At 42.0% G+C, this 144,179-nt stretch overlaps 2 protein-coding genes and 1 non-coding gene across 8 annotated transcripts; 1 reads left to right on the top strand and 2 right to left on the bottom strand.

The window, feature by feature from the left end:
* Positions 1-12,841: 12,841 nt before the first annotated feature.
* On the bottom strand, positions 12,842-26,739 carry LOC126213327 (uncharacterized). The gene is made up of 5 exons (XM_049941017.1): positions 26,496-26,739; positions 26,247-26,398; positions 20,351-20,487; positions 19,944-20,219; positions 12,842-16,910 (listed from the first exon to the last, which is right to left on the bottom strand). The coding sequence occupies exons 3-5, from the start codon at positions 20,456-20,458 to the stop codon at positions 16,197-16,199; spliced, it is 1,098 nt and encodes a 365-aa protein (XP_049796974.1). The 5' UTR covers positions 20,459-20,487; positions 26,247-26,398; positions 26,496-26,739; the 3' UTR covers positions 12,842-16,196.
* A 29,353-nt stretch (positions 26,740-56,092) lies between these two features.
* LOC126213302 (zinc finger protein 664-like) lies at positions 56,093-122,276 on the top strand. Of its 6 annotated transcripts, none has more exons than XM_049940979.1 (7): positions 56,093-56,332; positions 56,520-56,622; positions 67,778-67,858; positions 77,103-77,177; positions 77,259-77,333; positions 99,109-99,146; positions 120,265-122,276. In XM_049940979.1, exons 2-7 carry the CDS (start codon positions 56,554-56,556, stop codon positions 121,280-121,282), a joined length of 1,356 nt encoding a protein of 451 aa, XP_049796936.1. In that variant the 5' UTR covers positions 56,093-56,332; positions 56,520-56,553; the 3' UTR covers positions 121,283-122,276. The 6 variants fall into 6 exon arrangements, with proteins under 6 accessions (XP_049796936.1, XP_049796935.1, XP_049796937.1 ...); XM_049940978.1 differs by having other exon boundaries at positions 56,093-56,347; XM_049940980.1 differs by lacking the exon at positions 56,520-56,622 and having other exon boundaries at positions 56,093-56,347.
* Positions 121,443-121,517, bottom strand: Trnal-caa (transfer RNA leucine (anticodon CAA)). The gene has a single exon. It is a non-coding gene; the product is annotated as a tRNA-Leu (tRNA).
* Positions 122,277-144,179: the final 21,903 nt, after the last annotated feature.

The following is a 144,179-nucleotide window of genomic DNA, read 5'->3' as shown; positions in this document are numbered from 1 at the left end:
CGTTCGTATATGAAACTCTGTCACTGCTGATGTATTTTCTTTTTAGAGCATGGTAATTTTACCAGATTTTGTTGCTGAGGTAAGTAACGACCCCTCTTTTATGTTACCCATTAGTAAATATTACAGTTCCAGATGGGCAGAGGTATTTACACGTTCCCTTTTCTGTGGTTTGTGCTAATGTATTATTCTTTCATATCACTTTTTTTTTCTTTCGAATAACCCATTTGGAGGGTACGATGAATCAACTTTGGCTACTCTTCATTGTATTAGATTTCTTCAGTTTCCAAATTTCCTTCATCTTTTTAGAGTGTTGTTCCCTTTCTTCTTGAGTCCACTTTCGTCTAGTTATTTTCTTTCTCTCCTGAAATTCTGCCTTTTGAACTGCCTTTCTGAAATGTGTTCTGTTTTCTATTGTGTCTATTGTAACTCCAGCATTTTCAATGTCCTTTTCAGTCTCTATGAACCATGCTGGCTTGGATTTGTAGCTATTGAGTAATGTGAATATCCGCTTGGTTAGTCTGTTGTTATCCATTCTGAATATATGTCCAAAAAACTGTAGTCTCCTCTTCCTCATTACATTAATTAGTTTCTACGTTTTCAGATATAGCTCTCTGTATTCGGCATTATAGTTTCTTTTAGCTCCCAGTATTTTCCTTAAAATTCTTCTTTCGACCTTCTCTAGTTTCTCAAGATCTCCATTTCTTGTTAGTTTAAGTGTTTCTGACACATAAAGAGCTTCAGGTCTGGCCACTGTTTGGTAGTGTCTTAATTTCGTGTTCCAGGACAAGGATTTTTTATTATAAACGTTTTTGGTCATATGAAACACTCTTTCCATTTTGTGCACTCTAGTTTCTATAGCTATCTTTTCTTTGGCATTGTATGTAATCCACTCTCCTAGGTATTTAAATGAATCTGTTTTGTCTATTGTGTCGTTGTCAACTGCAATATTTTGAGGAGCATCACAGATGTTTGTCATAAACTTTGTTTTTTCATAGGATATTTGTAGTCCTACTTTGGATGCTTGTTTTTGTAGTTCTCTTATTTGTTCTTGGGCATTGTCTAGTGAATCTGTAATCAATGCCATGTCATCTGCGAAGGCTAAACAGTCGACAGTGATCTTGTTTGGATTTCTCCCTACTTGAATCCCTTTAGTATTGATGGCCTTCCTCCATTCTCGAACTACCTTCTCCAAGACACAATTGAAAAGCAGAGGTGACAGACCATCTCCCTGTCGAACACCTGACTTTATTTCAAACGATTTTGAGAGCTCTCCCCTGAATTTTACTTTCGATTTTGTATTTGTCAAAGTACCTTTAATTATTGCAGTTGTTTTAGTATCGAGTCCCAATTCTTTTAAGATATCAAGCAGTGTATTTCTGTCAATTGAATCATAGGCTTTTTTAAAATCCACAAAAGTAATTACATATTTTAAGTTCCTGATTTTCCTCATTTCTATTATGTTCTTTAAATTTAGTATTTGTTCTGCACATGCCGGCCACGGTGGTCTCGCGGTTCTAGGCGCACAGTCCGGAACCGTGCGACTGCTACGGTCGCAGGTTCGAATCCTGCCTCGGGCATGGATGTGTGTGATGTCCTTAGGTTAGTTAGGTTTAAGTAGTTCTAAGTTCTAGGGGACTGATAACCACAGCAGTTGAGTCCCATAGTGCTCAGAACCATTTGAACCATTTTGTTCTGCACATGACCTTCCCTTCCTAAACCCAGCCTGATACTCTCCTAGCTGTTTGTCAAGTATCTCTTCTGCTCTTTTTAAAAGCGCCTTAGACAAGATCTTATAGGTCACTGGTAAGAGGGAGATTCCCCTATAATTGCTAGGATCTGTTTTCTTCCCTTTTTTATGTAGTGGATGTATTAATGCAGATGTCCAGTCTGGTGGTAATCTGTGTGTTGTCCAGATTTCTTATATCATATCACTTTATTTTATTTCATTTCATTTTATATAGATTATAATGGCCTTCAGACGAGATAGATACCTCACTAACGAAGAAATAGAAGAAATAATAAACAGTGACGCATTCTATAATGCGGTGTCAGATGATCAGGACCATATTGATATCACCGTATGTCCTGCTGAAATAGACTGTATGACCAACGAAGAAGAAGGTCCAGACGATGTTACTGGAACCGTGGATGTCTCAGATGTGCCAGGGGCTACTGAATTACATTAGGTTGCATCAGAGAATAATGAATAAACTGTATGTAAAACTTCACTGCCAAGTACATCCCAAGTTTCCAGAAGTAAATCGAAGAAGAGACGTCTTACTGATGAGAAAAGCAATTGGGAAAAGACCCCTCCAGTTTATACAAAGCTACCTCAAACTAGTGAGCATGATAGCACAAAAAGAGAGGAATTGAAGGAACAACTTTCTTCCTTGACTCTGAAGGAGATGTTTGAAGAACTGATGAACGAAAACCTAGGTCTTTGTCAGATTTTTTCTTTTTGCTGGCTACCATAAGCTCCCTGATGAATAGCTATACTGGTCTTAAGATAAAGATGTTGGAATACCAATTATAAAGACAGCTGTGTCAAGGAATTATATCAGAAGTTGAAAACATTGCTTCATTTTCAATATAATGACTTAGCCAATGAAAACAAACATGATCGCGGATTAAAAATTAGACCTCTCTTGAAAATGATAAATGAATCTTTTCAAAAATTTGAAATATTTGAGGAAAATTTGTCAATTGACGAAACGATAATCAAATACTATGGACGAAGTGGGCTGAAACAGTTTATCCGAGGCAAGCCTATTAGACTTGGCTATAAGTTGTGGTCTCTTTGCGCTACTATTTCAAATTTGATTTATACTGTGGAAAGGATCCAGAAGATATTGCAAGGGATGACCTACTATTGAGATCAAGAGTAGTCCTAAACATGCTGGACTGCATTGAAAAACCCGAGAATCATTGTGTGTACTTTGACAATTTCTTCACTAGTAGAGAGCTTCTGATTCATCTGATAAATATGGGTTTTCGAGAGCAACTGGGACTGTCAGAGAGAATCGAGTTGTTGACTGTCCACTACTGAGCAGCAATAAACTGAAAAAGACAGTTCGAGGAAACTATGACTACCAGTTCGACAGGAATGGTGAAGTCTTATTTGTTAGATGGCACGGCAATAGATGCGTTACAATTGGTACAAATTTTGACAAAGTTGAAACTTGGGGGGCAGCTACGTGGTACAGTAGACAAGCAAGTAAGAAGACACAAGTGCAACAACCTGCCATTTTGAAGTCGTTTAACGCGTACATGGGAGGTGTTGACCACCATGACTGGTTAGTTGGAAAATATGCGACGGTAATTAGAGGGAGAAAATGGTACTGGGTATGCTGGAAATTGCCCTCGTAATTGCCTGGCTCTTCTACAGACTATTGCATCGGAAAAATGCACTGGATTTACTGGATTTCAGACGTGCTGTTACAGTTACATACCTGAAATTGGACACTGGAAAACCGAACATTGGACGTTCAATGGAATACCCATCAAGCCAGTTGAGAGTGATACCAGACATCAGGTTTGATGGAATTGGTCGTATGATTGACAAAAGAAGCACGCAAAGAAGATGTGTAAGAGCTAAATGTAATGGTAAACCAAAAACATATTGTGTTAAATGCCATGTAACACTGTGTGTGAAGTGTTCTATACCATTTCACAAGAAATAAATAGTTAAGACTTGAATACAGTTTGGTATGCTATACGATACTGTTAGATCCCAGCGTCCTATTTTGAGGACGGCCATTATATCAGCATGTATAAATATTCTTTGGCTATTTTTGTACCTATTGTGGTTTATACAGTATGTATATTATAATTAAGGAATAAAATAAACCTACCCCCATAGAAAATCTTTACAGGGCCGCAGGTTTCACAAACCCTGACTCACGTAGGAAAGCCCATGAACATACCGAGAAGCTAAAACAAACCTTTGATGCTCGTCACTCAATATTTGGCCTAGAGTGTGGCCCCAGCAGACTCAGATCCAGACGCCGTTTCCTAAGTTGCGCCTTAGATGAGCCCCCCCATCTACTATCCACTAAGAGAGGACCCACCAAGCGGCGTTTCTGGTGATTGGAAAACCTGGAGAATGCTTAACCGCATCAGAACTGGGGTGGCTCCTGTGAAATCTAATCTGATCAAATGGGGTTTGTTGGACGAAAATGACGACAAATGCGACTGCGGCACTCGACAGGACATGGAGCATCTCCTACAATGCCCAGCCTGCCCGCACAGATGCACCCTCCACGACCTATGGCTGGCTAAAGAACATTGGACATTGGACATTGAACATTGGACATTGGCCAATACTGGGCAGACAAATTGTAGTTTCCGGACACGAAAAAGTAAACTAAGTAAGGAATAAAAAATTCAATTTAAAAAAAAATTAATTTGGGACGAAATGGGTTAAAGTGGGATATACAATGGAGGCATGATATAAACAAAGGCGGATTGAAAACAAACAAGTACGACACAACATGTGGTTCATGCACGATGGAGCTCCTGCACATTTCAGTCTAAGTGTTCGTACACTTCTCAACAACAGATTTGGTGACCGATGGATTGGTAGAGGCAGACCAATTCCGTGGCCTCCACGCTCTCCTGACCTCAACCCTCTTGACTTTCATTTATGGGGGCATTTGAAAGCTCTTGTCTACACAAGCCCGGTACCAAATGTAGAGACTCTTTGTGCTCGTATTGTGGACGGCTGTCATACAATACGCCATTCTCCAGGGGTCCATCAGCGCATCGGGGATTCCGTGCGACGGAGGGTGGATGCACGTATCCTCGCTAACAGAGAACATTTTGAACATTTCCTGTAACAAAGTGTTTGAAGTCACGCTGGTACGTTCTGTTGCTGTGTGTTTCCATTCCATGATTAATGTGATTTGAAGAGAAGTAATAAAATGAGCTCTAACATGGGAAGTAAGCGTTTCCGGACACATGTCCACATAACATATTTTCTTTCTTTGTGTGTGAGGAATGTTTCCTGAAAGTTTGGCCGTACCTTTTTGTAACACCCTGTATATTTGCCGACCGAAATTACCTTGCGAGTTTCTCAGTAACGCTTGAGAAGTACGCGCTACTGCTTACACATTTTGTTGTCCTCGTGGAGTACTACGAGTGTACGAAGTTTGCAGTAAATCCGCGTTTTGAACGTCGTGGCTCCCCCCTTGTGAGACACGGAGAGCACTGAGGATAGTGCGACTGCAGGGACTATCCCGTGCACGCCCCCCACGAGACCCACATTCTCACCTTATGTGTCCACACACTACATTCTTAGTGTCCCTACCCAACACACTCATTGCTTGTAGAAGACATTCTTACCAAGTCCCATAAGAGTTCGGGTAGTATGTGTGCATCTGCACAAAAGAAGAAGGTCATGGCCGGTATTGTCACAACTACATACTTATATGGATATGGTGGCTGTTCTTTCGGACGTGTCCAAAAGAACAGACACCACATCCATATAAGTATAACGCCGTATGACGTGGAGCTATGTCAACATCTGAATGGAGAATATTGTCAAACCGTCAATACTTGACCTCACACGTTCACTATGTACTGACAATACTGAGAATATTTTGAAGACCACCAATACTGCTCGTAATTATTTCCAGTATTAACGATGCATCAATGCGCGGCTTGCGCGCCGTCAGACAGTGTATTGATCGTTTGACAATATTACCGAACGTATGAGGACCCGTGTAGGGAGCTGCTTCAGATAAAATTATATCAGATGTTTTTTCGCCTCGCCCAAAGAAACTCGCAATGGCAAGGCTCCAGTATTATTGAAATGATAAAGGGGAAAAAAAGAAAATAAATTTTCTTTTAGTTTATGTCGGCAGTCCGGCAGTCGCTCAGCTGTGGAGTAACAGGTGCACAGAAGAGGGAAGCCTAAAGCCCAGTCCACACGAAACGATCTGTCTGCGCAGACATCGGCGCAGATGTCTGTACATGCAAAAGATCGCTGCAAATGTGGTGTGTTCACACGGCACAAACCCCAATCTACTACTCGCCCGCCATCTGTCGGTGTAGAAAAGAAATATCAGTGGCAAGCGACTACGCTCCCCGTAAACGTCAAAAATTTAATTCAGTTATTTTGAAATACAGAAATGGAGGAAGTTCTGTTGTGGTCTGTGTTCGCAACTTGTGTTGCAAAAAACTTTCAGACCAACCGCAGCAAACAGAGAAAGCGGTCAAAATGGTGTAGACAGTGGTTGCTAAAGCGAAATCAGTTTTCTCACGTAAATTTACTGCGAGAGTTGCAGGGCGAACCGGTTTTGTTTCACATTACCTCGTGTTCCATTTCCTCGCACATTGACACTCCAATTTCATCTTCAATTGTACTCCTGCTTGGTCTTGGCGGTTCTTGATCACTAAGAAAGACAAGCAGATCAAAATACCATAACTTTGGCTGGTATACTTGATCTACTCCTACATCAGATCTTCTAGATTTCTGAACTTTGGATAACTCTTTTCGGTAAACAATTCGCTGACAGACTTAATTTACTTGACTTGCCTTCATGAACTCATCCTTCAAGAAAGCGTAAATAGCTTCACATCTGTTGGGTATTATTTCACTCAATGCTATTTTCGATATTGCAGTTGAAAATTCCAAATCCTTGTTGCTCCTTCCTGTTCTTAGGAGTCTTCGTGTTACCGCCAGCCGTTAATGAGGAGAAATTGCCCTTCTCATACAAGTATTTTTTTCTCATAATATGAGGGGTTACAAGCTTTAAGAGATAATTATAAGTTTCGACATCCGTCCGCGAATAATTTCGCCAGTTCGCAACGAAAATATTTTTTTATTACCGTTTCTCTGCTTGCTGAGGCGTCAACTGCCCGCAATTTTTCAATTAGAGCATTGTATGCTGGTGTCTTTTTGTCTCGGTCACTATATTCTTTACTTTAAATCTTCCACAAACATGGGTGGTTTCTGTACATTTCAATGAATTCACTTACAAGCTCTCGAGAACACTGACGAATATCAGCCATTTTAACGCCCTGTGCGCACAAATACAAACACTAGACTGAGCAAACAGCTGTTTCGCGCCAGATTTGCGGCGATATCCTGTCCACACGCTCCAACTTGTCTGCGCAGATGTGGTTTGAACCCACAGATTTGAGAGGTTTCGCTCAAACCTCCAACTCCAACTTCCAGGTTTGCACACACCCCAGGTTGGTGCAAATCTTCTGTCCACACGCAACGATCTGAGTGCGCACATGTGATGTGCGCAGACATCTGCGCAGACAGATCAATGCGTGTGGACGGGCCTTAACAGACACATTATTGTGGTCCAAAACCACTCGGAAGTGACGTCAAAATGACGTATACGCAAGCGCGCTGCACAGTTGTCGAGTATCGAGATCCGTGGTCGAGTCGAGTTAGGTGAAAGTTTTCGGACCACACTATTATCGAAGTGACAGGAGTTGTGTGATATGCTTGTCCTAGTGGACCGATAGTCTGAACTCTGAACCATAACGAAAGTATAAAAATCATGTGTACAGAACATAACGAATGTCGGAAGGAAGGAATCATAACCACAACGAAAGTTAAGAAAGTGTCTAGTCATTTTTTTTAAATCCGATTAATCGTGCGTAAATAATGTGGGAAATACGGAAGCGTCCGATCCCCCCCGGCTGCTTTGACCCATGACGTCACAAATATGGCGGAAACAAAAACAAAGAAACACACTTTCCACAAGAAGCCTAATGACACTAACGGGACAAGCGCGGGAAATGGGGCGTTTTGGGTGGGGGGCAAACTAAATATAAACAAATTTAGACGCCTTGCGTAGCTACAACGTGTAAGTGAAGACAGCCATGCATGAATACCCACCCACCTCTCCAGGGGTCGTAACCCCTGCAACCCATAGAAGATAAAGATGCTTCAGTAGCTGATTAGTGTTTTTTGTCTTAAAAAAAAAAAAAATCTCACGGGATAGAACGAACAGATCAGAAAGATAAATATAATAAACTAAAACAGAAATTGGAGGAAACAGATAACTAAAATAAGTAATAAGTGTTTTTAAACTAAAAAAAAACCTCACGAGATAGAACGAACAGATCAGAAAAGTAAATAAAATAAGATAAAACAGAACTGGAGACAGCCACTCTCAAACCAAACTCCGCGCCGTCATGACGTCACACACAACACCCTTACGTCACGTGTCAAAGCCGACGCGTGGGATCGGACGCTTCTGTCGACCCATAATGTGGATAAAAACGTGAAATAGGGAGAAATTAAAGTGTTTCGTATTTTTATAAAAGCCGATGAATTGTACACAATTCATGTGGGCAGACACGTTAAACTGAAAAATTGTGGTGGTTCCGATGTTGGTGGAAATATTATACCATCTAGTTCCATTTAATTTTGCCTTCATGTTGTAAATTAACTAAGAAAATTTTGCTCTCCAGAAATAAATGTTTGCTGCTGATCATAATGTACTGACCTTTTACAACATGTGTCATTATTTCTTTATAAGCTGTATATCGTGAAAAAAACAACGAGAAATAAGTCACATTTACCAGCATTTTAAGCATCTGAAAGCAGTGAGTACTGTGCCATTTTAGCTACTTTGTGTATGACTTTCACTCAGTATGGAAATAGCTACAGTAATCATGCCATACACCCACAAAATGTATGCCATGTCTATTGAGAGAATAAGCACAGTAAGCCACCATCACATATGAAACATCACATAGTTCAAGAATCTTTCACGAGTACTCTTTAGTCACAAACTTTCTTTAAAAGGAACTTCAGCCTTTGTGTATTGATAAACAAAATGTGCAGTTACTCATAAATTTTCCTATTAATTGTATGGCTGACATTCATATGCTTCTAATAAAATTCTTAATGCCTCGGAACACTTATCACATTCGTTCATATTACAAACAATCGTAAGTTTTTTAATGGGAAAAGTGTGACTGAAGCTGAGAAGGTTCAAGGAAACTTTTGGCGTTATGCCAGTTATTTGGTTAAAAATACAGTGGGTACCTGGTGCTTAAAGGTGACAGACATCTCGGTATTTGGATCTAGCAAGTGGATCTATACTCTAGGTGATCAGTTAATGTACTAGTAATTTGAAATGTAAAGCGCAAAACAGTTTGACGTTTTCCCTTAGATGCTGCCACCAAATGAGGTAATAGTTACTAGCATTTAGCTCTCTGTACAAGATTCAAAGAAGTAAGGAACCCCCCTCCCCCCTCCCTCTCTCAAACTGTACTGATTCAGATATTGCACTTCTATACAGCTGCAAATATGCCTACTAGAGCTTTAACTGGTTGGATAAAAATACTAAATCCCAAGGTAACAACTTATAGAGAAGTATTTCTCTCCAACTGATATAGTACAGTATATGCAAGAGAAACAGAAGAAATATATTTTCTGTCTTATATGAGATGAAAATTTCATTTGACTGGTTCCTACTGAAAGGACAATTGGTGTTTTATATCTTTTCTGCTGGTGCACTCATTAGAGACAGAGCTTCCACTTGTTTTCTGCTCTTGGTCATGAAAAAAATGGACTTCCTGATTTGCCTGGGGAAACTATGGCAAACCTAAATCTGCACGGCCAACCTGGAGTTTGAAGCTGGGTCTCCTGAATCTGAAGCTAGCACAATAGCTACTGCACTAACCATGCTCAGTGGTTCCTAACTGGATACAATGAAATGAAAGCTAAATTATAATGCTATCTGTTTGTGCGTGCTTCCAATGACTTAACTTTTCGTCACAAACAAGCAGTTACTATCTATCATCTTTTATCAAAATTGTAGGCTTGTATCGGTTGAATTGTTGACTACCAAGCATTCTTATACAGTAGCTCAGTCAGACAAAGGCACTTGATGTCACCAGATTACAAGAGCTGCAGTTAATCACAAACTTATAAAAGGTTTAGGTGCCAGCTGATCATTAGATTTGTAGTTTGTTACAGTGGTGAAAAGACATCACCTCTCATTCTAACAGCATGTTCTGAGTGAGTGTGTGTGTGAGAGAGAGTGCTTTTCTGAAACACTTCTCGAAGGATCGTCATTTCTCTCATGTTACAATTTTAAATTTTTTACTGCTTACCTCACCTATAGAAGTCCATTCTAAAGAAAAATATTTGAAATTGACTAGTGACCTCACTGGAGTACAATCCCCTAGATAGTAAGCTTTCTGATAAAGTAAAAATTTTAATGGGTCTTCTGCTAATTGACACACACATGGAAATCAAAATACTTTCTGCTGCGTTGGAAAAGGGAAGAACATCCACTCATTGTCCCACTGCCCGAGACGAAAGGGTATCAAATTAGCATACTTAAGTATAACTCATTCAAGGCAGGCAAGTTAACTTTCAGTGTAAAAATTTATTTCCTTTCATTTGACTAATTCAGTAATTATTTAAAGACTATAATATATATGATTTGTGTGTTCAGCCAATCACCTCCTCACAGTGATAAAGTGTTCTTAGACAGCAGCAGCTTGTTTGAAACCTTTATAGGCATGAAATCAATGGAGCAATCACTGAAATTCATTACTCTATTTGGCCTTGGCTGGTCTTTGTCTTTCTGCGAGACACGTTATTCTGTTACCGGAGTGGCCCTATCATCCTATTTTTATACAGTATGTTTTAAGTGAATTAGTGCTCAGTCAGTTGTGATAGAAAAAAGGCGAATTCTCACTGTTGGAAAATTAATAAAAACACCATGTCATTTGACCACCTATACCTTAGGTAAAACTCTACAAAAAAACAGAAGAGCTGAGTGAAGAATGAGATTTGATATTTCTGCGATCCAATATAAGCTTTCCACAAGATCAAGAAAGTCCTACTATATGTGGTCATCACAGATACTATTACTTAAAAGTTTCTGAAAGTCATCAAAAAACTTGTGATCCTTTCAAAAAACACGAACAGTTAAATATTTGAGGTCAGTTTGCTTGTCTAAAACATTAAGTGCTAAATTAATCTATATGAATCCAAACCAAAAATTGTGCATAACATGCTGTAAGATTTGTGAACAGAAAACTGACATCAGTAATAGAAATTAAAGTGATGCAGATGGCCCAGAGGTGACATTTCATGAATCAGTACTAAAAAGTCTTCTAATCTAAAACATTAGAAGAGTAACTTATTCTGAAAAGCCTTCATTCAATGAAAATGCCTCACAATTAACATGCACTCATCCTCAACAAAATTCTTTTGTAGAAGCAGTGTATGACAGGTGGTACTTTGCCTTTGTCAGAAATGTATGTGATGAAGAAGGAAATGTTGAACTACTTTTTCTCCATCTACCTGGTCCAGCAGTGTCATTTTTTTGGCCTGTGAAGGAAGACTTGTTTTGTTCCTTTGAAAAACATTTTATGTGCTGTTGGTGTACCTAAATCAACATTATGCAAAAACGTGTTACTTTCATGAAAAGATATGAAGTTAACAGAATATAATTTGTCACAGTGGAAAAAAATCAGAGATGCTATTAAGAAGTTTCATAGTTTCAGGGATCTCCACTGCTGAACATTTACATTTTAAATTAACATTAGTGTGGCTAGAATAATTGTTGTTTAAATATGCTAATTTGACACCCTAAATAAAGTTTACCTGTGTAATGAAAATGTTTCAGTTAAATTTATAACTTTTGGCTCTATCTTCATGAGCCACCCTTGCTATAGGTTGTCATTTTACACAATCTGATTTGAATGATCTTCTGAACAATGATGTGACATGTGTTTAATGGACTTCCAATATCTATCAAAACTCAGGGTGCCACTGCTTTTTTTCTTTAAAAAAAAAAAAGTTTCAACAAAAATAAATCTTGTATCAACTGTCAGAAAGTGTTTTACATATTTAAAATTTATTGTCTCGAGAACAGCTTAAGTTGATTTTCTATATTCCCATTAGTCAAAAATAGGTATTAATTTTTTCCCAATGAAGATACATCCCTTCTGTCACATCTCGGAAAATATGGCAGTGTGTGATGAAAATAAGATGTTATTTTTGTATGAAGTAATGCAACCCAAATGACTAACTTTAGTTGCAGCATTTAAATTTGTAAAAAAATTCCAGTTTTTCCCCTCAAATTCATGACGTGGAGAAATTTTGCACTATTGCCATGCAGAGTAACACGTAGAAAAAGTGCATGTCATCTTATATAGAATTTTTTTTTCCTACGCAATACAAAGTATTGTGATTTTGCGTTTGTGTGTCCATTTGAAAAACCCAGTAATAATTTTATTTTATTACAACGTTTACTGTCATGGGAATTATTTAAGATCAATTTTAATTTCCCACCAGGGTGGAGAAATGTGACATAAGCATTTTTCAAGGTGTCTGTAGTTTTTCCAGAACTTGGAAAGTGACATTAAAACTTTCTGTATTTTTTTTTAACTTTAGTGCTTAAATAATTACATGCCAGTTAAGTATGTGCATCTCTTAACTTATGGAAAAGAATCCAAATTGAAAGCTTCATAAACACCTGAGTTTTGGGCATTTATTTAGATATGTACTACATTTAAAATCCAATATAAAGAAATTTTTAGTCCGAGGACAAAAAGATTTTGCAGAAGGTGTTATAAATACGACCGAACATGCAAAGTGTCATGAAAATCTGAGATGAGACATGACCTGCATGATTTGACATTTAATGGCCCTGAATTTGTATTTTGTACACAGCTTTAGGCTCAGAATGTTGGTTTTCAACAAAATAACACTTTTCCTAATTCATCTCATCCTTCACATTTTTCCACAATTTGCACATCTGCAAAATATTACCTTATACAAGAATGTAATAATTTATGCCATTAATATCGCAAAGTATTTAGAAATGAAACAGAAAAAAAGAATCAAAATTTGGTTTTATTGGACAAACAATATGATTACAGTTTTCATTAAAAACATGGTATACATCCATAACATATATACTGATATTTCAGATGTTACACTGCTCATCTGGACAATTTATTATGGTGTGAGACATGCCACTTTATTTACAAAAACAAATACATTTGTAGTTTTTTAAGAGTTCATTTACACAAAAATCCTATGTCTATAGTAGTAAGTACAAAAAAATTCTTATGTATTTAACAGTGACAAGATTATCAAATTTTAAATATTAAGTACCACTTAGCTACATAAACCAAATCCACATAAGCTTACAGAATCTACTTATTCCCGTTGACTTCACTAGAGAAATCAAGTGACACCACGACCACACGAAGTTTTACTTCACAGACAATTTGCAATGTGAAGAAAATTTAATACAGATTGAGATTAATGAGCACAAACAGAACCTATGGATGTGAACCTTTTCCCTGCTGAGTCTGAATCCCAATACCAATGCAGTGCAGAACAGTGACACAAAGCAATGCAAGTTAATTTGCTAGATGATATATACAAAATATGACTTTCCTATGTTTTGCCTGACACTCAATGCAAAGATGTGGTGTTTAGTGGTTGGATTTTTCTTTTCCTCGACCCTCCTTTTAAGTTGATTGTACGAGTGCCAATTTATGAAGTTCTACAAATTTCCAGGAGATGGAACAATCATCATCCACAGTTAATGGGTTGGGTGCCAGTTTCTTAGAGTTCAAGGTAAAAACTATTAAGGATGCATTTCCCTTTTGGAAAAAGCTATTTACATTATTTCACGAGGACGCACTTGACACTTCTGTCTTAGGAACCAGGTTATCTAACTGTAGAAAATGGGAGTGCATTACTTCTTGTGGTGACATGTTACATCATCTGTTGTTATGGAATCATTAAAACTTAACGGGGCACAAATTTTGGCAATATCCTTGCATGAAATTTTGTTGGTTCATATCTAATTCTTGTCTGTGGGGAATATATTAATTTTTATGTTGCGATGCGTACTACTAGCCAGCTGCATCTTGAAGGATAATTAAAGAATATCAATTTGTGTGTGTGTGTGTGTGTGTGTGTGTGTGTGTGTGTGTGTGTGTGTGTGTGTGTGTGTGATCCACGAGACTAAATGGTTGAGCAACTGCTTTTGGAAGTAGTCTCTCTCTCTCTCTCTCTCTCTCTCTCTCTCTCACACACACACACCCACACCCACACACACACACACACACACACACACACACACACACACACACACACACACACACACACACAAATGGTGTTGAAACATTACTGGATTTATGGTCTTAGCAATAGTTTTCTCTCTAACCTCATTCCAGACTGCCAGAAAAATCCTACCATTGAAACATATATCCCTGAGCCTGCACAGAAAGATGCAACAATGCGATGGTGTCATATGCTTTAGAAATTGACTTTTGTACTGAATCAGTGCAAGTAGTAAGTTTGAATATTTTGTGCGGAAACTGTAGTGGAACATAAATGAGTGCCAAACCCTCACTTGTTGCAAAAGAGACAAGAAAGCCCTGTAAACATTACTAATTTTTACATAAACCCTAAATAAAATGTAGTTAGAATGGTCAGTCATTTTTCAGTAATGGGAAATGAACATGGTACATGTGCATATGCATCTGTTTCCTGTTACAATTACATACACACGTGTGCATCTGTTTTACACGAAAAGTGTTGTTGTTTAACTTCTGATCGAACATATATAAAAACAACACTTTTTAACATTAAACAGGTGCACACATGTGTCGCTAACTCTAATATGAAATAGGCACTTCTGCACAGGCGCCATGACATTTTCATTACCCATTACTGGAAAAGTACCATACTGAATTGTCAAACACTACATACAAAGTCTTAGCTATAGTATTATGGAAACTCTCATGCCAACAGTGGTGACAGTTTTTACTCCTGTATATTTACATGTAGCTTTCTGTAAAATTTGATCAGATCTGCTTTTTAGGAACCATTCAGAGTTTTACTTCTCTTGTATCAACCTTCAGTAATGACCATTGGTACCACCTATTATGTATTTCTCCAATAACTATGACAATGTTTGTAATAAAGTGTAATAATAATTATTATTATTGTTATAAGAAATAAAGAAGAGCTTTTTGGTACTTCCAGTCTTGCTTCATGATACCAATACCATTTAACAAAAAAGTATCAGTAGCAGCACAATCAGCACACAGTTGGGTATATACTTTAACTATTGATGGTAAAATGTATTTATGAGGGTGTGGCAAGTTGTGTAACCATGACTTTCATTTTGGTTGGGAAGTTCTTCCAGTTTTAAATTTGCTGTACTACCACATATTTTAATGTAAAACTGAAAAATCTCCCAATGTAAGTGATTGCTGTAGACACTTAACTCACCATACTCTGATCAATCCATTTCATTTTTAAATCTATATGAACATCCAGAAAAGCAAAAGGGCAAATATGTGTTTCACAAATTCTGCCTCCATTTAAATGAGTGTTCCTACATTTTTGAAGATGATGTCGCTGATAAAGGAAGGCCATTTTCTGTAGGGTTCGACAACCTTCCAATATGTTCCACATTTTTAAGTGCCTCTAACACTTTTTTATCGTGTCATTGTCACAACTGTATGTGAGACTTATAATATTCCGACATCTCTCTCTTGCCTCTCGAAACAGAGATGGAGAAGAAGCTGATGGTTCAGGAATGTTATGCTCTTCATTCATAGCATCATCACCGCTGGACTCCTCTAATTCACACAGTGCGGAATCAGTCTGTGAAAGACAGCTGCCACTTGCACCATACCCATATGTCCTATCCAAACAAATTAACGGGCTATTTCTGTACTTTTCATTTACTTTGTCAAAACCCCACTGGGGATAGAAAATAAAGAAAAAATGTTTACACATATATTTGTGCTTTTGGTAATCTTCACATGTACAACTGGGTTCCGCAAAGTTTACAGTATACCTAAGATCTTTTGAAGTGTCGCTTTTCACAGAAAAAACACCCTCACTTACTACTGACACTGACTCTTTACTGAAGCTTTCTTCTGCAGAAGAATATCGTTTCCACACGTGTGTTATAAATTCCTGCGTCTTTCCATGCAAAAATGCAGGTACAACTTCATTGTTCTTTCTAATAACACAATTAATTTGGCAATACTTTTTCATGAGGCCAGGAATGAAACTATTTACTAATACCTTAACAACTCCTGTTAATGTTTTGTCTGTGTCATAGTTCAGAAAAGACTTTATGACCTTCTTGTTCATTGTTTCAGCACCGTTTGTGGTTCTAATATTGGCAAATATGCCAATATTCTCGAAAGCTCTCACCCACTTTTCAGCAACTGAGAGCCATTGATTTTTTAAAATAAATAAGTGCCTTGGGGTTCCTACGAAAAACCTCATGAGTCTCTAACATTTCAACATGGAGTTTGAACTGTTCCTCAGATGGAGACGCTGCAACATAGTGCCGCAGCTCCAGAACAGACTCCTTATCAGTTCCTACAGTTAGATTCCCTCCCTTTTTAACCCATCGCCCCCAAGCCTGTTCCCTGTGAAGTGAACACAAGTACACTTTTGAAAATGGAAATATTTCTTTCATTGCCGCTATCTCGGACTCTGAGAAATCAGTAACCCAGTAGGTTGCGTTGAAGTCTGTATTCCACCTCTTGAAAACAAGTAGCGCTTCAGCAATTGACCTTGTATCTTCTACCTGAATAAAGAAGAAACCTACCACTAAACAGCATCTGTTTGCATTTAATGTAACAAAAAATAAAGGAATGTCATATTTTGTTGTTTTGTAGGTGGCATCAAGCAAACATACATCTCCATATTTTTTTAACATATCCTTCTGCCATGCACTCTCGTAACAAAACAGCAATGGCTGTATTTCTCCATCGACATCTGAAAAAGGCCTGAAAAAAATATTGTCACCTCTATATTCTTTCTGCCACTCATTAATCTGCATTTGCAAAGCCTCTTGGTCAAACACACTTTTCTTCAATTTCTTAAGGGCCCTGTACACATGACTATATATTGTGAGATGTGTGGGGTAAAATGTAGTGTTCATATTATCTGGCTTATGTCGTCCAGTGAAGGTTATGTTCACAAATCTTTCAAGGTGCAACTTTATTATTCTCACAGATGTAGTTCCATCTTCGGAAATACGGAAGCGTCCGATCCCACCCATCCGCTTTGACCCATGACGTCACAAATATGGCGGAAACGACCATAAACGACAATTCCAATATGGTGGATATAAAATCATTGCATACGTATCATAAAGACGAAAATACATCGAAAAACACACACACGCACGTTTCACAAAAAGCCTAATGACTAACGGGACAAGTGTGGGAAATTGGGGGTTTTTGGGTGGGGAGAAACTAAATATAAACAAATTTAGCCACCCACCCCCATACAAAACGACGAAAAAAATCGACATCACAAAACTCACCAAATACCACAAAACACAATATTATCTTGAATCGGACACTTCCCTTGACCTATATAGCTCAACAGCAACTCCCGATCCCATCTCCCAATACAAAAATCAAAATACACCGCCAAACATTACGAACAAACACTTCCCTTGACCTACACAGATCTACAGCAGCTCCCGATCCCATAAATTGGGATCGAACACTTCCCTTGATCTATATAGCTCAACAGCAACTCCCGATCCTATCTCCCAATACAAAAATCAAAATGCACTCCAAACATTACGAACAAACACTTCCCTTGACCTACACAGATCTACAGCAGCTCCCGATCCCATAAATTAGAATCGACCACTACCCTTGACCTATGTAACTCAAAAACATTTCCCAATAACAATAGCAACCTTCACAGCCACAAATTTCAATGAAACACTTCCCTATACCCCAATACACAACACGTACGCCAAAAACAAAAAAATGAGAACTTACCACAAGAAAGTTCCAGCCCCACAAACTAGATTGGCCACCACACACACACACACACACACACACACACACACACACATATATATATATATATATATATATATATATATATATATATATATATATATATACAAACCAACGAAAAAATACTAAACCAAAAGAAAAACCCAATCCACCCACACTTCAACCCCCCCCCCCCCGACCCCAAAATAAAAAACACCCAAACAAAAACCAAATGCAACATAAAAAAATCTCAATCACACACTACAACTCAACAAAAATTTCAACAAAATAGATCCTCCACAACTAAAACAAAAAACAAACTCACTCCCCCTCTCCCCCCCTTAACAAATACTATACAACAAAATAAACCACCCACCCCACCCTGAGCCACAGCCATCCACCCACCTACCTACCCAGACCACCCTAACTAACAACTTTCAGCCTATACATTTTACCCACAGCCCTTAAGAAAACCCGAACAATACAGTAGCCCTCTGGGACACTCTTCCGCCAACAGTACTCATCTAAATGAGACTGAAGGTTGGAAGAGCGCCTCTTCCCCCTCCCAAGAACTGACTTAACCAACCCCCACATCCCCTCTATTGTATTAGTACAAGCCCCGGTCTCATAATTCTTAAACTCCAAACTATGGTTCACTACTAAATGATTAAATCCCCTCTCACCCAACCCCCTATAAGAAGAAAAAGCATCAGAAACTATGGTGGACCCCAGCTCTATATATTCTTCAATTAACCCCACTAATTCAGCCTTGGACCTCCCTTCCACAACCCCAAAAACACATTCCGAATCCCCCCCCCGGGACAACAGCCCCCCACACCCAAAGACCAGCCACAGACTTGCCCCTCCCATACTTCCTTTTCCCAAACTGTGACTCGTCCACCTCCACAACAACCCTATGCCCCCCCAACTTACGCCTGTACTTAATAAATTCCGAACACACTTCACGACAAAAGGAATACCAATCTAAAACGCTCCTCTCACTCACACCAGTCTCATGCGCGCAAAAAGTCTGTGGGCATCAACAACAAAAGTAACATGTAACAAGCACAATCTCGCGCATGCCCAACCTAGACTTCTCGAACCAGGTACCGCGGCGTATGGAACGCCATATATCGTCTTTGCGACAGCGCCACATATAACCGTCCCTGGTCCGAGAGGCCGGAACTTTAACCAATTTCATTGGTTCACGGCACACACCGCACTTCACCACCTCGGCAATTAAGCCGAAAAGCTGTAGGAACTTAATCAGCTCTAAAGCTGTGTCCCCCATCATGAAACTATTTACTAATACCTTAACAACTCCTGTTAATGTTTTGTCTGTGTCGTAGTTCAGAAAAGACTTTTTGACCTTCTTGTTCATTGTTTCAGCACCGTTTGTGGTTCTAATATTGGCAAATATGCCAATATTCTCGAAAGCTCTCACCCACTTTTCAGCAACTGAGAGCCATTGATTTTTTAAAATAAATAAGTGCCTTGGGGTTCCTACGAAAAACCTCATGAGTCTCTAACATTTCAACATGGAGTTTGAACTGTTCCTCAGATGGAGACGCTGCAACATAGTGCCGCAGCTCCAGAACAGACTCCCTATCAGTTCCTACAGTTAGATTCCCTCCCTTTTTAACCCATCGCCCGCAAGCCTGTTCCCTGTGAAATGAACACAAGTACACTTTTGAAAATGGAAATATTTCTTTAATTGCCGCTATCTCGGACTCTGAGAAATCAGTAACCCAGTAGGTTGGGTTGAAGTCTGTATTCCACCTCTTGAAAACAAGTAGCGCTTCAGCAATTGACCTTGTATCTTCTACCTGAATAAAGAAAAAACCTACCACTAAACAGCATCTGTTTGCCTTTACTGTAACAAAAAATAAAGGAATGTCATATTTTGTTGTTTTGTAGGTGGCATCAAGCAAACATACATCTCCATATTTTTTTAACATATCCTTCTGCCATGCACTCTCGTAACAAAACAGCAATGGCTGTATTTCTCCATCGACATCTGAAAAAGGCCTGAAAAAAATATTGTCACCTCTATATTCTTTCTGCCACTCATTAATCTGCATTTGCAAAGCATCTTGGTCAAACACACTTTTCTTCAATTTCTTAAGGGCCCTGTACACATGACTATATATTGTGAGGTAAAATGTAGTGTTCATATTATCTGGCTTGTGTGGTCCAGTGAAGGTTATGTTCACAAATCTTTCAAGGTGTAACTTTATTATTCTCACAGATGTAGTTCCATCTTCAACAACTTTTGCTATTTCCGCAGCTAGCAAGGGACGTATGTCTCCACTTGCTTTTATGCTTTCTGTGCTGTGGGTATGGTGGTCTGGTGGTGACGCCCTCACATAAAAGCGAAGAACACTTTCAGGTTTATTGGCTGCCTCCAAAGCCTGTTTTAAACTACGGACAACCTTTAACACAAAAATTATTATAATTAACAAGAGACAAAGCATTAAGTACAAATAGTTTGTGGAGCAATAGACTATTTCTAGAACAAATTACATAAAAACATCAAATTACAGAATAGAAACCACATACTTACTTTCTTTTTAATTTCACGATCATCTACTGATTGAACACAATAGCCTGGATACACTTTAACACATTTAATTGAAAAAGTGGCAGGGCAATCGCTCTTTTTCGTATCCATAATCAACAATCTCTTTTTTGCTGGTCAGCCTGAAAGTATAAAGAATATTAATTATAACTTCAAATGCTACATCCAGAAGAGTCACATACAAGGTTTTCTGTAGGCCAAAATAATTTGAATTTTACAAGAAACCTAACAGTGAACCCTGGATTAAAAGGTACATAAAACTATATGAAGAAAGTACTCTAAATCACAATCAATATTTAAATCTCAGACTTAAGTATTGTTGCCTAACACTTTTAAACTCACTGTACCAATGTACACACCAAATCCCCCCCCCCCCCCCAAATGCAGTAAAGTGCTAATATTAAAATTACAAAATTGTAGAAAACATGAAACACATAAACTGTAACAAGAAAAGAACACCGAAATATTCAAACAGTGACATCACACCCAATAGTACTACAGGATGGCAGATAAAAATAGTAACATGACAAGACAGGAATATGAATCATTAGTGTAGAGTCTATGCTTTAAATGTTATGGCATGTACATAACCACTTCATAATTACTCATGGCATCGTTTTCTGGAGCACTGTACAGATGGTACAACCAATATTTAAGTTATGAAGTAGGGATACAAAAAAGAGTAGTGCTCTGTTCAAAACTGCTGAGAGTTCCATGCAAGGATATCTTTCGTACAGTGATCAAGGTTTAAAATGACAGTACACCAATCAGTCAAAATCTGCAGTTTACTTTCAAAGTGCAATAACCTGTAAGCCTTAAGGGGTCACTTTCACGATCTATGCTTCATAACACTTCATTTCATATTATCACCGTCATAATCACTATATCACGTGTTTTGCATTGTACTTTACAAAACTTTTCGACAATTTAAGCAAAAAAATTAGTAGGGTTTTTGCTACACCTATCAAGTTTTGGGAAGTGCAGTGCCTTTTGCTTAAAAGTTAGTGAAAATTTACCATAAAAACATTTGGCACCTCATATGGACTACACTGATGAAGGTATAACATGACTTATTAAGATGTGTAATGCCTATGATCCACTGTAGTTTCAAAATGTAATGTGAAATCTTTGTAATTACTGCAGAATCAAATAATCCCTACAGAACATCTTTCATACACAAAGATGAAATTAAATCCGACCAACACCAAAATCTTAAAAAAATCTAAGGTAAATGCCAAATTTGTGTCCTGCACACAGGAAAAGGTTGTAATAAGCTTCCACAAGTAGACCAAAAATATTATTGTCATCAGGAGAGTTCTAAATGTTAAAGAGCTACTAAATATTATTGATCTAACTTGTGGTTAAGGATAACATTTAGTTCTGTTCAATAGAACAGTGTCAAACTATCCTAACAAACAACTGTTTTAAGCCAACATATGCTGAAAATATTTTCTGTAAGTGACTGTGCTTTTCATGTACCAGAAAGTACACATTGGAGGAATCTTTTATTGAAAACCCAGTAAAGAAATAAGTTACAGCCTATTATCGGCGGCATGAGCAACATATGTGTAGTTGTGCTGTAGCCATATATATTTATGCAACCATAAGCATCATATTTGTTTTAGTGACTCTCTCTCTCTCTCTCTGTCTCTCTCTCTCTCTCTCTCACACACACACACACACACACACACACACACACACACCCACACACACCCACACACACACACACACACACACACACACGATTGCAAGAGTTCCATCCTACATGAATGGCCAACAAAATGAATTAGTATGGTGTAATGTAACAAAAAATCAAAGTTTGCATTATACAGAGATGTGGAATAGGAACTGGGATATTTCAGCCAGTTTCTGCCTGCACAATGAGGGTGAAGTGAAAGGAGTCTGAACTGAAGAAGTAAATGAGACAGAATCGAAAGTACAAGAACCCCTTCCCACTCATCACCCAGGTAGGACCCTATTTACAGAAGGAACTGATAAGCTCTCTGGTGGCTGAATGGCCAGACTGCAGAGAACAGACACTTTAGGCTGCTTCTTTCACCCCCTGAAAAATAATATCCATATTTTAAAAGATGGGACCTGATAAAACTTCTGACATCACTCTCTCTGCACACTACCACTGTCTACTACTAAGCAAGTTAGTATGACACCTCTCAACACCAATAGTCTTGATGATATAAGACACTGCCTCTGTTCATTATGGGCTTCCTTCTTAAATGCCAACAAAGATAATCGCATGTAATTATTATGAATCAACCCAGTTCACTAAGAGCAACTTTAAGTACATCAGAAATTGAAGCCTTCCACTAATACTCTGCAAGGAACTTTAGTACAATTGTGAATTTTGAAGAAGCATTTATCATAAACTATTGGAATTTTGAGTTCTTTTCCTGTGCTTGCAGAAAAATAATTATGAATTAAACATGGGCCCACCTTTTAGCATACACAATTATTGTTTTAATATCCAAACATTTATCACAACAGTTGTGGCACCTTCAATGGTTTATTTCTTTTTATCTACTTTCTGTGTGTCCTGCATCCCCCAACCAAAATGCTGGTGGTGGTGGTGATTGGTTTGTGGGGCACTCAAATGCATGGTTATCAGTGCCCACACAAATTCCGAACCTTTGCTCAGCCCAATCACACCACTTTCAAGATGAAATTATGAGGACAACACAAACACCCAGTCTTCTCGAGGCAGGTGAACCAAAATGATACACATGTCTAAATTAATACACTTGTCTTTAGACCCATGGCTGATTTTGGTTTGTCAGTCACAGGAGATACATCGTCGTCATCTTGGACAGTTTCCAGCCACTGGCTGGGTCTGTCGGGAACACAAGCCTCTCCATCGTGTTCTGTCTTTCCACCATTCCCCCTCTTCCACCTTCGTCCAGTTCTCTCCTCTTCTCGTCACACATTCCTTCACTCCCTTCACCCATCTATCTCTTGGTCTTCCTCTGGGCCTCTTCCCCTCCAGTTGCAGATCAAACATCCTCTTTGGAATTCTTCCCTCATACATTCTCTTCATGTGTCCATACCACTGTAGTCTTGATTTTTCTATCCTGTCCTGTACTGGTTCCTCCTTTAGTCTTTCCCTCACATACACATTTCGCAATATGTCTCGTCTTGTTACACTCAACCTGCTCCTCTGGAACTTCATTTCACTAGCCTGTATTCTACTTTTGTCGCTTTTGTGCATTACCCATGTCTCACTTCCGTATGTCAATATGGGGACAAAGTATGTACGGTATATAATTCCCTTGGATTTCTGTGGCACCTCCTTGCTCCAAATAAGCCCCCTAATGCATTTGTAGAACTGCCCTGCTTTTCTGCACCTTTCATTTATTTCCATTGCGTTTCCTCCCTTACTTTCAATCATGCTTCCCAGGTACTTGAAGTTCTCTACCACTTGTAATTTTTCCCCTCCACAAGTTATATCCACATTTGGCCTATTCTTCTTCCTTGTTGTGACAATTATTTCACTTTTCTTTGCAGAGAAATGCATTCCATATTGTGCTGCCGTTGCCTCCCATACATCTAACTGCTCTTGCACCTCCTTCTCGCAATTTCCCCATAACATCAGGTCATCGGCAAAAAGCACTGCTTTCATTTTATGATCTCCAATTGCATCTGATACTTGCTGTAGGATTTCATCCATAACAATAATAAACAATAAAGGCGAAAGTGCACTTCCCTGTCGCAGCCCATTTTCCAGCTTGAACCATGCAGTACGTTCCCTCCCCACTTTCACACAACTCTCACTTCCCTCATACATTTTTCTGACTTTTCGTGTTATCTCTTCATCTATCCCTTTTGCGTTCAGCACATCCCAGAGCTTGTCCCTACAGATACTGTCATACGCCTTCTCAATATCTAAAAAGGCCATGATTAAGTCCTTCCCGTACTCATAGTGCCTTTCCTGCAGTTGCCTTACCGCAAATATGAGGTCCGTTGTTGATCTTCCCGGTCTGAAACCATACTGCTCCTCTTGCAGTCTACTTTCAATACTGCTTCTTATTCTCTTCTCCAGGATCTTTTCATAGATTTTTCCACAGTGGCATAGCAGGGTGATTCCTCTGTAGTTCTCACATCTCCTTTTATCCCCTTTCTTGAAGATCCACAGCAATAACTCTGCCAAAAAGGAAACAGGAGATACACACAAAATAAATAAAAGAAACTGCTGAGGACACCACAACTATGGTGATACATATTTGGGTATTAAAGCAATACAATAATCGTACACGTTCAAAAAAGATGGACCTATATTATGTGTAGTACCTCATCTTTTTCGTGTTCAAATGCCTTTCTAATCCAGAAGCTGTTTGTATTAGATCAGTTGCTAGAGAAGATGTGCAATACACTCACTACCTTTGTGATGGTGACTCTGAAGGTTTTAAGTGTTGAGGTTGCTAAACCATATGGTGAAACCAAAAAACTTGAATTTATAGGACATATGCAGAAGAGAATGGGAGCAAGACTTCAGGAACTCTGCAAGGACTTGACAGGAAAAGAACACTCTGATAGTGGAGGGATTGTAGACAAGGCAGACTCATGAAATCAGAAATACGGAATGAGGATGTTCATGAGAAACAGCAAAAATGTCAGTGAGGTGAGGTGAGAAAAGAAATTTGAGCAACTCTTTTTCACTGAAGATCCACAGCAATAACTCTGCCAAAAAGGAAACACTTCATGGTGTTAGTATACTAACTGTGAAGCACATGGACAAAAACTTACACATGCACATCATGCCAGAAACTGCTATGGCAGAACTAAAGGCAACATATGGAGATCTTTCAAATTCTAAACTCCTGGAAAAATATTGACATGGCAAAACACAGAATGCAAATGAAAGCTTCAATTGTTTCATTTGGGAATGCTTGCTAAAGACTATTTTTGTTGGGATATCAGCTCTTCACATAGCTCTGAAGGACACTGAAATATGTTGGAACGATTTAGTAATGAGCAGATTAACAACGAGCAGACCAGGCATCAGAAATAGGGACATGAAAAGTGGGCTGCAACGAGTAGACAGGCAATGTGTTGCTGAAGCAGAAAAAGCTGCTGAAAGCCTGATAAAGGAGTCCACAACAAAAAAGAAAATTAAGAATGCTATATGAGATGAAAAAGAACTCAGAATCAACAAAATTATGGAGCTGGAATGTTTTGACGTGTTATCATAAAGAAGAAAATGATAAATCTTCAGTTTCAATTTCACACAAACAATGTTTCTGCTTAATTAAGCATCTATCATCTCATCCACTATTACAATTATAAAAGCTAAATTTTGCATGAACAATAATATAGTACTTGGGTACAGAGTGAGTCATATTAATCAACAGTGTATTAAATATTTTATCTTGGAAAATCATTTTTTTAAAGAGGGGGGAAAACTGACTTCTAAAAATACTTTTTAAAGTTAAACAAAACAAAATATTGCAAGAAGTTAATAATTAAAAGAATACATGTATTTTAACCTTTATTTTGGATACTATGGAAGTACAGTGTGCCTAAAACAAAAATTGCATGTAATTAGGTACATAAGATGAAAATCATTTTCTAAATTTAGTCACATAGGGGTCACATTAAACTAATTAGTTGATTAAATTCTGGTTTCAATATCAATTTTTGGGATTGTCATATTTCAAAATAATAGCAAAAAATACCAACCATGATGTCCCTAATTCATTAGTATTTATAGTAAATGAATATAGCGGAATTGTAGCCAAGTAATGTAGCTTAAGAGCATTAGCCCAGATGTACACGTGTGTGTGTGTGTGTGTGTGTGTAATTCAAAGGATCCCTACATTGGATAAACACGTATACAAATAAAAATAAGTGAAGACAATTTCGTATAACTTACCAGGTGACTTGGAACAACAGTCTCCTTTTTACTGTAATATTAGGGGCCCAGGGTGCATTGTTGGTAGCTGGAATATTCCACCGAAAACGGATATCCCATAAATGGGATTTCGACGTTACCCTGAAATTGCTGGAAGAAGATTCGTGGGTTACCTGGAATAGAAACAAAAGTTTTCTAAGAAAGTTAGCAGAAAATGCGACACCACTTATTTCAGTTACATGAAATACGTTGAGACACTAATTTACTTACTGGTGGCGGCTTCATGCAATTTTTGGCGATGGTGGCTGCTCCTTACCGAGTATGAATACCCTATGCACTTAAGACTATTCAATAGTCTTTTGATCTCTTCCCCCGAATCACAGTAGCCACAGTATTTGCCGTCGTTACCGAAAGCGAAATCTTTCAGATTATCTTGAAGGATCTGTTCGAAAGCTTTCTCATCTCCGTTAGAGACCATGTTCAGAACGCCGTTCACGCGAGCAACACCGGACAATGAAACCACACAAACAAATAGGAAATAGCAATGCAGATCGAAGATGCACACAACAGTCGATGTATACAGCATTCACACAACAGTCGATCGGACAACTCGTGGCACACGCGATGACGCGGGCCTACGTCACGATGACGGCGACACGAGACAGGGATAAAACGATCGCCATGTTTTCCGGACAGCGTTTCGAGCTGACATCTGCCGGCGACGTCGAGCAACACTGCAGGACGTAACGGCTGTGTACTGGATCTCGCAATAAGCTGTTCAGCAGGAAAATGCTGAAAATAAGAAAGATGTCCTTACTGATATCAATTACTTGTTTCTAGTTGCTTCAGGAAATTGGAATAAATGTTCATATCTATGGTCAACTTGTAAGGAATGTACTTCACACCCAGCAACGTTCTTGCTAATGTGTTTATTATATATGGCAAATTGTAACGTTGCATGCAGCAGCAGCACACTAAATGTAAATTGGCAAAGCAAACAAGAGAAATAAATCAGAATTTTTGGAAGGTTCAGACTATTTGTTTCTGAACCTGTCCATGCAAAGTAATAAGTTCGTCGTAAATTCTAATAGAAGTATTACAATACTGTTAGGAAAGTCCGATGTGCGGTACGTTTATGTAATCCATCTTTCTAGTTTCCACGCCTCATAACGTCCACCACCCCAGCCTGGTCCCTGACCCAATGGTGTGCTGTCTTGTTCCCCCATTTAACGAGCACCGCGATACCTCGTTGCTAACCCATTAACTACGTTCGTCTGATCGGTTCCTTTCTCTCCCGCCGTCCTTCCCATGTCACCATCCATAACACCGATTCCTACACCTTTTTCCCCTCCGCCGGTGTGCCCCAAGGCTCCGTCCTCTCCCCCCTTCTGTACTTGTTGTACACGGCGGACATGCCGCCGCCGCCACCCCCCGTCCACCTTCTCCAGTTTGCCGATGACACCGCCTTCCTTGCCCTTGCCCCCACCCTGCAACGCTCCCAACACCTTCTCCAATCCCATCTTGACCGGTTCACCGCTTGGTGCAACCAGTGGTTACTCAAGGTCAATCCTTCCAAAACCCAGGCGATCATTGTAGGCAAAACCACCCCTTCCTTCCGCCTCCTTGATTTCTATCTCACCGTTTATGGCCGTCCCATCGCTCTCACCCCCACCCTTAAGTACCTTGGCGTCACCCTCGACCGTCGTCTCTCCTGGACTCCCCATCTCCGGACAATCCAAGCCAAGGCACGTTCCCGACTCCGTCTCCTTAAGCTCCTTTCTGGCCGTACGTGGGGTCTGGACCCCTCCACCATCCTCCACACCTATAAGTCCCTCATCCGCCCTATCCTCTGTTACGCCCATCCAGCCTGGATCTCCGCCCCCCCTTCCTTTTATAAATCCCTCCAAATCCTTGAACGCCATGCTCTCCGCCTTGCCTATCGCATCCGTCTCCCCTCCCCCACGCGGATCCTGTATGACCTTATCCCCTTCCCCCACCTCCTCCTCTTCCTCGAAAGGATACGAATCCTCTACACCTCCCGTAAACTCGATCCTCCTCACCCGCTCGTCTCCCCGATCCTCTCCCACCCCCGCCCGCTGCCGCGCCTGTACTCCCATGTCCCACCCGGTCTCCATCTCTCCACCCTCCTTACCCTCTCCCGAGGTGGCTTCCGCCAGCTCCCTCTCCCTGATGATGTCCTCCTCCCCTCCATCTACCCCTCCTATCAACTTTGATCCCCCCCCCTCCTCCTGTGTCCTATCCTTTAGGCACCCTCCCTCCCTCCTATCCCCTCCCTTCTCTTTCCTTTCCCCCCTCCCTCCTCCCCTCTCCCCCGGGCTTCCCCACCCCCTTCCTCCCTCCCCCTCTCTCCTTTGCCCATGGCATCCCTGCCCTCCCCTCTCGCTCTCCCTCTCCACTTCCTCCTCCTCCTCTCTTGGCAGGTCCCCGGACTCGCACACGCTTAGTGAACATTCGCGCGCCGGAGATCATCGCCTTCTGTGTCTCGTGTGTGTGCCGCCGTTTAGTGTTTTTGGTGTCCGCCGTCCCACTACTACGTTCACTTGTGCCGTCGGATTCGTCAGTGTTGTGTGCGCCGTGCCAATGTGTTATCAGTGTTGTTATCGTCACGTGTGAACGACTCCGTGTTTTTTGTGTCTATGTGACATCTTTCTTTTGCCCGTCACTTTGTTTCATTGCCTTTCTCCGTTTTTCTACTTTTGTAAACCGCTGTGGCTGAAGAGCGGCGTAGTGTGCCGCTGCCAGCCTACTTGCTTTGTACAAGTATTAAAATAACAATAAAGTAAAAAAAAAAAAAAAAAACCTCGTTGCTAAAAGTCAACCTCGTAGTTGCACTGTTCACATACCCTCTATTTCGGACAGGTCGGAAGTTTAGTTTTGGAAGCCCCCTGACTTTACAGGTCAGCAGCCCCAAATCATTTTCAATCTCTTGTTTATTTTCTTTTGCAACTCATCATCTTCAGTTATTATAAATAAGACACATTCGTAGCTAGTTATGAGCTTCATCAATTCGTTGTTGTACGTTACTTTAGTCATGTTCTAACTGAATTTCGGGTACACTCTTAGTGTACTCCAGTTTTTTTTTTTTTAAACTAGATGCCGACAGCATAGTGTAGCCAACTGTTAGGGGCCTGCGCGTGCTCAATATTTATTGATAATAATAGTTTGTCAAACCTGCAATATACTGAAGTGACCTCATAATCAATAATACTGAAAAAAATCCTCAGTTGACAGCCTAGTTTTACAAGCTAAGATGTCGAACACGGGAAAGGAAGAGTGTGTGTTGCAGTTATATTACCTACAGCTTCCAAGCAATGGATGACAGATTAAAAAGACGAAATGGGTGTGAGAATGGTTGAAAAAAGGACCGGCTGTCCCCGTGTTAACTTACGGATAACCAGAACCATGGACCCAGAAGTTTTGTCTCTGGTGAGTCCTGCACCATACAGATACAACAAGTTACTAATGTTGAGACGAGATAAATCAGAGAAGCAACCTACGTTAACGAGAGAGTCAGTCTCAGGTGACGAGAAATTACGAGTAACAAAGAGATTTCTGGCGATATGTAGGTCATTAGAATGCTCAGAGTCTAGTTCTGTAGTAGTAGCAAACATAATTACTAAAATTTTAGGGGAACTTGTGAAGCAATTATATCTGCCCAGCAGGGATACGTCCAGGCAACCGACGAAAAACTTTTTTTTTCGTTTTTTAATAATTTCGAGAAACTGATACGCATTTCGCAGATTTCTTACTAGTCATTTCAGATATATGACGTATTTTTGTAAGAGAAAGGGCTTTTTCGAACTGTTATGTAATTCATCAACCGATACTATACTAAGGTAAGAAGTGACATAAGAGAATCAATCATCCGTTGACCATCCTAAAGTGGTGTATACAGTGATTATATTCACATCGGTCTATTAAAATTGTTCTATGTTAAAAGATCACTTCAAAAATTGAATTTTAGGTGTGATACGAACAAAGGCGAATTGAAAGCAACCAAAGAAAACTAATGCTGAGTGGCCAATACGTGAAGCTCTGTCAACATCTGAATATAGAATATTGTCAAAACCGTCAATACTTAACCTCACAGTTTCAGTATGTATTAACAATACCGAGAATATTTTGAAGGCCATCAATACAGCTCATCAGTGTACGGGCTTTCAGACGGTCAGTATAGTGACGGTTTGACAGTATAACTGGACGTGTGAGGGCCCCTGAAGGGGCCTGCTTCACATAAAATTATGTCCGGTTTTCCTTCGTTTCACTCAATGAAATTCGCTGCACCAATTACTACTTTACATCATAAAGTGGTAGATAAATTACTGTTTTCGGATCAGCTGGTTCAGCGTCAGCCATCTCCCGCTAAAGTATTGTTACGATGATATAACGACGTAGAACAAAATAAATCTTTTACTTAATAGCGTCAGTCCGGTCGCCGCATTTAGCTGTGGCGTGTCAGGCTCGCAGACAACAGAGGCAGGAATTCTACACCTGGCTGGCTCCACGTAGTGTCGAGCAGCGTCGCCAGAGAGCAGCAGCTGGTGGTGGTGGTGGTGGTGGTGGCGAGCCGCAGCGGCCGAGTAGTACGGACTGACGTCGACAGATAGCAGGCAGGAACTACAGAGCGGACTCATTGCGTTCACACACGACAGAGGTGGGCCAAACGGTTATTCTGGAGTAACCGTTATCACAGTTCCAGTTATTCTTTTATAACCGTTATCGTTAACGGTTATTAATAACTGCCAAGTTATTTTTCGCTAGCGAATACCGAATAGGCCGGTATTACACTATCAATTTTCTTTGTCCAATATCTTGGTCTAAGATATTTGATAGTGTAATAGGGACTTTGTCAAATGTCGTCCAATATTTGATCAAATCTAGGGCCTCGCTGTATATTTGATCAAAGAAACCGCTTGTCTTCTGTTCACTGCAATGTGACTTGTTACCACATGGAGCGCTAGCATCGCTGCAGCGTACTGTCGTCTGTAGTGTTATTATAACCATTGCCGGTAAATACAATTGGTGTGTGCCGACAACTACAAAATTAATAGAGATGTCTGAAGCTGATGAGGCGCTTTACAACGTGAGGCACCCTGAATACAAAAATAGATCATGAAGATTGGAGACCTGACCTGACCTGATCTAACCTAACCCTCTCCTGTAGCAAGGAATGGGAGTGTTATAGTGAGCCTGTCTTCAGAAGATGTAGCAGTTCTTAAGTGAATATTGTGCTTTGTGATATGAGGATACCCTTCATTGAGCACATACAGAAATGTATGCTCATACATTCTTAAGTAACTGATGTACGACTTGACGTCTTCCACTGTAAGCTCACGTAACAAGTTTTGTTGAATGCTTTTATCGTGTCGTCGTAAAACCCACGGCTTCACCCAGATTAGATAAGTTTTTCGTTCCATAGATCCGTGCTGAGGAGAGCCTCGTGGATGTGGAACATGTCGATTTTTTTAAGCTGAAATAACAATACTAATAGTATGAATAAATACAATACATCATTTGTTTCTATTAAAAATTTCGCCAATGGAGTAGAATGAGTTGGCCACTAGTAAGTCTTTCAGGCTCCTTTTAAACTGATCTTTATTTCTAACTAAATTTTTTATGTTTCCTGGCAAATTATTGAAGATGAGTGTTCCTGAGTAGTGGACCCCTCTTTGAACTAAAGTAAGTTGGTTGGTTTGTGGGATTAAAGGGACCAGACTGCGATGGTCATCAGCCCCTTCTTCCAAATACTAAAAACACCCACAGAGAATAAAAACGAGTAACAGAATAGATCACAGACGCTTTTAAGTCCTTGTGCAGATCATTTTTGTTCCTGGTATTGTATATATGAACTGAGTTGTTTGTTGGAAAAAGAGATATATTATTTACGACAAATTTCATTAAGAAGTAAATATACAGAGAGGCAGTAGTTAGTATACCCAGTTCTTTGAAGAGGTTTCTGCAGGAGGTCCGTGAATTTACTCCACAAATAATACGTATTACACGCTTTTGGACCTTGAAAACTTGTTTGACTTCAAGATTTACCCCAAAATATTATCCCATATGACATTATGGAATGAAAGTATGCAAGCTTTTTCATTTTTATGTTTCCTATGTCTGCTAACACACGAATTGTAAATACAGATTTGTTAAGGCCTTTCTGCAGTTCTGTGGTGTGCTCCTCCCAACTGAATTTATTATCAAGTTGTAATCCCAGGACTTTTAAGACTGTCAACCTCGTATGTATGGTTCCATTTTTCCCCCCACTTCTTTTCCGCATGTGCACACAATGCAATTTTTGTACGTAGAACTGCTGCGGTTAGTAACAAGTTGTTGTCAGCCATCTTGAACTTTGACGAAAAATTTGATGACAGTGTAATACCCCCTCTAGCGCTACGTCAAAGATCTTTGTCAAATATATTGGACGGAATATTGGATCACATCTTTGATCAAATTTTTGACAAAGATATTTGATAGTGTAATATCGGCCATACTCCGAGGGGCTACAGTTAAATAACGACATAGTTCGAATCCATCAGTTTAGTTATCAGTATAACGGCTAGTAGTGTGAAATGGCAGGAATGTCGTATGAATCGTGTCATAACCTTAGCTTATTGACTCTGGGTACATTTTAGTTGATGTTAGAAGGATTATTAGTGTTTCATATTATATGTTTGTGGGTTATCGGTCGCTGTTAGAAATATTATCTTCGCAGCTGCGACAGAAAGTACGCGGAACTTCGCCAAAGCACTGTTTAAGTAAAATGTTAACAACGTGCGTTTTTAAGTATGAAGTAATATGTAAACTGAGTACTGTAGGTTAAATTCGAAGCTTAATTTCTTGTGCTGCTCACATAATTGAATAATGTGTACAGCCTTGTAATACAACAAAAAATATATGTAATGTGACAGATTCGTTTACTCCTGTGCTGTAAAAGCTAGTCCTATTGGGGAAAGTGTGAGTTTATTTTTTACTTTATTGTTATTTTAAAACCTGTAGAACAGTGAGGCTGTCAGCAGCATTCTACGCTGCTCTTCAGCCATAGAATACACAATGAGAAAAAAACAGTAAGAATACACATAAGTTACAGAACGATGGGCAATAAAACAGTAGACACATAAAGACAAACACACTCGACGATAATCCACACGGCAAATTGTTGAAACGACGCACAAGCACTGAAGATGGCGATGGCACAGGTGAATGATGGAGTGCGATGGTGAACACTGAACACGACGGCACACACGAGACACTGATGGCGATGATCTCCGGCGCGCAAAAGTCCACGTAGCGTGTGCGAGTCCGGGGACCTGCCAAGAAAGGAGGAGGGGGGTGGGAGAGGGAGAGGGGAGAGCAGAGATGCCATGGGCTGAGGAGATACGAGGAAACGAGAAAGGGGGAGGGGAAGTCCGGGGGAAGAGGGATGGGGGGAAAAGGAGAGAGAAGGGAGGGCCTAAAGGAAAGGACACCGGAAGTGGGGGGGGCAGGATCAAAGATGGTAGGAGGGTTAGATGGAGGGGACGAGGACATCATCAGGGAGGGGGAGCTGGCGGAAGCCACCTTGGGAGAGGGTAAGGAGGGTGGAGAGATGGAGGCCGGGTGGGACTTGGGAATACAGGAGCGGCAGTGGGTGGGTGTGGGACAGGATGGGTGAGACAAGTGGATGAGGAGGATCGAGTTTGCGGGAGGTGTACAGGATCCGTATCCTTTCAAGGAAGAGGAGGAGGTGGGGGAAGGGGAAGAGATCATACGGGATCCACGTGGGGGAGGGGAGACGGATGCGAAAGGCGAGGCGGAGAGCATGGTGTTCAAGGATTTGTAAGGATTTATAAAAGGTAGGGGGGGCGGAGATCCAGGCCGGATGGGCACCGAGCGAGGTGGCGCAGTGGTTAAACACTGGACTCGCATTCGGGAGGACGATGGTTCAATCCCGCGTCCGGCCATCCTGATTTAGGTTTTCCGTGATTTCCCTAAATCGCTTCAGGCAAATGCCGGGATGGTTCCTTTCAAAGGGCACGGCCGACTTCCTTCTCCGTCCTTCCCTAATCCGATGAGACCGATGACCTCGCTGTCTGGTCTCCTTCCCAAAAACAACCCAACCCCGGATGGGCGTAACAAAGGATAGGGCGGATGAGGGATGAGGTGTGGATGGTGGAGGGATCCAGACCCCTACGTACAGCTGGAAAGGAGCTTGAGGAGACGGAGTCGGGAGCGTGCCTTGGCTCAGATTGTCTGGAAGTGGGGAGTCCAGGAGAGGCGACGGTCGAGGGTGACGCCAAGGTACTTAAGGGTGGGAGTGAGGGCGATAGGACGGCCATAGATGGTGAGATAGAAATCAAGGAGGCGGAAGGAAGGGGTGGTTTTGCCTACAATGATTGCCTGGGTTTTGGAGGGATTGACCTTGAGCAACCACTGGTTGCACCAAGCGGTGAACCGGTCAAGATGGGATTCGAGAAGGTTTTGGGAATGCTGCAGGGTGGGGGCAATGGCAAGGAAGGCGGTGTCATCGGCAAACTGGAGAAGGTGGATGGGGGGTGACGGTGGCGACATGTCCGCCGTATAGAAAAGGTACAGAAGAGGGGAGAGGACGGTGCCATGGGGCACACCGGCGGAGGGGAAAAAGGTGTAGGAATCTGTGTTATGGATGGTGACGTAGGAAGGACGGTGGGAGAGAAAGGAGCCGATCAGACGAACGTAGGGCGAAGGTTTGGAGCTTGAAGAGGAGACCGCAATGCCATACACGGTCATAAGCACGTTCGAGGTCCAGGGAGAGGAAGATTGCGGAGCGACGGGAATTAAGCTGGTCAGAAAGGAGATGAGTGAGGTGAAGGAGAAGGTCGTCGGAAGAGAAGGACGGCCGAAAGCCACACTGGGTAACGGGAAGGAGGCCGTGCTGGCGGATATGCTGGTGGATGTGTCGGGTGAGGATAGACTCCAGGACCTTGCTGAAGACCGAGGTAAGGCTGATGGGACGGTAGGAGGAGACCGGTGACGGCGGTTTGCCAGGTTTAAGAAACATGAGGATATGGGAGGTTTTCCACAGGTCGGGGTAGTAACCGGTGGACAGGACTACATTGTAGAGCCTAGCCAGAGTGGAGAGGAAAGCGACAGGAGCTTTACAAAAGTGACGGTAGGTGACACGATCGTGACCAGGAGCGGTGTTGCGTTTTGTGCGGAGTGTAGCAATGAGATCCTGTGTAGTGATAGGGGCATTGAGTTCTGTGTGTGCAATGTTGTCCAAGTACTGGAAACCAGGAGCGAGGGGAGGGACAGAGGTGTCAGTTCGATCGCAGACATCCGGGAAGAGGGAGTAATCGAACTGGGGATCATCGGGGATGGATAATACATCGGAGAGGTAGGAGGCAAAGTGATTGGCTTTACTAAGGGTGTCAGGGAAAGGGTGATCATCATGGAGAAGAGGATAGTAGGGGGAGGGTTTAGTTCCGGTAAGGCGACAGAAGGCCGACCAGAACTTGGACGAGTTGATTGGTAGGGTAGCATTTAAACGAGTGCAGGTCTGTCACCAGTCCCGGCGTTTCTTAGCCGCGAGCAAATTACGAATGTGTCACTGGAGTTGCCAGTGGCGTCGTAGTGTGTCTGGGTCACGCGTGCGGAGGAAGGCACGGTAGAGACGTCGGGATTCACGGAGGAGGAGGACGGCCTGTGGAGGTAAGGTAGGACGTTGGGGTGGATGGCGACAGTAGGGACGTGGGCCTCCACGGCCTCAGACAAGGTCTGCTGGAGAAAGGAGGCGGCATGGGTGACATCATCGGGATGGTGGTAGGTGAAAGGGTGGCTATCGACCTGGGTGGAGAGGGTATCCCGGTAGGCATTCCAGTTGGCACGGGAATAATCATGGACGTACTTAGGGGGAGGGTCATTACGAGGGTCGGGGCGTGGGTGACGACCGTCTGCAACGATGAGGAGGACAGGGTGATGGTCGCTACCAATAGGCTCCAGGACATCCACCGTTATGCGGCCAAGGAGGTTGGGGGAGGAGAGGATAACATCAGGAGTGGATTTGGATTCGGGACGGGTGTGCTGGGGGATGGGGATGAGGTCGCCTTGAAGGGAGGAGAGGAACCGATGCCACCGCCATAACTGGGCAGCGGAACGACTATGGATATTGAGGTCGGCGGCGATCATGTAGGAGGAGAAGGTATGATCGATGTGGGAGAGGAAGTCGAAAGGAATAAGGGCGTTGGGATGGACATAGATGGTGGCGCAGGTAACGGTAAGGCCAGGGAAGAAGAGACTAAGGATCAGGTGTTCGGTGGGGTCGGGAAGGAGAGGTTGGAGCCGAACGGGGATCTGGCGGTGGTGACCAATGGCAACTCCGCCACGCGCAATCAGGAGGGGATTATCGGAGCGGTGGAGGAGGTAGGGTGAAGTGATGTCAGGTGTTCCCCAGGGAAGCGTCCTGGGACCTCTGCTGTTCCTGATCTATATAAATGACCTGGGTGACAATCTGAGCTGTTCTCTTAGGTTGTTCGCAGATGATGCTGTAATTTACCGTCTAGTAAGGTCATCCGAAGACCAGTATCAGTTGCAAAGCGATTTAGAAAAGATTGCTGTATGGTGTGGCAGGTGGCAGTTGACGCTAAATAACGAAAAGTGTGAGGTGATCCACATGAGTTCCAAAAGAAATCCGTTGGAATTCGATTATTCGATAAATAGTACAATTCTCAAGGCTGTCAATTCAACTAAGTAGGGAAGAGCGGGGAAATACCGTGAACATAAGCCATTATTCAAATATTTCGTATTTTTCGAACTCAAATAAAATGCTGAACACTTTTTTTTGGGCAAGAAATCAATGCCCTACACGTTTATGGCTTCATAATTGCTATATTAAATCGATTTACGTTCCTACATCCGTTTTACAAAAGTGTTATGTTGCACGGTATTATCCCGAGGGGTGAGGTAATACCGCGCAATATATCTTATGATACAGCATAGCACATAAAATGACAAAAACTCTGTAAAAATAAATCAAAATAAGAAATTTGAAATTCAGAATTTATTTAGAGTTGAAAAACATAAATTTTACAACTTATTAAAGTTTCTAAAGACAGAAAATCCTTTTACTGGTAAAACAAAATTATTGGATTATGATGTCAACTTGTCTCTGAACACATTTATCCCCTGTTTTAATGGCAGTATTTGCAAATATAGTTTTCAGGTGTGTCACATGCACTAACTACACTCTGAATGAACCCATCCACTGCAAATCACACATCGAAACCACAGCTCCCTGTTTTTCCCAAACTCTCCGCAAAGCATGCAAACAGAGTCGTCGTCCCTAAAAGTTCCATTCTTGCTTGTAAGCTTAAACTAGTTTTTCCGAAAGGGTCAACGTCATCCATCTCATCATCGCTACAAAGTTTGTGCAATGGTAGGTCCAAATCATCATCCGATGAAGCATCAAAAGAAAAATTCCGTCGACATTTCTTTGTTTCAAATTTTTGAGGTCTTATCTTTGAAGCAAACTTTCTGAACTTGCTTTTTCCCTTAGGCTTTAGCACTGATTTTCTTTCTCCATTTATTAATTTTGCTTTTTTGCTCTCTACTGCTTTTTGTAAACTAGCTTTGTTAGGAGTCAAAGTAAAAATTGAGGAATGATGTTGTGTGGCAGTTTTCTTCAGGGTAAGAGGTCCTGGTAAGGGAGAAATATCTTTGAATTGTAGCCGAACTTCAGGCTGAACGTGTAGGCCTAAGGCTTTGTCTCTATCATCGGGGACACCAGTCGCTGTCTCCGAAGAACAGAGCTCAACTGTGTCACTACTTTCATCCTTATTAGCGCTGCAATCCCCAATAACTGGTAAAGCTAGGCCTATTTCTTCGTCTGACTGCACACACATGAAATCCTCGTCATTAAATGTGGTGGAAGGAAAATTCCTGTTTTGCTAAAGCCAGAGATACCCTTCTCAATATTAGCAATCCTCATGAAGGCTTTGCTAAAGATAGGACAAACGTCATAAGGAGATATTTTCTGGTGGGGATTAGACCTCATAAAACTGTCACATTCTTGATTAAATGCAGCCTTCAGGCTACTGAAAAAGGTCGCATCTAAAGGTTGTAGTCTGTGTGAGCACTGAGGCAGCAGTGTTAACACTACTATTCCATTGTCTTTACAAAAGTTGTAGGCTTCTAGACAGACATGGCTAGTGTGATTGTCTAAAATCAAGAGAATGGTGTGGTCCTTAGAGGCTTTGGTAAAGTTGGCAAAATATTTCAGCCACTGTGGGAAGAGCTCCTCAGTCATCCAACCATTCTTGCTACATTCATATATTGAATGGTGTCCTCTCTGTAGGGCTGGCGTCATCCTCAGCCTCGGAAAAATAAACACTGGTGGCACATATACCCCACTGGCACTCACTGCACAACACACTGTAATATTTTTCCCACGCTCCCAGCTTGTTGCTGAGCCAACTTGTTTAGCTCCTTTGGGTGCTAAAATTTTTCCTGGCTTCTGAACCGTTGATATTCCTGTCTCATCAAAATTGTAAATCCTGGAGGCATCGAACTTATGGACGTCCATCACAGTAGTGAGATTTGAGAAAAAAGGGTTAACTTCCCTTGAATTAAAAGCTGAGACCCGATTGAGACCGGTAGACTCAGGTTTGCGAATGCTGACTGATGGATTTCTTCTAAGAAACCCAGAGAGCCAATCCTGTCCACCTCTTTTTGATATTTTATTAAAATTATGCTGAATATTATTTTCCACAGCATTTTCATAAACTAATCTCAACTCCACCGATGATATTCCATAAAATGTCTTTGCTATCAAAAGAACATGCTTAGCTATGTCATTTCCTGTTCTTTTGAAAATATAGGCTTTCTTCCCAAATTTAGAGCAACCTCCTGTTTTTAGCCTATCTCTTCAAGTAGAAAGAGGTATTCCGTATATTCACAATTAGGGTATACAAGTGGGCCGTGCAGGATTAGCCGAGCGGTCTAAGCGCTGCAGTCATGGACAATACGGCTGGTCCCGGCGGAGGTTCGAGTCCTCCCTCGGGCATGGGTGTGTGTGTTTGCCCTTAGCATAATTTATGTTAAGTAGTGTGTAAGCTTAAGGACTGATGACCTTAGCAGTTAAGTCCCATAAGGTTTCACACACATTTGAACACATATACAAGAGGGGCCCCAATACTGAGCCCTGTGGGACTCCGGCGGCTATCTCCCGTGCTGTTGAGGTCCTGTCTTCCATCTTCACATGGAATGTACGTCCCGCCAGGTAGGAGTGGCTCGGGCGGGCGTGTCACACTGGAACTCCCTGCACTAATAACTTGTAGACTAGTCCATTGTGCCACAAGTTATCGAAGGCGCGGGGGACGTGTAGAAGTACTCCCTCTTCTCCAGCGTCCCCATCGACTGCTCCACTAGTCGCAGCAGTCGGTGTGCTGTCCCGTGCCACCTCCTGAAGCCGAACTGCTCGTCGGGAAGTGGGCCTCCTTCTACGACGTGACGGTGGAGTCTCCTGACATAGATTCGTTCAAATACCTTTGAGACTGTAGCTAGTAGGCTGATGGGCTGGTAATTCTGCGTCAGCCTGTTGTCTTTTCCTGCCTTAGGGTTCGCCACCACCTTTCCAGGCGAAGGGGTAGTGACCGGTCCTAAGGTTCAAATGGCTCTGAGCACTATGGGACAACTTCTGAGATCATGAGTCCCCTAGAACCTATAGTTAAACCTAACTAACCTAAGGACATCACACACATCCATGCCTGAGGCAGGATTCGAACCTGCGACCATAGCGGTCGCGCGTTTCCGGACTGTAGCGCCTAGAACCGCTCGGCCACCCCGGCCGGCACCGGTCCTAAGGATGGCGTTGAACATCTTTGTGAGTAGTTTCACAGCCTCTGGTGGGACCTCCTTCAGGATTGCGCCCCTGCAGTTATCCCACCCACCCACTTTGCGCGGGTCGACCTCGCTGCTCACCGCGCAGACGGCCTAAGGAGCGCCTTACTGCGACGGCTGTTGGGCGGCCACTGACATGGCAGAGGGCAGTTACTGTTGGCGTGGGCAGCTGCGCACGTCACGCAGGAGCAGTGGCGAGGAACATGGCTCGTCCCCTGGCAGCGGAAGCACTGCACAGTACCCCTCATATGTTTGAGGCTGTCCACGGTGACCGTGATGTTGTCACCCATTTCAGCTGGTAGAGCCGCCTATTCTCTGAGGTATCGGTGGCGACAACCAGCAGAGTGAGTGACGCGCGACTTGACGCTCGTTACGTTGCGCACACCAAAGTCAAGATGCGGCATCTCATCTTGTAGAAATTGTGGATCCACTGCCTTGGGCAAGCCATTAATGACGATGTCGAGTAGCCTCTCAGGGGCAGTTGCGTCCGTCCACCAATGCATTCTCTGGTTTGACACCTCTCTCATCACCTTCATACACACATCAAAAAAAGTTTTGCATCACCCCATTTCTGAGAGTTTAGGAACCTATACAGAAAATTGGAATAGAGATCGCCGGCCGAAGTGGCCGTGCGGTTCTAGGCGCTGCAGTCTGGAACCACGAGACCGCTACGGTCGCAGGTTAGAATCCTGCCTTGGGCATGGATGTGTGTGATGTCCTTAGGTTAGTTAGGTTTAACTAGTTCTAAGTTCTAGAAGTTGAGTCCCATAGTGAACAGAGCCATTTGAACCATTTTTGGAATAGAGATCTACACAAACATCATTTCTGCCCCTTTTATTGCTCATGAAAACTACACATTGCAACGCCATATAGGGAGGCCTTCAGAGGTGGTGGTCCAGACTGCTGTACACACCGCTACCTCTAATACCCAGCAGCACGTCCTCCTGCATTGATGCATGCCTATAGTCATTGTGGCATACCATCCACATGTTCATCGAGGCACTGTTGGTCCAGATTGTCCCAATCCTCAACGACGATTCGGCGTAGATCCCTCAGAGAGGTTGGTGGGTCACGTCGTCTATAAACGGCCGTTTTCAATGTGTCCCAGGTGGTGTGGCGGTTGCACACGCTAATCTTGTATACCAGGAACACAACCAGATTGTAGTTGCAACACTTCTTTATTGATTACACGTACACATGAATTCATCAGCAGTAATAATCTATTAACAACATTTGCATATCAAGGCCCTATCCACAATTAGTATTTACAATATTAACCATCACACTTGTGACAACGGCCCCTTTACATGCCAATAACAACAGATAACCAAATGTTTACAATGTCGGCTATCGCCTTTCTCACTCAGTTTTACACATACTGAAAAGGTAATATTAATTTGGTGCTACCTGACCTGAAGGGTACTATTAATTGTTCTGTTTACACTTAGCATTCTACTACACTCACTGTCTGGAAGATTCTAGACTTTATGCAAAACGTCAATTTGATGAACATGTGATGGACACGAGCAATCGATTTCAGAAACACACAATCGAGAGGGTGAACTTGTACTCAACTTTGGGCAGTAGGAAATCTTCTGCCTAAAACAAGGCTCTCGAAGAATGGAATGGAAGAATCGTGCGTTAATGTGGTCCGGATGGCCCTGAGTTCAAATCCTGAGATTTCCGTCACACCGCAAGCTCGTGGGGCGAGGTTTGTTCACATCAACCACTATAAAGAAATGACGTTCAAGTGAACCAGCTACCTTCAGCGTGCCACTAAGCACCAAATCCAAACTTACAAATGTGAGGCGCTATTTCTAGCCACTTTAGTAACATAATTTCATGCCCACCCGGTTGGCCGTGCGGTCTAACACACGGCTTTCTGGGCGAGAAGGAGCGCCTGGTACCCAGCACGAATCCTTCAGCGGATATGTGTCGAGGTCTGGTGAACTGGCAGGTCTCTGGATGGTTTTTAGGCGGTTTAGCATGTGCCTCGGCGATGCAGGCTGGTTCTCCTTATTCCGCCTCAGTTACACTATGTAGGCGATTGCTGTGCAAACAAGTTCTCCACGTTCACGCAAACATTGGGATTACACTCGTGTGGTGTGAGACGTTCCCTGGGGGGTCCACCGGGGGCCAAACCACACAATAACCCTGGGTTGGGTGTGGGGCTGCGGAGGGATGAAGTGGACTGCTTTAGTCGTCGTGGGGTTGTGGACCACTGCGGCTGCGGTGGGGACAGAGCCTCTCTGTCGTGTCTAGGTCCCCGGTTAACATACAATACAATACAATACAACATAATTTCATGGCCATTCCAGAACATAACTCGCCTCGCCACCACTGCAGCGAATGTTTTGCTGACCACTAGCACGAGCAACTGCAACAGTCAACAGTCCTTAAGTAGACAATAATATTCGCTGTATACAGAAGGAGGAACACACCACGAAAGCTTGGCGATTAATTTTTTCTTCTTCATGTGAAATTCACACGCCATCCATCCACATAGCTCTTGAAGTACTAGCAAATCTTGGTCGCCACTGGCCAGCCATGTCAATACAACGTTAATACTTTCTGGTAACGGCCCGTGCTTCTTCGTTGCTCCAACCCAACTGGTCCTCACGGGATACGGCCGTGCCACGTGACGTGGTGCCGCCAACTCCCAATAATGACAACATCAAAAGCATGTCACTTCACAGACTGACTTGGCTCATGCACAGATCCACTTTCTCCTCGACTTGCATTTTTTTTCCTTTATTGTCATTTTATATCTTATACAAGGTAGGCCAGCAGTGGCAAAACTACGCCGCTTTTCAGCCACAGACGTGACAATTAGTACAAATGAAGGTAGAGAAAAGCAAAAACAAAATGAATGACAACAAACAGTAGACACACAGAGTAAAACACATGGAGCCGTTCACAGGCGTAGCAAAATAAAAAATGTTCAGCACTGATACACGAACATAGATGACAGAAACGTCACACATGAACAAGGAGCATGGACAGTGAAACACTAAGGCACTAACATGATGGCACACAAAAAACCGATGGCGATGATCTCCAGTGCGCAGATGTTCACTGGTCTGGAGACCTGCCAAAGGGGAAAAAGTGGGGCAGGAGGGAGTGGGGAGGGCGGAGATGCCAGTGGCAGAGGAGATGGGAGGGGGAGGAAAGAAGGTCCCGGTAGGGTAAGCCCGGGGGAGAGGAGGGAGGGAGGAAAAGAGGATGGAGAGATGGTGCCCTTGGGAAAAGACACAGGGGGTGGAAGGGGAGGGTCAAAGTTGGTAGGAGGGGTATATGGAGGGGATGAGGGCATTATCAGTGAGGGGGAGTTGGCAGAAGCCACCTTGGGTGAGGGTATGGAGAGGGGAGAGATGGAGAGCAGGTGGAATGTGGGAATACAGGTGCGGCAGCAGAGAGGGGTAGGAGAGGATGGGAGGCACAAGCAGGAGAGGGGGGTCAAGTTTGCGGGAGGTGTAGAGGATCCGTATCTGTTCGAGGAAAAGGAGGAGGTGTGGAAATGGAATGAGGCCATACAGAATCTGCGTGGGGGAGGGAAGGCAGATACGATAGGCGAGGTGGAGTGCATGGCATTCCAGGATTTTAAGGGATTTGTAAAAGCTAGGAGGGGTGGAGATTCAGGCAGGCTGGACGTAGCAGAGGATAGGGCGGATAAGGGATTTATGGGTGTGGAGGATGGTGGAGGGGTGCAGACACCATGTGCAGCCAGAAAGGAGCTTGAGGAGACAGAGTCGGGAGTGTGCCTTTGCTTTGATTGTCTGGATATGGGCGGTCCAGGAGAGGTGACAGTCAAGGGTGACGCCAAGGTAGTTGAGAGTGGGGGTGAGGGTGATAGAACGGTCATAAATGGTGATATAGAAGACGAGGAGATGGAAGAAGGGGTGGTTTTGCCTACAATGATCACTTGTGTCGGAAAGATTGACCTTCGGCAACCACTGGTTACACCAAGTGGTGAACCAGTCAAGATGGGATTGGAGAAAGTGTTGGGAGCGTTGCAGGGTGGGGTCGAGGGCAAAGAAGGCGGCTTCATCGGCGTACTGGAGAAGGTGGACAGTGGGTGAAGGCATGTCTGCCATATACAGAAGGTAGAGAAGAGGGGAGAAGGCGGAACATTGGGGCACACTGATGGAGGGGTAGCAGGTGTTATGGATGGTGACATAGGAAGGACGTTGGGGAAGAAAGGACCCGATCAGACAGACGGTCGTAGGCATGTTCAAGGTCAAGGGAGAGGAAGATGGTGGAGCAACAGGAGTTGAGCTGTTCAGAGAGGAGATGAGTGAGGTGAAGGAGAAGGTCATTGGCAGAAAGCCACACTGGGTAGCAGGAAGGAGGTGGTGCTGGCAGAGATGCTGGTGGATGCGTCAGGTAAGGATGGATTCCAGGACCTTGCTGAAGACCGAGGTACAGCTGATGGGATGGTAGGAGGAGACAGCGGATGGTGGTTTATAGGGCTTGAGGAACATCAGGATCTGGGAGGTTTTTGAGTGGTCGGGGTAGTATCCATTGACAAGACCACATTATATAGCCTGGCCAGGGTGGAGAGTAAGGAGGTGGGAGCTTCATAGAGGTGGCGATAGGTAACACGATTGTGACCGGGAGCGGTGTTGCGTTTTGTGTAGAGTGTATTGATAATATCCGGAGTAGTGATGGGGGCATTGAGTTCATTGTGTGTAATGTTGTCCAAGTACTGGAAGAGAGGAGCGAGTAGAGGGACAGAGGTGTCAGTTCATTCGCAGACATCTGGGAAGAGGGAGTAATCGAACGGGGGTGAGTGTCAGTGGGCAATGCAGGGGTTGGGGTTGGCGGGAGGGGGATGGGGAAGGAGCAGGGGTGAGGGAAGCATTGGGTCCAAAGCCAGTAATGGGGATTCTGGAGAAGATGTTGGAGTGAAGGTTGGGGCTAGGGGAGGTGATGAGAATGGAGTCCCGACAGGGAGTGAGATGGGAGCTATGGGAAAGAGCTGGCAGAAGAGTAGGGTGAGGTTCCAGACCTCGAGGAGTGAGGGATCAGGACGGGACAAGTTATTTGTAGGAGGAGGGGCAGGAGGAAGAGGAGGTGATAGAAGGGACAGGTGGGAAGACATCCACGGCATCCACAGGGGTGGGAGGAGGAAGAGGCTGGAATTTTTTGGGAGCAGAGGAGGCGGTGGTTCCACTGGGGTGCTTAACTGCAACAGAAGGGTGAGAAGAGGCGTGGGGGACGGGAGCAACCGGGAGATGTCAGGAGGTGGCAGGTCCCGGTGTGGGCGCTGGTGCTGGTGTTGGTGATGGTGACAGTGATGGTGAAGGCAATGGTGAAGCCGATGGTGATGGCAATGGAGACAGTTGTGTGTGGGCCATGGCCCTCCAGCCCACCACCCTGGTGGGGGCTGCAGGGACGGGGACAACAGGGTGAGGGAGGTGAGGGTAGGGATCAGAGGAGGAGGCCAAGGGGGAAGGAGCCAGGGATGGGGCGAAGAAGTGTGCAGGAGAGGGGAGGGTGAGAAGTGATGGGATGGAATGGGGGGGGGGGCGACTGGGTGTACCAAGTAATCGTGGTGGCGGCAGCTGATGGAGAGGTATAGACGATGGCAGTGTGGTGGTAGTGGTGGTGGGTGTAATGATTAGAAGGGGAAAGGAAGGAAAAGAACAGGACAGGAGAAGAAGACAAGGAACTCACAGAGACAAAGACGGACGAAGATGGATGAGGACACCAACTGGGGCCAAAGCCCCACTCCGCTGTTGCCGGCGGGAGGGCAACCACGGGGGCTGCTGGGACGGCTGCCGCCGCTGCTGCTGCTGCTGGCTGGCTTGCTGGCTGGCTTGCTGGCTGGCTCGCTGGCTGGCTGGATGGCTGGATGGCTGGCTGGCTGGCTGGCTGGCTGGCTCACTGGCACGCTGGTTCGCTGGCTCCCTGTTTCGCTGGATGACTGGCTCGCTGGCTGGCTGATCGTCTTCTGCCATGTCTGCAACACCTATCACTTCGATAAATGACTATGCAGTTATCGAAGGGCGGTACTCTTCCGATTTACTGCCGAAGATCCTCGACTTGTGCATGTGGGCAAAAATAAATAGCCGGCATGCAAGACGCAAAGAGAACAAGCCACAGGGACAATGATATAAGATGGAAGTAAGAATCGACATCGCCTGGAGCCAGAAACCCACCAGCTCACCAGGTGTGTTCAGTAGGGTTCATGTCTGGAGAACATGTTGGCTGCCGATATGGTTGCACTATCAGTAGGAGGATGGCATTCACATATCATATAGCCATTACAGTGGCGTTTGTCGGCCCCACATAATGCCACTGCAAAACAGCAGGGAACCTCCACCTTGCTGCACTCGCTGGACAGTGTGTCTAAGGCATCCAGCCTGACTGGGTTGCCTCCAAACACGTCTCCGACGATTGTCTGGTGAAAGGCATATGCAACAGTAATCGGTGAAGAGAACGTGATGCCAATCCTGAGTGATCCATTCCACATACTATTGGGCACATCTGTACTGTGTGCTGCATGGTGTCGTGGTTGCAGTGGTGTACCTCGCCATGGAAGTTGGGGTTGAAGTTGCGCATCATGCAACCTATTGCACACAGTTTGAGTCATAACACGAAAAGTATTATTCAACATATTAGCATTGCTGTCAGGGTTCCTCCTAGTCATAATCTGTAGGTAGCGGTCATCCACTGCAGTAGTAGCCCTTGTGTGGCCTGATCGAGGCATGCCATCGACAGTACCTGTCTCTCTGTATCTCCTTCGTATCCGAACACCATCGCTTTGGTCCACTCCGAGATGCCCGGACAATTCCCTTCTTCAAAGCACTTCCTGGTGCAAAGTCACAATGCGGCCACAATCCAACCGCGGTATTGACGGTTGCCTCGTTGCTGGCCACCGTGGTTGAACTACAGATGAGCCGTGTACCTCCGTCCTGGTGGAATCAGTGGAACTGATCAGCTGTTGGACCCCCTCCATCTAATAGGCACTGCTCATGCGTGGTTGTTTACATCCATAGGTGGGTTTACTGACATCACTGAACATCAAAGGGACTGTGTCTGTGATACTATATCAACAGTCAAGGTCTATCTTCAGGATTTATGGGTACAGGGGTAATGCAAAACTTTTTTGATTTGTGTGTAAGTAGTGGGACAAGCTATGTACAAGCCCATTTTCTTAGTGCGGGTTGCCTAGATTAGGGGCAGGTATGCACTCAATGGCAAACCTATTGTTCTCCTTCGATTGGCAGGTACTTACCCTATTGTTCTCGTTTGACTGACAGATACATAACCTATTGTTCTGTTAAGTGGTTTTCCATGTCACAGCACTTAACCTGTTGTTCCCCCACCCCCTCCCACTCACCTCACCCCTCAGGCTACTCCCCACCCCTCGCTCCTACAGGTACTTTCAGGCCTGAGTTTTGGAATAGAACCCCCCCCCCTCACACTTATGAATTTGATTGACTACTTAAGTAAATTGATCAATTAATTAACCCCTTCTGTTGGGAAAGTGCCACAACCCCCCACAACGCCCCCTTGTGGGAAGTTCAAATTCGATCAGGACAATGCAAACTCTACTAAACTAAGAAAATGGCGGGGAAAAAGGCACTTTGGCTACCTCCACTATCCCAAGTCATCCGACCACCACCTCTTCCTAGGAATTGGCGGGAAAAAGACTTAGTCCATCGAGCGTTTGGAGGGAATTTGATTGTAGTGTGTGGAATATTGGTGTAACAATTTAGACATTCTGTGGTATATTGTTTATTTAAACAATTTAGGGGATTCAAGGCAGTGAATGGAATATACGAAAATTGGTGGAGAGGAGGATCTCATAACAGGAAAATCAAGGGTATATTGTTTATTTATAAAAAAATTCAGTTTCTCTGGGGTTGGATTTCTCTTGCTCATCACTCTCTGGTGTTTCGAAACATGTAAATCTTGCAAGAAACAATTACATGGATTAAACATGCTGCATAACCTAATGCTCGGCACTGTACTGTGGGTGTCTTAACCTAATGTTTGGTACTTTGTCGGCACTTAACCTATTGTTCTGTTAACTGGTTTCCATATCACCTCTGTTTCCTTAAAGAACTGTACCGCCTCTGATACCAAATTAAGTAATCAGTTAAGTCCTCCCACGATTTTCTGGTACACTTTTCGAATTTCACATGCATTTCGATACCACTTTTGGTGCATTCTTCGTCACCTACGCCCTTAAATTATCGTACTGCGTTTTACACAAAAATTATGCAAATTAACGTAGTGATCTGCATATAATCTGCTGTTCTGCTCCATGGCACCCACTCACGCTCTCACTCCCATTAACTACTGTGCCGCTCACACCACACTGATACAAAAAAATTATGCAAATTAATTAAATCCGTATTTTTCACATGTATGGGGTAGTTTTTTTTTTTTAATTCGCAGCATCCTATTGGTCAGTGAAGTCGACGGAATACAGTTTAAACAAAAGATCACTAATAAAAAACTCATCCTGCCGCCCGACGCCCGACGCTGACGCCAGAGTTGTGGTGCACCGAATGTCCCCATGAAGCTACGTCGCGACCGTTCCGCAAGAATGAGACGATGGAATCTCTTTCATACTTGTCATATGAGAAATTCCTATCGAAATACATGTTCACCTAGGTATCGTTGCTGGTGCCATGACGCATAGAGGCAGTCTGGCTCCAGTGCCTAGAGGTGTGTCAGTGCTTCCCAAAATAGGAGAGGGTGCATCCCTTATGGGATAGACCATCCGTCAGTGAATTTACCCATCAAACTAATGCTGCTGCCAGTGCGGGAGAACCATCCGCCATTGTTTTTTGCAGATGAGACTTTCAATGGCCAAATTATTTTTCACAGATCGCTACATTGCTCTGACAGCTAAACCCCGCAAAAAAGTTGTTCACAGGTCATAAAATACATACAAGGCTCACAAGAATATTGGAAGCCCACTCACAAAGGCGATATGTCTCGATTCTTATCAGTCCTAGGAAATTATCTGACAAAGTCGTCGAATCAGCTCTTCTGGAAGGTGCCGCATTCTACCAACATTCTCTCAAACAAGTGTTATGAGAGACAGGCATCCAGAACTGTGTTCTGATAGTGAATACCGCGCCTGCGGACGTGATAATTGAAAAGACATCACCGACGCAGGTTGGTGTACTGTAATCAACATCGCTATTGACAGAACAGCAAGGAAAATGCGAGGATGTGCTTAGGCGTGCCTATGAGGGGATGTAGTGTTACAGCCATATTGCCCGGCCTGTTTGTACACTATAGCTGGTACAGTTGAACACTTGCACTGCTATATTTTGCAGCTGTTTACGAAATGAATCTATCACCACTTATGTTCGGAAGTATTCCTCAGTGCGTAAAACCGATCTTGAACTCAGCAATATACCACCGCGTACCATTATACAATTCGTATAACGCGCCATACAAAATCAGCCCTTTTACATCATTTATACATATATATATATATATATATATATATATATATATATATATATATATATATATATATATATATATATATATATATATATATATATATATATATATATATATATATATATATATTACCTGTTATGAGATCCTCCTCTCCACCAATTTCCATATATTCCATACACTGCCTTAAATCCGCTTAATTGTTTAAATAAACAATATTCCACACAATGTTTAAACTATTTAAACAATATTCCATACACTACAATCGAATTCCCTCCAAATGCTCGATCAACTTAGTCTTTTTCCTGCCAGTTCCTAGGAAGAGGTGGCGGTCAGATGACTTAGGATAGTGGAGGTAGCCAAAGTGTCCTTTATTCCAATCATTTTCTGAGGTTAGTAGAGGCTACATTGTCCTGATGGAATTTGAACTTCACACCAGGGGGGGTGGCACTTTCCCACCAGAGAGATTAATTAATTGATCAATTTAATTATGTTGTCATATGACCTATCTTTCCGCATTTTCTTACGGTAGTGGAGGTTGCATTGTCCTGATGGAATTTGAAACTTGCCACCAGGGGAACATGGCAGGGGGGGGTGTGGCACTTTCCCACCAGAGAGGTTAATTTCTTGATCATGTTGATTAAGTAGTCAATGTAACCTATCTTCCCACTATTTTCTTAGGTTAGTAGAGGTTGCATTGTCCTGGTGGAATTTGAACTTCCCACATGGGGGGGGGGGTTGGCAGGAAGGGGGGGCGTGGCACTTTCCCAAAAGAGAGGTTTATTAATTGATCAATTTAATGAAGTAGTCAATTAAATTGATAGGTGTGAGAGGGGGGGACCTATTCCAATAACTCAGACCTGAAAGTGTACCTGTAGCAGCAAGGGGTGGGGGGTTTCCTGACGGATGAGTGGGAGAGGGTGGGGGAACATTAGGTTAAGTGGGGTGACATGGAAAACCACTTAACAGAACAATAGGTTAAGTACCTGTCAATCAAAGGAGAACAACTGGTTTGTCCCCGAGTGCATACTTGCCCCTGATGTACACAACCCTTGGGCTCGTACATAGCTTGTCCCACTACTTGTATAACCTCCAATTGTGGCACTTGGCAGTCCCAATGGGATTCCTGCTGCAGCTCGCAACGTGAAGTCTGCACTCGCCCACTGTGTGATGAGCTGCTGGAAACCTTTGCAGTCTTTTGCCACCTCAGAGGCTACAGGAGCCGTCAATCGCTGTCACCAAGTGGTTGTAGTGTCTGAACGGCGGGCGGCCGCGTCTTCTTTGTCTGAGCGGCAATCTTGGGCGGTGGTCGTGGGCTCCGTCTGCTCGGTAGATGGCCGCTCCGATATCTCCTCGTCTGCAAGCGCGCCGTCGCTATTTGCACTCGATGCAGGCGGCGGGGAACGTGTCGTTCTGGGTCTAGTGGCACACCGAGACGTGACGGTAGTCCAGGTTAAGCCCGCCGCGCTGTCACTAGCAATGGCGCCGGTGGTCGAGACCGTAGACTTACTAAATAAAAACTAGACCGCGCATTGGCGCTAGTGTCGCGTCCCCACATTGAACGTGATAGAAGCCGCCATTTGCAGGGAAACAGTGCGTAAACATGGTTCGTTCATGTGCTGCTTTTAATTGTAACAGTAAGAATGGAAGCAAAAACGAAGGCGGAAACAATGTTACATTTCACAGGTCAGTAATTTCTGGTTGTTTGTTACTTTCTATTACTTATATACAGAATTTACATGGAGAAATAATACATCATGAGCGTTTGTTTTTATTTAGGTTTGCCCTTACAAATGATTTTCTAAATCGGAAATGGATGGTTACTACTCGGAGAGAGAACTTCCAACTGACATCAAATCATTTGCTGTGCTCTCTTCATTTTGAAGAGAATTGTTACATGGAAAATTATGTAAATAGATGTCAACTGAAGGACGATGCTATACCGACAGTATTTGGATTTCAAACTCATTTGAAAAAGGTGTAGTGTCCTGGAAATCGTGCAATATAGACCTAGGTTAAATAGTGTGGAAATTCTGTCAGTGTGTATAATTTTGAATGTACCTTTTCCAAGTTACCAAGGCAAGGAAACCTCCAAAGCCAAAGCCAAGAAATGTTGAGGCAGTAGAAAGTGTGTGGATGTGCACGTTTCTGGTTACACTGGAGACCACAATTATTCATTTCTATCAAGTCCAAGTAAGCTGAAGGAAAAGTTCGAAAAAATTGAAGAAAGGAAGGAAGTAAAAATTGTGCAATACAAGACTAAGTTAAATACAATGAACAAAAAGTGCAAAATACAGACGCAGAAGATTTGCAAATTAGCAAATATTTTAGAAGAACTAAAACCTAAAAACTTAGTAAACGATAAAGTAATCTCGCTTATTAACACTACTCACAGTGACATGTTATTGGAGGTCCTAGATAGAAGCAAAAACAGATCACAGCAATATTCGGATAGGTTAAAAGCTTTTGCTATAACTTTAGCCAATACTGTGCTAAACAAAAGTAAGTGTGCAAAATGTACACAGTAGTCGGCAAAAAGCAAACAGGACCTGAAAGGAAAAATATGTGAATTAAATAATAATCGTACTGGCTGCTACTTTAAAAGTTTCATGTAATTATCTAATGCAAATAACTCGATGTAAACTCTCTCCACCTTGTCAGGAAAGAGCCTTACATTCTTAAATTTCGTGTCTGTATGCAGACGTATTTCGGAAATTTGGAAACTTCATTCATTTAAGTATACTTTTAAAACAGACTCGAATACTCTGGTTGTCCGTTTCATATAACCACGGACAGAGGACGGCAGTTCGAATCTGATCTATTTGCCCAACTAACCAGGAAAGTACTTGGGCTCAAACAAACAGATCTGTATGAACGTTTGGTTACAGTACCATTATGCACCTCTGAATGTGCTGGTGGGTGTCGTTTTTCTGCAAAACTTTGCAGTCATGCTCTATATATCACTGTAGATGTAATTGTAGACGCCATACGCAATGCAGCAATCTTAACTATAAATCTAAATGCGGAATGTCAATAAAATTCTCCGAGCAATACGAATGACTGCAAAACGCACAGTGAAGAAATGCAAGTCAATCGAATGGCGTATTTGCAAATTCTATAATATCAGTGTTGAACGCCACGTCATGACACTTTTGAAGTTATTCACTGGTTCACCAATATCGTAGCCAGCGTTCTGCCACGCGTAACGAAGCATTGGTCTGTCTACTCCCGCAGATAACTCATTGTAAATGACAGAATGCATATTCGTGATAAAGAATCTGTCGTGCAATTTCGGCTGCATATTACTGGAACGTAGTTTAATGAAGTCCGTTATTCTCTTGGCATATATTTTATATTGCCTGAAGAAATACACATCCAGTGGTTGTGCATATTTTGTAGTTTTAGGCGGAATGATTTTTAAATCTACATGTTTTCCGCCAGATGCTTCCAGTAGCACTCGTTCATCCTTATGTCCAGACCAGGAGCCACAAAGTACTAATGACTTTCTCCACAAATGTGGATTCAAAACTGACAGAAAACACGTCTTCAGATGTTGTTTCGTCATCTTCCCACTCACACTTGCATCGACGACGACATTTGGAGGGCACCGCGTTCCTATTTCCCTTGACACGCAGGGTCCAAACTTTCCACTGGATTCTTGGAAGCAAATATAGAGTTTGTCTGCCAATCGTCCGTCCATTGATGTAGCAACATCGATCGTGTAACTATGTGTTGCACAGTTAACTGATTGCAACATCGCGACAGTGTTTCTCTCCCCTTTCGTGGATAGTGCTCTGTCACAAGAAAGTTCATAGTTGAACTGACTCTGATCACAGTTCCATACAGAACTAATATCGGTGTTTTCTCTCGTGATATGCTCATTGACGTCAGGAACAAACGTTTGAGCTCTTTCAATCAGCTCTTCTTCGTCATCCTTATCTTTTTGTGCTCGGAGCATAGTGATACGGCGTGATGTTATCCTAAACTCCTTCTTCAAATTAGTAATAAATCCTAGTGAAGCTGTAAAGTTTGTACACCCGACATTTCTGGCTACGTCCAATGCCCAGTGTTGTAAATCCCAATAATGAACGGCGGAACCGCATTCTCGCGCTTCATCGAATTTCGCCATTACACGCTCCTCGATGGTCTTGAACCGCAGTGTACGATTTCCTTTGAAAACTGTATTTCCTTCTCTTTTCTTTGCCATGTAATCCAGTATGTTTTTAATATTGCTTTTAGACTTCAATTCAGGGAATCTTTTCAGAAGCTTGTCGTATGTGTCGAAACCTCTTACGTAATAATCATCGTACATGTTCTCCGGTGTGTTGTCATCAGACGCTGTGATGACACTTGCAACTTTAACCTTCTTCTCGGGAGACGGTCGGTATCCACTGTCCCTGCTTCCATCGCCTCTTCCCGCACTCGCCATAGCACTGCCGTTTGCAATGTGTTGTTCGTCAGTATCATCCCTGTCATCATCATTGTGTGTTAGTCTTACAACCGTATCTGTTTCTAACTTACGCTCATATTTCTGCACTATAATAGATACCAGAAAACATGCGAATGATTCGTCTTCTACATCAATACCATCTTCACGAAGAAGGGTTCTTCGTAACTTCATCTCAACCAATCGCAATACATTAGTATGATTGATTACCAATCGCCGAGCCATCTGACGCTTCAACACACAAATAATGTCACAAAACGCAACTTCAGAGGCACACTGCACCGTCCCTACTGGCGTACTGGCAGGTCAGTGTGCAATGCGGCACTGCATACGCAGAGGCCTCTAACGGACGACTGCAGAGTTTTGCAGATTTGGGAGTATCACTAGTGCAATAAGAGACCTTTACATTATTTCTCACACGATTTTGGTGTATTTATGTTTGTTCGGGCTCAAGTACTTACCTGGTAAGTAAATTTTGCTGCGCAGTGCATCACACAACAACAAGTTAGCGTCCTGCCAGTAACGGCATGATTGAACGCTGGCATCGATCGCTTAAAGGCGCCTTAATGTGCCATGAATGACAATGGACCTCCGCATTACCACTGGTTTTGCTTGGCCTCCGTAACATGTATAAACCGGATCTAGACGCCACACCGGCAGAACTGGTATATGGAGAAGTCCTACGGCTTCCAGGTGAGTTCGTGGACCCACACGCGATTTCGTTGGACGATATTAATGCACCAGTGTTTGTCACCACCTCAGAGAATGCCTGACGCGACAAGCATCGCGCCATGTAGATCTCAAACATTCGTACCCCGAGAGTTACGATCCTGTATACACGTAATGTTGTGAGTAGAGGGCGTCAAACCGCCATTCACACCGCCATATACTGGTCCACATCATGTCGTCATTATAAGTGACAAAACAATTGATATCATCGACAGTGGCGAGATGAATACTGTATCCACTGATAAAGTGAAACCAGCGTTCGTCCTTCTAGACTCTTCACATTCACATCTGCAAAGCAATCAGGCGAAACCTCTGCCCGCCACCCAGCAACCTCCACCGGCGCCATCGCCGGTTCAAATTGAACGGCAAATGCGTTCCGGACGACGGTTACACTTCCCAGCACGCTTCAGGGATGTCACTTCCAGCATAATCCAACACGGCGCTCCGCTTTCCCGAAGGGGTCTGGTGCAGCGACGTCGGGCGTCATCCGAAAGAGATGTCAGTTTATCAGCTGATCGGCTGGGGTTTGTCAACAGGGTTCGAGCGCTTACCACCAGGAGCGCTGTGAGACACTTTATTCTTGCTGCAGCGCGCGCTACATGAATTTAATAATTTGGTTTGACTTTTTAGGTTCTATTAATTTAATAAATTGCTTTGACTTTTTGGTATTCTTGTTACTGTTACTGTTTCCTCGCTTAGTTACCAAAAAGCTGGCAATATTCGTGCCACTGGAAATGTTTCGTAATGTTTTTCCTGCTGTTATGTGAACTAAAAATAAGTTCTTGTCTAAATAAAGCTAAAACTAACTTCTTGTCTAAATAAACTGTTGGACCGAATTATATGTCGCGCGTATCTTATTCTCACTGCGGACAAGAACACGATAACGAGATCGCAAGTACAACACACGCAGGACAGTCTCTAAAAGGAAACAGTATGACGATCACTGATCTAGCCGATACATTGAGACTGAGGAGCTGTACACGAAGAAATTAGTTTATGACAACGTTAAATCCATTATACTATCAAATATTAACGGACCTATACAGCCCAGTCGTGGCTACAAAATTTCAATTTTTGCTCGTCATTACAATTTTTAGTGGCACAGCGGAAAAAAAAACAAGATGCGTTGCCAATCTCTGAAAAGCCTAAAATTTCAAGCGTGTTGTCGTGAGTCATAGTAAACCATTAAACAATATATTTCAGATGGCAGTTATTATACGAATTAACGATGGAAACGGACATTCATGTCACATAGTCAAAACGAATTAAATGGAGCTGAAGTCTCTGTTCATATTACTAACCATGTTTCTTCGCTTCAGACGTTGGCTATGCTTGTTTTGGTTCAGAATGCGTAGGCGACTAGGCGTAAAAGGAGAGAACAGTTGAAGGTAGCATAGCGGTGATGAATTTTGTAAATTAATAGGAACGTTGGAGTTTTGTTTATGTTCAGTGCGGATGGGTCGTTGTCGCTAGTTGTTTTTGTGTGGGCTAGGTGCGGGTTAAAGTATATACCGCAATAACATGTTTAATGTTGCAAAACTTCAACAATTGCTTCACAGCAGACGCAGACGTGAAGAAAATACTAAGCTTATCGTTGGCATGACAATATTTTGCGGCTTAGATTCATGTATGGCTGTGCTCGGTAAAATTCAAAATTAAATTGTGATTTTTACAGGTCTGCTGGCAATTCGTAGTTACAGCAGTTACGTGAACTGATGTGAATCCGATAGTGATTAATCGTATCAGTCTAATTAATGTGTGTGTTTGTATTGCTATATGTGCGGTTTTTTCAAGTCTCTGTTGATTATCAACAGTACCTGGGAACAAGAAACCGACTCCAAGAACTTGATGCCCGAGAATTCTGATTGTCGGCCCATGAAGGAAGAACCTCTGAACTATTTCTCGCCAGTCGACGAGGTGAGAATGGACTCCAGTTCTTCTCTTTCTTTCATTCATCCACCCCTCTAGCACAATAGTGCTAAATGCTATTCACGCATATGCCATCTCAGTTTAGCTGAGTAAATTAAAAAGTAGACCTTCCTTTGAGAAAGAAGCTGCACATTCCTGAAACATATTAAATAGTTCCTTCATATCTTCTATTGGTAGCTTATAATTTACTTGACTACAATGGTATGTTTCAATGTGTATAGTTGTTTTAAATACAGAATCTCTATATACTGTACATTATCTGCACTACTTCATCCAGTGTCATAGATGAAGTAGGCTATGTTAAGTCAGTAACTAGACTTACGTAGTCTATCAGGATGTGGGATGCCACCTACCTCACAACTTCAAGAATTTTTATTAGTCAAGACATCAGTTTGACTTGGATAATTAACTATCATTTGTTTCTCACTTCTGTGACATTTAAATACACCTTCCACTCTGCAGTCATTTCTTCTGGTAATTCTATATAATTTTTATAGAGAAAATGTGATAGTTCACATGAAATACTGTTAGCTTTCTAGACTTATGGAAATAGGCCTACTGAAATACCGTGCTGTATCGTGTTTGCCAGAATGCAGTCTTGAAATGTCTCAGTATTTCAGCATTGTCTGTCACCTGAAAGCCTGGAGCTCTTTGTGTCTGTATAATATGCCATGGAAGTCTGCATCCATACTCTACAAACCATGAGTGCATGGCAGAGTGTACTTCCCATTGGCCTTTTACTAGAGTTTATCCCAATCCATTCACATGTGGAATGTGGTAAGAATGCCTGTTTAAATGCCACTGTGCATGATATAATTAGCTTGATATTTTCTTTGAAGTCCCAATGGCACTGGTACATAGGGAGCTGTCATAAATTCCTAACTTGAAATGATCCACCGTCTTTTTGTCGTACGAAGGCAATGACTAGGAACTTAACACATTACAGTCAGTAGCTGCACATAATGAATTTAATCCAACATTATTGATAATGTTCTTGAAAACGAACCTGAAGAAGCAAGCCAAATGATTACTGTACCCATCAAACATAGATAGACCTAAAGGGAAATTGCACCTTTAGCAGTAGTTGTTTTATTCATCGACTTTACAGATGCGTCTGATTCCACTTGTCTGCTTTCATCCATGACATCATCAATATGCCAGAAACTGCTAGTTCCATTGTATAAAATATGGCGACAATGACATAACTACATATACACACAAACTAACACGAACAAAAATAAAAATGACACAATAATTTTTCACTCCAAACATAAAATTAAACTAACAGGACAACCATGGAAAATTGGGAGTTTATGGTGGGGACAAGCAAAATACACAGCAATAATAAAACACTGCACCATTCTAAAACTAATAGTATAAAGAAAATTAAATTACTGCATTCTGCTACACCAAGAAAACCACAGAAATTTGACATTTCTGTTGACCTATATAGCTCATCCACAACTATTGATACCAAAAAAATAATACCTACAATGGTGGAAAGTGGAATCTGAAATTTCCCTTGACCTATATAGCTTGGCCGCAGCTACTGATACCAAAAAACTAACACCTACAATACCGAAAAGTGGAACCAAAACCTCACCAACTCAAAAACTCCATACCCACTACATGAACTGAAACACAACCGACCTACCATAAAAATACTACAGACAAAACAACAGAATGATTAAGTTATAGAGTAAAACTGTAACAAAAATTACTTACCAACAAAAGCCTCTGGCAATACCACTTAGGTTGCCCACAGCACGTGCATGCATGGGCACATGCGTGTTCCCCACCCCCCTTCCCCCCCACACACACATAGAGCTAAAAAGTCTCCTAAAACACCTACTCACGAACATCATTCCCATATTCATTTCTAACTAAAAAGCAATAAAAAAATTAGACTTCTTTCCACACAACAAACATCAAACCAAACAGACCTAACAGAAATACCAAACACACACATAAAAAAAAATAAAATAAAAAATAAAAAAAAAAAAACCTTAGTTCAACTCACGTGAAACACTTACGCGACCCATGTTACTGCACCAACTACCTAAACTCAAAGCCACATTAGCATAACGACAATCAAAATTCAAATGAACCCAATACCACGTGTTAAACTGAGCACTTCCACATCCACCAGCAGAGGGCACCATCAAATACAACAATATGACATCTACAAACACAACCAACTCGGAAACACCGCATAGTAGGGATGTCGCACACCACACCACCATTAAGTCACGGATCAAAGCAGCGAGGTAGATTCGGGTGCTTCCATTGTATACCACTGTGGCAAGGGTATTGGACGTGGCATAGTAATACAATTTAGGAACATCAAAAATAACATAATCCATATAAACAGCCATGTACGTACTTACAGGTGTAGTTTGACAAGGGTTTGAGAGGTAGTTGGCCACCGTCTTGCCATTTACGTGGAAGTAATTTCAGGAAATGACAGAATACCTAAACCTGGATGGGCGGATGGAGATCGTGCTGCTTTGCATATAAGTTAGTTAGTAAGACTGGTGCCATACTGCTCATACATTACTCAGTACCAGTCATGAACACGATACTCACACATTGTTTTGTTGTGTAACACTACACATGCTATGCACTGCCATCAGGACCACAGCGAGAATGTTTTGTTTCGATTTTGTTTGCCGTGACTTCCCATTTTGTGGCCTGAAAAGATTGAGCCAGCATGCATCTATAATGAGTGAGATTATAAGATCAGAAAGGGGATAAGGTGTTGGTATTATATATTGCATAGCTTTGGAAGTAAGTTGTTTCAGAAAAGAAAAAGAAATCAAAAACATAGTGTAAAAGCGTTATCTGGAATGATAGGTTTTTATTTATTGTTAACTGAAAGTTGCGATTCCACCCATCTGCTTCAACTGTGTTATGTCATGTGACTTCATGATGGCACAGGCCTTTTGAGTGAGGTTATGTTAGTAGATGACTGTTGTATGTGGTGAGCCACATTCTTGTGTTGGAAGTTTATGTTTCAAAGTTGTTTGGGGTCGACAGAAGCGTCCGATCCCACGCGTCGGGTTTGACCCGTGACGTAAGGGTGTTGTTGTGTGTGACGTCATGATGGCGCGGAGTTTGGTTTGAGTGTGGCTGTCTCCAGTTCTGTTTTATCTTATTTTATTTACTTTTCTGATCTGTTCATTCTATCTCGTGAGATTTTTTTTTTTTTAATTTAAAAACACTTATTACTTATTTTAATTATCTGTTTCCTCCAATTTCTGTTTTAGTTTATTATATTTATCTTTCTGATCTGTTCATTCTATCCCGTGAGATTTTTTTTTAAAAAAGACAAAAAACGCTAATCAGCTACTGAAGCATCTTTATCTTCTATGGGTTGCAGGGGTTACAACCCCTGGGGAGGTGGGTGGGTATTCATGCACTGCTGTCTTCACTTACACGTTCTAGCTACGCAAGGCGTCTAAATTTGTTTATATTTAGTTTGCCCCCCACCTAAAACACGCCATTTCCCGCGCTTGTCCCGTTAGTGTCATTAGGCTTCTTGTGGAAAGTGTGTGTGTTTGTTTTTGTTTCCGCCATATTTGTGACGTCATGGGTCGAAGCAGACGGACGGGATCGGACGCTTCCGTATTTCCATTGTTTGTTAGGTATCCCAGCCAGTGATTTGACATTATTAGTTGAGTGTGTGAGGTTATCATTGAAAGAGTTTGTGCTGGTTTGCCAGTGAGTTAACTCTTTGCCTTTGAATATGTCTGTTTGTGTCTGTATATGTGTGGATGGATATGTGTGTGTGTGCGCGAGTGTACACCTGTCCTTTTTTCCCCTTAAGGCAAGTCTTTCCGCTCCCGGAATTGGAATGACTCCTTACCCTCTCCCTTAAAACCCACATCCTTTCGTCTTTTCCTCTCCTTCCCTCTTTCCTGACGAAGCAACCGTTGGTTGCGAAAGCTAGAATTTTGTGTGTATGTTTGTGTTTGTTTGTGTGTCTATCGACGTGCCAGCACTTTCATATGGTAACTCACATTATCTTTGTTTTTAGATATGACTTAATTTATAGATATAATTGGCTGAAATATGAACTCTACTCTTGGATTCATTAATCTATTGGTTTTAACTGACATCATTATAAGTTTACATTTACCCCCTGTACTCCCATTTACCCCATTAGGTCAGGGGTAAATGGAAACTGCTACCTCACAAATTATGGGCTGGGTATGCATTTACCAGCTGGCTTAAATTTAGAGCAACAGTGCTCTATTACTTATGAACATTTTCCTGAATGATTAAAGCAGTGTTACAATTACTTCAACCAACAAACACTAAAAATTATAAAATGAACCATTTTTCAAAGAAATTTATTAAACATTTCAAAATAAGCAATGTTTGAAAGGAATTTACCAAATAGCATTAAAACTGAGGTGGTAAGTAATGTACTCATTGTTAGCATATATAAAGAGAACACACAAACACAAAAATGTGTGGCTATGCCTTTTCTCCCCATTTGGTTGTGTTGTTGTTGTTGTGGTCTTCAGTCCTGAGACTGGTTTGATGCAGCTCTCCATGCTACTCTATCCTGTGCAAGCTTCTTCATCTCCCAGTACCTACTGCAACCTACATCCTTCTGAATCTGCTTAGTGTATTCATCTCTTGGTCTCCCCCTACGATTTTTACCCTCCACGCTGCCCTCCAATACTAAATAGGTGATCCCTTGATGCCTCAGAACATGTCCTACCAACCGATCCCTTCTTCTGGTCAAGTTGTGCCACAAACTCCTCTTCTCCCCAATCCTATTCAGTACCTCCTCATTAGTTATGTGATGTACCCATCTAATCTTCAGCATTCTTCTGTAGCACCACATTTCGAAAGCTTCTATTCTCTTCTTGTCCAAACTATTTACTGTCCATGTTTCACTTCCATACGTGGCTACACTCCATACAAATACTTTTAGAAATGACTTCCTGACACTTAAATTTATACTCGATGTTAACAAATTTCTCTTCTTCAGAAACGCTTTCCTTGCCATTGCCAGTCGACATTTTATATCCCCTCTACTTCGGCCATCATCAGTTATTTTGCTCCCCGAATAGCAAAACTCTTTTACTACTTTAAGTGTCTCATTTCCTAATCTAATACCCTCAACATCACCCGACTTAATTCGACTACATTCCATTATCCTCGTTTTGCTTTTGTTGATGTTCATCTTATATCCTCCCTTCAAGACACCATCCATTCCGTTCAACTACTCTTCCAAGTCCTTTGCTGTCTCTGACAGAATTACAATGTCATCGGCGAACCTCAAAGTTTTTATTTCTTCTGCATGGATTTTAATACGTACTCCGAATTTTTCTTTTGTTTCCTTTACTGCTAGCTCAATATACAGATTGAATAACATCGGGGAGAGGCTACAACCCTGTCTTACTCCCTTCCCAACCACTGTTTCCCTTTCATGTCCCTCGACTCTTATAACTGCCATCTGGTTTCTGTACAAATTGTAAATAGCCTTTCGCTCCCTGTATTTTACCCCTGCCACCTTTAGAATTTGAAAGAGAGTATTCCAGTCAACATTGTCAAAAGCTTTCTCTAAGTCTACAAATGCTAGAAACGTAGGTTTGCCTTTCCTTAATCTTTCTTCTAAGATAAGTCGTAAGGTCAGTATTGCCTCACGTGTTCCAGTATTTCTACGGAATCCAAACTGATCTTCCCCGAGGTCGGCTTCTACTAGTTTTTCCATTCGTCTGTAAAGAATTCGTGTTAGTATTTTGCAGCTGTGGCTTATTAAACTGATTGTTCGGTAATTCTCACATCTGTCAACACCTGCTTTCTTTGGGATTGTGTCAGGACCAAACACAAATTTCTCAAGAGTTTGTAGTCTGTCAGGTAAATGACTCGGCAAACGCACTAAATGAATGTTATCTCTTACTGCCATTTCCCCTAGTCTTAGACCGACGTGGCTAGTGTGCCCATCAACTATCAAAACAGCATTTTGGTTGGGTGATTAGTGAGTTGCGCGAAATTGTTGTATATGTAGGATAAAAACTGTAGTGAACCACTGATAAAACTTAGGCTCCCCCTTCCATCCATTTTTTTGAAGCAACCATGTGTCCCCGGACAGGTTTTACCCAAAGTCCATCGAGTCTGAACTGCACCACCTGTATAAATGATCAGTTGTGTCATCTGCAACAACACAGGCCAATATAGTTGTTGATTCGTGATCCAGTAGAACAACATATATTCTGTCTTCCCCGAGAGCTTTTATCCTCGTTGGGTCACTGCCAAACCAAAACTCGTCGCAACTGTAAGTAAAGTGTTAGTTTACATTTTTTGGCCTACATATTTAATACCAGTTATTCACTCAGTGTAGAAGGTATAAACTACAAATAGATGTCTAGCATTCTTTTTGGGACTTCTGAAATTGCTCAGGTTTCTTTAGAGGAATACAGGGATATCGTTTTGCAAAGGCCCTATACCCACCCTCACCAGAATAATCATATTTAAATGGAGTTCTGTTTAACATATTGTTGTACCAATGACCTAAGTTCCTCTTTATCACATTACCATTTCTACATGAGCAAATAAACAGTTGACCAGTGTAGGTTTAGTATATGTAGAAAGATTTTGACAATGCCCAAGGTCTAATTTATCCAGTGATACTGTCTGATCTAAAGAAGTAGATGGAATGAAATCATGTAAATTCTGTATGAAGGGTCAGATTTAACGTCTTTTTATTCTTTCATTCTGGACTCCCAGAAAAATATCATTTTCACCCTTTTATTCAGTGGCACATGATTAATTTTGTGACACCAAAGGCTGCTTCTGCTTTCCCAAATGTGTTAACTTCATTTATAACATCATGTGTAGCCCTTGACAGATCATTTGAAGTGTAACTACAATCTGAACACCTTTTAATTTAGGTCCTTGGCATTTATCGTATCTTAATATGGAAGAACACCATCCTGTTTCTTTGCAATCTTCATTTAGTCTCTGTACCCAATTACCGCACTTTGTAAATTTTTAAGGGGTAAATAAAAACAGGCAGTGGTTCTTATTTGGCTTGAAATTAAGTAATTTCATTATTATAATCTCATTTGAGAATGATAATATAACTTAATAAACCATAAATACGCTCAACTTACCAATAAATAGAGGAATAAATATAATTTTCTTTTTTCCAAAATCTGAAACTAATAAACAGCAAGACACATCAACATAAAAAGCTCAACAACTAATAAAATTTAACAATAAAAAAGAGAGCAACATGATGTCAGAATAAGAAATGTTGGCTGAAAACAATGCTATCTACAACTACACCAAATATCTCTCCAGCAAAATTTTATACCTGCTCTTTCCAGTTAATATAGTTTACAAATACCCCACTGATCCAGTCTGGTTTTGGAGTTGTGTTTGGGTTTCTTGGCTCCGGTATTGAGGGCTTTTCGTGTGAGGTAGCCTATATAGGATAAGTGAAATTTGTGGTACTCTTTTTTTCATATTGGGTTCCTGGCTCTGAAGGCTGTTGTTGAGCTATGTAGGTCAAGTGAAATTTGCAGTACCAGATTTTTGAGTTGTGCGTGGCTTCCTGGTATAGAGGGCTTTTTTTAAACTGTATAGCTCTATTTTGCATTTTTTGTTTGTGTAGAATGTTGACAATTTTGTGTGCTTGACTTTTGAGTAAGTATTTCTATTGTTGTTGACTTAGTTTGTCATTGTCCAAAACTCCATTTTTCCTGCAGTTGTCCTATCAGTTTCATTTTGTTGCTGGAGCAAAAATTTCATGTGTTATTTATGTTTGTTCTTGAGTGTAATGAGTGGCTTTGTGGTCGCCATATATTGTATATACTAGAAGTAGGTGTGTCCGCCATCTGGATGATGTCAAATGGCTGATGTAAATGGTTGGAATCGCAACTTTCGGTAATCTGCAATGAACATACTATTGACTGACATCAGGACTACAAGGGCGTCAGCATCCCTCTATGGGGAGTGTGATGTTGAGCTTGGAAAGAGGATAAGATATTAAATTAGAAGCACCAATTTTTGAGACTTGTCATTTGTGCTAAGTAGTAAGGAAAGTAAAGCCATTCTAATTTATCCATTATGTTTTAACCTATTTTATTTTGTAAATGCTGCAAATCTGTTGGGGGACTTTTTAGTAATTTCAACCTCATGATCTGAATTTGACAACCTGATAGTGAGAGCATTGTCTCTGGAAACACATTGTTGAGTTGTGTGTAGTTCATAATGCTGTGAATTACTATTAAAACCATTCTATCTTGTGTGAATATGGGAAGTTTGTGTCTAACCATATGGCAACATTGTGCACTATCTGATAGCGAACGCTCGGTTGTTTTCACAAGGAAAATAAACTGTGACGTGGTTGTTGATGTTCTGTGAGCAATTTTCAACAATTTCACAAAGAAAAATGTTAAACTAAGGCTCTTCTTTAATTCACGACGTGTAACATTACAAGTTAAATTTTGTAATGGTATTATACTGGATTGATTCGTGAATGTAGAGCAGTTTGTTAAAAAATACGATCAGTTACAGCTATTAAAATTAAGTTGTGATGTGTAAGACTATTACATAATTTTATGTCGCATTCCAGTCTTTGAACCTCCTGTCAATAACTGATACCATGGTCGTACTTCTACATTGAGTTGGAAATATGTGACAAAACTGAATTACATTGTGAATTAGTCACTTGGAAATTTGTGTGTGAGAGTCATGGTTCTAGTCTGTGACATGGTGTCAGTCACTGCTACAACTGTTTGTCAATAACTGTAACCTTGCGTTTCAGGTATGGAGCCAAAAAAAAAATTGTAAGCCAGACTAATGGCAAAAGCTGTAGAAGCCACCCAGGCAGGCACATTACTCCAAGCAGTACCAATGTTTATTAGCAAAGGGGCATGAGACACTCAGTTATTTTTGTTTGCTCTGATTTCCTGTGTTCAAATTCCATCAGGTTGGAGTGTTATAGCTTTGGCCTTGTTAGTTAAATTTAATCCCTTTTACTAACAAATAATTTTCTTGTATATAGTATCTAAACTACAGAAGTCAAACAAACCTGCAATCGTGTGTGATGCCCTTTTCCATACATGTTGAACATATACTGCTAGTCCTGTTTGGAGGAAGAGGAGAATATTAGTGTTTAACATCATATTGTCAAAGAGGTATTCAGAGTCCAATTTGGTATGGGTCCTACACTCTTGAGCAATATTCTGTGATGGGTGGTATTAGTGTCTTCTAAGCAGTCTCCGTTTTAAACTTATTGCATTTCCCTAGTATCATTCCAATGAACCAAAATATGTTACTTGCTTTAGCTGTGACTGAGCTTATGTGATACACTATGTGACCAATAGTATCTGGACAGATGGCTGAAAATGACTTAAAAGTTTGTGGTGCCCTCCATCGGTAATGCTGGAATTTAATATGGTGTTGGCTCAACCTTAGCCTTCATGACAGCTTCCACTCTCGCAGGCATATATTGAATCAGGTTCCGAAAGGTTTCTCAGGGAATGACAGCTCATTCTTCACGGAGTGCAGCACTGAATAAAGTTCGGTGAAGCCTTGCACGAAGTCGGTGTTCCAAAACATTCAAAGGTGTTCTATAGGATTCAGGTCAGACTCTGTGCAGGCTAGTCCATTACAGGGATATTATTGTCGAGTAACCACTCCGCCACAAGCCGTGCATTATGAACAGGTACTCGATCATGTTGAAAGTCGCAATCGCCATCCACGAATTGCTCTTCAACAGTGGCAAGCAAAAAGGTGCTTCAAACATCAATGTAGGCCTGTGCTGTGATAGTGCCGTGCAAAACAACAAGGGTTGCAAGCCCCCTCCATGAAAAATACGACCACACGACAACACCACCAACTCCGCATTTTACTGTTGGCACTAGATGCGCTGGCAGGTGACGTTCACCAGGCATTCGCCATACCCACACCCTGCCATCGGGTCACCACATTGTGTACCGTGATTCGTCACTCCACACAACAGTTCTTCCACTGTTCAATCGTCCAACGTTTACGCTCCTTACACCAAGCGAGCGTCGTTTGGCATTTACCGTCATGATGTGTGGCTTATGTGCAGCCGCTCGACCGTGAAATTCAAGTTTTCTCACCTCCCGCCTAACTGTCATAGTACTTGCAGTGGATACTGATGCAGTTTGGAATTTATGTGTGATGGTCTGGATAGATGTCTGCCTATTACACATTACGACCCTCTTCAACTGTCAGAGGTCTTCCCGTCAACAGACGAGGTCAGCCTGTATGCTTTTGTTCTGTAAGTCTCCCTTCACGTTTCCGCTTCACTATCACATTCGAAGCAGTGGACCTAGGGATGTTTAGGAGTGTGGAAATCTTGTGTACAGACGTATGACACATTCGAAGTCCGTGAGTTCTGCGGAGCGCCCCACTCTGCTCTCTCACGATGTCTAATGACTACTGAGGTCGCTGATATGGAGTACCGGGCAGTAGGTGGCAGCACAATGCACCAAATATGAAAAACGTATGTTTTTGTGGGTGTCCGGATACTTTTGATCCCGTAGTGTATTTTGATTTCACATCCTAAGATATTGGTACACCTATGTGTTTACATAAGTTGTCAGATTCCAAATGTGACTCATTGATATTGTTGTCATAGGATACTAGGCTTTTGCATTTTGTGAAGTGCACAGTTTTACATTTCTGAACATTGAAACTAGTTGACAGTATTTGCATCCCTTGGTTATCTTATTTGGACTGACTGAATATTTGTGCAGCTTTATTCAGACACTAGGTCCTGCTTCATTATAGATTAGTGCAGCGTCTGAGAAATGTCTGAGATTACTATTAGTATTATCTGCAAGGTCATTAACATACAACATGAACAGCAAGAATTCCAACACACTTCCCTCGGGCACACCTAAAGTTACTTCTATGTCTATCTCCCATCTGTGTCCTCTTTACCGAGTAAGTCTCAGTGCAGTTGCAAACTTTGTATGATATTCACGTGTGCATGTGAGACATGTGAAGTGTATTTGTTAGTAGCATTGCTGCACTTTACCACTGTGTGACTCATTTGGAGATGAAGTTAGTTTGACATTGGAGTTTTCAGAGTGACATATCATCCTCTTTTTTTGTGTTTCATTACAGCAAGTTATGTCTTTTGCAGGGGCCCGAATGCTTCACAGCTGCAAAAGAACGCAACAAGTGTGCTGCTAAATTTCCAGTCTCGGAAGTGACAGAAACTCAGGTGAGTACCACATTCCTGTTACTGCTTCCAGGCAAAGAAAGAGAAAGAAGCCAATATGGTTTTCTCGCACTCTGTTTACATCAGCAATTTTGTAGTCACTTGTATCCTGAGTACCACTCCTCACATATCAGGTACTCACCACCACTTGACAACTGCAGTACCAGATCGGACACATCCAGCATCTCGACTGTACCAACTCTTTCCACACCTCCTTCTCCTCTCCCGTCATACGACTGTGGAACAAATCCCCAGTAACCTGCGTCTTGCACAAAACCACTATACATTCGAGTGTAGAGTAAATCTTTATCTATTTGTCTTCTCACTTTTTGTTCCTTTGTTTTTTCAAACAAATGTTTCTGGAAAGGGTTCTACATTGAGCAAACACTATTTTTTCTCCAATTTCACACGAACAAGTTTCACTGAAGATCACCATCATCGCTTGGTTCACTTTATTTTCAATCAAAACAAAGAGCGAAATTCCCACCTGGTACACGTAAAACAGGGTGGTGCAGCAGTGGAATATTTTATAAACCATTGAAAGCTTAGTGACACTGTTCTACTTGTAGAAAGTCTCACAGTTTATTTTCTTTAATACTGTGGATGCGGTAGATTGCTATTCACTATATAGAGGAGATACTGAGTTGCAGATAGCCACAACAAAAAGAGTTGCGTTCTTTATTTTGTGCCTCTCCGTGACACTGTACCTCCCCTGTATAGTGAGTAGCAGTCTATGTTGTGCCTCTCTGTGACTTGTATCTCGTCTATACAGGGTATCCCATTTATCTTGACCAGCCTAAATAACTGTTTGTCCAGATGCAAATTACAGAATGTTTCAAGCAAATGTTCTTTAGCTGTCGGGCGGAGGAGGGGGGGGGGGGGGCATCAATCAGCATGATTGCCTTCATTGTAGCTTTGTTTTTTACAGAGATATGAACAGTGGTATGCCCTTTTTAAATGGCACCCTGCATTTTTTATTCAGTAATTCATTTCCTCTCCTAAAGACCTACCCAAAAATGTATCACGGTGTACCATTCACTGAAACACAACATTATTAATTACATAATACAACACTGACTTTGAGCCCGGGATCACAAACTCATCCACTTGCTGGAGTTGTCAAAAAACAAATGAAAACCAAGTAAAAACGTAACACAAAATTGACTTTGACTCTCCTGTACCACTGCTCAGGAGTAGAACATTCAAAGGTGCTCAAAGTGGTGACCCTGAACACCGATACACTGGTGCACTCATAGAATGAAAGAATTATTTACTGCTCCCAGTGTTGCCTGCTGAAGAGAGTTACACGCAAGCACAATACATTCCTGCATGTTCTCTGGGTTGGAATATTGCTGTAGACAATGTGATTTAATTCATCCCCAGATAAAAAAAGTCCAGAGGATTTAAATCAGGAGACCTAACAGACCAAGTAACTGCTTGTCCTTGACCATTCCATCTGGCAGGATACCTTCGGTTCAGAACACAACGTGCACGCAAGGCATTATGTGCTGGACATCCATCATTTTGATACCACATAAGCATTCTAGTTCTTAGCAGCACTTCATCCAGAAGAGGAGGAAGAATTCATCTGAGGAAGTTGGCATACACTGTGCCATTTAGACTACCATTGATGAAATAAGGGCCAATAATTGTAGTACCAAGCATCCCACAGCAGACGTTAACTCTCCATTGACGCTGATGTTCTACCTGTCTAAGCCATCGTGGGTTGTCGCCGGACCAATAATGCATGTTCCTTGTATTTACCTGTCCTTTGTTTGAGAAATAACATTCATCGGTAAATAGAACATTGGAGAAGTAGTTCAGGTTGGCGAGGATTTGCTGCTGTGCCCCCTTACAGAACTGTACATGATTCTGGAAATAATTCCCGTGCAATTCTTGATGTAGGCGTACATGGTGAGGATGAAACCGGTGACGTGTAAGAATACGATGTATACTGGTTTTAGGAATGTCTATTTCGTTTTCAAGCTGTCGTGCGCTCACATGTTGATTCATAGAAATGGAAGCGAGAACAGTAACTTCGGCAGCTTCGTCTGTGCGAGTGCTGCAACGGTTGCGTTGTCGTGGGTTGAAACTTCCCATTTCCTGAAGCGTCGCAGCAAGATGAGAAAATATCCATTGGGACGGTGGCTTCTTGTCAGGATATTGCTATCTGTACACTTCTGCTGCCTGCATAGCATTTTGCCTACCTTCAACAACAATAAAAGAAACGTTATGTCGATGCAGTTTGTAAGGAGGACAGCCTTTACTGTATGCCTACTCTACACAACAGCATTAAAAAGGACTGAACTACTGTACTAAATGTACCCATACATAAGAATACAGTATTGCAATTACTGTTCTGCTAACTTGCATTCCCCATAGATATGTAGCATTTCTACCTTCTCTTCGTTGGTGTACATTCTACTCGCACAACTCTTCAACTGATGATGGTTTATGGAATGATGGTTGCACATTCTACTTATGTTTACACTTGTGCTCTGTGAACGTCAGCACGTGGATGTCTTCCATTACCCCGAGTGCCTGCACTAAGTGCTGGGAGTGTCAATGTCAATGTTGTGTTATGTAATTAATAATGTTGTGTTTCAGTGAATGGTACACTGTGATACATATTTAAGTAGGTCTTCAGGAGAGGAAATGAATTACCGAATAAAAAATACAGGGTGTCATTTAAAAAAGTCATACCGCTGTTCATATCTTTGTAAAAAAAAAAACAAAGCTACAACGAAGGCGATCTTGCTGATTGGTGTACCCCTGATGGCTAAAGAACATTTGCTTGAAACATTTTGTAATTTGTATGTGGACAAACAGTTATTTAGCGTGGTCAAGATAAATGGGACACCCTGTATAACAAGCAGCAGTCTGTCCTCTTCAAACTGTGGAAATCCAGGATGGAATGATGACAGTCTCGTGAAAAGGGTAGTTGCTACTCACCGTATAGCAGAGATGCTGAGTCACAGATACACAACAAAAAAACTAAAGTTTCTTGTTGTGCCTATCTGCGACTCAGCATATCCACTATATGGTGAGTAGGAACTATCCTTTTCATAATATTGACATTAATCCATCCTTTTGATAATATTGTCATTATTCCATCCTGGATTTTCCATTGTTTCATTTATTTTCTTTGGTCATCCTCCTATTAGTGAAACTGATGAACATTTGGGAAAGAGAATACACAACACAGAATGAAATGATGTTTGGTCTCATCATACTTATTGATGCACAACTTCCCGTTTTGAAGGTTAGCTCTGGTATACGCAAGACTCTCAGTATGAAACACATCAGTAAGTTACACAGCAGATTTCGCTTCTGTATGGACGTGAGAATGTTGCAGTGTCTTGCTTCCAAACCTATCGTCTGTCAACCATTCTGTCATTGTTTGTGTAAAACCAGTGGATGATATGTCTCTAATCATGTCTGGTGGTGAACATTGGCAACATTGCTGCCGGAAACATGTAAGAACGTCACTGGGACCAATCCAGACTAAGCAATCTCCTGCAGAAGTTGAGTATTTGTCCAGTTTTAATATCAGGTCGATTCAGAGCACAAAAGAATTCAGGAAAACAGCAATGTAAAGATGGCAGATTTTCGTAAAAAGCCAAATCACGCTGTATAAATTCCCCCAGTCGGCAGTACGACAAAATTTGCTGCCTGCTCAACACTTCCCTTCCTGCACTCATTGTAGTTCACAGCCAAATGGGGTCACTGTTCTTCCTGCAACTTTCCGTAGGGCTGTGCTTGAGCAACAATGAAACGTGGATGGCAGTATCTTCTAGGGTGCAGGTCATATGTAACTACGGCAAGTAATACATATATAAGACATTGCAGTTACGATTCAGGCCAGTTGTCGAACTTTTGCTTGTCCCACGATCTGGTCATGTCTGTTGGGATTATCCTCATATGGGTGCTTCTGCTGTAATGTATTCTTGCCATAACAATTGCAGCCAGTTTAATTGGATTTACTCCATTTCTAGACATTTAATTTTCTTTCTCATTTCATCGGTATGTCACCACTTTGTTCTAAAGCTGAGTAACAGCTGTACCAGTTTTTTCGGTATTCTTGAATAGCGGCAAAATTCACATTAGTAATGCACCTGGTAAATCATTAGTTTCTCATTACCAAATGAAATATTGTCATTGATTCAGAGTCATGTAAAGGTTTTTGAAAGACTAAATTTTTGGCCTTGAATGTTACCTTTACTTAAAAAGTAAATGAAGGTACATGGTATTAAAACATACACTATGTGATCAAAAGTATCCAGACACTTGGCTGAAAATGATGTACAAGTTCGTGGTGTCCTCCATCGGTAATGCTGGATTTCAATATGATGTTGGCCCGTCCTTAGCCTTGATGACAGCTTCCACTCTTGCTGGCATATGTTCAGTCGGGTGCTGTAAGGTTTCTTGGGGAATGGCAGCCCATTCTTCACAGAGTGCTGCACTGAGGAGAGGTATCGATGTCAGTCGGTAAGGCCTGGCACGAAGTCTGCGTTCCAAAACATCCCAAAGGTGTTCAATAGGATTTAGGTCAGGAATCTGTGCAGGCCAATCCATTATAGGGATGTTATTGTCATGTAACCACTCTGCCACAGGCCGAGCATTGTGAACAGATGCCCAATTGTGTTGAAAGACGCAATCGCCATCCCCGAGTTGCTCTTCAACAGTTGGAAGCAACAAGGTGCTTAAAACATCAAAGTATGCTTGTGCTGTGATATTGTCACGCAAATCAACAAGGGATGCAAGCCCCTTCCATGAGAAACACGATCACACCATAACGCCACCACCTCTGAATTTTACTGTTGGCACTACACACACTGGCAGATGACGTTCACCAGGCTGTTGCCATACCCACACCCTGCCATTGGGTCGCCACACTGTGTATTGTGATTCGTCACACCACACGTTTTTCCACTGTTCGATCGTCCAATGTTTACGCTCCTTACACCAAGTGAGGCGTTGTTTGGCATTTACCGCCATGATGTGTGGCTTATGAGCAACCGCTCGACCATGAAATCCAAGTTTTCTCACCTCCCACGTATCTGTCATAGTACTTGCAGTGGATCCTGATGCAGTTTGGAATTCCTGTGTGATGGTCTGGATAGATGTCTGCCTGTGACACATTACGACCCTCTTCAGCTGTCGGCGGTCTCTGTCAGTCAACAGATGAGGTCGGACTGTACGCTTTTGTGCTGTACGTGTCCTCTCACGTTTGTACTTTACTAGCACATTGGAAAAAGTGGACCTAGGGATGTTTAGGAATGTGGAAATCTCACGTACAGACGTGTGACAAAACTAACACCCAATCACCTGACCACGTTCGAAGTCCATGAGTTGCGCGGAGCGCCCCATTCTGCTCTCTCACGATGTCTAATGACTACTGAGGTCGCTGATATGAAGTACCTGGCAGTAGGTGGCAGCACAATGCACCTAATATGAAAAATGCATGTTTTTTGGGGTGTCTGGATACTTTTGATCACATAGTCTATATCCAGACTTATATTTCAAACCTGCTCATATACAACAAAAGCTTGTAAGTTGATAGAATTTTGTGTTTCACAGAACTGTCAATTTTTAAGCAGAGCATTAGATTGTTGTAGCGGTTGGGTGACAGTTTCTTGCACCTCGCTTGCACTAGCAATGTGAATCAAATGCCACGTAATTGATTGAGCGAGATCGATACCGTATCGAGCACTTCGGCTTATCGTATAATCTCGAGTCTGTTCGAATGTAAGTATTGTTTGCCAAGCCCTTTATTTGGAATTCTTCAAAATAAATTTGTACGAAACTTCCTCTATAAATGTAAGACAACCTCTCTATTGGTCTATTACACAAATTAAAAACATTGACCTGAACAGCACTAGTTTAATTTGTGAATATAAGACGAGCCCATATTTTTCGAATGACAAATTTGGGAAGAACCTCACTGTATAATTGGGTAAATACAGTATAGATGCACTCTTCAGTATTCTTTTGTAGACCCACTTCTCAAAAGGTTCTATTCCTTTCTTGTCTGATCTTTTTATCATCGACATTTCACTCCTGTGCAAGGCTACAATCCAGACTGATATCTTCTGAAAAGGTTTTCCCACATTTATGTTTATAATCAATGTTTACAGATTTGTCTTTTACAGTAGTGCTGTTTTTTATGTTGATATCATGTCTACTTCTATCATCGGTTACTTTGCTACTCAAATAACAGAATTCATGAAGTATTTTTAGTATCTTATTTCCTAATCTAATTTTCGCTGTGTTATAGTGTTATCTGATGTAATTTAACTGCTTTCCATCACCCTTGTTTTAGTTTTTTAATTATTCATCTCATAATGTAACCTTCTTTTCAAGATCCTCATTCTCTGACAGAAGCTCAAAGTCACTGGGAAGCTTGAAGGTTTGCAGTTCTTCTCCCTGAAATTTAATTTTCTTCCCAACTTTCTCCTCGGTTGCCTATACTGCTGCTCAGGGTACAGATTGAATAAAATTGGGGATAGGCTGTCTCACTTTCTTCTCAACCACTGCCTCCTTTTCTTCGTGTCGACTAATTATTCTTGTTGTGACCACTATACACTGATTAACCACCAGCTTAATTGCTTGTTTGTCCATTTTCGGAATGAAATACCTCACTAATTCTGCGTATCAGGGACCCGACAGTTTGTCAGTTGGTTTGTGGAGGTATGTAGGTCATGTAATTCATATAAATAATGAACCGCCGTTTGTGTGTGCAGTGATTGTGCCCAATGGTGACCTAGATGGGTTCAATAGGATTTATATCAGGCGAATTTGTTCACTGAGACTTTAGTGTCAGTTCACTATAATACTCCTCAAACTACTGTAGAACAGTTCTGGCTCCGAGACACGGACAATTATACAGCTGAAAGATGACATTGTGACTGGGAAAGACGTCAGTCATGAAGGGATACAGGTGGTTTACAGCTGTTAGCATGTTACAATAAAATGAATACCCTTAGCTGCATATAGGCATTTGATATAAGTCAACGGGGACAGTTGAAAATGTGTGCCCCAACCGGGACTCGAACCCGGGATCTCCTGCTTACATGGCAGATGTTCTATCCATTTGAACCACCGAGAACCCAGAGGATGGTGCGACTGCAGGGACTTATCTCTGGCACGCCTCCCGTGAGACCCACATTCGCAACTTATTGTCCCGCACCATATTCATAGTGCCCCTGCCCATCATACTCATTACTCGCAGCGTTACTACCGATTCCCGTGGGAGTTCGGGCACTGTTTATGCATCTGCACAGAAGCAGATGGTCAAATGACCAGTGAGCCTTAACTATATACAGGGTGGTCCAAAAGTCCGGAAACGCCCTCATAAAATTCAAATGGAGTAGCAGACAAGGAAACAGGGTCCATACACACGAGGAACGGGAAGGGGGAAACGTTATAGGCTATGCCACCAACATGGCGGCCATCTTGAAAGCCGCCATCTTGGATTCAACTCCAAAATTTCAAATGGGAATGTGTCCGTGTGACATATCAAACAGATAGAGAATCTCACCAGCAAAACAATTCCGTTGTTATTTTAAACATAGCTTTATTCATTCTTGGGTTATAGCCAGTTACATGTGGCAGCGGTGGGATGGTCGGCAGCATGTGTGTTATGTGCCGAAGAGACATTACGCCAATGTTACAGAGTCCCGAGAGATGACCAACAGTCATAGGAATGGCTCGATATGTTGTCCATTATGTTGGATTGTTAATGCTATCCTCCGAACCCAGTCCTGATGACCTTTGACCAACACATCTGGGTGAATTTGACCAAAGTGCTGCTTTAGGTGATGCAAATCTCGTATTTTCACATAATAAACCATTGCTTTGACATGACCCCAAAGATAAAAATCCAAAGGAGTCAAATCTGGTGAATGTGGTGGCCACTCCACAGCACCCCTACGACCAATGCACTTTTGAGGGAACTGCACATCCAGGTATGCTCGCACATTGTGCCCATAATGTGGTGGGGTTCCATCATGCTAGGAGAATTCCGGAAATGTCCTGTCCTCCGTTAACAACGAGGGAAGCCAATAACCTCAGATAACCGTTGGCCGTTAACGTGCCATCAATAAAAAAAGGTCAAACGACTTTGATACCCCACACACTGCACCAGATCATCACTTTTTGTGAGTCGACTGTTTTGGAAGCATCAAATAAGTTGGGAAAGTAGGTCTCACAGGTGGCATGCCAGACGTAAGTCCCTGCAGTCGCACTGTCCTCTGTGTCCTCGGTGGCTCAGAAGGATAGAGCGTCTGCCATGTAAGCAGGAGATCCCGGGTTCGAGTCCCGGTCAGGGCACACATTTTCAACTGTCCCCGTTGACTTATATCAATGCCCGTATGCAGCTAGGGGTATTCATTTCATTGTAATTTCATCCTAACAAGATGCACGGTCACCGATGGTATCTGTTCTTTCGGACATGTCCAAAAGCACATATTCCACCTTCTTGTTAGCTGTTAGCATGTCTTCGATTACTACCACAGGTTCCATGGAAGCACAGGAGGATGTGTCCCGTAGCATAATACTCCTCCTACGAGCCTGCATCCGTGGCCTGTGGAGACGACTATCAAACCAGTGTAGCAAAACTGTGATTCGTGCTAAGAGCTGACATGTTTCCATTGATCAACAGTTGAATCCTGATGGTCCTGTGCCCAATGCAATTTTAATTGAAGATGCTGTTGGGTCATGGTCTACCACAGATCACCACCCATCCTACTTTTCAGAGCAGACAAGCCTCTGAACCCTTCGAAGAGTCGTGGACGGTCAACCATTTAGCGCCAAGTAGTAGTTTCACTGTCCTACCTCTTTCTGTTGATGTCCACGACAGTAGCACGTGAACATTCGACCACCTTTGTCATTTTCAAGATATTCGTTCACAGGCTCTGTGTAATAATAAGCTGCCCTTTTTCAAAACCGCTTATCTCGGTGGATTTCCCCATTTGCCGCCCATATCTTAACTAGGGTGATCCCCCACCCATGTCTAGTTTGCTTACATATTTTTGTTACTTCAAGTGCCCACACCACCACCACCTCATGGAATCCAGTGTCATGGTGGGTAGTGGCTTATCAGTGTATACTGCACTTGTACCATACATATTGTAATGTTGACTTGCTAAGTGTGTCTAGTTAGATGGAAGAGAGGGTGATAAGGTACCTACCTTGCTACATGAAATAAATGTATTAATAAATAAGTAACAATTTATTTGTGTTGCAGATGTTTGAGTTTGTGGCTGTCAAACAGGAATGGGTTGAAGATGATGTGAAGGATGACGACTGGAATGAAGCTCAGGTTGGTCTCCTCATTGTTGAAAGGTATGTGGGTGCATTGCCTCTCCTTGGTCAATCCATTAAGGTGTGGGTTCTGTTACAGGAGCCTCAGAATGCAGCTGTAGAGGAAGATGGGATTCACGCCAAAACACGGCCATCTGAGTGGCGCATATTGGAGGTAGGGTAGCTGGGACTATAGTGTTTCTGAGAATTTTCTTGAACAATCATTATTATTATTATTATTATTATTATTTACTTCTTTCCTTTCTCAGACGTTATGTCTGGTTAAAAATCGAAAGTGACGCGGACCTTGATCAAGTGTGACTTCCTTTTAACTGTACGGTATATGTTACATTGCGTTTAGGAACTTTCGGGTAATTGAACATGTATCAATAATTACGGATTTCTGTAGTTGTATATATGTGTTTGGATGTAGCTGTATTGCATTGATGTACTGGTGGATATTGTGTGGTATGACTCCTGTAGTTGATACTATAATTGGTATGATGTCAACTTTATCCTGATGCCACATGTCCTTGACTTCCTCAGCCAGTTGGATGTATTTTTCAATTTTTTCTCCTGTTTTCTTTTGTATATTTGTTGTATCGGGTATGGATATTTCGATTAGTTGTGTTAATTTCTTCTTTTTATTGGTGAGTATGATGTCAGGTTTGTTATGTGGCGTTGTTTTATATGTTATAATGGTTCTGTTCCAGTATAATTTGTATTCATCATTCTCCTGTACATTTTGTGGTGCATACTTGTATGTAGGAACGTGTTGTTTTATAAGTTTATGTTGTAAGGCAAGCTGTTGATGAATTATTTTTGCAACATTGTCATGTCTTCTGGGGTATTCTGTATTTGCTAGTATTGTACATCCGCTTGTGATGTGATCTACTGTTTCTATTTGTTGTTTGCAAAGTCTGCATTTATCTGTTGTGGTATTGGGATCTTTAATAATATGCTTGCTGTAATACCTGGAGTTTATTGTTTGATCCTGTATTGCAATCATGAATCCTTCCGTCTCACTGTATATATTGCCGTTTCTTAGCCATGTGTCGGATGCGTCTTGATCGATGTGTGGCTGTGTTAGATGATACGGGTGCTTGCCATGTAGTGTTTTCTTTTTCCAATTTACTTTCTTCGTATCTGTTGATGTTATGTGATCTAAAGGGTTGTAGAAGTGGTTATGAAATTGCAGTGGTGCAGCAGATGTATTTATATGAGTGATTGCTTTGTGTATTTTGCTGATTTCTGCTCGTTCCATAAAGAATTTTCTTAAATTGTCTACCTGTCCATAATGTAGGTTTTTTATGTCGATAAATCCCCTTCCTCCTTCCTTTCTGCTTAATGTGAATCTTTCTGTTTGCTGAATGTATGTGATGTATTCTATATTTGTGGCATTGTGATCGTGTAAGTGTATTGAGTGCTTCTAGGTCTGTGTTACTCCATTTCACTACTCCAAATGAGTAGGTCAATATTGGTATAGCATAAGTATTTATAGCTTTTGTCTTGTTTCTTGCTGTCAATTCTGTTTTCAGTATTTTTGTTAGTCTTTGTCTATATTTTTCTTTTAGTTCTTCTTTAATATTTGTATTATCTATTCCTATTTTTTGTCTGTATCCTAGATATTTATAGGCACCTGTTTTTTCCATCGCTTCTATGCAGTCACTGTGGTTATCCAATATGTAATCTTCTTGTTTAGTGTGTTTTCCCATGACTATGCTATTTTTCTTACATTTGTCTGTTCCAGAAGCCATATTTATATCATTGCTGAATACTTCTGTTATCTTTAGTAATTGGTTGAGTTGTTGATTTGTTGCTGCCAGTAGTTTTAGATCATCCATGTATGGCAAATGTGTGATTTTGTGTGGGTATGTTCCAGTAATATTGTATCCATAATTTGTATTATTTAGCATGTTAGATAGTGGGTTCAGAGCAAGGCAGAACCAGAAAGGACTTAATGAGTCTCCTTGGTATATTCCACACTTAATCTGTATTGGCTGTGATGTGATATTATTTGAATTTGTTTGGATATTAAGTGTGGTTTTCCAATTTTTCATTATTATGTTTAGGAACTGTATCAATTTAGGATCTACTTCGTATATTTCCAATATTTGTAGTAACCATGAGTGGGGTACACTATCAAAAGCTTTTTGGTAATCAATGTATGCGTAGTGTAGCGACCTTCATTTAGTTTTAGCTTGATATGTCACCTCTGCATCTATTATCAGTTGCTCTTTACATCCTCGTGCTCCTTTGCAACAGCCTTTTTGTTCTTCATTTATAATTTTGTTCTGTGTTGTATGTGTCATTAATTTCTGTGTAATGACTGAAGTTAATATTTTGTATATTGTTGGTAGGCATGTTATGGGGCGATATTTAGCTGGGTTTGGTGTGTCTGCTTGATCTTTAGGTTTCAGATAAGTTATTCCATGTGTAAGTGTATCAGGGAATGTGTATGGGTCTGCAATGTAACTGTTAAATAATTTATATCTAAAAACAAAGATGATGTGACTTACCTTAGGGGGAAAAAAGGACGGGTATACACTCGCGCACACACACACATATCCATCCACACATATACAGACACAAGCAGACATATTTAAAGACAAAGAGTTTGGGCAAAGATGTCAGTTGAGGCGGAAGTGAAGAGGCAAAGATGATGTTGAATGACAAGTGAGGTATGAGTGGCGGCAACTTGAAATTAGCGGAGATTGAGGCCTGGTGGGTAATGGGAAGAGAGGATATATTGAAGAGCAAGTTCCCATCTCTGGAGTTCGGATAGATTGTTGTTGGTGGGAAGTATCCAGATAACCCGGACGGTGTAACACTGTGCCAAGATGTGATGGCCGTGCACCAAGGCATGTTTAGCCACAGGGTGATCCTCATTACCAACAAACACTGTCTGCCTGTGTCCATTCATGCGAAGGGACAGTTTGTTGCTGGTCATTCCCACATAGAATGCATCACAGTGTAGGCAGGTCAGTTGGTAAATCACGTGCGTGCTTTCACATGTGGCTCTGCCTTTGATCGTGTACACCTTCCGGGTTACAGGACTGGAGTAGGTGGTGGTGGGAGGGTGCATGGGACAGGTTTTACACCGGGGGCGGTTACAAGGATAGGAGCCAGAGGGTAGGGAAGGTGGTTTGGGGATTTCATAGGGATGAACTAACAGGTTACGAAGGTTAGGTGGACGGCGGAAAGACACTCTTGGTGGAGTGGGGAGGATTTCATGAAGGATGGATCTCATTTCAGGGCAGGATTTGAGGAAGTCGTATCCCTGCTGGAGAGCCACATTCAGAGTCTGGTCCAGTCCTGGAAAGTATCCTGTCACAAGTGGGGCACTTTTGTGGTTCTTCTGTGGGGGATTCTGGGTTCGAGGGGATGAGGAAGTGGCTCTGGTTATTTGCTTCTGTACCAGGTCGGGAGGGTAGTCGCGAGATGCGAAAGCTGTTGTCAGGTTGTTGGTGTAATGGTTCAGGGATTCCGGACTGGAGCAGATTCGTTTGCCACGAAGACCTAGGCTGTAGGGAAGGGACCGTTTGATGTGGAATGGGTGGCAGCTGTCGTAATGGAGGTACTGTTGCTTGTTGGTGGGTTTGATGTGGACGGACGTGTGAAGTTGGCCATTGGACAGGTGGAGGTCAACGTCAAGGAAAGTGGCATGGGATTTGGAGTAGGACCAGGTGAATCTGATGGAACCAAAGGAGTTGAGGTTGGAGAGGAAATTCTGGAGTTCTTCTTCACTGTGAGTCCAGATCATTAAGATGTCATCAATAAATCTGTACCAAACTTTGGGTTGGCAGGCCTGGGTAACCAAGAAGGCTTCCTCTAAGCGACCCATGAATAGGTTGGCGTACGAGGGGGCCATCCTGGTACCCATGGCTGTTCCCTTTAATTGTTGGTATGTCTGGCCTTCAAAAGTGAAGAAGTTGTGGGTCAGGATGAAGCTGGCTAAGGTGATGAGGAAAGAGGTTTTAGGTAGGGTGGCAGGTGGTTGGCGTGATATGTGTGGATGGATATGTGTGTGTGTGTGTGAGTGTATACCCGTCCTTTTTTCCCCCTAAGGTAAGTCTTTCCACTCCCGTGATTGGAATGACTCCTTACCCTCTCCCTTAAAACCCTCATCCTCTCGTCTTTCCCTCTCCTTCCCTCTTTCCTGATGAGGCTACAGTTTGTTGCGAAAGCTTGAATTTTGTGTGTGCGTTTGTGTTTGTTTGTGTGTCTATCGACGTGCCAGCGCTTTCGTTTGGTAAGTCACATCATCTTTGTTTTTAGATATATTTTTCCCACGTGGAATGTTTCCCTCTATTAATTTATATCATTAATTTGAACCCAACAATTACGTTTGTTATTGTCACTGTTGTATTTCGAAATCTTTTCTGTCATCTTACTTTCTCTTTTTGTTTGTGCCAGTAGTTTCACTTTGTATTCACCTTCTCCTTTTTACCGTAATCTACTATACAATTTTATCCCGCCTATATAGACTCAATAATACGTCACCCACTTCCAAAGCATAACCAAAAATTTTTTTCCGCTTTCAACACTACCGCAGCTATGAAATCCACCGTTTCTAGTCCACAAACAGTTCATTTCAGCTATTAAACAACCTCTCTAGTTCTGATAACTTTCGCTTTATTTCCATTTCCGTTCTTCCCACATCACTGATAATTTTTAGCCGCTTCCCACAGGTTTTCACGTCATTATTTCTTCGCCAGACTATTGTTAGCCTCATTTTCATAATCTGCCACCACAAAACCACTCTTTTAACACATTTACACGCCGTTTTTTCGAAATTTTCCCGAATCTCTCCATCCTTTAACGTGTTTTGGCGGCAACACAACCACCTAACCTATGTGCACATCGTTCTCTATTCACCACAGGATCAACATAGCCCAACTTTAACCAACACTTTTTCGCCTTTTTTCACAACAGATCTCCAGTTACTTTCTCCAGTTATTTTCATTTTCATCTCAACCTCATGTTACACTTTCCACCTTCTAATACCATGGCACCCTCACAACACCCCCACAACGACCCCATTAAGTTTTATTTACATTCCCTCCGCAAACATGCCTTCACCCTAGCCAGATTACGCTCGCATATTTTATTTTCTCAGGCTTGTCTGACATTTGGCATTACCCCCAAAGGCCTCACACTTAAAGTTCCCATCTCTGGCTGCAACCCTTCTTTCCATCAGTCCTTATACCAGTTCCAAACTGAACAATCCATTGCCCTCACCCACCTAATCCTTCACCTACACATCAACTCAGCCAATGAACACACCTTTCAACTCCTATCCTTAATAAAAGTCCTCAATCTTTCCTCTCCCACTTCCACACCGGCTGTTCAGAGCATCCTCCTACAGGCCAACCGCAAATTAGAACAACATGCCACCCTTCACCTCAAAAAACTATCCAATCTCCTGATTTCCCACCTCCGGAAAGGCAACTCACTCACCCTTCACAACCTTTCCAGCAAACATCAACCTCCTCTCATTGCACACAAACCCAGTCTCTCCCATCTACTCAACCTCCCACTTCCAGCTCCACTCCCTCCAAAACCTCAAAATTCCAATCAACACAATCTGGAACCACAACACCCTAATTCAGTAGTTAACCTTTCCTCCAAACCTCTCTCCCAATCCGAAACCTCTGTCCTATCCAAAGGCCTCACCTTCAGCCCCACTCCCAGATTCAACCAAACAGCCCTCGTCAAAGATTTACTGTCCTACACTCGTACTCTCTGCTGGAAGTATCACTTTGCCACGAAGAAAAATGATCCTAATCCTACTCCTAATGATCCAACTCCCCAAGACACTATCCAAATTGAACCCTGCCTGGAACAGTTCCGTCCTCCGTCACAGCGGGACCCACCTCCTCTTCCTCAAAATCACCCTCTCCAAACCTTCCAGGAATTTCTGACTTCCAGCCTTGCCTCTCAGTCCTTCTTAAAAAACCTTAATCCTACTCCCAACATCACCACTGCTGAAGCCCAGGCTATCCGTGATCTGAAGGCTGACCGGTCCATCGTCATCCTTCCGGCGGACAAGGGTTCCACGACCGTGGTACTTGATCGTCGGGAGTATGTGGCTGAGGGACTGCGTCAGCTTTCAGACAACACCACATACAAAGTTTGCCAAGGTAATCCCATTCCTGATGTCCAGGCAGAGCTTCAAGGAATCCCCAGAACCTTAGGCCCCCTACAAAACCTTTCACCTGACTCCATCAACCTCCTGACCCCACCGACACCCCGCACCCCTACCTTCTACCTTCTTCCTAAAATTCACAAACCCAGTCATCCTGGCCGCCCCATTGTAGCTGGTTACCAAGCCCCCACCGAACGTATCTCTGCCTACGTAGATCAACACCTTCAACCCATTACATGCAGTCTCCCATCCTTCATCAAAGACACCAACCACTTCCTCGAACGCCTGGAATCCCTACCCCCGGAAACCATCCTTGTAACCATTGATGCCACTTCCTTATACACAAATATCCCGCACGTCCAGGGCCTCGCTGCGATGGAGCACTTCCTTTCACGCCGATCAACTGCCACCCTACCTAAAACCTCTTTCCTCATTACCTTAGCCAGCTTCATCCTGACCCACAACTTCTTCACTTTTGAAGGCCAGACATACCAACAATTAAAGGGAACAGCCATGGGTACCAGGATGGCCCCCTCATACGCCAACCTATTCATGGGTCGCTTAGAGGAGGCCTTCTTGGTTACCCAGGCCTGCCAACCCAAAGTTTGGTACAGATTTATTGATGACATCTTCATGATCTGGACTCACAGTGAAGAAGAACTCCAGAATTTCCTCTCCAACCTCAACTCCTTTGGTTCCATCAGATTCACCTGGTCCTACTCCAAATCCCATGCCACTTTCCTTGATGTTGACCTCCACCTGTCCAATGGCCAGCTTAAAAAGGACATCTCTGCCCAAACTTTAAATATGTCTGCTTGTGTCTGTAATGTGTGGATGGATATGTGTGTGTGTGCGAGTGTATACCTGTCCTTTTTTCCCCCTAAGGTAAGTCTTTCCGCTCCCGGGATTGGAATGACTCCTTACCCTCTCCCTTAAAACCCACATCCTTTCGTCTTTCCCTCTCCTTCCCTCTTTCCTGATGAGGCAACAGTTTGTTGCGAAAGCTTGAATTTTGTGTGTATGTTTGTGTTTGTTTGTGTGTCTATCGACGTGCCAGCGCTTTCGTTTGGTAAGTCACATCATCTTTGTTTTTAGATATATTTTTCCCACGTGGAATGTTTCCCTCTATTAATATATATATATATATATATATATATATATATATATATATATATATATATATATATATATATATATGCATATAACAGAGGGAAACATTCCACGTGGAAAAATATATCTAAAAAGAAAGATGATGAGACTTACCAAACAAAAGCGCTGGCAGGTCGATAGACACACAAACAAACACAAACATACACACAAAATTCTAGCTTTCGCAACAAACGGTTGCTTCGTCAGGAAAGAGGGAAGGAGAGGGAAAGATGAAAGGAGGTGGGTTTTAAGGGAGAGGGTAAGGAGTCATTCCAATCCCAGGAGCGGAAAGACTTACCTTAGGGGAGGTCCTTTTTTCCCCCTAAGGTAAGTCTTTCCGCTCCTGGGATTGGAATGACTCCTTACCCTCTCCCTTAAAACCCACCTCCTTTCATCTTTCCCTCTCCTTCCCTCTTTCCTGACGAAGCAACCGTTTGTTGCGAAAGCTAGAATTTTGTGTGTATGTTTGTGTTTGTTTGTGTGTCTATCGACCTGCCAGCGCTTTTGTTTGGTAAGTCTCATCATCTTTCTTTTTATATATATATATATATATATATATATATAATTTTTTTTTTTTTTTGCCACTTTCAACACTACCGCCGCAATAAAATCCACCATTTCTAGTTCACAAACAGTTCCTTTCACCTTTTAAACAACCATTTCAGCTAGTTCTAATAACTTTCGCTTTATTTCCATTTCCGTTTTTCCCACATCACTGATAATTTTTATCCGCTTCCCACAGGTTTTAACGTCATTATTTCATCGTCAGACAATTGTTAGCCTCATTTTCATAATCTGCCACCACAAAACCACTCCTTTTAATATATTACATGCAGTTTTTTCGAAATTTTCCCGAATTTCTCCGCCCTTAACGTGTAAAGGCGGCAACACAACTACCTAACCTTTGTGCACATCGTCGTCTACCAACCCAAGTCCAACATAGCCCAGCTGTAACCAACACCTTCTCGCCTTTTTTCACACCAGATCTCCAGTTACTTTCCAGTTCACCTTCCCCATATATTTTTATTTTCATTTTCATTTCAGCCTCATGTTACACTTTCCACCTTCTAATACCATGCCACCCTCACAACACCCCCACAACGATCCCATTAAGTTTTATTTACATTCCCTCCACAAACATGCCTTCGCCCTAGCCAGATTACGCTCCCATATTCTATTTTCTCAGGCTTGTCTGACATTTGGCATTACCCCCAAAGGCCTCACACTTAAAGTTCCCATCTCTGGCTGCAACCCTTCTTTCCATCAGTCCCTATACCAGTTCCAAACTGAACAATCCATTGCCCTCGCCTACCTAATCCTTCACTTACGTGTCAACTCAGCCAATGAACACACCCATCAACTCCTATCCTTAATAAAAGTCCTTAATCTTTCCTCTCCCACATCCACATCGGCTGTTCAGAGCATCCTCCTACAGGCCAACCGTAAATTAGAACAGCATGCCACCCTCCACCTCAAAAAACTATCCAATCTCCTGGTTTCCCACCTCCGGAAAGGCAACTGACTCACCCTTCACAACCTTTCCAGCAAACATCAACCTCCTCTCATTGCACACAAACCCAGTCTCTCCCATCTACTCAATCTCCCACTTCCATCTCCACTCCCTCCAAAACCTCAAAATTCCAATCAACACAATCTGGAACCACAACACCCTAATTCAGTAGTTAACCTTTCCTCCAAACCTCTCTCCCAATCCGAAACCTCTGTCCTATCCAAAGGCCTCACCTTTAGCCCCACTCCCAGGTTCAACCAAACAGCCCTCGTCAAAGATTTACTGTCCTACACTCTTACTCTCTGCTGGAAATATCACTTTGCCACAAAGAAAAATGATCCTAATCCTACTCCTAATGATCCAACTCCCCAAGACACCATCCAAATTGAACCCTGCCTGGAACAGTCCCGTCCTCCGTCGCAGCGGGACCCACCTCCTCTTCCTCAAAAGCACCCTCTCCAAACCTTCCAGGAGTTTCTGACTTCCAGCCTTGCCTCTCAATCCTTCTTAAAAAACCTTAATCCTACTCCCAACATCACCACTGCTGAAGCCCAGGCTATCCGTGATCTGAAGGCTGACCGGTCCATCGTCATTCTTCCGGCGGACAAGGGTTCCACGACCGTGGTACTTGATCGTCGGGAGTATGTGGCTGAGGGACTGCGTCAGCTTTCAGACAACACCACATACAAAGTTTGCCAAGGTAACCCCATTCCCGATGTCCAGGCGGAGCTTCAAGGAATCCTCAGAACCTTAGGCCCCCTGCAAAGCCTTTCATCTGACTCCATCAACCTCCTGACCCCACCGACACCCCGCACCCCTACCTTCTACCTTCTTCCTAAAATCCACAAACCCAATCATTCCGGCCGCCCCATTGTAGCTGGTTACCAAGCCCCCACTGAACGTATCTCTGCCTACGTAGATCAACACCTTCAACCCATTACATGCAGTCTCCCATCCTTCATCAAAGACACCAACCACTTTCTCGAACGCCTGGAATCCTTACCCAATCTGTTACCCCCGGAAACCATCCTTGTAACCATTGATGCCACTTCCTTATACACAAATATTCCACACGTCCAGGGCCTCGCTGCGATGGAGCATTTCCTTTCACGCCGACCACCTGCCACCCTACCTAAAGCCTCTTTCCTCATCACCTTAGCCAGCTTCATCCTGACCCACAACTTCTTCACTTTTGAAGGCCAGACATACCAACAATTAAAGGGAACAGCCATGGGTACCAGGATGGCCCCCTCGTACGCCAACCTATTCATGGGTCGCTTAGAGGAAGCCTTCTTGGTTACCCAGGCCTGCCAACCCAAAGTTTGGTACAGATTTATTGATGACATCTTCATGATCTGGACTCACAGTGAAGAAGAACTCCAGAATTTCCTCTCCAACCTCAACTCCTTTGGTTCCATCAGATTCACCTGGTCCTACTCCAAATCCCATGCCACTTTCCTTGACGTTGACCTCCACCTGTCCAATGGCCAACTTCACACGTCCGTCCACATCAAACCCACCAACAAGCAACAGTACCTCCATTACGACAGCTGCCACCCATTCCACATCAAACGGTCCCTTCCCTACAGCCTAGGTCTTCGTGGCAAACGAATCTGCTCCAGTCCGGAATCCCTGAACCATTACACCAACAACCTGACAACAGCTTTCGCATCTCGCGACTACCCTCCCGACCTGGTACAGAAGCAAATAACCAGAGCCACTTCCTCATCCCCTCGAACCCAGAATCCCCCACAGAAGAACCACAAAAGTGCCCCACTTGTGACAGGATACTTTCCAGGACTGGACCAGACTCTGAATGTGGCTCTCCAGCAGGGATACGACTTCCTCAAATCCTGCCCTGAAATGAGATCCATCCTTCATGAAATCCTCCCCACTCCACCAAGAGTGTCTTTCCGCCGTCCACCTAACCTTCGTAACCTGTTAGTTCATCCCTATGAAATCCCCAAACCACCTTCCCTACCCTCTGGCTCCTATCCTTGTAACCGCCCCCGGTGTAAAACCTGTCCCATGCACCCTCCCACCACCACCTACTCCAGTCCTGTAACCCGGAAGGTGTACACGATCAAAGGCAGAGCCACATGTGAAAGCACGCACGTGATTTACCAACTGACCTGCCTACACTGTGATGCATTCTATGTGGGAATGACCAGCAACAAACTGTCCCTTCGCATGAATGGACACAGGCAGACAGTGTTTGTTGGTAATGAGGATCACCCTGTGGCTAAACATGCCTTGGTGCACGGCCATCACATCTTGGCACAGTGTTACACCGTCCGGGTTATCTGGATACTTCCCACCAACAACAATCTATCCGAACTCCGGAGATGGGAACTTGCTCTTCAATATATCCTCTCTTCTCGTTACCCACCAGGCCTCAATCTCCACTAATTTCAAGTTGTTGCCACTCATACCTCACTTGTCATTCAACATCATCTTTGCCTCTTCACTTCTGTCTCAACTGACATCTTTGCCCAAACTCTTTGTCTTTAAAAATGTCTGCTTGTGTCTGTGTGTGGATGGATATGTGTGTGTGTGCGAGTGTATACCCGTCCTTTTTTCCCCCTAAGGTAAGTCTTTCCGCTCCCGGGATTGGAATGACTCCTTACCCTCTCCCTTAAAACCCACATCCTCTCGTCTTTCCCTCTCCTTCCCTCTTTCCTGATGAGGCAACAGTTTGTTGCGAAAGCTTGAATTTTGTGTGTGTGTTTGTGTTTGTTTGTGTGTCTATCGACCTGCCAGCGCTTTCGTTCGGTAAGTCACATCGTCTTTGTTTTTAGATATAAATTATTTAACAGTTACATTGCAGACCCATACACATTCCCTGATACACTTACACATGGAATAACTTTTCTGAAACCTAAAGATCAAGCAGACACACCAAACCCAGCTAAATATCGCCCCATAACATGCCTACCAACAATATACAAAATATTAACTTCAGTCATTACACAGAAATTAATGACACATACAACACAGAACAAAATTATAAATGAAGAACAAAAAGGCTGTTGCAAAGGAGCACGAGGATGTAAAGAGCAACTGATAATAGATGCAGAGGTGACATATCAAGCTAAAACTAAACGAAGGTCGCTACACTACGCATACATTGATTACCAAAAAGCTTTTGATAGTGTACCCCACTCATGGTTACTACAAATAATGGAAATATACGAAGTAGATCCTAAATTGATATAGTTCCTAAACATAGTAATGAAAAATTGGAAAACCACACTTAATATCCAAACAAATTCAAATAATATCACATCACAGCCAATACAGATTAAGTGTGGAATATACCAAGGAGACTCATTAAGTCCTTTCTGGTTCTGCCTTGCTCTGAACCCACTATCTAACATGCTAAATAATACAAATTATGGATACAATATTACTGGAACATACCCACACAAAATCACACATTTGCCATACATGGATGATCTAAAACTACTGGCAGCAACAAATCAACAACTCAACCAATTACTAAAGATAACAGAAGTATTCAGCAATGATATAAATATGGCTTCTGGAACAGACAAATGTAAGAAAAATAGCATAGTCAAGGGAAAACACACTAAACAAGAAGATTACATATTGGATAACCACAGTGACTGCATAGAAGCGATGGAAAAAACAGGTGCCTATAAATATCTAGGATACAGACAAAAAATAGGAATAGATAATACAAATATTAAAGAAGAACTAAAAGAAAAATATAGACAAAGACTAACAAAAATACTGAAAACAGAATTGACAGCAAGAATCGACCTGCCAGCGCTTTCGTTCGGTAAGTCACATCATCTTTGTTTTTAGATATATTTTTCCCACGTGGAATGTTTCCCTCTATTATATTGTTAAATAATTTAGCTAGATGTGAATGTGTTGAGGTGAACTTCTTTAGCCAGAAATTTGCTATTTTATCTTTTCCAGGGGCTTTCCAATTGTGAGTAGAATTAATAGCTTGGGTGACTTCATGTTGCAAAATTATCACTTCAGTTATTTGTGGTATCATCTTGTATGTGTGTGTTTCTGCTTGTATCCACCGTGCATGCCTGTTATGTTGTACCGGGTTTGACCATATGTTGCTCCAGAAGTGTTCCATGTCTGTTATGTTTGGTGGGTTGTCTTTTTTAATGTGTGTGTTATCTATTGTTTGGTAAAATTTCTTTTGGTTTGCATTGAATGTTTGGTTTTGTTTCCTTCTATTTTCACTTTTTTTGTATCTCCTAAGTCGTTTGGCCAATGCTTGTAATTTCTGCTTCTTCTCATCTAATTGGTCTATCGCTTCTTGTTGTGAGATTTTACCTAACGTTTTTCGTTTTTTTTTCTGACATTTCATTTCTTATAAATTGTGTTAGCTGTCCGATGTCCTTTCTCAGTTTTTCTATTCTGATCTGTAGCCTGTGTTGCCATGCTGGTTTTGTGGGTTTCTTCTGTGTGTTGGTTGGTTCTGATCTCTGCCTAGTGTGTATATTTAGTGTAGTGAGTGCTCCTATATAAACTAGTAGTTGTAACTCTTCCATAGTTGTATATTCATTTATTTTGTTGTGTATGATTGTGTTGATAGTTTTTATTGGTGTTTTTGACTTGTGGGTTACTTGGCAGTCTATGCAAGAATGGTCTAATGTCTGTATGTGTGTCTTTGTATTCTATATATGTCAGCTGAAATTTTTCTTCTATATCTAACATGTGTGTCACTTCGTGTTCTATTTGTGCTTGTTCTGGTGGCTATCGCAAGATTTTGTTTTCCTCTGATTGTTTAATTCATGCGTGTTGTTCTTTGTTTGTTTGCTCTGGGATGTTTGAGTCCATTACTCTATTTTCTTCTTCTTCAATTTGCACATTATTTTGTTCCAGTATTTGTTGTACTTGTTGTTTGATGTTTTCTAATTCTGACTGGGGTATCCTGTTATTTTTGATTATTACACGGATCTGATCAGCTAATCGTTGTTCTGTTAAAAATTTTTATTCTGGGTATCTTGTAATAAATGTTGTGTATACTTGTGATCTGTATCCAGTTGTGTTGGTTCCTAGGTTTGTTGCTTGGTAATAACAGAACATGAGGTGTCGATTAACTTCATCTGACCATCTCATCCTCTGCCTTTGTTTTCCTTCTAGGGTGGTTGTAGGAAGCATATCCTGCAAAACACCTCTATTTGGATTTAAATCATTTTCCAGTTGGCTAGCAGTGTCGTTACCATTGTGGGCGGGCATAGGGTTCAGGCGTCGTCCCCGACCATGACGGCGCTTGTCCGAGGCTTCTTTAGTTCTGTCCTGAACCAACTCATCACACTAAAAGGGGGGTTAGCCCTATTAGTGGTTTGTTCTTTTCGTTGCCTTTTACGACTGGCAGAACATACCGGAGGCCTATTCTTTTCCCGGGCCTCCACGGGGATTATAATTATTATTATTATTATTATTATTATTATTATTATTATCATCATCATCAATATTATTATTATTATTATTATTCTTATTATTATTGTTGATCGTATACCTCCGAGTCCAAGATGAGGCCATTTCCCAGAATTTAGTGCTCAGAAGTAGGGTGTCATCTTGCATTTGCGGCATATGATGAGGAGTCTTTTTTCTACCGAATAGAATCTCAAGCTTCCATTAAGCTGTAACTCTAATCTTTGCCACATTTGCCTCTTTTACCGTGAACTTATGCGTGCACTTTGAGCATTGTTTGTATGGTAGCAGGAAGTGTTTCTTGTGGCAAATTTTTTTTATCGGTTGTGTTTGACTTTGCAGATTCCACTTCTAAACTGTGTAGTAAAGTGTGTAAAGGATCGTAGCATAGAACAACTTACAGCGTTGTATATTAATGATCGTGCAGACAATAGTGACACCAGATTTTTTTCAGATGATGCAGTTATCTATAATGAAGAACTATCCGAAAGAAGGTGCATAAATATTGCCAGATCTTGATAGGATTTCGATGTGGTGCAAAGATTGGGAACTTGATTTAAATGTTCAGAAATGGAAAACTGTGCACTTCACAAAATGAAAAAAACATAGTATCCTTTTGTTGTTGTTGTGGTCTTTAGTCCTGAGACTGGTTTGATGCAGCTCTCCATGCTACTCTATGCTGTGCAAGCTTCTTCATCTCCCAGTACCTACTGCAACCTACATCCTTCTGAATCTGCTTAGTGTATTCATCTCTTGGTCTCCCTCTACGATTTTTACCCTCCACGCTGCCCTCCAATGCTAAATTTGTGATCCCTTGATGCCTCAAAACATGTCCTACCAACCGATCCCTTCTTTTAGTCAAGTTGTGCCACAAACTTCTCTTCTCCCCAATCCTATTCAATACCTCCTCATTAGTTACGTGATCTACCCACCTTATCTTTAGCATTCTTCTGTAGCACCACATTTCGAAAGCTTCTATTCTCTTCTTGTCCAAACTAGTTATCGTCCATGTCTCACTTCCATACATGGCTACACTCCATACAAATACTTTCAGAAACGACTTCCTGATACCTAAATCTATACTCGATGTTAACAAATTTCTCTTCTTGAGAAACGCTTTCGTTGCCATTGCCAGTCTACATTTTATATCCTCTCTACTTCGACCATCATCCGTTATTTTACTCCCTAAATAGCAAAACTCCTTTACTACTTTAAGTGTCTCATTTCCTAATCTAATTCCCTCAGCATCACCCGACTTAATTTGACTACATTCCATTATCCTCGTTTTGCTTTTGTTGATGTTCATCTTATATCCTCCTTTCAAGACACTGTCCATTCCGTTCAACTGCTCTTCCAAGTCCTTTGCTGTCTCTGACAGAATTACAATGTCATCGGCGAACCTCAAAGTTTTTACTTCTTCTCCATGAATTTTAATACCTACTCCGAATTTTTCTTTTGTTTCCTTTACTGCTTGCTCAATATACAGATTGAATAACATCGGGGAGAGGCTACAACCCTGTCTCACTCCTTTCCCAACCACTGCTTCCCTTTCATGCCCCTCGACTCTTATAACTGTCATCTGGTTTCTGTACAAATTGTAAATAGCCTTTCGCTCCCTGTATTTTACCCCTGCCACCTTCAGAATTTGAAAGAGAGTATTCCAGTCAACATTGTCAAAAGCTTTCTCTAAGTCTACAAATGCTAGAAACGTAGGTTTGCCTTTTCTTAATCTTTCTTCCAAGATAAGTCGTAAGGTCAGTATTGCCTCACGTGTTCCAACATTTCTACGGAATCCAAACTGATCTTCCCCGAGGTTGGCTTCTACCAGTTTTTCCATTCGTCTGTAAAGAATTCGCGTTAGTATTTTGCAGCTGTGACTTATTAAACTGATAGTTCGGTAAGTTTCACATCTGTCAACACCTGCTTTCTTTGGGATTGGAATTATTATATTCTTCTTGAAGTCTGAGGGTATTTCGCCTGTCTCATACATCGTGCTCACTAGATGGTAGAGTTTTGTCATGACTGGCTCTCCCGAGGCCATCAGTAGTTCTAGTGGAATGTTGTCTACTCCCGGGGCCTTGTTTCGACTCAGGTCTTTCAGTGCTCTGTCAAACTCTTCACGCAGTATCTTATCTCCCATTTCGTCTTCATCTACATCCTCTTCCATTTCCATAATATTGTCCTCGAGTACATCTCCCTTGTATAAACCCTCTATATACTCCTTCCACCTTTCTGCCTTCCCTTCTTTGCTTAGAACTGGGTTTCCATCTGAGCTCTTGATATTCATACAAGTGGTTCTCTTCTCTCCAAAGGTCTCTTTAATTTTCCTGTAGGCAATATCCATCTTACCCCTAGTGAGACAAGCCTCTACATCCTTACATTTGTCCTCTAGCCATCCCTGCTTAGCCATTTTGCACTTCCTGTCGATTTCATTTTTGAGACATTTGTATTCCTTTTTGCCTGCTTCATTTACTGCATTTTTATATTTTCTCCTTTCATCAATTAAATTCAATATTTCTTCTGTTACCCAAGGATTTCTATTAGCCCTCGTCTTTTTACCTACTTGATCCTCTGCTGCCTTCACCACTTCATCCCTCAGAGCTACCCATTCTTCTTCTACTGTATTTCTCTCCCCCATTCCTGTCAATTGTCCCCTTATGCTCTCCCTGAAACTCTCTACAACCTCTGGTTCTTTCAGTTTATCCAGGTCCCATCTCCTTAAATTCCCACCTTTTTGCAGTTTCTTCAGTTTCAATCTGCAGTTCATAACCAATAGATTGTGGTCAGAATCCACATCTGCCCCAGGAAATGTCTTACAATTTAAAACCTGGTTCCTAAATCTCTGTCTTACCATTATATAATCTATCTGAAACCTGTCAGTATCTCCTGGCTTCTTCCATGTATACAGCCTCCTTTCATGATTCTTGAACCAAGTGTTAGCTATGATTAAGTTATGCTCTGTGCAAAATTCTACAAGGTGGCTTCCTCTTTCATTCCTTCCCCCCAATCCATATTCACCTACTATGGTTCCTTCTCTCCCTTTTCCTACTGACGAATTCCAGTCACCCATGACTATTAAATTTTCGTCTCCCTTCACTACCTGAATAATTTCTTTTATCTCGTCATACGTTTAATCTATTTCTTCATCATCTGCAGAGCTAGTTGGCATATAAACTTGTACTACTGTAGTAGGCATGGGCTTTGTGTCTATCTTGGCCACAATAATGCGTTCACTATGCTGTTTGTAGTAGCTAACCCGCACTCCTATTTTTTAATTCATTATTAAACCTGCTCCTGCATTACCCCTATTTGATTTTGTATTTATAACCCTGTAATCACCTGACCAAAAGTCTTGTTCCTCCTGCCACCGAACTTCACTAATTCCCACTATATCTAACTTTAACCTATCCATTTCCCTTTTCAAATTTTCTAACCTACCTGCCCGATTAAGTGATCTGACATTCCACGCTCCGATCCGTGGAACGCCAGTTTTCTTTCTCCTGATAACGACGTCCTCTTGAGTAGTCCCCGCCCGGAGATCCGAATGGGGGACTATTTTACCTCTGGAATATTTTACCCAAGAGGACGCCATCATCATTTAATCATACAGTAGAGCTGCATGTCCTCGGGAAAAATTACGGCTGTAGTTTCCCCTTGCTTTCAGCCGTTCGCAGTACCAGCACAGCTAGGCCCTTTTGGTTAATGTTACAAGGCCAGATCATTCAATCATCCAGACTGTTGCCCCTGCAACTACTGAAAAGGCTGCTGCCCCTCTTCAGGAACCACATGTTTGTCTGGCCTCTCAGCAGATACCCCTCCGTTGTGGTTGCACCTACGGTACGGCCATCTGTACCGCTGAGGCACGCAAGCCTCCCCACCAACGGCAAGGTCCATGGTTCATGGGGGGTCATAGGATACATAGTATCCTATGACTATAATATCACTGAGTCACCATTGGAATTGGTCATATCTTCCAAATACCTGTGAGTAACACTCTGTAGGGATATGAAGTGGAATGATGACATTGGGGTAAAGCAGGTGGTAGACTTTAGTTTCTTGGGAGAATACTGAAGAAGTGCAATCAGTTTAGAAAGGTGGTTGCTTACACATCACTCGTGCGACCCATCCTAGAATATTACTCAGTTCTGTGGGACTTGTACCGAATAGGACTAACAGGAGTTATTGATCGTATACAGAGGAGAGGAGCACGAGCGGTCACAGGTTCGTTTAATCCACGAGGGAGTGTTACAGAGATACTGCAGGAACTGAACTGGCAGTTTCTTGAAGACAGACATGTTAACAAAATTTCAAGAACCGGTTTTACATCTTGATTCTAGAAATATACTACACTCCCACTTGCTCACATCGGGATCGTGAGACTAAGATTAGAATACAGGGTGATTCAAAAAGAATAGCACAATTTTAGGAATTTAAAACTCTGCAACGACAAAAGGCAGAGCTAAGCACTATCTGTCGGCGAATTAAGGGAGCTATAAAGTTTCATTTAGTTGTACATTTGTTCGCTTGAGGCGCTGTTGACTAGGCGTCAGCGTCAGTTGATGCTAAGATGGCGACCGCTCAACAGAAAGCTTTTTGTGTTATTGAGTACGGCAGAAGTGAATCGACGACAGTTGTTCAGCGTGCATTTCGAACGAACTGTGGTGTTAAACCTCCTGATAGGTGGTGTATTAAACGTTGGTATAAACAGTTTACAGAGAATGGGTGTTTGTGCAAAGGGAAAAGTTCTGGACGGCCGAGAACGAGTGATGAAAATGTAGCACGCATCCAGCAAGCATTTGTTCGCAGCCCAGGAAAATCGACTTGCAGAGCTAGCAGAGAGCTGCAAATTCCACAATCAACTGTATGGAGAGTCCTACGAAAAAGGTTAGTTATGAAACCTGAACGTCAACTACCCGAGGCAATGGATCGGCCGCCAGGCAGCCCGTGACAGAGCACTTCATCAATGGCCTCCAAGAAGCCCTGATCTTACCCCCTGCGATTTTTTCTTATGAGGGTATGTTAAGGATATGGTGTTTCGGCCACCTCTCCCAGCCACCATTGATGATTTGAAACGAGAAATAACAGCAGCTATCCAAACTGTTACGCCCGATATGCTACAGAGAGTGTGGAACGAGTTGGAGTATCGGGTTGATATTGCTCGTGTGTCTGGAGGGGGCCGTATTAAACATCTCTGAACTTGTTTTTGAGTGAAAAAAAAAACTTTTTAAATGCTCTTTGTAATGATGTATAACAGAAGGTTATATTATGTTTCTTTCATTAAATACACATTTTTAAAGTTGTGGTATTCTTTTTGAATCACCCTGTATTTACTGCATGCATGGAGACATTCAATCAATCATTCTTCATGCACTCCATATGTGAATGGAACAGGAAGAAACCCTAATAACTGGTACAATGGGGCATAACCTGTAAAGTTTGGAAGGTAGGAGATGAGATACTGGCAGAAGTAAAGCTGTGAGGATGGGGCGTGAGTCATGCTTGGGTAGCTCAGTTGGTAGAGCACTTGCCCGCGAGTTTTAATAGTAGTGTTGTGATTGCTTATTGCACATTTCAAGTGAACGAGGTGTACAACCAGGACATTGGCCAGTCATATTTTATGTGTATGGCACCCTTTGTTGTTATGACCGGGAATCATTGTACAATAAATGTATAAGATTCGGTTGTTGTATGGTTTAAAGGAGATGGACATTTTTCAATGTCTGCTTGTGTCTGTGTATGTGCGGATGGATATGTGTGTGTATGCGAGTGTATACCTGTCCTTTTTTCCACTCCTGGGATTGGAATTACTCCTTACCCTCTCCCTTAAAACCCACATCCTTTCATCTTTCCCTCTTTCCTGATGAAGCAACCGTTGGTTGCAAAAGCTTGAATTTTGTGTGTATGTTTGTGTTTGTTTGTGTGTCTATCAACCTGCCAGCGCTTCCGTTTGGTAAGTCACATCATCTTTGTTTTTAGATATATTTTTCCCACGTGGAATGTTTCCCTTTATTATATATATAAACGAAAGCGTTGGTATGTTGATAAGAGACAATAAAAAGACGAGTGAGCGAGGTGGGGGGCCCGTCACTTTTTCTTTGGATTTTTCCTCTAAAATGAAGGGAGAGTCCATTTCCAGAGAGCCACTTAAAATTTTTCTGACTAACATTGTAATAGTTTTTTTCTGTTTGTTTACCTGCAATAGAGTAAGTTACAATGTACGTGTCATCTGTTACATTTCATAAAAACAGAAATATGTAATGCGTATCTACAGAAGAACTTCCACAGTTCATTAGGAAGGTGGTTATCAAGGATGAGGAAAAATTGGAAAAAAATAATTATGTATTATTTTTCATTTACACGCGAAAAATCTTACCACAAGTGTTTAAACATTTCCACATTAACGTGCATAAGATAATTCCCTGGCTTTTGTAGGTAAGCACTATCAGAACTAAAACACTTTGCAAGGCTTAGGTAAACAATATAGTTTATAAGTAAACGAGATAATTTGTAAGTACATCAGTTGCTTTTGTTAAGAAGTACAAGTTGGCAACCAATAAATCCTTTAGGCTATTCTTGCACTATTTTTTATTGCTAGCGATCCTTTTTACAATTGATGTCAAAGCTGTTAAAAATGTATGTGGCTGAATAATGGGCACCTTTCTGGATGAAAGTGGTTTTACATGTAAATATAAATTTGTTCTTACTGTTTTTACTGGTGCTATGCACTGAGCTATTGGTTTGAAAGAGAAACATATCACTTTTGACAAGTTTCATTAAGCCGTAAGTAAAAGGTGTGTGTCAAAAGCTCTGTGAACAGTCTCAGAAAATAAAGGAAACAAGAATAACAAACAAAATACTTTTACTGGCGTTCAAAGTAATCACCACACGCTACAACACACTTCTTACGTCAGTTGTATAGCTGTTGGAAACTGTCAGTAAGCACTTGTTATGGAATTGCTCGAAGCATTGTGGTCACGTGTTGGATATCTGCAATGTCTGTAAATGTTCGTGAACAATAGTGCTTACACTGTCTTTGTTTAATTCCAACTCATTTTCAAAGACAGCCGCTGAATATCTGCAAGCATCCAAGCATTTGTGTCTTTGCAAAATGGAGCAGTGCTTTAACACGCGGTTTTGCTTCAGATTAGGGAAAACGGTGACGGGGACTCGTGGAATGGAGTGTCAGTGTACAGTGTTCAAGGAGTGACTAAAAGTGTTTGTTTGAGTGGTTTAAATGCTTTAAAGATGGAGATGATAGTGTTGAGACCGACCCACATTCAGATCGGCACGCACAATCCCAGGCAACACCGAACAAGTGCAACTGATTCTTGCATACAGTTGGCACCTATCTTTGAGATCAAAACAGTCGAAGATAAGCAGAGACAATGTAAGCGCTATTTTCACTAACATTTGCAGATGTTGCAGATATCCAACAAGGTGTGCCAACTGTGCATAAAGTAATTCTGCTAGAAGCATTTACCCACAGTTCCCAACAGCTTTGCAACCGATGACAGAAGCTTGTTTTAGCTAACGGTGATTACTTCGAAGACCCGTAAAGGTACTCTCTTTTTCTTTTATTTCCCGCAATAACCACAAGTATGAGTATCATAATGTTTTGTAATTGGTTACCATACTCTGGTTGTGCAGTGCTGTGTCAATGTAGTTTGCTTGCTTTGCAGATCAATGTTAGCTAATTCTGCATTAAAACTGTTCCAGGAACCTGAATCGGCAGATACAGCAGTGGGCAATGCAAGGTAAGATGAACTCTGTTTGAAAGACATAGGAAATTCTCTTCACAGGAGGTAACTTTTAGTCGACACAGCCATGAAATTATTAGAAAGTACGTTTTTCATCATTGTACAGTGTTGCCTTTTGTCACAAAAATAGCCTCGTCGGACAACATATAGCTCGATTAAAAAAGAAAGAACAGATTTCAGTTGTTTATTACAGACAAACTGTGAACGATAGAAACACATCACACATGGTACTGAACAGAGAAAGGTTCAAAGCTATGTGTTCGCACACACATTATACCGTACACTCAATGTGAGCATTGTATGTTGCTCGAGAAATATTGAAACTGTAGTCCATTTCATCTTGCACACAAATCAACAGGTCCCTGTTTATTGAACTGACAGCTTCAACAATTCGATTCCTCAGATCTTGAAGAGTAGCTGCCCTAAGCAGGACAAAGACTCAGTCTTTTATGTATACCCACAGAAAAAGATCACAAGGTTGAGGTCTGGTGACCTAGGAGGCAAAAAGCGATGAACGAAATTTTGTTGTCTACTTCTTTCAGTCGCTGTGGGGCACTGGTATAAGGTGAAAGTGAGCTGGTGCACCATCGTGCTTAAAAATAAAACTGTTGGACTTTTCGTAAAGTTGAGGAGACAACCAATTTTGCAGCGTTTCCAGGTATGCCATTCCTGTCACAGTATCCCCTGCAAAAAAGAGAGGTCCATGAACTTTGTGAACAGAATCAGCATAAAACACATTCAGCTTCTGTGAGTCTCTTTCACACTCGACGACAGCACCAGGATTTTGTGACCCCCAGATTCCTACATGGCAGTTTACTTTACCTAAGGTTTATTTGTCCAAATAGATGAGTTGTTTGGAAAAACTGTCCTATACTATATCCTGAAGAACCTGAATGCAAAATTCCTACCTCCTGTTACGGTCGCCGGGACACAGTTGCTGCAGTACCTACAACTTGTAAGCCTTCATATGCAGACTTAGTTTTAGAACACGGCAGCACCATTGTTTGCGGTAATTGAACTTCATCTACATCTACATCTACATGATTACTCTGCAATTCACATTTAAGTGCTTGGCAGAGGGTTCATCGAACCACAATCATACTACTCTCTACCATTCCACTCCCGAACAGTGCGCGGGAAAAACGAACACCTAAACCTTTCTGTTCGAGCTCTGATTTCTCTTATTTTATTTTGGTGATCATTCCTACCTATCTAGGTTGGGCTCAACAAAATATTTTCGCATTCGGAAGAGAAAGTTGGTGACTGAAATTTCGTAAATAGATCTCGCCGTGACGAAAAACGTCTTTGCTTTAATGACTTCCATCCCAACTCGCGTATCATATCTGCCACACTCTCTCCCCTATTACGTGATGTCCTCCGTCAATCCCACCTGATAAGGATCCCACACCGCGCAGCAATATTCTAACAGAGGACGAACAATGTAGCGTAAGCTGTCTCTTTAGTGGACTTGTTGCATCTTCTAAGTGTCCTCCTGCCAATGAAATGCAACCTTTGGCTCGCCTTCCCCACAATATTATCTATGTGGTCTTTCCAACTGAAGTTGTTCGTAATTTTAACACCCAGGTACTTAGTTGAATTGACAGCCTTGAGAATTGTACTATTTATCGAGTAATCGAATTTCAACGAATTTCTTTTGGAACTCGTGTGGATCACCTCACACTTTTCGTTAGTTAGTGTCAACTGCCACCTGCCACACCATACAGCAATCTTTTCTAAATCGCTTTGCAACTAATACTGGTCTTCGGATGACCTTACTAGACGGTAAATTACAGCATCATCTGTGAATAACCTAAGAGAACTGCTCAGATTGTCAACCAGGTCATTTATATAGATCAGGGGCAGCAGAGGTCCCAGGACGCATCCCTGGGGAACACCTGATATCACTTCAGTTTTACTTGATGATTTGCCGTCTATTACTACGAACTGTGACCTTCCTGACAGGAAATCACGAATCCAGTCACACAACTGAGACTATACCCCACAGGCCCGCAGCTTCATTAGAAGTCGCTTGTGAGGAACGGTGTCAAAAGCTCTCCGGAAATCTAGAAATACGGAATCAACTTGAGATCCCCTGTCGATAGCAGTCATTACTTTGTGCGAATAAAGAGCTAGCTGCGTTGCACAAGAACAATGTTTTCTGAAACCATGCTGATTACGTATCAATAGATCGTTCCCTCCGAGGTGATTCATAATGTTTGAATACAGTATATGCTCCAAAACCCTACTGCAAACCGACGTCAATGATATAGGTCTGTAGTTCGATGGATTACTCCTACTACCCTTCTTAAACACTAGCGCGATCTGCGCAATTTTCCCATCTGTAGGTACAGATCTATCGGTGAGCGAGCGGTTGTATATGATTGCTAAGTAGGGAGCTATTGTATCAGCGTAATATGAAAGGAACCTAATCGGTATACAATCTGGACCTGAAGACTTGCCCGTATCAAGCGATTTGAGTTGCTTCGCAACCCCTAAGGTATCTAATTCTAAGAAACTCATGCTAGCAGCTGTTCGTGTTTCAAATTCTGGTATATTCCATTCGTCTTCCCTGGTGAAGGAATTTCGGAAAACTGCGTTCAATAACTCCGCTTTACCGGCACAGTCGTCGGTAACAGTACCATCGGCACTCTGCAGCGAAGGTATTGACTGCGTCTTGCCGCTTGTGTACTTTACATACGACCAGAATTTCTTTGGATTTTCTACCAAATTTCGAGACGGATCTCTACGATCTGTTGCAAAAAGTCGAAAAGGCGTAATTTCGACAGGTATGACCCCCTTGGGCTCCTGGTACAAAGCGTCCAAGGTATGAAGTACGTAAGTTTCACTATATTACTTGGATCTGGATGTAATAAGAGACATTATACTACGTACATGTCTTTAATAAATATTTGAAGTTGTTATTTATTTTGAATCACCCTGTGTTATTCACCTCATTAAAATAGCGCACTGCTCTCTTTGGGGTGCATCAGATGGTGCAGAATTGATACTAGATGGTCATTTGACCCTCCAGCTGTGCCAGTCGATTGTACAGAATCGGGGCAGCAAGATGAGCCACAGTGGAGACGTGACACTGTGGCAGAGAGGAACTACTGTCACTGGGTGGGATCGTGACCCCACCGTGAATGAAGTTGCCCGATTTGTTCTACATCTGTATCTACGTACATATTCTGCAGCCCACCAGACGGTCCATGGCAGAAGGTACCGTGTGCCACTATTAGTCATTTTCTTTCTTGTTCCAGCTGGAAATAAACCGAGACAAAGACTGTCTATATGCCTCCGTACAAGCCCCAGTTTCTCTTGTCTTATCTTTGTGATCCTTGTGCAGAAGGTACATTAGTGACTGTAGAATCGTTCTGCAGTCAGCTACGAATACTGGTTCTCTAAATTTTCTCACTAGTTTTTCCTGAAAAGAACATCGCCTTTCCTCCAGGGATTCCCATTTGAGACCCTAAAGCATCTCTGCAATGCTTGTGTGTTGTTTGAACCTACCGTTAACAAAGTTAGCAGTCCACCCCTCAATTGCATTGCTGTCTTCCTTCGATCGACTTGGCGCAGATCCCAAATAATCGAGCATTGCTTGTATGTGGTGTACTTTATAGGGACTCAGACTTTCCTAAAAGTGTTCAAATAAACTGAAGTCGACCATTTACTTTCCCTACTACAAATCCTTAGATGCTCGTTCCATTTCGTATCGGTACAACCAGATATTAAATGACATTGCAGAGTGGGTTCTGTATCTGGACATAATGGGTTTGTTTTTCCTACTCATCTGCATTAACTCAAATTTTTCTACATTTAACCCTTAACTACTATCGACCGTCTCTCAGACCGCTACTAATTTTTGTGTCGAGATATTTCTCACACCCCTGCAAAGCCAAATGGACTCTTCCGTGTACCTTCCTATTGGCTGTCAAGCTACACGTACCAGCATTCTTCCATTGTTGCTGCTCATTGTTTTGTAATTATTAGCCTTGAGAGGTCTCACAGACGTACCATAGTGTTGGCGTGCCGCGTTTTTATTGCATGCCACTGTTTCTCCATGGCGAGGAAAGCTGGACCTTCTGTGCAATGTGTGTTATGTGAGACAGACGTCTTCACTTGCAAGACGAGCCTCAGACACTGAAAGAAGAATTCGAAAATCGAAAAACGTGCACCTTTTGCCCTCCTCGTCTGAAGAGGAAAACGAGGTATCCGTGTCAACAGCGTGGTGTTCCGATTTGTTTGGAGTGTTTCAGGAAGGTCTGCGTGAAGTGTTTGCAGGTGGAAATGGACTAAAGTATGATTCAGTGGCACAGGAGAACAAGTATTTAGTTTTTACTTGTAATTTTAGAAGTAAAATGGTGGCAAAGTTTCTTCATTCGTAGACTTACGGACTGAAATATTCGCTCTGCATTTCAAAGTGAGTCTTAAACTGAAAGCTGACCTCGCACACAATTTATCGTATGTCATGTCGGATTTTTCCACCTAGTTATATTGCCAATTTGTAATACAATCCCTGTGATGAAAATCTGTGTGTGAGTAGAGAGCTAACTATTTGCTGTTATTTTCGTAACTCATAAAATAAAAATATACTCCAGATGTCACTTTGTTTTAATTGTCGAAGTGTTTAAAATACCGCAGTGTTTAAAAAAAATCAAATTTCTACAAAAGCCACCTCTAAGAAGTGTAATGAATGACTGGAAGTCAAGAAACTATATATATATTCAGCAAAATTCTGGTTGATATATAAAACAGAAAAATGCAGTCTGTGAGACCCCTCCATAGTAATTGTGTTCCTGTGAATGACCATAGTAGTTAAGGGTTAAAGCTAGCGGTCATTCATCACACCAACTAGAAATTTTATCTGAGTCATCTTGCATCCTCCTACAGTCACTCGATGACGGCACCCTCCCTTATGTCACGGCATCACCGGCAAACAACTTCACACTCTGTGCACCAAATCAGTTGTGTAACAGAGAACAACAGTGGTCCTATCACACTTCACTGGGGCACTCCTGACAATAGCCTCGTCTCTGACGAACAGTCGCCATTGAGGACATTATTTCGAGTTCTGTTACTTAAGAAATGCTTGAGCCACTCCCATATCTGGTAATCTATTCCGTATGCTCGCACCTTTGTTAGCAGTCTGCAGTGTGGCACAGTGTCAAATGCTTTACGGGAATCTAGAAATGTGGAATCTGCCTGTTGTCCTTCATCCACGATTTGCATGTCGTCATGTGAGAGAAGGGCAAGTTGCATATCACACGAGCGACACTTTCTAAAACCGTGCTGATTTGTGGATGAAAGTTTTTTCATATTCAGGAAATTTGTTATATTCAGACTGAGAGTACGTTCAAGAATTCTGCAGCAAACTGACATTAAGGATATCTGTCTGTAATTTTGCAGGTCTGTTCTTTTACCCTTCTTATAAACAGGAGTTGCATGCACTTTTTTTCCAGCTGCTCAGGACTTTGTGCTGCATCAGAGATTTGTGATAAATGCAAGCTAAGTAAGGGGCAAAGCCGCAAACTACTCTCTTTAAAACTGAACTGGAATGCCACTCCAGACCCGGTGACATTTGTTTTCAACTGTTTCAATTCCTATTGTACACCAGGGACATCTATTACTATGTCCTGGGTACAAGTCGTGTATTTACATCGGCTCTCCAATGTGTCAAAAAGTAATGGTGAACCAATCAGAGCCATCTAATGTCTAAGAACAGTGGTTGCAAAAATATCCTAACAGACAAGGACCAGAGATGAGTGTTTTGTATTATCAGTGACAATCGGTTCCATACATGACAGAAATTGTTGCTGTCAGTGAGTGCACATCTATCTCTACCAGTTTCTGAGCAAATATTGTTAAGAGAACTGCACACAGTTGTGGCAGTTTGCCTTCGTTTTTTTCTTCGTTCGTTGTCCTCAAATCGACGTACTGGTTGCTACACTGGCTGAAAAATAGGTTGTGGAAGTACGTCTACTGTCTACTGTAAATGATGTAGCTGACAGATGCACAGTTGTATTTCAGAGTCTCTTACTTTCACTGTTCACAACCCAAAGTTACATGGCCAGTGCACTATAGTTTAACTTTTGATAAGTGTCGTTGATAGTTTGCAGGCGAACATCCACATACTGGTACAGTAGTTTACTGTTGAACATCTGTGAGCAATAAAACCCTCACACCACAGTTCACAGACTTTCAAATAAATTGAACAGACACTGTCATTGCTTTAACACACAGCCTATTGGTGTAACACTTACTCCACTGTTAAGTTGATGTATTGTTGTTGTTCTAATCAACACCGGTTCCTCGTCTGAAACTCGGCTGTGGACTGACTGTCTCGTGACCAAAAATCGGGTCCTTGTATATCGTCACAATAATAGGTATTGAAACTACACATTGTTCGAATTTACAGAAATTACAATTAAAACTTAACTAATTAAATTAACTGAATACATCAAAAACTTCCTTCTTTTTAACAGTTTCTCCTACTGCGAGGACTAAGCCAAATTATTTGTTTAAATGATGAAATTAACACATATAGTTACGCAAACAATACTTTTAATGAAACTGGAAATTAAATTTGGAATTAATTAAGGGCTGGCTTTGCTAACATGTTTTCGACTAGAGCCAAATAGATACTTTAAGAATACTAGCATTTCATCTTCCAAATGTTTACAATTATTAGAGAATTTATATTTGTTTATGTGTCAACAATAGAATTTAAGTTACGAAACAATTACTGATTTCGCCCTATAATAAAAGATACTAACTAGTAATAGTCGAAATGAATTAGAAAATCAATTACATACCTAAAACTAAGCACAAAATTAGATCTGGTGTTATATTCCCTAAAACTGAGGGCCAATCTTTCTCTTTTATGAAAATGCAGATTATACTCACTTATGTTAATGATAATTAATTAAAAAATGAATAAATGAGTTTTAAGGAGGCAGATTACTAAACAAGAGGAGAAGTAAAAATTATCCCAGCTTGCTTCATCACACAGTTGATACAAGGAGTCGACCACATCATAAAAGGCCGTTGCTCAAAGCAGTACACAGAGTTGGATGCCTTCAGTGAGCCAAGCAACACAGAAACTAGGCAGTAGCTGACCACATATTGTGACTCGACAGGTTGTGATTTTCCCTGCTCTTGGATGAGGTTAGGTGTTGAGTGCATTGTTGGCTGGGGGGAGATGTTTATCTCGCATCATGTGTGAAGGGTTGAAGCTCAGGCCAGAGCTGGTTCTGTAGTATTGTGGGAGCGTTTTGTGTATCGTGACTTGAGTGCACTGATTGTCTTGACAAGGTGTCAGTAAAATATGAAATTTCACCTCCATAATAATTAAAACAAGTGCAACATGGTGGTTGTCATTTAGGATTATCTCACCAATGTACAGCTAGAGCTCTAGCACCACACACACACCGCTTGAGCTGAGGAAAGCTCCTGGCTATGTGCCAGGAGGGTGTGCTATAATGAATGAAACTTTGTCTTGCTAAACTTGCTTTAAATATTAAAATTATAACTTTAAAACTAGATCATATTTAGCTGTGTGCATATTTGAAGTTAATAAAATGACAACAAATAATACCTTACCACCTAAAAAAGGTCATTGTGTTAAAAACAAATTACCTATAACAGTGAGTACCAAGTTTCTTACTATACCCTTTGCCCAAGATAAGTCCACTGTTAAGTAAAGAATAATGCTGAAAAGTTGTTTTTGCTGTAAACAATAGCCTGAGACAAAAAGTAACCTACTCTATCAGAACACAAGAAGTTTGTTTCACAAACTCTGGTGTTTATAAAGTTACATGTAATGCCTGCCATAGCTATTGTGTAGGACAGACAGGGAGACCGTTTATAGTGAGATATAAAGAGGATCTAGCAAGTAAAGCTGGGGAAAATGTGTACAGTTCTATGAGGGTAAGTCAATTATCAACCGCAATTTAGTTATATTTTTGTTTAATACGGTAGTACTGTCATTTTACATTGACAATGCATGCTTTGTTTATTCTTTGTTATATCTTTGCAATTTTCAAGCTGCTGTGTTAGTTTCGTTATCGCTGCCGTGCTGTTAATCGTGGCTGCTCCGCTGTCTATTTGCACCAAAGAAGAGCAACATTCAGTGATTCGTTTTTTTGTGGCCGGAAGGCATATCAGGGGCCAAAATTTATCGAAGACTTTCGGTACAGTATGGGAACAGTGTTTTGCTGCAACGGAGTGTCTGCAGATAGATTGAAAAATTCTGAAATGGTCGCACAAGTGTTACGCACAATGCAGAACCCGGACGACAGTTTACCGCCACAAATGAAGAAACCATTGAGCGTTCACGTGAAATGATCCTCTTAGACAGACAATTAACTATTGATGAAGTGGAACATTGTCTTTAAATTAGTCACAGTTCTGCTCGCGAAATCTTCCACAAAAGACTTGGGTTTCATAAAGTTTGTGCAAGATGGGTCCCAAAACGTTTCACACAGCTACATAAACAAACACACTTGGGCATCTGCAAAAACATTTGGATTGCTATGCTAATGAAGGGGACTACTTAGACAGGATAATTACTCGTGACGAAACATGGATCCATCGTTACGAGCCGGAGAGTAAAACGGCAGAGTATGCAGCGGAAACATCCAAATTCGCCGTGCAAGAAATCGTTCGAGACCCAACCGTCCGCAGGGAAACCACTGCTTATGATTTTTTGGGATGCACAAGGTCCAGTACTGGAATATTATGAGAAAAGGGGCACAACAACAAACACAGGACATAGTAATAGATGTCCCTGGTGTACAATAGGAATTGAAACAGTTGAAAACAAATAAGTCACTGGGTCTGGAGTGGCATTCCAGTTCAGTTTTAAAGAGAGTAGTTTGCGGCATTGGCCCCTTACTTAGCTTGCATTTATCACAAATCTCTGACGCAGCACAAGGTCCTGAGCAGCTGGAAAAAAAGTGCACGCAACTCCTGTTTATAAGAAGGGTAAAAGAACAGACCTGCAAAATTACAGACAGATATCCTTAATGTCAGTTTGCTGCAGAATTCTTGAACGTACTCTGTCTGAATATAACAAATTTCCTCAATACGAAAAAACTTTCATCCACAAATCAGCACGGTTTTAGAAAGTGTCGCTCGTGTGATATGCAACTTGCCCTTCTCTCACATGACGACATGCAAATCGTGGATGAAGGGCAACAGGCAGATTCCACATTTCTAGATTCCCGTAAAGCATTTGACACTGTGCCACACTGCAGACTGCTAACAAAGGTGCGAGCATACGGAATAGAATACCAGATATGGGAGTGGCTCAATCATTTCTTAAGTAACAGAACTCGAAATAATGTCCTCAATGGCGACTGTTCGTCAGAGACGAGGCTATTGTCAGGAGTGCCCCAGTGAAGTGTGATAGGACCACTGTTGTTCTCTGTTACACAAATGATTTGTTGCACAGAGTGTGAAGTTGTTTGCCGGCGATGCCGTGACATAAGGGAGGGTGCCGTCATCGAGTGACTGTAGGAGGATGCAAGATGACTTAGGTAAAATTTCTAGTTGGTGTGATGAATGACAGCTAGCTTTAAATGTAGAAAAATTTAAGTTAATGCAGATGAGTAGGAAAAACAAACCCGTAATGTCCAGATAAAGAACCAACTCTGTAATGTCATTTAATATTGGATTGCCAGAGTGAGACTGAGATTCATTGGAATAATCCTAAGGAAATGCAGTCCGAAAACAAAGGAAGTAGGTTACAATGCACTTGTTCGTCCACTGCTCGAATACTGCTCACCAGTGTGGTATCAGTACCAGATAGGGTCGATAGAGGAGATAGAGAAGATCCAACGGAGAGCAGTGCGCTTTGTTACAAGATCATTTAGTAATCTTGAAAGCTTTACAGAGATGATAGATAAACTCCAGTGGAAGACTGCAGGAGAGACGCTCAGTAGCTTGGTACGGGCTTTTGTTGAAGTTTCTAGAACATACCTTCACTGAGCAGTCGAGCAGTCTATTGTTCCCTCGTACGTATATCTCCCAAAGAGACTGTGAGGATAAAATCGGAGAGATTAGAGCCCACACAGAGGCATTCCGACAATCTTTCTTTCCATGAATAATATGAGACTGGAATAGAAGGGAGAATCGATAGAGGTATTGAGGTACCCTCCGCCACACACAGTGAGGTGGCTTGCGGAGTATGGGTTTAGATGTAGATCAGGCTTTCCCATTTCTCACAAGCAATCACGTTAACCACTTCATCTATCTATACATACTCCCTGTACCAACCCAAACTTCCTCTGTCAACCTCCTCGTCTTGAAGTCCACTAATTTAATCACTTAATGCTTGCAACTTTACTCAGATTAACGCAACGAGGAGAATGAGACAGCGAGGAATTGACACAGTTGTTGTTATCATCTTATGCTCGCGTAGGATTGTATTACATACATTCGTGACCGGCAGAAGAGACAGCGTTGAGCTGTACGGTATACTTCGAAATTTAGTCAGCAAATAAATTTTGAAGTATAGTGTACAGGTGTGGATCATCAATACTTGTCGGAAGGACCGAGTGTGGACACTGAAATAACAGCATTTTGCTCAAAGAGAACAGCATACAATTCAGTATATGGAATACGTACGAGGATGGTTTTGTAAGTCTGGTAAATTTCCTCCAAAGAGTGGAACATTTTCATTGTGCCTTCACGATTGTTAAGCTCGATTATTCGAAGAATCGTAAAAAAAAAAAAAAAAAAAAATCAACAGTGGACAGTGTCCAGTTCATTGTTGACAGCCATGTGAATTGGTCAATGTGTTGACTGGGATTGAGAATGGAGAAAACCGAATTTCGAACTGTTGTTAGGCATTTTAATTGGAAGGGCTGGACTGCTGCACAAATCGAAACAGGATTCGATGAAGTTCATGCGGACTCTGCACCATTATTGTAGACCATTTACCTTTGGATTAATGAATTTAAACGCGGTCAGACAAGCACCGAAGACGAAGCGTGCTCTGGCAGTCCAGTTAGGTCACCACAAAGGAAACCATCGGCAGAATCGATGACATGTTAATGTAAGACTGTTGAATAAAAAATTTTGAAATTTCTGAGGCTGTAGGGATCCTGACTGAGAAGGGGAACTCCCCATCACACCCCCGTCAGATTTAGTGCTAAGACAGCCCAGTGGATAGCCCGTGAGAAATGAACACAGATCGAGCATTAAAACAGGAAGAAGGTGTACTGAACATCTACATCTGCATCCATACTCCACAAGCCACCTGACGGTGTGTGGCGGAGGGTACCTTGAGTACCTCTATCGGTTCTCCTTTCTTTTCCAGTCTCGTATTGTTCGTGGAAAGGAGGATTGTTGGTATGCCTCTGTGTGGGCTCTAATCTCTCTGATTTTATCCTCACGGTCTCTTCGCGAGATATACGTAGGAGGGAGCAATATACTGCTTGACTCTTTGGTGAAGGTATGTTCTCGAAACTTTAACAAAAGCCCGTACTGAGCTACTGAGCGTCTCTCCTGCAGAGTCTTCCACTGAAGTTTATCTATCATCTCCGTAACGCTTTCGAGATTACTAAATGATCCTGTAACGAAGCGCGCTGCTCTCCGTTGTATCTTCTCTATCTCTTCTATCAACCCTATCTGGTACGGATCCCACACTCCTGAGCAGTATTCAAGCAGTGGGCGAACAAGCGTACTGTTACTTCCTTTGTTTTCGGATTGCATTTCCTTAGGATTCTTCCAATAAATCTCAGGCTGGCATCTGCTTTACCGACGATCAACTTTATATGATCATTCCATTTTAAATCACTCCTAATGTGTACTCCCAGATAATTTATGGCATTAACTGCTTCCAGTTGCTGACCTGCTATATTGTAGCTAAATGATAAGGGATCTGTCTTTCTATGTATTCACAGCACATTGCACTTGTCTACATTGAGATTCAATTGCCATTCCCTGCACCATGCATCAATTCGCTGCAGATCCTCCTGCATTTGAGTACAATTTTCCATTGTTTCAAACACCCGATATACCACAGCATCATATGCAAAAAGCCTCAGTGAACTTCCGATGTCATCCACAAGGTCATGTATGTATATTGTGAATAGCAGCAGTCCTACGACATTCACCTGAAATCACTCTTACTTCGGAAGACTTCTCTCCATTGAGAATGTTGAGAATGACATGCTGTGTTCTGTTATCTAGGAATTCTTCAATCCAATCACACAATTGGTCTGATAGTCCATATGCTCTTACTTTGTTCATTAAATGACTGTGGGGAACTGTATTGAACACCTTGCGGAAGAGAAGAAACATGGCATCTACCTGGGAACCCGTGTCTATGGCCCTCTGAATCTTGTGGACGAATAGCGCGAGCTGGGTTTCACAGGATCGTCTTTTTCGAAACCCATGTTGTTTTCATTTGTGTGAAAAAAGAAGCAAAATCAAAGCAGTGAATGGTCCCAGCTCAAGATGTGCAACATAAAGAGATCTGCAGGGATCACTGCATCATGGTTGTGTGGTCGCGATGTCGGAATGCGAAGGGGAGATCCATGTTCAAATTTCCCTCGTGCCCCCTATTTTTTTTTCTTCCCTTCACAATTATGAAATGCCAATTGAGTTATTGATGTGTCTGTTCACTGTATTCAAATTTGTGTCTGTTTTGTGATGTAATGTCTGTCTGCAACAGCTAGGGATAAGAAAGACAACCTCAGACGTATGTACCTCCTACGTGTTCCACACAAATATCACGTTATGACTTTTGTGTTCCATTTTGGAAGTTTTGACTGCTGAAGTTCTTTATTGTAACATAGTACACACTCGTTTACTTGCAGTTTTAATGTCTGTGAGAGGTCGCTCTTCATCACACTTACTCGCAGTGATAATGTATTCTTACCACATGATTTATATTCTATAACCAGTGTATAATATGACAATAAACAACAGAAGGAAAGCAGACACGTCAATGACCACATGGAAAGTTCATAATTTCATGAAAAAAAAAAAATGAGGCACGAGGAGATCTGAACATGGATCTCCTGCTTTGCAGTCCAACACCGTGAACACATGACGACGGTGCAGTGATTCCTGCAGTTCTCTTGGTGTTGCACAGCTTGAGCTCGGACTGTTCACTGTTTCTATTTTGCTTCTTTTTTCACAGTTCAGTGCACCTTCTTCCTTTTTTCATGCTTGATCTGTATTCAGTTTTTGATGCGCTATCCACTGGGCTATTTTAGGGGGGACATCTTGGGGAGGGGGGGGGGGGTCCCCTTGCGAGTGAGTGCTTAATGTTTTGCACATACAGTTTTCTGTGAAAAAGCTGTGTGTGAGGTGGGTGCAGCGTTTGCTCACAGTCAACCAAAAGTGCGTCTGGCACAGCATTTCAACACAATATTTGGCAATGTCTGATTACAATCTGCAAGACTTGGGGCACTGATTTGTGACTGTTGATGAAACCTGGATCCATCATTATACAACAGGGTCAAAATGGCAGTCAAAAAAATGGACGAAGTCTGGTGAAAGTGCACTGAAGAAGGCAAAGACTATTTTGTCAACTAGTAAGGTGATGGTCACGTTTTTTTTGGGTGGGGGGGTCTCAAGGAGTAATGCTCATAGTTTACTTGGAAAAAAGGCAGAACCATGCCTGGACCCTGTTATGCTTCATTGTAGATTTGTTTGAAACTTTCGTTGCTAAAAAACATTTAAGGTTGGCACACAGAAAAGTGCTCTTTCCCCAGCATAATGCACCATATCAAACATCAGTGATATCAATGGCAAAAGTGCATGAATAGGGCTTTAAATTGGTTTACACCCTATTCAACAGACTTAGCACCCAGTGACTTCTTCGTGTTCCCTAACTTGAAACTTTGGCCTGCTTGTACAAAATTTTTCCTCAAATGAGTGAGTGATACTTGTAGTCAATGAGTATTTGACAGAACCTGTTTTTCCAAATGGGATGAAAAAGCTGGAGGATCACTGGGCCAAGTATATGTCCCTCAAAGGAGACTTTGTTGAGAAGTAAGGCAAGTTGTTTATGGAATGAACATTTTTCCCCCTTCCTTTTTTTACCAGACTTATCAAACCAACCTCGTAAGGAAAGGGGAGGCTAGGTGGTCAGTGGCTTAGTGGGGTCACGTGCACTAGGAGAGGAAGCCTGTTCTCAGATCAGTGGCTGGTGTGTGTGTGTGTGTGTGTGTGTGTGTGTGTGTGTGTGTGAACAGCAGGTGAGTTTTTGAGACTTGCTTCACCAGTAGTGTCCAACTGTGGGAACCACACTTAGCCAAGCAATACCAGGGCAAACTACAAAGCAGCCTTCCTTCTGTAGCTCGCAACATGGAGCGAAATAGCTCGTAATAAATTCCCTAACTTTCATACGAAGCAGTCGCCACATGTACACCCTTCACCCCTTTCACAGATATGGTTACTTGCATTGTTTACAAAAGATTGTCATCCACTTCCCAAAAAGGTGGCTTTCCTTGTGAGCGACTTAAGACTATTGGAGGGTGCAGTATTACATAGTACATTGTTCATCAGTAAACCAGACTGTTTTCTTCACATTGCAAAAAGTCAAAACCTTCAAAAAAGGAGGAGAGATATTCAGTAATAAGTGGGCTTGTTTCTTGACCTTTAAGCAGAGTGAGGCGAGTGCTAGGCCACATTTTTTTACGATGGCGGACCCGTCGACACGTGCAGTGCCCTGTTGCTGTTAGTAAACAAATTTATGAAGCCAGTACAGCTAGTGTCGCATTCCAGTAATTTGATCCTGACCTAGAAGTGTGTCACTATTACAAAACATAACAGGAAAAAGGAGTGTCAGTGACTGTTAGACTGCAGGCCAGCAACACAGCACGGCAATGCAAAACACAACATTTGACTATATGTACTTGTCGACTCCTGTAATTGGCCACAAGGTAACGCATAGTTCAACGCAGCAGGGTACTTCGCATACGGAGTAATGCACTTTAAGTTCCTGGGTGACCTCTCAGCTGAACGAATGAAAAAGAAAAATAAACCTAAATGACTATGCTGGGGTGGTTATTGCCATAAAGCCAGATGTACTGTTAATTCAGGGTTTCTCGTGACATGACACTCAGAGGGTTACAGTTGGCAGGAAAGGCTACAACAGCAGGGGGGTAACATGACTGTGTATGCATCTCTCTTTTGTTAACACGAACATGGGGTCTAACTAATTTAGTTCTGGTGAGCAGATTGACCAAGAATGAAATTTCGTTAAGGTCTCAGATTCTCAAATTGAGCAGTGACTTTTGCAGCTGTCCTCTTATATTTTTTCACAATCCTCTTCAGCAGTCATCTGCCACAAACATTCGTCATGCACTCTCATCCATTTTGCGACTTAGTGCACGAACAGCTCCACTTTCCCTGCACGCGCTACAAATCTTTGATGCGGTGCCTCTTAAAACACCAAACCCTTCGCTCCCTCGGTTACAGAAGCACCCGTCATAAAAACAACAATTTGCACGTGTTTTAATTCACTTAGCTCTCACGTAATGCACTCGTAACTGTACAGAAGAATGTTCTGACCACGACTGACGCTTGTAACAATATTGAGGACATTGCGCAGCAGCCATTCGTGGTCTAATATAACAGCGCAACCTGCAGGCTCGGCTAGCATCGGCATTCGTGTCCGATCGTGCATTTGTCGCAGTGTTTCCGTATTTTTGTCCGACCCCTGTACATCCATTAAGTACAGAACTTTGCCACACTCTGTTTCATAAAATATTTAATTTTAGCGACTAATTTAAGATATGTAATTTTCGTGGAAATTAATTTTGCACACCAAACGACATTGCAGGAGCTGTACTGAATGATTTCTGGATATCGAGGAACATGGCAGGAATGCAGGTGCTGAGCTAGTTGTGTTATGCAACACCTCAGTTTGTGGAATTGGTTATGATTTGTACAGAGTTTCTCATTTCCCAAAGGTGTCATATGTGTGAGCACGAAAAATGTTGCGTAATTCTACGACAAGTCGAATCGACAATTTTTGCCTACCAAATTGATAATTCCTCGATGCCTCAGGACGAGTCCTATCTATAATCTCACTGAACCTTTTGCAGATGACAGCTTCTAAAGTATCGTACTTCATTAAAACATTTAAAAAGTTGTAAACTTACATGGAAAATTAATTCTGTGGGTGATTTACTTGACCAAATGACCCAGAACACTTTGCACCGTGCCAGCAACGAACCAGAAATTGTTGGATTAATAATGAAATGCTTCTTGTATTCATAGTTTATACTTGGATCAAGCATTAACAGGCTGTGGGTTCTTCTTCTGTGATGTTGTTGTTGTTGTTGTTGTTGTTGTTGTGGTCTTCAGTCCTGAGACTGGTTTGATGCAGCTCTCCATGCTACTCTATCCTGTGTAACCTTCTTCATCTCCCAGTACCTACTGCAACCTACATCCTTCTGAATCTGCTTAGTGTATTCATCTCTTGGTCTCCCTCTACGATTTTTACCCTCCACGCTGCCCTCCAATGCTAAATTTGTGATCCCTTGATGCCTCAAAACATGTCCTACCAACCGATCCCTTCTTCTTGTCAAGTTGTGCCACAAACTTCTCTTCTCCCCAATTCTATTCAATACTTCCTCATTAGTTATGTGATCTACCCATCTAATCTTCAGCATTCTTCTGTAAGACCACATTTCGAAAGCTTCTATTCTCTTCTTGTCCAAACTATTTATCGTCCACGTTTCACTTCCATACAAGGCTACACTCCATACAAATACTTTCAGTAACGACTTCCTGACTCTTAAATCAATACTCGATGTTAACAAATTTATCATCTTCAGAAACGCTTTCCTTGCCATTACCAGTCTACATTTTATATCCTCTCTACTTCGACCATCATCAGTTATTTTGCTTCCCAAATAGCAAAACTCATCTATTACTATAAGTGTCTCATTTCCTAATCTAATTCCCTCAGCATCGCCCAATTTAATTCGACTACATTCCATTATCCTCGTTTTGCTTTTGTTGATGTTCATCTTATATCCTCCTTTCAAGACACTGTCCATTCCGTTCAACTGCTCTTCCAAGTCCTTTGCTGTCTCTGACAGAATTACAATGTCATCGACGAACCTCAAAGTTTTTATTTCTTCTCCATGGATTTCAATACCTACTCCGAACTTTTCTTTTGTTTCCTTTACTGCTTGCTGAATATACAGATTGAATAGCATCAGGGAGAGGCTACAACCCTGTCTCACTCCCTTCCCAACCACTGCTTCCCTTTCGTGTCCTTCGACTCTTATAACTGCCATCAGGTTTCTGTACAAATTGTAAATAGCCTTTCGCTCCCTGTATTTTACCCCTCCGACCTTCAGAATTTGAAAGAGAGTATTCCAGTCAGCATTGTCAAAAGCTTTCTCTAAATCTACAAATTCTAGAAACATAGGTTTGACTTTCCTTAGTCTTTCTTCTAAGATAAGTCGTAAGGTCAGTATTGCCTCATGTGGTCCAACATTTCTGCGGAATCCAAACTGATCTTCCCCGAGGTCGGCTTCTACCGCTTTTCCATTGATCTGTAAAGAATTCGCATTAGTATTTTGCAGCTGTGACTTATTAAACTGATAGTTCGGTAATTTTCGCATCTGTCAACACCTGCTTTCTTTGGGATTGGAATTATTACATTCTTCTTGAAGTCCGAGGGTATTTCGCCTGTCTCATACATTTTGCTCACCAGATGGTAGAGTTTTGTCAGGACTGGCTCTCCCAAGGCCGTCAGTAGTTCCAATGGAATGTTGTCTACTCCCGGGGCCTTGTTTCAACGTAGGTCTTTCAGTGCTCTGTCAAACTCTTCACGCAGTATCATATCTCCCATTTCGTGTTCATTTACATCGTCTTCCATTTCCATAATATTGTCTTCAAGAACATCGCCCCTGTATAGACCCTCTCTATACTCCTTCCACCTTTCCGCTTTCCCTTCTTTGCTTAGAACTGGGTTTCCATCTGAGCTCTTGATATTCATACAAGTGGTTGTCTTTTCTCCAAAGGTCTATTTAATTTTCCTGTAGGCAGTATCTATCTTACCCCTCGTGAGATAAGCCTCTACATCCTTACATTTGTCCTCTAGCCATCCCTGCCATTTTGCACTTCCTGACGATCTCATTTTTGAGACGTTTGTATTCCTTTTTGCCTGCTTCACTTACTGCATTTTTTTATTTTCTCCTTTCATCAGTTCTGTGATATGCTGACACATTTTTATTGGGATTTTAATTTACATTTTGGAGCTTCAAGACTAAGTTATACATATGCCATAGCTGTAAGTGGAGTGCCCAGCAACACAGAGGCCACAACTTGTACATCAACTGAAACAGCACTGCCCAGTGGCCTCCACCACATTCCTATTTTGAAAAAAATTAACAGTTAGCTTACTGTTGCTTATTACTGTTTGGATTACATAGAATTGTTTTTATAACAATGAAAATAATCAATTATTGATCATATAATGTAAATGGACAGCTAAAAAACATACTAATCAAGCGGTGGCGGGGGAACACAACACACAAAAGGATTTAACTTGTACAAGCTTTTGGAGCCAGTGGCTCCTCCTTCTGGCAGAAGAGTTGAAGGGGAAGAAGAGGTAGACTTTTCCTGTCCAGTAAGTCTACCCTGACCCTGTGTTCTGGGTGACTTTTCTGAACTGCACTCCTTTCCCTAAACCTCTCCAGTCCTTTTCCTTCACCCCTCTTTCTTCCCCTTCAACTGTTCTGCCAGAAGAAGGAGTCTCTGGCTCTGAAAGCTTGTAGAAGTTAAATCCTTTTGTGTGTGTTCCCCTGCCACCGCTTGGTGAGTAGATTTTTATATCTATCTATTTACATTGTAGAACTGCTTCTGTTATTCTACACCAATTTTCTATCATTTGCTAGATCGTAAAGTACTCCATTTTTTTTCTCTTAACAATCAGTGTTTTTTGTGACAAAATAGTATTACTATTGTTTAGTTTTAAATTTGTTATATCAGATTTCGTTTTCTCGAATATTAAAAATTACTTCATTAATATCAGTTTTTAATAGTTGCCCACATCAGTTTATTTAGCATTGATTGGATTATGAAGTTAATTTTGTTTTCATATTACTTTTAGAAATTATTAAAAATTTGAAATTTAACTTAGGTAAGCAATAGATTGCCCCACACATCCATATTTTATTTTTGCCATTGCTACATTCAAGACTGCAATGAAGATAAAATTTTGTGAAGAATAATCAAAGTTGAGAAATATCTATGTAAAATCAAATGGCAATGCAGAGGTTGAGGAAATAAATTACATACAAGGTGGTCGATTGATCGTGACAGGGCCAAATATCTCACGAAATAAGTGTCAAATGAAAAAACTACAAAGAACAAAACTTCTCTAGCTTGAAGGGGGAAACCAGAAGGCGCTATGGTTGGCCTGCTAGATGGTGCTGCCATAAGTCAAACAGATATCAACTGCATTTTTTAAAATAGCAACCCCCATTTTTTATTCCATATTCGTGTAGTACATAAAGAAATATGAATGTTTTAGTTGGACCACTTTTTTCGCTTTGTGATAGATGGCACTGTAATAGTCAAAAACATATGGCTCACAATTTTAGATGAGCAGTTGGTAACAGGTAGGTTTTTTTAAATTAAAATACAGAATATAGGTACATTTGAACATTTTATTTCAGTTGTTCCGATGTGATACATGTACCTTTGTGAACTTGTCATTTCTGAGAACGCATGCTGTTACAGCGTGATTACCTGTAAATACCACATTAATGCAATAAATGCTGAAAATGAAGTCCGTCAATCTCAATGCGTTTGGCAATACGTGTAACGACATTCCTCTCAACAGCGAGTAGTTCGCCTTCCGTGATGTTAAATAAATAAAAAAATGTTCGCACATGCATTGACAATGCGCTGACGCATGTTGTCAGGCGTTGTCGGTGGATCACGATAGCAAATATCCTTCAACTTTCAGCATACAAATAAGCATACATTGCACCATTTAGATTGCCATCGATAAAATGGGGGCCAATTATCCTTCCTCCCATAATGCCGCACTGTACATTAACCCCCCAAGGTCTCTGATGTTCCACTTGTCGCAGCCATCGTGGATTTTCCGTTGCCCAATTGTGCATATTATGCCGCTTTACGTCACCGCTGTTGCTGAATGCGTCGCTAAATAGAACGCGTGCAAAAAATCTGTCATCGTCCCGTAATTTCTCTTGTGCCCAGTGGCAGAACTGTACACGACATTCAAAGTCATCGCCATGCAATTCCTGGTGCATAGAAATATGGTATGGGTGCAATCGATGTTGATGTAGCATTCTCAACACCGACGTTTTTGAGATTCCCGATTCTCACGCAGTTTGTCTGCTACTGATGTGCGGATTAACCGCGACAGCAGCTAAAATGCCTACTTGGGCATCAGCATTTGTTGCAGGTCGTGGTTGACATTTCACGTGTGGCTGAACACTTCCCGTTTCCTTAAATAATGTAACTATCCGGACACTTGGATGACGTCGTCCAGGATACCGAGCAGCATACATAGCACACGCCCGTTGGGCATTTTGATCACAATAGCCATACATCAACACGATATCGACCTTTTCCGCAATTGGTAAACGGTTCATTTTAACACGGGTAATTTGTCACGAAGCAAATTCCGTCTGCACTGGCGGAATGTTACGTGATACCACGTACTTATACTTTGTGACTATTACAGCGCCATCTATCACAAAACGGAAAAAGTGGTACAACTAAAACATTCATATTTCTTTACATACTACACAAATATGTAATAAAAAATGGGGGTTCCTATTTTAAAAAATGCAATTGATATCTGTTTGACGTATGGCAGCGCCATCTAGCGGACCAACCATAGCGCCATCTGGTTTCCCCCTTCAAGTTAGAAGAGTTTCGTTCTTTGTAGTTTTTTCATTGGATGCTTATTTCGTGAGATATTTGGCCCAGTCACTATCAATGGACCACCCTGTATATGAAATATACGTATCAGGTTTTACATTGGTGTTGTTTCTTATGTTATGCAATACTACTGAACATTGGCAGTTACATTAATATGAATATGAAATGTGTTATCACTACCAGATGTTTTAATGCTGTCTCTTCAATTCTTCAGGTTTATCCCACAAGGCCAGGACGGTTGCACTACTGGAAAATGTGCCACCATATGCACCAGAACTGACGAGATACCGTTTAGTGACAGTAATCGCAGTGGCAGCTGGAAAGAACGTGACAGAAATGAAAGGAATACACACCTACTCTCAGGACAGGTAGTGGACTCGGAGAGGCATAATACCCATAAAGACAGCTATTCTGCTACAAGTACTGTGTTAAGTGACGGATTCTGCAAGGACGCCTCTGACGCAAATTCGGACTGCTACCAGGTAAACGACAGTTGCGAGAGGCTCTCGCCCTCGACGAACGACAGTGTCGCCGGGCAGCCGTCACTTTCGCCTGACGAACGGGACGTCTTCACGTGCGACGTCTGCCGGGAAGTGTTTGTCGACAAGAGGATCTTGAGGACCCACGTGCAACAGCACCTGCTGAAATGCGACATCTGCCACAAGACCTGCCGCGACGCCAACGGCCTCGAGGTGCACTACCGCACACACACGGGTGAGCGACCCTACTGCTGTGACACCTGCGGCCAGACGTTCTCGCGCAGTGATCAGCTGAGGCTGCACTCGCTGCAGCACACGGGTGAGCGTCCCTACCGCTGCGATACCTGCGGCAAGGCGTTCTCGCGCAGCAATAATCTGAGGCAGCACTCGCTGCAGCACACGGGTGAGCGGCCTCACGAGTGCGGCGTCTGCCACAAGAGGTTCACCAACGGCAGCAACCTGGCGCAGCACTCGCGCATCCACACGGGTGAGCGGCCTTACCGCTGCGACTACTGCGGTAGGTCGTTCACACAAAGCAGGAACCTGAAGGTACACCTCCGTATGCACACGGGTGAGAGGCCATACCGCTGCGACACCTGCGGAAAGTCATTTACGCGAAGTAGAAGTGTGAAAGTACACCACCGCCCGCACACGGGTGAGTGGCTGTACGCCTGCAACGCGTGTGGCAAGGCATTCGTCAGTGGCGATACCTCGCAAAAACCTGGGCGCGTCCCAATGCGAGAGGAGTCCTGAAACTGCACCGTCTTCGAGAAGCGCTTTGCACGGAGGATGAGTCTGAATCGTCATTTGTGCCTCCGTACTATCAGAAATACCACCAGAGATTCCAGAATGAGATTTTCACTCTGCAGCGGTGTGTGCGCTGATATGAAACTTCCTGGCAGATTAAAACTGTGTGCCAGGCCGAGACTCGAACTCGGGACCTTTGCCTTTTGCGGGCAAGTGCTCTACCAACTGAGCTACCCAAGCACAACTCATGGCCCATCCTCACAGATTTACTTCTACCAGTACCTCGTCTCCTACCTTCCTACACCACGGGGCGTGAGTCATGCTTGGGTAGCTCAGTGGTAGAGCACTTGCCCGCGAAAGGCAAAGGTCCCGAGTTTGAGTCTCGGTCTGGCACACAGTTTTAATCTGCCAGGAAGTTTCACCACCAGACATATCATACCGACAGAGTGAAGATGAGTTTTATAAACTTGCCGTGCATCTTAAAATTTCACACTGAAACGTCCCCATTCTAATTATTACTGCTGTAAGAGGAATTCCATTATAAAGTCAAATCACACCAAATTAATTATTTACAGCAGCTTCAGGTAGAATGTGAAGCTTATTTGCAGGTTTAAATTTTTTTAGAACATAATGTGTCACATTGTTATCAAAAGTACGTAACTTTTGTGGTTCAAATGGCTCTGAGCTGAGGTCGTCAGCCCCCTAGAACTTAGAACTACTTAAACCTAACTAACCTAAGGACATCACACACGTCCATCCCGAGGCAGGATTCGAACCTGCGACCGTAGTGCTCGCACGGTTCCAAACTGTAGCGCCTAGAACTGCTCGGCCACTCCGGCCGGCTAATTTCCTCCTTCAGTCCTCTTGTAATATTAGTGGTCTCATCTGCTTACTACTGAAAACAAAAGTAAAGAGTACTGTCTATTTTGAGTATTACAGCATCTAATTTTGTGTTGTATAACTGGATAATTGTTAAATAAAACTCAAATAGCACTTCAAAATTCACTCCCACATTTATTGCTTTAAACTTCCACAAAACCCTATTCACGTAGCTTTCTGTCGTAACTACCTGAACTGAACTGCAAGTACTTTTACTGGCCTGCAGTGTACCCTCGTGGCAGGTACGTACAGCTTACTCGTTTGGCAGAGACAACCACCTGAGCGTAAATGTAGTTTTAATTCATTATTGACTGTAAAATTTTTATTTATTTACAATTAAATCGTCATGTAAATAGCAAACATGCACACAGCAAACAGAACACAGTATGTTGTTCTCAATGGAGAGATGTCTACAAATGTTAAAGTAACCTCTGGCGCACCACAGGGGAGTGTTATGGGACCATTGCTTTTCACAATATGTATAAATGACCTAGTGCGGCTTTTCGCAGATGATGCTGTAGTATACAGAGAAGTTGCAGCATTAGAAAATTGCAGTGAAATGCAGAAAGATCTGCAGCGGATAGGCACTTGGTGCTGGGAGTGGCAAGTGACCCTTAACAAAGACAAATGTAATGTATTGCGAATACATAGAAAGAAGGATCCTTTAATGTATGATTATATGATAGTGCAACAAACACTGGTAGCAGTTACTCCTGTAAAATATCTGGGACTATGCATACGGAACAATTTGACGTGGAATGATCATATAAAATTAATTGTCGGTAAGGTGGGTGCCGGGTTGAGATTCATTGGGAGAGTCCTTAGAAAATGTAGTCCATCAACAAAGGAGGTGGCTTACAAAACACTCGTTCGACCTATACTTGAGTATTGCTCATCAGTGTGGGATCCGTACCAGGTCGGGCTGACAGAGGAGATAGAGAAGATCCAAAGAAGAGGGGGCGTTTTGTCACAGGGTTATTTGGTAACCGTGATAGCGTTACGGAGATGTTTAACAAAATCGAGTTGCAGACTCTGCAAGAGAGGCGCTCTGCAGTGCAGTGTAACTTGCTGTCCAGGTTTCAAGAGGGTGCGTTTCTGGATGAAGTATCGAATATATTGCTTCCCCCTACTTACATCTCCCAAGGAGATCACGAATGTAAAATTAGAGAGATTAGAGCGTGCACGGAGGCTTTCTGGCAGTCGTTCTTCCCGCGAACCATACGCGACTGGAACTGGAAAGGGAGATAATGACAATGGCACATAAAGTACCCTCCATCACACACCGTTGGGTGGCATGCGGAGTATAAATGTAGATGTAGACGTGGTGCCCATGACAAAGTATAAATTCAACTTCCGTACTTAAATTTAATACATGTTCCTTCTTTTAAATAAAAATTTACGTAATAAGTGTTCTTAACAATTAATTTTACAAAATGTTCATTTTAAACATAATTAAATTATAATTTCTCTTTCGACCGATTATAGTGGTTTCTTATTACTATTCATATTATTTTATATCAAGTCTGTTTTTACTATTTTTACTGAAATTGGTAAATATGGGATCTGTCTAGTTTACAAACAGTTAGACATACACTTTTGCTAAATTTGGTTGTATACTGCATTAAAGTAATTTCGATATTTGCATTTGTCTACATATTGGAACTGATCAGGGTTGGGTGATATACAAAACCAGTGTATTGTGTACAACAGTACCTCCATCACAGTCTGTTTCATTACAACTCCGTGAGCCCTCGGGCAGCGCTCTTGTCATCGTGCACATTGATTGGTTGGTTCTGCTAACATGGTTCAATGGACTCCCATAGGTTTAACCCAAAAACTCTGAAAATAAAATGCTCCAGAAAACCACTGTGGCTAGAGTGATGTAGTTTTCTGTGGAAACTGTGGTTAGGCGTCGTGGCTAACAAATGCGACTTGGTTCAGTTGCCTCCTTACAGAGACAAAGTGAAGACTAAGTTTCACATGCAGTGTTCCTCGGTGACATGCCAAGATTTGAGATGCAGCTTAACTGGGGAGTGATACGCATTCTACTTTTGCGTTAAAAAAAAACTGAGATAGCATTCACAATTTTGGAAGCCTTAGGGAGGAAGCTATGATATCCTGCCGTGAGTTTATGGCTGACACTAGATGACACAGGAGGACCAAGGAAATGTCAATGACAATGAGCCCTTTAAATATCCATCAACATCCGAAATTCACAAAAAATTGGAGAAACTGCAAAAAGTTTTAAACAGAGATCAATGCCTGAGTGTAAGAATGGTAGCGGAGAACTGTGGTATGCTGAAATAAAACATTTATCACATTTTGAGAGATGAAATAGGGATGAGAAAGGTGTGCAGATAGAGGGTCTCAAATAACTGACCAATGAACAGAAGGAAGTCCACGTGCGGAAGTGCTGATTAAATCATTGGAATTCTGTGGAAGTGACCATAATTTTTTGGGCAGAGTTGGGACAGGTGACAGGATACGGGTTTTTGAATGACAAAGCGGTGAGTGGTGCTTTGATATATCACCTCACCCGAAGGAGGCACACACGAGCAAATCTGGTGTGAAGCTGGTGCCCATTGTCTTTTTTGACACCAAAGGTATGATTCACAGGGAATTTCTGCCTTGAGGACAAAAGTTAATGGCCAGTTTCACACTCAGATCCTCGCCCGGTTGGCGGATAGGGTAAAACACTCGGGTGAGAGACATTACAAACAACGGGATTTAGCATCACGACAACGCATCGAGCCACACTGCCCTTGTTGTACGAGAGTTTCTGATAAGCAACAGACTGCCTCAGGCACTGTACCCCACTGACTTCTTTTTCTTTCAGAGGATGAAAGACAAGCTTGAAGGGGCACCCTCACGAGATATCAAAGGGGTAAAAAGAGGCTTCGATGCCCTGTCTGGAAGATATTCTCAGTGATACCTTCGAGGGAGCGTGTGTCGACTGGATGAAGCGGTTAGTGATGCATGTATGAGGAAGGAGTGCACCTTAAAGTTTTTAAGGTTTTGTACGTTGAAAAGCAATAAACTTTAAAGAAATTATTCTTGAACCTTTTGGGGCAGAACCTGTAAACCTGCCATGCATCTTATGACAGCTTCGCATCGAGCGAGCACTTTGACAAGGTTACAGCCAATGTGCATGTTGCTGTGGAATGGTTGGCGGCCAGTTGGTCCCTATGATGGAATTCGGTAGACTTGCACAATCATCAACATGAAAACCAACTTTCTCCATGCCATGCATGGGTCCATAACTACTGTAGTGTCACAAGGCTTAGACCTGTCCCACCCCTCATTATATCGACCAAGACTTATACGAATAATTGTAAGAACAGTTATTATTATTATGTTCTTTAAGTTTGTTTTTGGGTTTTCAGAAATACTGTGGGAAGAAAGTTTATTCATGTTGCAGATAACGTAAAAGATGTTGCCCGACGATCACCACGAAAGTTCGACGTAGCGGCAAGTGGGCAAGGAATAAAACGAATGCTGCAAACTACCACAAGCCGCGGAAGAGCCTGGGCTGTGAGGCCGTCGAGCTTCCTAGGTCGGTAGTGGACGACGTCAAAGGAAGAGATATTCTGCTTTCTCTTTGTAAACAGATCGATCGAGTCTTGAAAGGTTCACGTAAAACGTATAGGCGGGTGACACATTAGGTGGGACCTGATGTAATACTTCCACAGTTATTAAAAAGTTGTTAAACGGCAAAACCAATAGTTCAACATTTATGTAGACAAAAAGTAGTAAAGATATAGGAAGGAAGAGTTGCGGCGTCAGAACGAAAAGTGATAAATCGCTCAGCAACGAAGGAGGATGTAAACAGCGGGCGTTACATGGTGAAAACAAATCAGCTGATAAAATAGTAAGTCTGTAATTAAGCATAAAGCCACGTAACACTGCACTGCTGTGAATTCTGTGAGGAAACTCATTTCCTTGTGTACGCTGTTCTTTTATTTTGAAAATAAACATTTTATTTAATAATGTAGCAATTAATTAACTTTGCCTGCTTGCGCATTATCAAACTACATCACAGTATAAATTATGTATATAGCGTGCTGTATTCTGCACATAAGTGCTGGGGATGCAACATGACAAAATTCAAGCTTTCGCAACAAACTGTTGCCTCATCAGGAAAGAGGGGAAGGAGAGGGAAAGACAAAAGGATGTGGGTTTTAAGGGAGAGGGTAAGGAGTCATTCCAATCCCGGGAGCGGAAAGACTTACCTTAGGGGGAAAAAAGGACAGGTATACACTCGCACACACACACATATCCATCCACACATATACAGACACAAGCAGACATATTTAAAGACAAAGAGTTAGGCAGAGATGTCAGTCGAGGCAGAAGTGAAGAGGCAAAGATGATGTTGAATGACAGGTGAGGTATGAGTGGCGGCAACTTGAAATTAGCGGAGATTGAGGCCTGGTGGGTAACGGGAAGAGAGGATATATTGAAGAGCAAGTTCCCATCTCCGGAGTTCGGATAGGTTGGCGTTAGTGGGAAGTATCCAGATAACCCGGACGGTGTAACACTGTGCCAAGATGTGCTGGCCATGCACTGAGGCATGTTTAGCCACAGGGTGATCCTCATTACCAACAAACACTGTCTGCCTGTGTCCATTCATGCGAATGGACAGTTTGTTGCTGGTCATTCCCACATAGAATGCGTCAGTGTAGGCAGGTCAGTTGGTAGATCACGTGGGTGCTTTCACACGTGGCTCTGCCTTTGATCGTGTACACCTTCCGGGTTAGAGGACTGGGGTAGGTGGTGGTGGGAGGGTGCACGGGGAAGGTTTTAGACCGGGGGCGGTTACAAGGGTAGGAGCCAGAGGGTAGGGAAGGTGGTTTGGGGATTTCATAGGGATGAACTAACAGGTTACGAAGGTTAGGTGGACGGCGGAAAGACACTCTTGGTGGAGTGGGGAGGATTTCATGAAGGATGGATCTCATTTCAGGGCAGGATTTGAGGAAGTCGTATCCCTGCAGGAGAGCCACATTCAGAGTCTGGTCCAGTCCCGGAAAGTATCCTGTGTGTATATATATATACACACACACACACACACACACACACACACACACACATATATATATATATATATATGTGGGCTTTGTTACTGCACCAGCATACGTAACATGTTAAGATATGTTGACACGCATCCCATTTCATTTGAAGATGCTGACTGCCGGATGTGTCCCTCCACTTTAATGGTATGTTGTATGTTGGCACATAAAACTCACATATGGGATGTACTTTTTCCATTTTACATATGGACTTCACATTTAGATAGTAGCTTTAGAGTGCCCAAGGACGTGAAATTAGTTAAATGCCAAATCATGAAATTCATTCATCCCCATTACGGTTGGAGGAAGGCAATGGGAAACCATCTCCGCTAGGACCTTGCCTAGTATGGTGGTGCGGGTCTCCCACATTGTCCCCTACGCTCCTCGGAGTATGGGACCTCATCGCCATCAAATCATGAAACACAATGATTATTTTCAAAATGAGCAACATGCTACAAAGGAAAATGACTACACTCAGGAAACTCCAAAGTTAGACAATATCCCTATAGACAGCTGAAAATAGCACACCTCATATGAAAATTCACTTTCTAAAACATTTGTCTGTAAGCATGACATGGGACCCAGCATAACTATTGGTAATGTACCACTGGTCAGAAGGAAAAGGAAATGAAATATAAAAATCGCACATTTAACCAGTAAACAGACACTAGGATATGGCAGAAAATATCCTTAATATAATGAAAACTACGTACAAAACTCTCCGAAAATATATTTGGTAAGTCACTACTCTACACAAGAGTGTGTCCAATACACAATATACAATGAAGAGCCAAAGACACTGGTACACCTACCTAACATCATGTAGGGCCCCTGCAAGCACATAGAAATGCTGCAACATGGACTCGACTGATGTCTGGAGGTAATTAATACCATGAATCCTGCACGGCTGTCCATTAATAGATAACAGTACGAAGGGGCGGAGAGATCTCTTCTGAAGAGCGCTTTGCAAGGCATTCCAGACAAGCTCAATAATGTACATGTCTGAGGAGTTTGATGGCCAGCAAAAGTGTTTAAACTCAGAAGTGTGTTTCTGGAGCCACTCTGTAGCAATTCTGGACGTGTGGGGTGTCGCTTTGTCCTGCTGGAATTGCTCGAGGCCATTGGAATGCACAATGGATGCAGGTGATCAGACAGGATGCTTATGTACATGTCACCTGTCAGAGTCGTATCTAGACATATCAGGGGTACCGTATCACTCCGACAGCACACGCCCCACACCATTACAGAGCCCCCACCAGCTTGAACAGCCCCCTGCTGTCATGCAAGGCCCATGGATTCCTGAGGATGTCTACATCAACATCTACATTTATACTCCACAAGCCACCCAACGGTGTGTGGCAGAGGGCACTTTACATGCCACTGTCATTACCTCCCTTTCCTGTTCCAGTTGCGTACGGTTCGCGGGAAGAATGTCTGCCGGAAAGACTCCGTGCGCACTCGAATCTCTTTAATTTTACATTTGTGATCTCCTCGGAAGGTGTAAGTAGGGGGAAGCAATATATTCGATACCTCATCCAGAAACGCACCCTCTCGAAACATGGACAGCAAGCTACACTGCGATGCAGAGCACCTATATTGCAGTCTGCCACTTGAGTGTGCTAAACGTCTCCGTAACGCTATCATGCTTACCAAATAACCCTGTGATGAAACGCGCTGCTCTTCTTTGGATCTTCTCTGTCTCCTCTGTCAGCCCGACCTGGTACGGATCCCACACTGATGAGCAATACTTAAGTATAGGTCGAACGAGTGTTTTGTAAGGCGCCACCTTTGTTGATGGACTATATTTTCTAAGGACTCTCCCAATGAATCTCAACAGGGTACCCGCCTTACCGACAATTAATTTTATATGATCATTCCACTTCAAATCGTTCCGCACGCATACTCCCAGATATTTTACAGGAGTAACTGCTACCAGTGTTTGTTCCGCTATCATATAATCGTACAATAAGGGACCCTTCTTTCTATGTATTCGCAATACATTACATTTGTCTATGTTAATGGTCAGTTGCCACTCCCTGCACCAAGTGCCTATCCGCTGCAGATCTTCCTGCATTTCGCTGCAATTTTCTAATGGTGCAACTTCTCTGTATACTACAGCATCACCCGCGAAAAGCCGCATGGAACTTCCGACATTATCTACTAGGTCATTTATATATGTTGCGAAAAGCAGTGGTCCCATAACACTCCCCTGTGGCATGCCAGGGGTTACTTTAATGTCTGTAGACGTCTCTCCATTGAGAACAACATTCTGTGTTCTGTTTGCTAAAAACTCTTCAATCCAGCCACACAGCTGGTCTGAAGAGTCTCCATACCTGTACACATCCATCCCCTCGATACAATTTGAAACGAGATTCGCCCAACCAGACAACATGTTTCCAGTCATCAACAGTCCAATGTCGGTATTAACGGGCCCAAGTGAGGCATGAAGTTTTGTGTCATGGATCTTCGGCTCCGAAAGCCTGTATTGATGTGTTTCGTTGAATGGTTCGCAGGCTGACACATGTTGATGGCCCAGCATTGAAATCTGCAGCTATTTGCAGAAGGGTTGCACTTCTGTCAGTTTGAACGATTGTCTTCAGTCGTTGCTGGTCCCGCGCTTGCAGGACCTTTCTCTGGCTGCAGCGATGTCAGAGATTTGATGTTTTATCGTATTCCTGATATTCACAATACACTTGTGAAATGGTCGTATGGGAAAATTTCCACTTCATCGCTACTTCGGAGATGCTTTGTCCCATCACTTGTTTGCCGACTACAACACCACGTTCAAACCCACTTAAATCTCGATAACCTGCCATTGTAGCAGCAGTAACCGAACTAACAACTGCGCCAGACACTTGTCTCGTATATAAGTTGCCGACCGCAGTGCCGTATCCTTTCTGTTTACATATCCCTGTATTTGAATACATATGCCTATACCACTTTCTTTGGCACTTCAGTGTAATTGTTATGCAATCCAGATTTCAGCCTTATGCCATTTTTAAGTACAAAAACTTATTTGTATGTCAATCAGACTGGTATGAAATATACGTTCTTGCCGTGAAAGCGTCTGGTCGTATAGGCCAGATCTGTCATTAGCAAAATTGAGAACATTTCTAAAATTCCTGCTTCATACCATTCTGATATCTTTTGACATACAGGGTGTTTGAAAAAGGTCTTTACAACTTTGAAAATTCATATAACGTAATTCATAGTACCTACAGAGGTGATTGTAGTGTCAATTTGTAGGGAAATACATAGTTCGCTAGTACCGAATGGTACTGTAAGGAGCGCTATTTGCAGTTGCACTAAAGATGGCTGCATTCACTTGACCCGAGCGTGCTAGCTGTGTGTTTTGGTGTGAAGAATTGAAGTTGGTGACAACAGTTCACCTTCATTTCTGTACAAAGTATGCCAAAGATCCTCCTAGTAGGCCTACAATTTACGAGTGGCATAAATGTTTGTAGGAGCAGGGTGCTCGGTAAGACACGGGAAATCGTCAGGTCGTCCAAGCACATCTGACAACGTTGTGAGACAATGCTTTGTCAACAGCCCTACGAAATCGACCCAGCATGCATCTCACCAACTGCAGAGAAACCGTTGCATTTGAAACCGTATAGATCGATGATCGTACAAGCAATGGAACATACTGATAAAATTGCTTGCAAGAACTTCTGTGCAGATATGTTAAATCGATTATATGAGAATTAACATTTCTTGGACAAAATCATCTATTCTGACAATTCGCATTTTCACTTAAGTGGGAAGGTTAACACACACAACTGTAGGATTTGGGGCAGTGAAAATACACATCGAGCATTGCAACTGTTTGTGATAGCCCTAAACTGAATGTTTTTCGTGAACTGAGCAAGAACAAAGTGTACGGCCCCTTTTTTTTTCTGTGAGGGAACCGTCAATGGGATAGTGTACCTGGATGTGTTTCAACAATTTTTGATACCACAGATTGATGAGAATGATCAAGAACAAAATGTTCTTAATGCGAGACGGTGCACCACCCCACAACCTGGCTGACATCCGGGATTTTCTCAGTGACTACTTCCAGGTCAGTGGATTTGCTGTGATGGGCCAGTTGCATGGGCCCCAGGTTCCCCTGGTCTGACACCACTCGTTTTTTTTTATGGTGGTTCATCGAGGATATCATGTTTGTACCTCCTGTGCCGGCTTCTCTACCTGAACTTAGAGCAAGAATTTATGCCACCACTGAGCAAGTTACACCTGCAATGCTAGAGCGAGTGTGCAAAATAACCAATGGAAACCACATAATAGGCAAAAAAAGTATCATTGCCGGTCATTTCACTTGCAGGAATTTCATCGTTAGACTGAAGTCACAAAATCAAAGAAATTTGTTCCTGAGAGAACATAACATCAAATATTGTAGAACATACTCCTATTACATGAATAAGAAAGAATAAGAATCTGTTACAAAAGAAAAGATGAAAAAAATACTAGCATGTAGCAGGACACAAATCTACTTACTTCAACTCCATAATCACGTCTGTAGCATCAACACAATTGCGTGCAACTCTGAGCATTAGTATAGTTTACTTAGGACCTCCCAAAGACCTGTCACCACCAATATGTTGTTAATTGATATTTAGTTGTAACAAATCATACCAAGAGGGATGTTTGCGATAAATCTTCAATGTGCCATTTCCTTGAAATAACATGCTGTCATAACACGCAAGTTACAATATAGAGACAACAAAATAGTATGCAGTCTAATATGGTGTCTTCAAAGTAGGAATTGAGGGATGTCACATGACCTGATCCGAATGCCAGTTGCAGCTTCCCTATTTTAGTCATTTGTACTCTATGCTCTCTCTCTCTCTCTCTCTCTCTCTCTCTCTCTCTCTCTCTCTGACACACACACACACACACACACACACACTCTCTCTCTCTCTCTCTCTCTCTCTCTCTCTTCACACACACATTTACTCTTTGAAAAGAGAACAGCCACAGTCCCCCTTGTAATGTGTGTGTAAATAAAGGTACATGTGCATGTTTCCATAACGATCAGGCTGTGGTGGTATTGCACTAATGAATTTCTGCTCTTCAAGTGAATTTCCTGTTTGCCAAATAATGGAATGCAATTGACAGGCACTGAGTTTCAGGAATAGCATCTACAAGGGAGCGTTCTTTTTCTTAAATAAATGTGTAACTATTTGCAAAAGTACGTGAACTGAGTGACCACCCATCCTCAGAAATTTTCAATAATCATTTGGATGACTTTTCCTTAGCTCACTTGGTAAATTTTCGTGTATCAGTTTTCCTCTCTTTGTATACCACTCCTTCATCCATCTACACTTTCTCTTTTCCATACGAGAATGCGAAGCCAGACTGAGAGCCGAATAACAACCGGCATCCATATCCGCCGTGTTTGCACACCCGAGACTTGACACAATATCGATTCACTGTCTGGAGCCCATCGTCAATATATTTCACAATTTCACTGTGCCATATTGTTGATGTTGTAGCTGCACTTCGTCACGGATGTCAATATAGGTCCTAACGGCAAATAAGTCATTCCTAGTGTGTTCTCTGAAGTGGCCTGAGTTTTATGTGCTGTGATACAAGGTGGAGTGCACTCAGAACGACATGGCCGGTTGATGTGCAATCGGCAAGGCACACATGGGGAGAGTAGTGTGTAGTGGTAGGGGTTGTGGGCAGGCGCTGCAATAGAAATGTAGTGTGCTGGAGGGGAAATGCCACACTAAACTGAAGCTTATTGTAAACATTAAGTGGACCCCCTCCATGCCTACACTTGCATGGTGACCATTCCCAAAAACATCTGTTGTTGCCTCCTCTGCTTTGATTAGTGTCAAAAAAGAATTCCATTGAAAAAAAAATAAAATAAAAAAAAGAAAAGAAAAAAACCAGCGTTTTATTTTTGTCTGATTTTTAACCATTTGTAGCCTTGAGAGAGGCGTCATGATTGGCGAATTTTGAGTGAAACCTGAGTTTCCCTTGTTGCCATGTTAAAATTTGCTTCTTTTACCAGCAGTGTTTGCACAATGTCACCTTACTCATGTATTGTGCTGACACAGGCACAAGAGAATTCTGAAACAATTGTTTATTAAGTGAGGGACTGACGAAACGTAAGATCAATAGCTTATGAAACAGCACATCCGCAGTACAAAAATAAATGTGTAATGTCTTCACTTATGCTGTTCCAAACCCCACAGCATTTCTCATTTAAACAACTATTGGTAGCCTTTAAAGTTACATTGTTTCATCAAAAAAGTCTGTAGTTGGTGGAATACTAGAGAAGGGTAATGAAGTTTTTTGTAATAACAATATGGCAAAATACCCTCTTTGCTTGTTATCATTTGGCAAAATCTCATTTCCGTATCTCAAACAATTTATAAAATATGCTTTTATCGCTGGCCTGCACAATTGGAAATGGGTGTGCTACATCAAATAAATTTTCTCGAGACTGGTGACGGAGGCCCCCACCCGAGTCTAAAGAAAAATTCAATATGTTAGCTAAATTTCGTATGTGAAACAAGTTATGTAACATGCACCAAATGCAAAATCACAGTGACCCCTATCATTTCAAACTTTTTTGAGTTTCATGCAGCGTCTTACTTGAATGCAAATATCACAATAACTATGACCATTAATGAAATTATGGGCATGTCACCATGAAGCTGACTTAACAAAGCTGTAAGTAATGCAAATAGTATCTGTAAAATTATTTAAGAAAGACGGCAGGGCTTGCACCTCAGTTCTGTCATCACAGTGTATCAGGCAGACAATGGTGGCCTCTCCTTCCAAACAAATAAATAAATGCTTTGGACGAAAACTGGTCACTGTGCACCAGCCACAATATCCTGTGCAGAATCTACTGGCACAAGTTGTTGGTTTTTTTTTCCGTAGAAATTGCTTTTGATGTGATAAAACATTTTTGAAGGAAAATCATTTTAAGTAACAAGTGAATATTCACATAAGGTGAACCCCGCTGTTCCTGGAAATTTGTTATGTTCAGGTCACTGCTGAAGCCATTAATTAATGGCCTGTTGAGAGCTAAGGCAGCATATGGGACACTGCCACTTGTGTTTGTGTAATGGAGACATGTCTTCAGCAAGTGAGTAATCTACAGTCTGATTTTACAAGTATGCAAGTGTGTAGCTACAATTTGGTTTTGTTTTACTGGACAAATAATTGACAGCATTAGTTGGTCACATTTTCAGCCAACAGTTTTAAATATTTATAAGCAAGTGTTTGCCGAAATTTTTATTACAGATTGAAGTTACTGTATAGTCTTCAATTGCCGCATGCTGTTTTCAAAGTTTCTGCAGTCTGACGTTTATTGTATCGGTTGAAAAAAAATGGAAATCTGCAGAATGACCGAGATTCACAGGTTTTGTATATTAAGTTCATTGCAGCAAAGATGAAAGAATTTACTAAGTGCCATAGATCAGGAAAATTCATAACCTGTTCTATAGAAATCAGGACTTTAATAGACAAAGTTTCTACAAGATTAAAGGTTAGGGGGTACCTATAGGTTAGAAGAGCCCCACACACGAGTGACAGATCATAGCGATCCGTTGCATGCAATATCGCCTGCACTCGGTCACTCACCTTGACAGCCGACAAACCAGTGATTTGCCAAGCAATTTCAATCAGTTATACAAACGTCACGGAATATATTACATTTTTCACTGAAGCCAAATGAATTGTGTGGGCCCAACAGCTTTCCAGTGTACCGATACAATTCATTTTATGTTTATTAGTCCTCAATTCCTTTGTGTTCGTTATTTATAGTTCAAGTGCAAGTATTTATACAGTTTACTCACTATGTCTACAGCACATAGTGTTCTGTACCTGGTGGGAATCCTTTTTTATTAAACTTACAATCTGTTAATTGACTAACAGTACGAGTCTCTGACTACCAATGCGTTCTGTGAAGACCGCACATCAATAGCGCTTTCCATTTCCACAATACTTTCGGTGCAAGTTGTAGGTATAGTTTGGGTTTGGTTGGTTATCAGGTCGGTTAAGAGGAATTATGCCTTTTCCTTCGTATGGTGGTGGTTGGGGAGCAGTCCCACAGCCATCGTGAACGTGAAGATGTGCAGAACAGTAACAAAACAGTCATCTGTGTACTCTCTACCACTTCCTTGCACATACCATCTGATATGTGTTACTTACTGGAATGAAGGAAAACGTGGAAGGGAGGACCCACCAATATAACTTTCTTTTCACACAGCCTGTTTATTTAACAACATATAAGCTATGTTTTACAGATAATCGAAGCATCTAACCGTATAATTTTCTTTAACAAAATGAACAAATTTGCTAAATTCTTTTGACCTTAAACCTTAACTTGAACAAGCTTTTAATCTTTGCAAAGAAATCTGAAGTGCTGTATTGCAAAATAGCAAACAATATGACAATGACTACAAGATGGCCGGACCTGCAGCCCACCCGTTATCGGGTGAAACAGCGGTGTTTACTACTGCGCTGGACAAAGTCTGTCTTATGAAATCCATTCTGCAACACATGAAAACCATATAAGCACCATTGATGACAGGAGTGATTCAATTACTCAAAACATATAACTTAACTTTTAATTTGGAAACTGTATGTCGGAAGGTTCGGGGTTAAGATGCACACCTGCGCTTAAATGTTAAACATGTTAGGAAACAATATGACAATGATAAGGCTTACTTCAAAGCAACTGACCTCTTAATTTCAATCAGCAACCAAGATGAGACTGGATCCCAACTCGTCCCTTCTGACAATTTTATTTTGACTAAAGCCCTGGTGACAGTTGGCTGTTAATATTTTCAAAGTTAAACTGATTTTCAGTTATTAAGACCGCTCTGAAGGAACATCTTAAAACATTACTTGGGAACACTTATTACAAGAGAACTCACTCGGCAGAACCACAAGATACAGCTAAAATACACCAATAATGACCCGGTCTTTCAAACACAGAAACAAACAGCATAGTACAACAGGTTGTTCAGATTATAACTAATGACTGAGAAATGCAATTACAGTCAAAGAATTGAACTGGTTAACAGCTAAATCTAACCACAAGGTCCCTCTTTTTGTTTAACTGCAACCTGTGCCTTAGTACAATTGTTCCAGCTGTATTTACGACCGAGAGCTGATTAATTAGAACATTAATGATAGCGCACAAACCAGAAAGGAAAGACAATATGATAGTGGGACAAATTTTCAAACAACAATAAGTGTCTTAGTACAATACTACTGCCTATATTTACGACCAAAGAACGGACCGAGTAACACTCTGAGGGCCGAGTACAAACCAGAAAATAATGAGGGCAGGTAGATTATGAAACAAATCACCACTAGGATTACACAATCTTACTCCCCCTTATCAGCAAGCACTTCCACGGATCCACGGTGTGTCGCAGTGGTTACTGAGTGGTGCCGATGAAAGCCAGCGAGAAGGGGGCAGCCGGGCCACAAGCGGTCGTCTGACACGAATGTTGCCAACCGACCGAATGGATTTCTACCTGCTGCTTGTAGTCAACGCTGACCCCAGTGAAAAAACAAAGATGCTGTAACTTACCAACCAAAATTGTTGGTATGATGTTGATAGCGACAATAACACACACAAACACACACACAAATTTCAAGCTTTCGCAACCCACGGTTGCTTCATCAGGAAAGACGGAAGTAGAGGGAAGGACGAAAGGATGTGGGTTTTAAGGGAGAGGGTAGGGAGTCATTCCAATCCCGGGTGCGGAAAGACTTACCTTAGGGGGGAAAAAAGGACAGGTATACACTCGCGCACACACACATATCCATCTGCACATATACACACACAGGCAGACATATGCAAAGGCAAAGAGTTTTGGCAGAGATGTCAGTCAAGGCGGAAGTACAGAGGCAAAGATGTTGAATGACAGGTGAGGTATGAGCGGCAGCAACTTGAAATTAGCGGAGGTTGAGGCCTGGTGGGTAACAGGAAGAGAGGATATATTGAAGGGCAAGTTCGTATCTCTGGAGTTCTGATAGGTTGGTGTCAGTGTGAAGTATCCAAATAACCCGGACGGTGTAACACTGTGCCAAGATATATATATATATCCATCCGCACATATACAGACACGTTTACGCATCATTGTAAGAAGCAGTGCCTCAGTGGCTATTCACTCAAACCAAGTGAATGCGCTAGACAGAACAGTGTGCTATTTATAGCATCAGTCCTGGCGCACGCAGCGGATGTGGACTCTTATCAGCTTACGCAATCGCACCGGAAGTGAGTTTTCCAGCAACACACCATCAAGTAGTACTAGTGACGTGTTGCTCCAACGTAATTTGAATCGCGCGCCAAACAAAATAAAGTAGGTCCATTAATAAGAACAAATTGAGTAGTTTTACCTACTCCTCTTATTTCGTTCTTTTTACCCTTTGCAGAAGATGTCTGAGCACCTAGAGTGCCGTCCACATTAACAAGTGATTTGTAAACCAGCATTCGCCGGTGACGACGAAAACAACGTTTACGCATCATTGTAAGAAGCAGTGCCTCACTGTTAATGTGGACGGCACTCTAGGTGCTCCGACATCTTCTGCGAAGATGAAAGTTTCTTCTTCTTCCAGTTTGGGTAACGGATGGCTAACTGTAGCTTTCGTTGCTTGTAACAATGCAGGAAGAGCCGGTTTGGAATCCTTTGAAACTCGGGAAATCTTAGCTTACCGTACTATACCTGTTTCTGAGATTATTATTGCTAGTGAGGGTTCCTACCTTTTTCCGCACGGGAGTTTGTCTTTGTCCTGTCGTAGACGTTGTAAGATAAATTCTGATTCCAGCGTCGTCGCCGGCGAATTCTGGTTTACAAATCACTTGTTAATGTGGACGGCACTCTAGGTGCTCCGACATCTTAGCTTACTGCTCAATAAACGGCCCTTTTAAGGGCCACAAATACTACACATTGATCTTGCCAAAAGCCGAGAAGCGATTCATCTTGTAGTGTTAGCTCACTGGGGCACTCTGGGATGCTCTCTGGGGCACTCTGTGATGCTCTCTGGGCTGCTCAATAGATGTCGAGCACAGTCTCTGATTGGTTGTCTTGTTTTTGGCGCGCGATTCAAATTACATTGGAGCAACACGTACTATACCTACGAAATAAGAGGAGTAGGTAAAACTACTCAATTTGTTCTTATTAATGGACCTACTTTATTTTGTGGTGCGAGGCTAAATTTTTCTTTAATGAAAGTTTCTTCTTCTTCCAGTTTGGGTAACGGATGGCTAACTGTAGCTTTCGTTGCTTGTAACAATGCAGGAAGAGCCGGTTTGGAATCCTTTGAAACTCGGGAAATCTTAGCTTACTGTACTATACCTGTTTCTGAGATTATTATTGCTAGTGAGGGTTCCTACCTTTTACCGCACGGGAGTTTGTCTTTGTCTTGTCGTAGACGTTGTAAGATAAATTCTGATTGTAGCGTTCACGTTGTTTTCGTCGTCGCCGGCGAATGCTGGTTTACAAATCACTTGTTAATGTGGACGGCACTCTAGGTGCTCCGACATCTTCTGCGAAGGGTATATATATATATATAAGCAAAGACCTTCTAAGGACACAACTCACAGATACCAACTCTTCCTCATAGACATTGTCTAGAGGCCTCAAGAGAGATAGTCGATACTACACCTGAGCCAGTGGTGCCATACAGAACTGTTAATTCAATGGCACCTCTGCTCACCACCGTTCTGACATGCTGGCAGTCTGATTCCGACAACTGCTGCCAGCACAAAAGAACTGTGGCTGCAGTGAGACTGCCCAACGCCAGTCCCCGGCTTTGCTGAGGACACCCTCCCTGACTCCCACCCAGTGGTGGGTAATTTCCAAGAATGATTGCCTATCGAAGTTGGAGGGCTCCAAACGATATATATCGAACGTACGACAGTAAATCGATTATAGAAGCCTCGTGGCGTGCGTTATGTTTCGATTTGTCACTACAGCAACCACAAAAGAAGCACTTGTAAATTCAAAGGAGACGACTTACCTTACTCGTCGTCGGTGTTATCGTCTTGTAACAGTCCGTGTGATGTATAAGGTACAGGGGTAATTCCTTTTTTCCCCGTAGCCGGGGTAAACTCTGCCAATATCGCGCAGGAATATCGGCAAAGTGTCACGTGCGTCGACATTTTCCTGCAAACGCAAGTTGTGGAAGTACAGGTACTGGAAGAAGTACATTTCGTCCCTCTGTACTTTTTATGGTAGACTTGACAGACTTCCACAGCCGTTCTATATTCTGGGTGTGGACACTGGCGTCATTCGAAGAGACGAACTCCAAAGATTGGCTCACGAATTTGTGCTCGAACCCTTCAGCTTTCAGAGTGTGGCACGACTTTTGTTCCAGATAGTATGAAGTGTTTTATGAGACTCACTAAAGTCGCCTTGTCTCAGGACAATAGCCTCACAACGAAACACTTGCAGGACACACTTTCTATCCCACCGAAAACCCAAATATGATCTACTTCACTTTTAGAAGGTCGTCCTCTCTGGGTCTTTCGTCTAGCAATATGACATTTGTCTACTTCTACTATTTTATTTGGTCCACCAATTGGCACATTGTCATTTGTCACTACCACATAACACACTTTTCGGCAAAACCCAAAATAGTCACAAATTTGCCGATAAGCCAGTTTCTGTGGCTTGCAACGTGTAATCTCGAATCCAGCACGACACAAGAATTACGCTCATCTGAATCAATGATTTGGAGGACTCAAACCACGTATTATTACTGATGCTGGTTCGCTTTCTGCAAAGTCCGCAATGAAATTGCAACAGAATCTGTGCCCACACTTCTCTTATGAAGTTTTACAGAATTCGCAGCACCACAGTCAACACAGTCCCTCCTTTCCCTGACCGGCAGAAGTCCATATTTGCGGCAAAAATTCAAACATTTGTCTATGCTGGATATGCACGGAATTAGAGTTTTGCGTGTCAGACAATCCGCAGAAGAAATGTGAGAAGAGGCACACATTACACTCGCTATCAACAGAAAACATTGTGGTTTTCCCAATCAAATTACAAATAATTACGCCGGGAATGTAATGTACACGAACTGAAGAAACAACGGAAAACCGATAAAAATGATGATCAGAAATAATTGATCACAAGACGCGCCACGAGAATTCTATAATCGATTTACTATCGTACGTTCGATATGTATTGTTTGGAGCCCTCCAACTTCGATAGACAATCATTCTTGTAAATTACCCAGTGGTGCACAGCTTAATTGCAAAGGAGTTTACCATTGCTGCAGTGGGAGAAGACCCTCACAGCTAGCTGATAGCACAGAGGCTTCCGTAAACGGGCAACCCCGTTTGTCAAATGAGGCCTCGTCTAGCCGGAGAATCGTCAGATGAGCCAGTACCTACACAAACAAAGTTTGTCAGTTTAACCTCACTTTGGAACAGGCACTGTTCATGAGTATTTTGACAGAAGTGAGAATGACCACAAATGCAGACAAAGCAGTCCTGGCATTAACTCTGGCACTGTGTTTAAAGAAGAGGAAAACAAGACGATGGTCCAGGGAATGAGTTAAAGTGAGAGAGCAGCTTTACCGATGAATATCTGCGAAAAGAAATATTACTCTTAGAATCTGATGATTACATCGACTTTCTTCGAATGGAGAACGAAACTTTTAAAAACCCGTGTAAAAGAGGAAATTTGTCTGTCAAATTCGCTCTTACTTAGTCACAGATTTGTCAAAGAAGTAATATTGTAATAAAAAATATGTAATTAAAAGGAAAAATTAAAGGAATTGATTGATAATTCTGCATGTACGAAATTGTGCTATTGTTCACTCACTTTATCTTGCATTCCCTTTTCTATGTCCATCACTGTATACGTTTTAACTATACTTGTTGTCTTTGGAAAGCTTCTCCTTCTGTTAATTTTACAAAATATGACTGTGGACTTCTTTTCTTCCACTTCGATTGTAGATGCAGGCAGCCAACTCCAGGGAACACAAGTGCCTCTCAAGATGATATAAAATATGAAGGTACTCTTCTTAACTTGGTTCTGTTACACTTTAATAAAATTACTTAATACTGTTATTAAGTCTTCTCTTATTCAGAAACACCTACGATACAAAACACTCATAGCTCATCATACTCCGAGCAGTACATCTTAACAAAACTTCTACACACGAGAGAGTGAAACAAAATCACGTACAAAAAAGTGAATGATGTTTTATGGTCACTTGTCTACACTTTATTGTGCATTCATAACTAATGTCTTTGCCGAAGCTTATAGATGGTCTTCGATTCTGTTGTTATCGCTGTTTCATTTTTTAATAAATTTTAGCTTTACCATACTAAGGGGTCTTTCACCATGTACCTACACAATTGCTCCCACACTGTATATTGACATGGGATGGAGATGTAGTGTTCTTAAATGTACATAACTTATATTTACATTTGCCAATAGTGGTAGATGCCCTTTATTTGTCGATGTCTCTTTTATTTAATGGAATGGATATGTTAGCTTATCCTATGTATGTTAAGGTTCTACAAGAAATGAAAATTTGTTGTGCCAGTGGTAAATGGCCTTCCTTGTTGGTGGCTTCTTACTGCACTTGGTTCTAAACATCCGTTGAACAAATGTAGAACACTTTTTTTTTGCCAAACAACACACAGAAAGCTCGCTCCACACCTGAACTCGCCAAGTTTGCGACTAGCGCTATCGGCAAAATTACCGAACTAAAGCCCGTCTCACACGGAGCAAGATTCGCTGTACGTTTCCTTGCTGGCTCGCGCGACGGCTACCTTGCGGGCTCCGTCATCTGCTAGCGGGCTACCTTTCTGGGAACCTTGTAAGATTTCCAGGATAGGTCCGGTGCTATTTTTCTTGTAAGGTTCCCTGCGTGCTACCTGCATTGGCCAATCATGAGACATTTCGTTTGTGACGTCAGATGCGGAAGGCTTGGGCGGGAAGCCTTTGTTCATAGTCGCTTTTCTGCTGTTGTGAGGTGCGGTAGGAAGTTCTTATAATTATTAAATAATGGCACCGCAGTAGTCCAAGGAAGCGATTGAAGCATTGATATGTACTTGTAGGGAAGAACAGTGTCTGTACGTCGTGAAAAGTGCAAACTATTATAATAAACACTTGCGTGCAGAAGTACTCGAAAGAGTTGCAAGTGCCATGTGTCTTGTTCGACCATTTGTATAAAATTTGCAAAGGATGTACGATCTTCTATCCTATAAAGTAAAGTCATATATAACAGTCATTATTGGTATATTTATAAAGTCAAACAGTAATGAAATGGTGATACTTTTCAAACAAAAGTAGGTGTTATGCGAACTAACCTCAATTCTTTATGAAGCATGGAGAGCACGCTTTTTCCAGCTTTTCTCCTCTTAATCCAGTTTTTCGTCCATTCTTTCTTTCTTCTTCTCTCATTATAATGCATTTCTGCATCATTTAGCACCAAAACAGCTAATAACGCCAGTTTGCTCTGAACATCTGTACCTGAAGCAGCCATCTTTGTTCGATACAACATGCAGCCGATCGCGACACAACTAGCTGCCGATCTTGCACCATGGGAGAGCTTCGGCATGGCAGATAACCGGCTCCTTTCCCTGCAAGCCAGCAGGCATGCAAACTTGCGGCGAACCTTGCTCCGTGTGAGACAGGCTTAAGCTGTGGCGGTAGATATGAAAAACCTTTTTAGGGTTTCTCTTCAGTTTGACATATGTATGATTTCTGTACAATGTTGGGTTCTTGTGCAATAAATGAATGAAAGTGTTCCCGGTCTTTATGGACACCCGGTATTACTTCATGTGTAAGCTGTAGCTTATGTCACTGAATTAGTAAGATTTGATTTTTTTACATTTAATTCGCAATAGGTCATGTCTTCCGATATTACACAGGAGGCAAAATAATAAACTATATATTTCGTATGTCACATAGAAAAGGGATGAAAAACAAATATTACCCTGGCGACGCATGTGACTGTGCTTTATCACCATTCGAAGCGTTAATGTTGCTCCAGTTGCCAAACGGCAACAACTTTCGCAGCAGAGTGTGTCGTCACTATAGAATGCGCTAATACTGCATTCTCGTTTACTATCACTGAGCGATTCTAGTAGACTATGAAAAGCACAGTTCAGCAACATCGCAAGTAGTGTCGAGGGCCCAATTTTGACATTACCACACACAGGACTACCTTGATGCAATTTAGAATTTTTGAGCTTCTTTCTGAATACCAGTCGATCTGAAAACAGCTTATTATAAACAATGTGAAATGTGCTGTTCACTGCATTATTTATTTGTACTTATGTGGAGTCATAATTTTGAGAAAAGATCTGTGTCGAAGAAGCGGAATTTCATAGTGTTTTTCCTTGAGCAACACGTAACAGTTTCTCATGGTGTATTTATTTAAATTAAACATTACAAGAAACTTAGCTTGTTGAGAGGTAAGGTTAAATATTATATTTTCAATTCTTAAAAATTAAATATGGTACAATCCAAAAACATATCACTCTGCTTCTATCGCCATTGTTGTTGTTGTTGTTGTGGTCTTGAGTCCTGAGACTGGTTTGATGCAGCTCTCCATGCTGCTCTATCCTGTGCAAGCTTCCTCATCTCCCAGTACCTACTGCAACCTACATCCTTTTGAATCTGCTTACTGTATTCATCTCTTGGTCTCCCTCTACAATTTTTACCTCCTACGCTTCCCTTGTTGTCTCAGAATGTGTCCTCTACCAACTCATCCCTTCTTTGGTCAAATTGTGCCACAAATTTCGTCCATCCCCAGTTCAGTTCGGTACCTTATCACTAGTTACGTGATCTTATCTTCAACATTCTTCTGTAGCACCACATTTCGAAAGCTTCTATTCTCTTTTTGTCTAAACTGTTTAGTAACAGACCCATACTTACTCTCAGTTCCCTTTTACGGCCATGCTTGAGCACGTAAGTAGAGACACGTTATGGCCACTTTCAAAAATGTACATG

Source organism: Schistocerca nitens, chromosome 11 (genome assembly GCF_023898315.1).
Source record: "Schistocerca nitens isolate TAMUIC-IGC-003100 chromosome 11, iqSchNite1.1, whole genome shotgun sequence".
NCBI lineage: Eukaryota > Metazoa > Arthropoda > Insecta > Orthoptera > Acrididae > Schistocerca > Schistocerca nitens.
Note: the sequence above shows the minus strand (reverse complement) of the source record. Positions and strands in the feature narration are given on the sequence as shown.

What these genes read in the sequence shown, in the direction of transcription:
- LOC126213327 (XM_049941017.1), bottom strand. Translation starts at nt 20,458, where the DNA reads ATGGATACGAAAAAGAGCGATTGCCCTGCCACTTTTTCAATTAAATGT. An exon ending in ATCGTGAAATTAAAAAGAAA is followed by an intron (nt 20,220 to 20,350) that starts GTAAGTATGTGG and finishes TTTGTGTTAAAG; the next exon opens with GTTGTCCGTAGTTTAAAACA. An exon ending in ATATGAACACTACATTTTAC is followed by an intron (nt 16,911 to 19,943) that starts CTCACAATATAT and finishes ACTACATTTTAC; the next exon opens with CCCACACATCTCACAATATA.
- LOC126213302 (XM_049940977.1), top strand. Translation starts at nt 56,482, where the DNA reads ATGTGCGGTTTTTTCAAGTCTCTGTTGATTATCAACAGTACCTGGGAA. An exon ending in ATTTCTCGCCAGTCGACGAG is followed by an intron (nt 56,623 to 67,777) that starts GTGAGAATGGAC and finishes TGTCTTTTGCAG; the next exon opens with GGGCCCGAATGCTTCACAGC. An exon ending in ACGACTGGAATGAAGCTCAG is followed by an intron (nt 77,178 to 77,258) that starts GTTGGTCTCCTC and finishes GTTCTGTTACAG; the next exon opens with GAGCCTCAGAATGCAGCTGT.